General features: G+C 46.1%; 1 protein-coding gene and 1 pseudogene across 1 annotated transcript; one reads left to right on the top strand and one right to left on the bottom strand.

The window, feature by feature from the left end:
• Window positions 1-48,350: 48,350 nt before the first annotated feature.
• TLCD1 (TLC domain containing 1) lies at window positions 48,351-111,711 on the bottom strand. The gene is made up of 4 exons (XM_086955149.1): window positions 109,980-111,711; window positions 108,005-108,087; window positions 64,036-64,118; window positions 48,351-50,179 (listed from the first exon to the last, which is right to left on the bottom strand). Exons 1-4 carry the CDS (start codon window positions 110,168-110,170, stop codon window positions 49,757-49,759), a joined length of 780 nt encoding a protein of 259 aa, XP_086811275.1. The 5' UTR covers window positions 110,171-111,711; the 3' UTR covers window positions 48,351-49,756.
• Window positions 78,017-106,766, top strand: LOC147730341 (LHFPL tetraspan subfamily member 5 protein pseudogene; annotated as a pseudogene).
• Window positions 111,712-144,179: the final 32,468 nt, after the last annotated feature.

The following is a 144,179-nucleotide window of genomic DNA, read 5'->3' as shown; positions in this document are numbered from 1 at the left end:
AGAGGCAGGCTTGAAAGGTTAGGCAAGCAAATACCTACTTTCTAAAAGTGGTATTTGCAAACACAGAATATTAAAATAAACTTCACTAAAAGATGTATTTTATTATTCTGAGTCCAGGCATACTAAACTCGAATTTCTACCATGTTCTCTGAGTCTGTTAGGATTATAAAGTGTAATAATTCTAACAGTCCATTCTGGCCTATGGAGAACAGGTAGCCTTATAGTAGTGAAAAACGAAAATGGCGGTAATTCACTATTCGCACATGACACACACATCAGGGCTTGTCCTACCTTACCTTACAATGCACCCTGCCCTTGGGCCTACCATAGGGGTGTCTGATATGAAGACAAAGGAAGGTTCAGGGACTGGCAAGTGGGTGCACTTGCCCAGTCAGCATGAAAGTACCAGACTGCTCGCAGGCTCTGCAATGGCAGACCTTAGACACATTTTACCAGGTGGCTTCTGAGGGTGGCACAACCAGTGCTGCAAGCCCACCAGCAGCATTTGGATTTACACGCCCTGGGCACACTCAGTGCACTGTATTAGGGTCTGACAAGTAAACCAAATAGTCAATCATGGAATCACCAATTAATACATACATTAATTTACAAAAGGGAGAACATATGCACTTTTGCACTGATCAGCAGTGGTAAAGTGCCCAGAGTCATAAAATAGCCAACAACAGGTCAGAATAAATATAGGAGGAAGGCAAAAAGTTCAGGGATGACCCTGCAAAAAGGACCAAGTCCAACAAACGGTTTATGACTTCTGCTGTACAAAGGTAGGAGCATTGTATGTGAAATAATACACAGAAGATTCTATCGTAAAGAGTTCATGAGTTGTGGTGCACTGAGGTAGGGGCGTTTTGTCTGGAGCTGGCGATGATGCGTGGTCCAGGCAGACCGCACTGGTAAAAATGTGTTTTGACCATTGAATTTTGGCTCAACAAGGACACGTGGTGATTAGTTACGGTGTACTGAGTTAGTGGTACATCTGGTGTTTATCATGTGCTCACCCTGCAATGATGCGTGGTCTGAGCGGGCTGCACTGAAATCATTTACAGTTGCATACAGGACTATATGAACTTTGAGGGGGGTAAAAAAAAACTAGCATCAATGGTTATCAATTACTGTGCAAACTAGGTGTACTGAATGCTCCCCCTAACAAATTAAACGACTCCACTTCATTCTTACTTTCACAAATTGGGGACGTATGTCTGGTGGCGATGTTGAAGGTGATACCCCAGAGGTACTTGGTATTTCCGGTGGTGGAGGTACATTTTGGCGCAATCTTCTACATTCTTTGTTATCATAGTTCACAGGATGCAACAGCACTATTTTTTTCTCTGCTTTAAATATTCGAGGCTGACTATAATGCTGTCTGTGGTGTCTTTGGTGTAGATGAAAAGGTAAATTTAAGTTGTGAACCCTACTGTGCACAGTGTACATGGAAGCTAGAAGTCAGTACAGTTATAGAACAATGCTGTTTTCACTTATTTTAACAAAATATGAATACATACAGTATAATTGTGTCTGCATTAAATAAATCAAGGTTGAATTCACTACTGTCTATAGTGTAGATGCAAAGGTGAATTCAAGTTGTGAACCCTGCTGTCCACAGTGTATCTTAGGGTGGAGTGCATCATCTGCAATTATAGTTGAAGTGGAAGATAAAACATGTATGCAGCATGCATTTTATTATTCAACTAAATCTGTAAGTGATATAAAAAAAATTTGAAGGAAGCATACTAAAGGGATATTGTGTAGGGTGTGATAGGTGTTATACTTAGTTTGGTTTCCACTGAGTTAGTGGTACCTGAAACAACAAGGTTCTGTGAAGCCTGCCATGATGTGTGGTCTGGGCAGGCCGTACTGATAGTAATGTTTTTTGTCTTGTGAATTCTAGCTTAGTAAGGCCATGTGGTGATTTTGTGTAGGTTTGAGGGATGTTACTTTGTTTGCTACTGCACTTTATAAATAATGAATGAAGAATCAGTTAAATTCTGCCTGAATATGGCCATGTGTTGATAAATTATGGTGCACTAAGTTAGTAGTACCTTTGGGACTGAGCGTGTATGTAACCTGCGATGATGCGTGGTCCGGATAGGCCGCACTGGGGATAATGTTTTTGACTACAGAATTTTGCCTTAATAAAGCCTTGTGGTACATCTGGTGTTTAGCGTGTGCTCACCGTGCGATGATGTGTGGTGTGAACGGGCTGCATTCAAAGCATTAACTGTTGCATACTGGAATGTATGTACTTTGAGGGGAAAAAAAGTACCATCGATGGTTATGAATTCTTCAGCAACAAATTGATCAGAATCAGATTCCAGTGGTGTAGCCATTTTTGTCTCCAAAAAAGAAATTCAGGTTTCCGAAGAAAAAGTGAGGTTCCAATTGTGACCTATGCTATCCACAGTGTAGACTATCATTCAGTGTACCTCTGCACTTGCAATGTGAAATGTATTATTCAAGTAAACCTATAAGTGATATAAAAAAAGTTGTTAAAGGAAGCATAATAAAAGGATATTGTATAGGGTTTGATAAAGGTTATACTTAGTTTGGTATTGTACTCTGCAAATAATAAATCAACAGTGTAATTAACTGTGAGCTCTGGTGACCGCAGTGTAGGCAAGAGGCAGAGGTTAGCAAGAGCCCACAACCACGTGGTATTAATTAGAGCTTCACAGTATTGGTAATTTAGTGTGTGTGCAGCCAGCGATGATAAGTGGTGCACAGAGTTGTGGCAACTGAAGCAATGTAAATGTGGGATACTTGTAAAGCGCACTGTTACTCTACCCGAGTGTCCTGGCGCTGTAGACCGCTGGGGAACCCGTCCTGGTTTTCCCTGTGAGATGGTCCCTTTCTGGGTATCTCCAGGGTGAAACCAGGCAACCCCGGCATCTGTGGGGGGCCGTTGTAGAGATGAGGCAAGCTTAATGCCCAGAGTTACCGAGTCTGTTCCCTGGTTAGAGTAGGCACTGAGGCGAGAATTATCGAGTCCGTTGACCCCTGGTCCACGACCCTGCCGCGTTGGGAATTGAACCCTGGTCCCGGGCCGTTCTCTGCTTACAGGTCTGCCGCCTCTAACCAGTGAGCCACACCTCTCCACATGAAGCAATAAAGTTCTGTAGAGCCTGCAAAGATGTGTGTTCCGAACAGGACGCAATGGTAGCAAAGTCTTTAAAATCAAGTTTTCATATAAATATTGGTTGTCCTTTCATGGGAGTAAGTTGCAGTACATCTCCAAAAACTATGATATATTTTCTTCTAAATAAGACATCTGACTCATTACGGTCACGTGGTGATGATTTGTGGTGCACTGAGTTAATAGTACCTTTGGCGCTTAGCGTGTACGTCCCCTACGATGATGCATGGTTGGGGGGAGGCACAGTAATTGAAGTAATGTCTTTTGGCGATTTAATTCTGCATGAATTCCATTTAAAAGTGATACTATACCTCATTGCTGACATGAAACTGTTCACTCTTCCTTGCTATGATTTATGGTGCACTGAGTTCGTAGTATCTTTGGCGCTGAGCTTGTATGTACTCTGCCATATTCGGACCAATGTCTTTTCTCTATTGAATTCTGCCTGAATAGGGCCACGTGGTGATGAATTATGGTGCAGTGAATTACTGGTACCTTTGGCACTGAGCGTGTACGTAACCTACAATGGTGCGAGGTCCGGGCAGGCCGCACTGGGAGTAGTGTTTTTTGCCTAGTGAATTCTGCTTTAACAAGGTTACGTGGAGATGACTTGAGGTGCAGTAAGTTAGTGGTACATGAAGAACTCAGCGTGTGCGCACCCTGCGATGATTCGTGGTTTGGGCGGGTCGCACTGGTACAATGTCTCTTGGCTATTAGGATGCGTCATGTGCAATCGCCATCCCACCTGAATCGTGAGCCCTCACAATGTTGATCGAAGGCAGTTGTCAGCACAGATATCGATGAATGATTTTTGTGACATATGTATAAAGAATCTGAACACATGTATTAGTATTGTCTCTGCATTACATAAATCAAGGCAGAATTCCCTACTGTCCGTAGTGTAGATGGAAAGCTGAATTCAAGTTGTGAACCCTTTTGTCCGCAGAGTACATTTATGGCAGTAGTCCACAGAAATATCGACGGATGCTTTTTTGGCACATATGTTAAGAAAATCTGACGACACAGTAGAATTGTCTCTGCCTTAAATAAATTGAGAATACATTCAATTTTGTCTGTAGTGCTGATGCGCTTGTGGTATCAAGTGGTAAACTCTATTAATCGCAGTGTACATTTGAAGGCAGTACTTAGTACAGACATTGAGGAATGTTTTTTGTGGCATCCATTAACAAAATTGTCTCTGCCTTACATAAATCAAGGCTAAGTTGAATGATGTTGGTAATTGTCTCTGCATTAAATACATGTAGGCTGAATTTCCTACTGTTCAAACTTTAACAAAATCTGAGGACAATTGTCTCTGCTTTAAAAAATCGAGACTGAAGTCAATGTTTTCTGTAGTGCTGATGCACAACTGGTATCAAGTTGTCAAGTCTTCTGACCAGATTGAAGGCAGTTCTCAGCACAGATACCAATGACAAATTTATATCCAAAGTTGAATTCAAGTTGTAAACCCTGCTGTCCGCAGTGTAGATCGAAGACTATAGTCGATACAGATATAAGTCTGCGGTGCTGTGGCGCTGAGTTTGCAATGGGGCTATATTGAGGAGGCACGCGGTCATGGTGGCAGCCACATGGCAGGGTGCGGACCTTCGTTGCGGCACAGTCTCTTCTCTTTGCAGAAGTAAACCACGCCCAAGGCGTAGCCTAATTATTTATAGTCTTACATTGACGTTGCGTTGGACTAGCCCACTCCACTTCTGTTTCAAAGGGCGGGGGAGTTAACACAGCTACCTGACCGGAATATTCCCCAGTGTCTGAGATATTATGGTTGCGTTCACTATTCTGTACACTACACGTATCAATGGTATATATATATATATAGTTGCAGGCTGGAAAAGAAACGCAAATAAATCTGCATCTTGCCTGACTCGCTGTGGTGGTCTGTGTTCCTTCCTCGCCGCACGTCGGAAGTGGTGGAAATTGTTTGGTGCATATATATATATATATACACACTGAAAAGTTTTTGGTTTGTATAGTGAATTGTGTACAGAATTTCACCGGTAGTCTTAGCGTTGTGTACATCATTGTTGATGTTCGAGTTCTTTCCCTTATACATACTTGGTTGCCACATCCTGTAGATTGAGCTAGTGTACTGTTGAGGGGATATATTATTTTGGAAAGGTCCGTTGTCCTGTATTGCGCTGCCTCTGAGTTAGTAGGGGGAGGGGTCCTTGGGGGTGGTTGTGGTGGTTGTGGCGCTGGGTATTGTGATTTTGTTGGGTGTCGGAAGTGTATAATCAGAACCTCTATCACATATTGCTCTTTAAATATGGGTGTGAGTTGAATGTATTTCACACAGTACATATTCGACGTTCTTACAGTAGTTAAATGTTGATGTTAATTTGTTAGTGAAAAGTGGAATAATTGCCTGATTTTTTAGGTAGCATTGCAGATTTGGTTTCTTGTTGAAAATATGGGGAAGTGGTCAACATTATAAGTAGGAATTGTCATTTAAAAAACCTTTGAAATTCACTGAAAAAACCATAGGTTTCCGGCAGGTTATAGTTACGAATTATCATTTAAAAAACTTTTGAAATTCACTGAAAAAAACATAGGTTTCAAGCAGGTTATAGTTAGGAATCAGAATTTAAAAAAACATAGAAATTCACCGAACAAACCATAGGTTTGAGGGGTGTTATAGTTAGCTGGACATTTCACTCATACAAAACCATTGAAATTTCTCCGTTATAGTTAGTTGTACTAACTGTAACTCTTGTGCCCGCAATCCACTGGTGATTATGAATGATTACATCATTCATGACATGGTCAGTGACATCACTGATGACATCTCAAATGACATCACTGATGACATCACCAATGACATCAGCCACGTGACAATCAGATACACCTCGTCATACACTTATCTTAATCATACACTACATAATCTTTCATCGCTCACTGTAAAATACAGAGTACCATATTTGAATCCATTGACACACCAATTCAAGTATCTAAAAACCCACTCAGTGATTCCTAGATCTACACACCTCTAATCAATTACCTATAGAATCACTCATACATGCTGTTAATGATCAATAGAACACTATCAAATATACTTATACACCTATATTGTCATTAAACACCAGCACACATCCTATTTACCCATGCAGTCATCCTACTCACTTATGCAAACAATGGATCATACCTACATATACTCAGCTACACACTAATACAAACACCACTTCATTTATTCATATAGATAGTAACTCATACTTAGTGTGTTATAAAATCAGTATTACAAGTATACAGTTATCCACACAGTTATCCACACAGTCACTCATGCAATCACTGAGTCTTATATATACGTATTTATATGCAACAAATGTCACATACACTGCCTTTTATTATTCTAGTTCATTGGACAAGTACCATTGAGAGATATATTTGTTCATCAGCACACCCATATACTTATTCACTCACCCAAACAACTATTATAACATGTAGTCTTAACGTCATATACCTACTGAATCAACTACTGACACATCTTTGGGCAGTCACACCCCCCCCATCGAACCACACATACATTCCCTCTCCCATACAAATAATCAGTTAACTAATCAATACCTAATATAGACTTTCACGTACCTAGTAACCAAATGGTGCAGCAGTTTACACAACAACTGAGAAAGTAATACAGATATTCACACAGTTTAGTCACTAGCCAATATATTTAGAGTGACACTATAAATTAATCAAGTAAACAGTCAATCACACTGCTACTAAATCCTCGATCCAGATACTTATACATCCACTCATTCTTCAATGCAGATTGCTACATATATAATACATATTTAAATATCGAATCAAACCACATTCTCTGGATGATGTCACCTGTGATGTCATCAGTTATGTCATTTGAGATGTCAACAGTGATGTCATCAGTGATGTCACTGACCATGTCATGAATGATGTAATATGTGACATCATCACCAGTGGATTGCGGGCGCGAGAGTTACAGTTAGTACAACTAACTATAACAGAGGAATTTCAGTGGTTTTGTATGAGTGAAATGTTCAGCTAACTATAACACCCCTAAAACCTATGTTTTTTTCAGTGAATATATATATATATATATATATATATATATATATATATATATATATATATATATATATATATATATATATATATAAAAAAATATTCACTGAAAAAAACAAAGGTTACAGGGACGACATAGTTAGGAAACAGAATTTAAAAAAAACGGTTGAAATTCACTAAAAAAGCCCCCAGTTACAGGGACGTTATAGTTAAGCTTAGATTTCAATTTGCATAAAACCAGTGAAATTCAAGAGTTATAGTTAGCTGAGCTAACTATAATTAATGGCCCGCAATGCACTGCTTATGACCTTACTGATGATGTCACCACACTATGACACTCAACTCTACACTACGGTATGGCACTTGACGGCACTCTATTACACTGCACTCTATGCTACTCAGCAACGCGCCACTCCACACTACGACAACGCTACTCTATGACACTCTAGGCCACTCCACTTTATGAAGACCCACCACATTCTACCACACTCAAATCTACGACCCGCCACTCCACGCCACTATATTCCATTCTACTCCAATCAATAGTGACACTTCACTCTATGGTACACCACTCCCCTGGGCGACACCTTATGGCCACTCTTCGTCCCTCCACCTTTATGTCATTTCACTCTACGCCACTCCAGCATACTGCACACCACAACACTCTACACCACTCCACTCTACATCACTCTACTCCACTCTATTGCCACTGTAATCTACGCATCTCCATTCCATTCTGGCATTAATCTACGCCTCTCCATTCCATTCTCGCATGACCCTCTTCAATTCTCTACGCCACTCCAACCTATGCCACTGTACAACACTCCACTCTATGTCCCTCCACTGCACTCTATGCCACTCCACACCACTCTACTATGCCACTCCACTGTACGATACTTCTCTTTATGAACCTCTACTTCACTCTATGCCACTTAATTTCACAGCACTCCATTCTACACCCCTCCACTCTATTACACAACACTTCAAGACAGGCACCCTACCAATCAACTTCACTGTACATCACTCCACTCTATGACACTACACTCTACGCCACTCCCACATGCTACTATGCCATTCTATACAACTTCTCTTGAGGCCACTCTACTCGACTCTATGACAGGACACTCTACTCCACTCTATGACAGTCTACTCTCCAACAGTCTACTCTGTGATACTCCATGCGACTCCACTCTATGCCACGTTACTCCATGCTACTCCACTTCACTATATGGCACTTTATTCCACTCTGTGCTATGGCACTCCACTCTACGTTATGGCACTCCACTCTAACTTTACTCCACTCTATGACCCTTTAATCCACTCTCTGCTATGCCACTCCACTTTATGTTGTTCTACTCTATGATACCCTACTTCCCTCTCCGCTACTCCACTCCACTTCACTCTATGCCACTCCACTCTACGCCACTCTACTCCACGTCACACCTTAACACTCCTCGCCACTCCACTATACAACATTCTATGCCCCTCTACTCGACACACCTTCACTCTATCCCCTCTAGTCAATGACACTCCACTCTATGACACTATACTCCGCTATAAGCCACTCCACTCTACGCCACTCCTATGCCACTGGACTCCACGACCCTCCACAACACTCTTCTCCATTCATTGTCAGTGCACTCCAAGACAGTCCACACAACTCGACTCTACAACTATCTACTCCACACCATGTGCTAAGATATTCACTACAAATGCAAGACTGAAATCTGCTGACGATGATCGATAGGAGCATTCACCAACGGTCCATGCAAATTTGAGCATCTCCCTCAACCAGTCCAACGGGAGGGACGCACATCTATTTAGCCATGTTAGTTTTGAGATTAAAAAAGCTCTAATCAGGCTAAGATGCACACTATACCTCTAAATGTCTACAAATACGGACAATTTAAAAGGGGCATCAGCCATGAATTGTAGACTGTGCAATTACAAATTTGAATCACTGCATCATGTAATTTGTATCTCTAACAAACAGAAGGACTTAGCCTATTTTGGCTAACTCCACTATTTCACCATTTAGGAACTAGGCAATGTCATAGAAACATGTTTAAGTGGGTTCCACGTTCAGTTAACCTCTTATAAACTTATGAACAAGAATGCGCTCTTTGTATGAAATTTCAAATGTGTAGAAGGTTGTGATTTAACCAATTTTGTCCTTACTGCATTTAAGTTCAACACCCAACTGTTGTGGTACCCCCATATGGGACATTGTACTTTTCACAGTATGTATTGTACTTTAAATTGTCTTTGGCAAGTTAAAAGGAGTACAGGATGGTCAAAATAATGGTAAATGTTTAAGCTGATAGCCACAGCCAGTACTATGCACTTTACGCTTCCATAATATGAGCAATTATTGAACCATTTTTCACACAAAATTAGTTTTAGGTGAAATGTTTTAGTTTGTCTAATTTTAAGAATGAAGCCTGTGATACTCTGATATTTTTTACCTTGTTATACTAAAAATTGTAATGGCTTTAATCCACTAAAATCAATAAAATGTATTACTTATTTACTTACTTACTGTACGCCATTCCACTGTACAACACTCTACAGCACTCTTCTCCACACCACTACCCTCCCTGCTACACCCCTGCACTATACACCACTCCACTGTATACAATGCCACTCTACGCCGCTCTATGCTACTCTACTCCACTCCGCACTCTACCATTCAACTCTATGATACTCCCTTCTACTTAACTCTATGACCCTCTACACCATTCCACTTTGTGACCCTCTACTCTACACCACTCTTCAGCACTCCGCTCTAAGCCCCTTCACTCTATGATTTGGAACACTACTAATCCACCGATTCTATACCACTCCACTCTATGATACTGCACTCTATAGCACTCTACTCCACTCTACACCACTCTTTTGTACTCTACACCATTCTATACCACTTCACTCTAGGCCACTCTACTTACCTTTAGGCCAACCTACGCCACATCATGACACTCCACGCTAAGACACTGTACTCCACTCTACGCCACTTCACTCTCGGCTACTCTGCAACACAACACTCTACTCCATTCTATAACAGTCTACTCTACAACAGTCTATTCTATGTCACTCTATGGCACTCCACTCTATGACACAGTATGCCGCCATACTCCGCTCCACTATATTACACTTTTTATCCACGCTATGCTATACCACTCCACTACAATCTAAGGCACTCCACTCCACTTTACTGCACTCCAATCTACAACACTTTACTCCACTCTGCGACACTTTACTCTGCTCTATGTTATGCCACTCTTTGCCCTTTCACTCTGCACCACTAAACTCCACTCTGTGCCACTCCACTCTATGCCCCTGCACTCTAGTACCTCTCCACTCTATGACACTCTAAGCCACTTCTCTCTACAGCACTCCACTGTACGCCATTCCATGCCACAACAGTCCACACCACTCCACACTATGACACTCTACCCCACTCTTCTCTATTCCACTCCACTCTATGCTGTTCCACTCTATGCCACTCCGCTGTATGCCACTGCACTCTACGCCACTCCATGACGCTCTCTTCCACTTCACTCTACTCCACTCTAAGCTCCTGCATGTCACTCTGTGCCACCGCATGCACTATGACAGTCCATCAGGCATGGCCCGTGGAGGGAGTTCTGGTGGGGCAGAAAGGCGGGGCCGTGGAGGGGCAGGGTGGTGGGTGCTAAAAACCAGAATATGGACAATTGGAGGTAAGTAACAATTTAATAAATAAAACTAATTTTGTAGCACCCCCTGCATCACAAAATACGATGCAGGGCGCGCTACGAAATCCGTTTTATTAATTACATTGTTTACTTACCTCCAATTATCCACATTTCGGTTTTTAGCATCGTCCACCTCCACCTCCACCCCCGCCTTTCTGCCCCACCGGAACTCCCTCCACGGGCTGGGGCTGCAGTCCATTCCACTCTACGCAACTCAACTCTACTCTATTCTGTAGCAGGGATTCTGCTCCTACACAGAACTGTGCATAGAGACTTAGAAACTCAGTGAATTAGGGTGTGCCAAAATCCCCTAGCAGACTAGCAATCAGTGTCTCATTGGTACTTAGAAAACCCCAATGATTTAGACAACCCAGAACATGGACTTAGAATACCTCAGGTAACGTGGAACACACAAACACTCTTTCGTTATACTAACATATGAATCCAGAACGAGGAGTCAATGAGGACACTTGCGAGTTTGAAATGTTTATTTCTAATGCAGTGTTCTCAAATGCAGTATCTTAGCTAATGCAGCAAACATATTATAAAGATCAAGGTTAACAGCATAGTTATTATCCCATAAAATACAAAGGGTGAAAGCATGTTAAAATGCTAAAGGAAACAGGTTTAAATAGAACCTCGGTTTACCCTCCCCAGCCAGTATATTATATTATATCTACAGAAGGTCTCTTTGGGTTTAGAAGGGCGGGCCCATACCTTTGGGTTCAGTGGAAATGGATCACATCATCTCCTGCACCAACACTCTGCATACGGATATTCATCAAGTGTGTCTCCTGCCTTGTGCAGTGCATTATTATTCGTGCCTAAAAACAAAGATGGCCACAGCTGCACCCATATCATGTCTACTCTGTGCGCTGATCAATCCAAACAATAAGCGCTGTGTTGAAATCACCTTAAAGGCCTCGGCACTCACTGTAGAGACATAGCTTACCAAACAAGACTGATATTATAAGCAAACATGTTATTCTCCTGTAAAGCAAAATATCAAACTAGGCGAAAAGCATTAATAACAAAATGTGTCGTGTGCAGAGGCAGCAGGAAAGCAAAAATGGCGTTTAACTTCTAACCAGCACATGCTAACTTAACACAGTGCAAAGGTGAAACCAATACACAAGGCACCCTCCATTTGATCCGAGCACTGACAGGACAAGAATGAAGGGACAAATTCTCTAATTTGGCACTTAAAAAATCTAAGAGAAAAAAAATTTAATAACGTGAAAAAAACATAGCATTGGACTTTGATAAAGTCAATAGGCAAGCCTTTCAAAAACAGTCTGAAAGTCCCAAAAAATTTAATCCAACGAGATGTTATAGGTTAAGAAACCGAGACTGCAAACACAATTCATCCTAATAATGAATATGCTAAATATGCAGCAACAGCATCCAACAGGAAGTCACTATTATCATCCGAAAATAGATCAGCCATCCAATTTAACAAAGGGAAAGAACATACATGCTCTTCAATGACCGGAGCCTCTTGCACCATCAGAGGACAACTCTGTGGGATCTCGAGGAAACTGCGAGCCAAGAAATCTTGCGCCGCAGCGAACACATTCCAACGACCCAATATACCATGCATCGCTGCAAAGCATAATCCCTTCATCAGAACAAAGCAATTCATGAGTAACTAAGGGACTCATAAATTGATTATAATCCGCATTGGGAGATACCATATTGCAGAGACACAAATCCAGGGCCCATTCGAAGTCGCAACTCAGGCAATGGAAAACAGGCTGAACGTATGTAAAAAAGGAAAATCGAAACGATAATCCATAAGCCGCACTCAGTGTAGCAAGAGGCAACGCACCATAGTACTCAAGCATCCGGGCGCGAAGGAGCCCTAGCCGAGACAGCCCGTCTTGCAACACAGGAGGTACATCCATTTTGAAACAGACAGAACAGCAATAGCACACCAGCAGCAAGAGTCAGTAGCAAGGGAAATCCACCAAACAGGCTGGAGAAAATAGAATAGAAGAAAGCTGGAATGACTCCGAAAATCTTTTGGAAGGAAGTTACTAAGCCACTGCTTACAACTTTAAAAAAAAGTGAGCCATCCCCGAAGTGGAGGACGCATTGAAGATAGTATGAATTAATTCACCGAAGTGCAAGGGAAAATCTGTATTTAACAAGGCATGCAATTCTGTGCGGGTGTTTGCGACGTGAAGGACAAATGTTTCACGAACAGATGTGAGGGCAACTTCTTTCTGGGACAATAGAGCTCTTATGCGACTCATCTTATTGAACTCTGCTTTCAAGGTTGGAATCTTAGGCCAGATGGAAACATCAAGTTTACCATGCGGGGGTGGATACATTACATTCTTGTAACAAACTACACGTTCACTGACTGTAACGACATAAGCAATCCCTTTTATTAACCCACAACAATCCTCCTTTTTCAAAAGTAAACAGCTCCCGTTAGCCAGCAACGTGAATGTGGGAAACATTGCAGGCACGGGTGTACCTTTCAAAACACAGGCTAAATTAGGCTCATTTTGGCTGCAAGAGCCATGTAATTGGATATGTCGACACATTAAGGAATGATCCGGTGTTTCAGTGCATTCTTCACCATTCAAATAAACTTCTCTTACCTCCCTAAGACATCTCTATGTAAAAGGAAGCGACCAGGCTTCATGGAGATAAGAACTTCCAAGAGGCTCGTATCTGCCAATGCCAAAGTACTTCACACAATTTGTAAATGCAAATAAAGGAAATGCCAGAGTTATTAAACCATGAATAAGCCAAGTAGCAGCATTGGCTTCCGCCACAGAAAACGGTAAATAGTCTAACTTTTCAATGTGTAACATGGAAAAAGAAGCATCCTTCATTGATAGTAAGCTTTGCTTGTCAGTCAAATTAAAAGGGGCAAATAAGGATGATGTATTCATGTAATGCCACAGCACTTTTCCCGCCTTAAGGGTCTGCAATGTCCATGCAAATTGCATAATGGAACGCAACTGATTCTGACCGTGGTACAAAGCGGACACTTCATCCTGCACAATATTTACAACAGATGACACAATATTATCTAAAGTGTCAATGCGAGAAGAGAGCGTCTTAATGCTGTTATCTACAACTGCTAGCACTTTTTCTAAATTGGCTTGATCTATAGCCCTAAGGCAAGTAGCCGCCTCAACCGGGGAAGCTTTCCAGATTTCGTTATAAACCGCATATATCCATCTTTTGGATCTGCCTTTAGCCGGGCCTTTAATAAAATCATTCAAATCAAGATCATCAGTCAGTTTAGACAAATGCAGTGTAACTGACGCCAAGGTAGAATGTCTGAGCCAGTTCTGACACAATTTGCCCACAGAATAGGTAGTCACAGAATGGCCACTTTCAAAACGGGGATCTACCCTGACCTGTGTAAAGCCTTGAGCTAAACCCAGAAAATGATGCTGGCATGAATCAGCACTTCTCTGCCAGAGCAACCAGCCTTCGGGATCCAAACTTGATATGTTAAAGGAGGAATTCAACAATAGAGTTTGTAACTCTCTCATGGAAAATTTTGTAAAATTACCCACACCGGAATATTCCTCGAAATCATGAAAAGAAGGAGCATTTAATCTTTTAGGAGTAGCCAATCCAAAGCATGTCGTTTGTTTATGTTTATGTTTAAGTTTACGGATTTATAGAGCGCATGGCTGCCCGTGAGCATCCCAGCGCTGGTGATAGAACAGATGGGATCGAGGGGGGGAATTAATTAGGGGAATAGCCAAGTCTTCAAGAGTTTACGAAACAATAGAAGATTAGGCTGAGCCCGGATGTCGATTGGCAGTGCATTCCACAGTTTGGAGGCATTGTAAGAAAAAAGACGGCCTCCAGACCGGGCCCTCTTGATCCTGGGTATTGAAGTCAAATGAAGGTGAGTGGATCGAAGAGTTCTGTTGGTTTTGTAGGGAACGACAAGGTCCTTTAAGATGGGGGGGCCTTGCCATGCAGAATTTTGTGGGTAGTGCATAGGGCCTTAAAATGCACCCTTTCAATTATGGGTAGCTAGTGGAGTGACCTGAGGGCTGGTTTGGCTGAGCAACAGTTGTTTGTGCCCGTAAGAAGCCGGTTAGCGGTGTTTTGCACAACCTGAAGCTTCACCGTTACTTTATTAGGGGCACCGAGGTAAAGGGCATTGCCGTAGTCCAGTCGGGACAGAACGAGGCCCTCAATCAGAAGCTTTTTAGATTGGGTAGGGAGTAGAGGTAACATTTTTCGAGAGATGCGTAAGAGACCATAGCAGGCTCCGTCAGTTTTTCTGGCTTGGGTGTTAAGTGTAAGGCCTTCATCTAACCAAATCCCCAGACTTTTGATGTCAGACTTTGGGATTGGAGGTGGGCCCATACAAGGGGGCCACAAGGTCTCGGGCGAAAGTGGATTGATTGGCCAAGACCAGGATCTCCGTCTTATCGCTGTTAAGCTTAAGATGGGCCCTGTCCATCCATCTAGTTATATCCCCAAGTCAGAAGTAAAGATTGGTAGAAGGGTGATCCTGATGACTTAGTGATACAACAAGCTGGGTGTCATCAGCATAGGTCAGGAGCTTAATACGATATGGGGTGACAATCTTTTCAAGGGGGGACATGTACACATTAAAAATCGTAGGGCTCAAAGAAGAGCCCTGAGGGATGCCACAGTGTACAGGAGTTATCTTAGAGATTAAATTACCATCTGCCACTTGAAATGAGTGGTTATGTAAAAAGGATTTGAGCCAGGACAGGGTCAGCCCTGAGATACCCAGGTTCTCGAGCCTGTGGACCAGCGTAAGATGATTCACGGTGTCGAAGGCCACACTCAGATCCAGGAGGATCACTGCCAATGATCCCCCTGATTCTATGATCTTTCTGGCCTGTTCCACAACCGCAATCATTGCGGTCTCCGTGCTCTGGCCAGGGCGGAAGCCCATCTGTGAGGGTTTAAGTAGATCGTTTGTTTCAAGGTAGTCAGATAACTGACGGTTAATGTTTTTTTCTGCTACCTTGCTGACGCCTGGTAAAAGGGAAATTGGCCGAAAGTTGTTCAGTTCCAGAGGGTCCAGATTGGGTTTTTTGATCAGTGCTTTCACAACGGCCCTTTTCCAACTTGGGAGTACAGTGCCCTGTGAGAGCGAGAGGTTAATCAAATTTGCCATGGGTGCGAGAATAACGGGGGTCACTAAATTTAAGATGTTCAGAGGGGCAGGGTCTAACGGCGAGCCGCTTTTAATTGATTGATAGATGGAGGAAAGGGAGTCTTTTGTTATAGGAATACGTATCCAGATTGGGCTCGGGTTGCTGTGACGCTAAACTAGGCGAATCTCGTAAGTCAGGGATGCCAGTAGTGTTGTGCGGGGGGAGATGGTTCAAGATTTTTGGGATCTTTGAGTCAAAGAACTCGGCTAGCTCATTACAGCGACTATCTGAGGGATCTACGGGGCAAGGGGGGTCAGGGGTTTTTAAAAGCTTTTTTGCTATTTGGAATGTTTCCCCCGACGAGTTGGCAGAAGATCTGATTTTTTCTTCAAAGAATGAGGCTTGTGCCGATTTCAAAGCCTTTTTATAGTTGAGAATCATTAGTTTATAGTCCTGCTTCTTGTAGGGATCGAAGTCTTTCCTCCATGTCCTTTCAGACATTTTACAAAGTTTTTTTAGGAGTCGGACTTACTTAGTAAACCAGGGCGAGGTGGTTTTGCCACGGGTTTACGGGTGGATGTTCTCGGGAGGACTATATCCAATGAGTTTTCAATCCACGTTGAAAATGTAATGTCCGCTAATAAGGGATCCATCTCACCCGTTAGAGGTGAGAGCTCCAAGCTTCCATTCTTCCGGGTCCAGTTTAGACCATGGACGTGCAAGCCTACTGGGGGCTGGTCTGGGGCAATGGATGGCCGCGAATCGCCAACTAAACGGTATAAGAAAGTGGTCTGACCGCGGAACTGGAATAGGTGTGGGTACTTTGATGTCAGGGATGTTGGAAAAAATGGGGTCCAAGAGATGCCCCAGAATATGAGTGGGCTGGAGGCTCCCCAGATGAAGCTGGTAAGTCGCTAGGTCCATTGACAGTTCGGAGGCTAGCTTGTCTCCGCCATTGTCAAAGTAGATGTTTAAGTCCCCAAGAATCATAAAGTTGGGGAGGGTAGTGGCCAAGGCCAATGGGTTTTCCAGCAGTGAACTGCAAAATTGTCCCATAGCACCTTGTGGGCGGTCGATAAGAATACCCGAAAGGGATTTGCACGGAGATGCTTGAATGGTAAAGTGGACATTTTCACAGTCAGATAAAAGACTGCAGTGGAGGCGGCAGGAAAAATGTTTTTTTATAAATTATGGCAATTCCTCCTCTCTTTCCCTTTGATCGGTCCAGATGCTGGATGAGGAATCCCGGAGGTAGGGCCATGACGATGTCTGGGTCAGAGTCAGAGTCAGGCCCTAACCATGCCTCTGTTAAGAACAGGATCTCCAGCCGAAAATCCTCTAAGATTATGTGAATTTCCTTCGCATGTTTCGGCAGAGGTCTGCAGTTTAGCAGAGCCATTGTGAAATAGTAGAATTCAAAAACAACATATGGCTCGGGGTGAGGCATGCATGGTGCAAAGCCTCAGTGCTTTGCACTTGCCAGCTTTTAGCACCCCAAACTGATTTAAGGTCAATTGCATCCTTCCACAACTCGCAGACCCCAACGGCCAACCGGTCTAGAAAGGACTTCGAATACAATAATTTAGTATCAGTAAGTCTAACTTTGGAAATGGACTTTTCATTCACTTTAAAATAAAAGGCATTAGGATTAGACTGATTAAAATCTGTAAAGTATGTGAACCTTTTCAAAAAGGTAGCAGAACTTCCTTGTATAGGAGCTGGACAGTGTTCCCACTGGGTGTAATTTACAGTGAGTCTCCTGGTATTAGCTTTATGAAGGTAGTGATTGCCAAAATGTTGATAACAATACAAAGCACTATAGTTAGCAGACTCCAAGTATAAATCTTCAGCATCAAAAGCAGCATAATATTTCAAATCAGCAAACAAAGATTCAAAGGCCAGAACATCCCAATCATCATAACGTATATTTGTTTAACTACATCCCCCATAGACACTCTAAGCACATTAGGGACATTTATAACCTCAGTGAGCCCATGAATTTGAAATCGAACGGCATCCCATACAATCCCATCTAAGACAGGCCAAGCTGTGATGTTAACAAAAGTCAAGTCTCTCAGCACTCAGCCAAAGTTCCATTGATATGTCGAATGTAAGTTCTCTCCTCGACATAGTGTCCATTTATGAGACGGAAAAAATAAAACACAAAACTAATTGTCATAAAAAGGTACATCGAAAAAAGCACCATCCAAATAGAAGTCCAAGGGGGAATCAAAAAATGTTTTTCAAACAGTCTTGCCAAAACAGAAATCTTCTAGGGCTTTTTAGATGTGTGGGAAACAGTGTCAAATGAAAATCTGGATTCTGGACCATGTAGCAGGGATTCTGTAGCCAAGAAAGTTTGCAAATCAGGCATTGATAAGTCAGTTGGGTAGGTATAGTCAGTTTCATCATTTTGAGTACCAGGCAGTATACTCAATAAAGGACTGGAATTGCAACTCGAGAGCAACATCAGGCACAGGACTAGAAACCGGGGCCAAAACAGAATTTCTCAAAATCAAAGGACATGAAACTGCCGGTGTCATACTAAGAAGAATTGGCCACTCTGTGTATCTTGACATTGTCAATGGAGATATACCTGTTCTCCTTACGACCTGAAAGTGGTGGTAAAATGACTGTTCTTGTGCCCTTCACATCAAGCACTGGAACCGGAGTTCGATAAGAGGGACCAAATTCTTTCTTGTTCTCGATCTTCTCACAAACCAGTTCTCTAACTTGGGGTAGCCAGCCAACTACCGGGATCTGCAACGCATCATCCGATGTGGAGGGCAAATGTTCCTTTGCAAGACTGTCTCTTGTCTTTTGAAGATCCGGTAAAACATTGCATTGTTCATCTACGTCAAAGGAGGCGGCTTGAGCCACCGAGTCTAGACCGTCAATGTCCGGTACATACATCTTGATACCAAAAAGCATTTCGTATGGGGTCCGCCCACCCAAAGACCTTCTAGGGAGATTATTAAGAGCACGCTGCACGCCATTGAGATGGGCCAGCCAGTTCCTGCCAGTGCCTATAACTCGAGCCGTCAAAGACTGCTTTAAATCTCGGTTCATCCGTTCCACAACACTATTACCCTCAGGTCTGTATGAAGACGAAAACTTGACTTGGACCCCCAATGAAGTCATGGCATCCTTATAGGCCTTAGAGGCGAAAGCCGGAGCCTGATCCGAATGGAAGGTACCACAGGTAAAAATCCCTACAAAGAAACGCAAGTCTCTTATGACAGTCCGTGAATCAGCGCAGACGCATCAACTTCACGGGCTGCGGTACTCAGTGTAGGCCTGAGGGCGCGTTGGGAAGCAACCTCTCTCCAACATCAGGAATTTGCACATTAGGAACTTTATCAGGACTTAATTGGTATGAATACTTCAAAGGGAATCCTTTAGGATATTTACTTCCCTTAGTAGTTGCAGCAACAGCTGCCAAGATATCATCATCAATCTTACTTTTGGAACGTGTAACTGCTGCAACCAAATATGTCGATACCGTTGATTTTGCTGCCTCATCGGCAAGCGAATTGCCAACAGCGTGGACTCCCACGCGCTGATGACCGAGAGTATGAATCATAAACATGAGGGGCAATTGCTCTTTAGGCTCAGCCACTCGGACCCATATCATTTTATGTTTTACTGTGCTACCCTTGGAATCACGAAAATCATTCTGAATCCAATAGAACAGGTTTTCATTGTAAGACTGGACACAGTAGTAAGAATCACTCACAATAAGAGTTGTCACACCAGGATCAGCGTACTCTAATGCAAGCTTCAGAGCACGAAGCTCCGCCAATTGTGCGGTGGAGTCCCCAAGAGTCTGCGTGTGCACGACTCTGGACTTGAACTCATCATTCCCCATGGCACCTACCAAAATAGCGCAAGCGGAAACGTATGCGTGCTTAGACCCATGCGCAACTTGCGCTGAACCGTCAGTGTAAATGATGCAATGGAAGTCCTCCAACGGCCGCATAGGCAAAGGGGCAGGATGAACAAAATCATACTGCAAAAACTCCTGCGACTGTAAGGAGGCATCAAAAATAAACGTGACATCCGGAGACGTCAATGATGCTGCCCATTGTATCCACTGAGGGTGCAAAGCTTTAGAATTTGATACACTGGCTTTCGTCACTGCCTCTAATGCAGGAAACGGGGTTACAACCAACATGTGTTTTCCCTGCAACAGTGCACGTTCCTTGAGAATCGCCATTTGCACTGCTTTCAAAACCTTTTCCACAGAGGAAAACCGCATTTCAGCCGAAGTGTACAAGTGTGACTTGTAAGCAATAGGTACTGTGTCTCCTTCGTTAATAGTAAGGTACGAGAAACCCACCGCCCCAGGGATGATTCTTATCACCAGGTTGGTGTGGTTATCACGGGTCAGTAAGAATTTAGATTCTAGAAGATCAGCCTGCAAAGATTACAAAACAGCTGAATGTTGAGGCAGCCAGCAAGATTTGGTAAAAGTTGGTTGTATCAAAGCATACAAAGGCTTGATACGCTGGGCATATTCGGGAATGTAAGTACGCCCGAAATTTAAAAATCCCAGCAAGGACTGTAATTTCTTCAGAGTTGTAGGAGAGCGCAGTTGTGCGCATATCTCCAAGAAGTGGGGAGCCAAACCTCTACCTTCATTGTTAAGCTCGTAGCCCAAGAACAACACTGTATACTCTGCGATGTGTGACTTCGCAGTATTGAATTTGTAACCGAAGTCTGCAAAGTTACAAATTATGTGGTCAATGCGACAGAGATGCGTCCAAAGCTCGTCGTCCATGAGATAGATGTCATCCACATACGAACACGCATCAGTGTTTATCCTCTCTAAAAGAGAGACTATACGGGCATCAAACAAGCCAGGACTATTCTTATAGCCCATAGGTAAACGAGTATAGTGGCGTTGTTTGCTGCCACAGGTAAAACTGGTCCACTGGGAACTCAGTCGGTCCAAATTGTGGGCAAAAAAAACATTGGATATGTCAAGCGTAATTTTAAAACGTTTACGCACCAGACTATCCACAAGAGCAGAGCCGTGAGTATTCTGTACTGCACAGGTACGGCAATGCGAGTTCAAATGCCGGTAATCCAATACCAAATGGTACGAACCGTCAGGCTTGGTCATGGTAAAAAGAGGGTTATTCATCGGTCACACACAAGTTTCAATCACACCTTGATATTCCAATTGTTCACGGATTTCCACAACGGAAGCCTTAGCTTCTCGTCGGATGGGATATTGAGGCTGTGGCATAGACCGTAAAGGAATCTCGTGGTGCAGAGAAAATTTATCCCAACCACACTGTGTACGGTACACTTTTACTCCACTCTATGCTACGCCACTATATGCCGGCCCCTCCACTCTACAGTCATCAACTTTATGACACGACATGCTACGCAATTCCACTGCATTCTACTTCACTCCACAACACTCTACTCCATTCTACTCCACTCCATTCTACGACACAATAAGCCACTTCTCTCTACAGCACTCCATAACAGTCCATGTCACTCCACTCTTCTGCACTCTACTTTTCTCTACTCTATGTCACTTCACGCTACGATACTCCACTCTATGCCACTGCATGCCACTCTATGCCGCCTCCCTCTGGGGCGCTCTAATCTACACCACTGCACTATACGACAGTCCATGCCACTCTGCGCCACTCCACTCCACACCATTTGACAATTCATGCCACTCTACGCCACTCCACTATACACCACTCTAATCCGCTCTTAGCCACTTCGCTCTACAGCACTCCACTATAAGTTGCTGCAATCCACAACAGTCCATAACACTCCACTCAACTCTTCTCTATTATACTCCACTCTACGTTAGTCCACTTCATACTACTCCATTCAATGCCACTCCATGACACTCTACTCCATCCCGCTGTACAACATTATATGCCACTTCACTCTACTACAATCTGCTACTCCACAACAGGCCACGCCACTTCACTTCACTCTAACACAACTCCATGCTACGCTATGGCACTCCACTCTACTCCACTCTGACACATTACTCCATTCTATGCTATGCCACTCTACGACGCCCCTTTGCTCTATGACACAAACATGACACTCTACTCCACTCTGCTACACTCTATACTACTCTACTCCACTTTTACTGTATGCCATGCTATGCCACTCCACTTTATGATACTCCGGTCCATCCCACTGCACCACACTATATGCCCACTCTACTCTACTTTATGGCACTCCACTCTAGGACAGTCTGGGACACTAGATTCCACTGTACGCCACACCACACGATGCCACTTCCTTCTAACACGTTTCTCCATGCTGTGCTATGCCACTTCATTCCTCTTCACTCTATGACACTTTACTCCACTGTATGAAATGCCACTCTACCCCCACCTCTCAATTTTACACTCGTCCACTCTACAACACTCCACTGCACTCTATGCCACGCCACTGCAATATGCCACTCTACTCCACTGTTCTCTGCTACTCTACTCTAAAACACCCTCCTCTTTGACACTATACTCCTCTCCATTCTACCACACTGCAAGCCACTTCTCTCTTTAGCACTCCACACTATGTCCACCCCACCAATTTGACATGAGACTCTACATCACTCCACTGCAACCTATGCTACTCTACTTCACTCAATGCCACTTTACTCTATACCACTGTATGCCACTCCACTCTATGACACTCTACACACTGTAGTGTAAGTGCCAAGATGTTCCTTCAGGGGTGGTTGATTGTGCTATACAAGAGAAGATAACATAACATGATCCACTGAATGCCACTCCATGCTATGCTGTGCAACTCCACTCTATGGCACTTCACTCCACTTTTTTCCACTCCAAGACACTTTACTCCACTCTATGCCATGCCACTCTACACCCCTTGCTGTCCACCCTTCGACACTCTACTCCGTTCTATGCCACTCAACTCTATGCCACTCCACTGCTCTCGATGCTACTCTACTGCACTCTACACCACTATACTCCACTCTGCTCAACCAGCTTTCGCGTGTGCCGGCGCTGGCATCCACTCCTCCCAGGACAGTACACAAATGTGAGGACAGGCCGGGAGGCTCCCGGCAGCTCACAGCGGAGGCTCAGCAGCTCAGCTCACTTGGAGACCGTGCACCGCGCCTTTGCTGCATCCACTCTTCGTCCCTGTTTCCACATTCGCCTATTCCGCCTGTCAGCAAGGTGACCCGGCGAGAAGGGGCCGAAGGGGACCGCAACAAGTACCAAGGGAGAACTTACCCCCAAAATCTGCCTGCCTGCTTAAAGAAGCCTGCATCTCGGGCACCCTAGTGCCTGAAAGGACACCAGTCTCGACCCTTACCCACGGAGAGAGGAGGTGAGCGAGTTGGGGGAGACAGTCGACTGGCAGGAGGTGTTTACAGCTCAGAGGGTGATCGGCGGGAGAGGCAGCTAACAAGTGAGCCAACAAGTGGGCTACTAAGTCGTAAAAGCTGCGGAAGCAGTGAAGGGGGCCCCCCGAGCATTGTGGAAGGCCCAAAGCCCCCGCCCTCCCAAAAGCCTTATCAAAATAAAAAGAGGATCACCACAGGGTGCTACGAAGACCCCCAGCCTTAATCAGGAAATACATCTTTTAGAGGGGCCACTGGAATTCCGTGGAACTAAGAAACAACCAGGAATCATCTAGCAATAACTAAGAGACAACTAAGAGACAATCCTTAATAAACGGACCATGGGATCAGGGAAGCCTCGAGGCGGTGAAGACAAACCTCTGGGGGAGACAAAAAAAAGGAAGAGGGGGCCCACCTAGTACAAACAAAGAGGCAGATGTCGGAACGGCCACAGGCAGGGGCATGAGCTTCCAATGGCCGATATCTCTGAAAGTGACAGACAACGGGCCAGACCCACACATAGATACTTCAGCGGCCTTTGACTCTATAAAACAAGGGTCGTGGAGCCCAGCCCCTGTATCCAGTGTCGCAAAGGATTCCTACACGGACAACACAGAAAACAGACCAGCAAAAGCTAACAAGGGAGAAACAGATGACGGGGCAATAGCTTCCCCGTCCCAGAAAATAATGACAGCACCAAAGCTAATGTTGAAAATCACAAAGTTGTTACGGCTCTCACGTACAGCAGCGACAAATCAACATCCTCATAGCACAAATTAAGGAGTAAAAGCAAGTCCAGTAATGCCCTCAAAACAAAAACAACAGGGAACCCAGTGGGTTTGGTCACTGGCCTTCCTGGGGTAGATGATCAAAGCAGGTTACAACCAGCCAGAGGATCAGACTACCTCCCCAGGCTCAACAAGCAATTCACCATCAAACGGCTTGTGCCCTCGTCCACTGGTATCCCGACACAAGCAGCAACCTTGTTCTCTCGCAGCAAAGCCACTGGACATGCAGAAAATGACAACTAAAGAAACAGAAGGACGCACTCTACACAACCAAAATCTTACCCAAGACTCAAGCTCATTTTCAATGGTTCATCCAGTCTAATGAGAGACCAATTTTCATCGGAACAAGATAATATGGCGGAAAACCATGGTAATCTCTTCTTAGGGTTAAAAATCAAAAACATCAAAATCTTCAATCCACAAGAAGCAAATGAAATAGTAGACCTCAAACAAAGTAGGCGCTCGTCCCTAGAAACGAATGAGCTAAGTTCAGGAAAGGAAGAGGAGGACTCTCAAAACACGACTCCTCAGAGGAGTGAACAACCCCAAACCTCAAATACTCACCCCTACTAACCCAAATACAGGGGGAAACATGGAAGAGCACTCTAACTATTAAACACCATGGAAACCATAGGCAGAGCAATGTCATACCATGCCGACAAATTAGACACGCAAGTCGATCTGCTTAACATCTTGGCTATCCACGTCCAGGGGAAAGTAGCAAATTTACAGGACCTTATCACCATGATAAAGAAGGTGCAACTCGACAAGGACACTACAAACTTTCATACTTGCTACTGCCCCCAAATAATTGACAAACTGGCAACCGTACCAACTTTAATGTCACAGATATTGGGGATTGTTAAGGAATCACCTAAAGAGATCAGCAAAACCAGCAGTCAGGAAAGAGTTGAACAAGACGGTCAGGAGGGAAGTGGCAGGGCAAGTGGTGTCCGGAGCAAAGAAGAGAGCCTCGAAGTACTAGAGCAGTCAAGCTCTTCCACTCCAGATAACATCACGACCCCAGCAATCTTAGATGAACGAGTTCATTCTGAGGTGGGAGAGGATGCACCACAAAACCAGGATCCACAAACAAAAGACCAAACAAGCCATAAACAATCGAAGCTGGCAACCTCTCTCACAAAGAGAGAAAGGAAGCGCTTGAGAAAAGCAAGAAAAACCAAATCAAACATCCGAGGGCCGCCGGTGACACATCCTCAAAAAACCAATTTCGATTCTAATGATACCAACGACAAGGAGCTGACAGAGGAAGATCCCTCTCAAAATAAAACAAGGCTAGTGCTTGGGTCAACTCCAACTGACAACTCCTAAATAAACGGCCCAATCCAACGAACTAGCCCAATTCAGCAAGCAAGGAAAGTGTTCAGTATATTCAACATCCCGGTAGGGAAAGAAGAACTCAAACCATTGAGCCCAAGAATATTAAAAACACAGATACTGTGCATGGTAATAAAGCAAACATTAACTTTTCCACCTTACAAGCGACCCCCAATAGCAGCCAAGTGGATTCAGAGAGATGTACGAAGCCCAATGGAAGAAAGAAACGGGCACAGCCGTCGGGAGCAACACACGTTCCACCAGTTGTGAACTCCACCAGTATTGAGAGAAACTGTTTCCAACATCAAAGGCTAGCCGGGCAGGCACGGCCACTTCAAGTAACGGGGGAAAAAAGCTACATAGAACCAATACGACTCATCCCAAGCAAAAAAGTAGAACTAATTCCGCGATACAGTTCGAGAGGGCCACATGACATCTTGAATAGAGGGTCTATTTTAAAACTCTTACAAGAATTACCAGCCCTGCGCCATATAAAATCAGACGTTTTGGAATCAATTGAATTCAAAACAAAACCCTCATCAATCAGGCCCAGACTCCACAATTATAACATGGATTGAGCATAGCTTTACAGAACAAATTCTGCAGCATAGGGAGGAATTCTCCCTATGAGGCATAGAGTTAATAAAGGTGGAGCCAGCACAATACTCCAGTCCGCTCCAGAAACAAAGTCCGAAACTGAGCCTCTTAAAAGGTGCGAAAGGCCCAGACCAAAGAAGCACCATGGCAGAAGAAGGTCACCTACCTAGGCAAATTACAATCACAATTGCTCACCAAGAAGAAGTCACACTCAAGAGGCACCCACAAGCTCCCTTGATTTTAAATCAGAGGAGTATAGAATTAATTAACCCAAGACAAACATCAGGAAAAGAGCAGGGTTGCAAGATCTGTTCTTGAAATGTCAACGGGTTAAGCACAAAGTTGGAGGAAGACCATCTCATAGAGTTCATCACACAACACAACATACTTCTGCTTCAGGAAACCTGGCAGACAAAAAACTTGCCACTTGTGGGATACAAAGAACATTTTATCCAGTCACAAAAGGAGGCACGGCACGGTAGGGCAAAAGCAGGCCTATCGATCCTCCTTTGGAGAGATGTCTGTATTGATTTAGATTCGACATGGATGCAATGCATTAAAGTCAAAATCTCTCCTACCGTGGGTCTATTAACTCTGAATTTATACATGCACCCAGCAGGAAAACACAAAGGGAAAAGAATTAAGCAACTAATAGCTGCAATTACAACACTGAAAGCCACCTACCCAAGTGATAATATGATAATAACAGGTGATTTCAACATGAACTTAATCCAAGGACAGGAGGGAAATTTAGCGACCTTTATACAGCCACGCCAGGGAAATCGAAGTAGACAAGATGCAATGGGGAAGAAATGAGCAGCAAAAAAGTGCAGAGGACACAAATTAACAAGAAACGGAGGAGGGAAGTGTTACACGCCAAAAATGTGCTCAATAAAAGCGCGACTGAATACATACCTGAGGTCATTTCGAAAAAAGGACCCCCAATTATCACAAAAAACTCTCACATCAATAGAAAATTTAAAAAAGAAGCTAAAACGTGAAACCAAGGCGGCCAAGCAAAAGTATAAGGAAAACCTCGAGACCAGCATACTTCATGCCAGCAAGCTGCGAAATTCCAAACAGTTCTGGGCAAAAATAAATCTTATGCTTAACGGTAAACAGCAGCAGTTCAACTCGGACATGACAGATCAAATCTGGAGCGTTCACATCGATGCAAGATACAATACCACACTGGACAAGCGCATAGACAACACAACTGATATCCCAACAGAGCTCAATCTGACTCCCAGTTCGAGAACAACCTCAGAAGCTGGGAATCCCAGCAAGCAAAAAGATTCCCCTTATACCCTCAGTCTGGTACTGGAGGAAGCTTCAACCCCAGACCCAATAAAGTCATTCCAAATCAAAGGAAGCAGTAAGCCAGCCATTCTGGAGCACAAAGGAGAAACAGAGCAGATAACTCCAAAGCAGGTTCTGAGCACTATAAATCACATGAGAGCGGACGGGGCTCCCGGACCAAATGGCCTACTCAACGCTCTATTAGGCAAGACCCTACATTTTGGTCTAGCCTCTTATCCCCCTTGTTCTGTAACAGCTTAAGGACCGGGAATATTCCTGACTCCTGGTGGGGCAGCATCCTTAGACCTATTCATACTTTGGGAACATGCTCAGTCCCTAACAACTACAGGTTAATAGCCCTAATAGACGTTGAGGCCAAGATCTACACATCTTATGGGCAGATCTGGAGACTTGGGTCAGAAGCAAACATTTGATCCCAACAACACAAACAGGATTCCGGGCCGGCATGGATATGTGCTGGCCCCTAGTCTATTTAACATCTATACCGCCGACCTAGAGAGCGACCTAAGCACAATCCATGGTGATCCACCGAAATTGGGACAAACACCCATAGCGAGTCTGCAATACGCGTATTATATAGTGCTTCTCTCTCAAACTCCACTTGGTTTACAACGGCTGATCTCACAATTGTGCTGTACATCTCAAATGCACAATTAACAATGAACCTCAAAAAATCTAATGTCCTATGCTTCTCCAGCACTCGTAAAAAACAACCAAAATTTGTTTGGAGGATAATTTCTTGTACTCTAACAAAGGTGAATGAATCCAAATATTTTAGCATCCTACTAGATTGCCAATTAAACTACAAACACCATTTAGACCTTGGGAATAAAAAATCAAAACAACTTCAATTCGCTTTCCAAACCATACAAAAAAAAAAATACGCGGAAGTTCAACCGGTCACTTGCTAAAGGTTGTAGAAGCAACATTTCTGCCTTCACTCACATCTGGCTCGGAAGTGATGGCCACCTAGGATTCTAAAACGCTAAACCTTGCCCAATCAAGATTGTTTAAAAAACTCTTCTCAATTCTGCGACATATTTCCCTAGCGCAAATACGCCTGGAATACGGATTAACAAACCAGATACCGGCCAGACAAGGGGTCCTGGCCAAATATTACTGGCGCATGAGGGACGCTGAAGATAACACGCTTGCCCACCTCTGTTGAGAAGAGGTTGAAAAACAGGCTTGGCAGACCAATTCCACATGCAAGTCTCGTAGGCAAGCACTTCTATCACTAAATCTGGAAGAAGCTTGCCATTCACCAATGTCATATCTTGCTTTTAAACAAACCACCTTCAAAGCCGTCAAACAAGCATTGATGCAAATAGACTAAGCATCAGTGACTGGCAAAAGTCATGCCTGGATCGTGATGCCAACATATAAACAACTGAAACAACAATCCTATGTACTAGAATGTTTCAGGGATCACTCTAAGAGGAAACTAAGCTTACTGAGGTTGGGGTGGTTTCTGAGCAAAAACCTTACCCCAAAATGGTTACGGACCTGGCCAACTCTAGATTGTCGCCTCTGTGACAAGGGTGTAGAGTCATTATTGCATCTATAATGTATCTGGCCGGCCTTACAAAATCTAAGGAAGATCCTCCTGAGGCCATTCCTAAGAGAAACACAAGTCAGGACCTGCATGGCAGCTGTGATAAAATGCCTCAGTGGTCCTTCGATACAACTTTCCTGCAAAACGATAACATTCCTGACATTTGCCGCTCAAGAGCTCGAAAAAGCGGCAGCCACTCCACGATAATCTACTATATGACACTCTACTCAACTACATACTACAACACTCTACTCCACTCTTTGCCATTCCACTCTTTGCCACTTCACTCCACGACCCTCCACTTCACTCTATCCCACTCCACTCTATGACATTCTACTCCACTCTACAGAACACTCTATTACACAACACTCTACTCCACTCTACTCTACGAATACTTTATGACACTCCACTCTACACCATTTTACTCCACTCCATGCCACACCACTATATGCCACTTTAGTCAACTCTATGCCATGCCATAACACGACTCTTCACTTCACTCTTTGCTATGGCACTCTATGCACTTCCACTCTACATCACTCACTTCTATGACACTCTACTCCATTCTATGCCACTTCACTCTACCACACTCTATACCTCTTCACTCTAGGCCACTCCACTCTACGCCACTCCTCAAGCCTCCACTTCACTCTATGACTCTATGACATTCTACACCACTTCACTCTAGACCACTGTGACAGGAGACCTGGAAAGGGATCTAGAGTCTCTGCAAGCGTGGCTGACGGACAGGCTGGACGATCTTGCCCCTGCGATGGCCCCCCGAAAAACAGCCAAACGGGTTTCTGCCCCTTGGTTTACTGAAGCACTGGCGGCTTCGCGACGGCGGTGCAAGGTGGCAGAGATGGCCTGGCGCTCACAGTATGATTCTGCGGCCAGGCTTGCTTACAGGACGTCTGTTAAAGCTTACCATTGTGACATCCTCTTTGAAAAAAAAGGTTATTTTGCAAAGAGGATTGAGACTGCCTCCAACTCGTGCAAAGAGATTTTTACTATCGTGAGGGAATTTACGGCCCCACGCACTAATTCGACCCAGGCAGCTCCTTCGGAGACGTGGGTAAGGGCCCTTGCCAACTTTTTCACCACCAAGATAAAATCGATCCAGGATTCTTTCCCCCTGAGGACGTCTGGATTATCTCCCAGCACTGAGGGTGGATCAGATTTAACAGCTTGTTCGGATCCGGATTTTGGCAGACTTTCCGCCACTCTCAGTTTCCTCGTCTTTGGAACTTATGGCCAAACTTAAATCTGGATTGCCTCTTGAACCGTGCCCTGCCAAATTTTTGGCGAAAGTGGCGGAAGTCATCAATCCTTTGGTGAATCCCATCTTGAATCTTTCCTTGAGTGGTGGGGTGGTCCCGCAGGCCTGGAAGCAGGCGATGATCATTCCTCTACTCAAGAAGCCTGGTTTAGATCCTGAGGCTCTTACCAACTACAGGCCCATCTCTCTCCTGCCTGCTTTTGCTAAGATCTTGGAGAAGCATGCGCATATTGTGCTCTCCAATTTTTTAGAATCCCACAATCTGCTGCATTCCCCCCAATTCGGCTTCCGTACCATCTTAAGCACCGAAACGGCGCTTTTGGAAGTGTCGGAGGCAATCAAGGAGGTACTGAATTCAGGAGGCAAAGCTATGCTTGTGATGCTTGACCTGTCAGCGGCTTTTGACACCGGGGGACTCAGCTGGTTAGATATTTTTTGGCTGGCCGCCGACAAATGGTCTGGGCCTCTCCTTGCTCTGCCGTGATGCCGCCATTGGGAGTTGGAGTCCCGCAGGGCTCAGTGTTGAGCCCGACTCTTTTCAACATCTTCATGACCCCTCTGGCGGCACTGACGGAGTCGTTTGGGGCCCAGATCGTATCCTATGCCGATGATACCCAGCTCCTCTTTACGTGTGGGAAAGGAGCAGATTTTGACGGAGAGAGTATCCGCGGGTGCCTTGGGGCTGTTTTTAACTGGTTCCAGCTTAACAGCCTCAAGTGCAACTCAGATAAATCTGAGGTACTCTTCTTCGGCTGCCGGTCGGATCCAGATTGGCAGGAATAGTGGCCTGTCAACATGTTTCCTCCAGCAGGCTCTCACCAGCTAGCCAAGAATTTGGGGATTAAGATCGATAATGGCCTGACGTTGAGATCACAGATCCTGGGCCTAACGGGTACATGCTTTGGCCTCCTCAGGATGCTCCACAAGTTTCTTCCTCTGCTCCCGGAAGATCATAGGAAGATCACGGTTCAGGCCTTAATTGGCTCAAGATTGGACTACTCCAATGTCCTTTATCTTGGTTTGCTGGAGTATCTCTTGCAACGGCTGCAGGTGGTCCAGAACTCGGCAGCACGGGCCATTTTTGGCCTCTACGGGCGAGCCAAAACTTCCAGCCTCCTGCAGTCACTTCATTGGCTGCCTATCTGGAAGCGGATAGTTTTTAAGGCCTTGACCTTGGCTCACAAGGCTCTTCACGCTTCTGGAGCGAAATATCTCCAAAAGAGGCTAGCCTTCTACCGTCCTCCCCGATCCCTGAGATCCGAATCTCTGTTCCTTGCCGTGGTCCCTCGAGTAAAAAGGGCACGCATTGGGGGCCGGTCTTTCAGGCTGTTGGCGCCACAGCTCTGGAACACTCTTCCTGTGGCACTGCGTAGTACCTCCAATCTGTTGGCTTTTAGGAAGGGCCTCAAAACTTGGCTTTTTGCTCTTTAGATACGCTCTTTTCTTTTGATTTCTGGTCCTTTTTATCTGCCGTGTTGTGTTGTCTGCTACAGGTTTACAATAAAGACCCGGGACACTCCTTGGAGTAGCCGTGCGCTATAAAAGATTCATATATAACATAACATAACTCTGTGACACAACACTCTACTCAATGCCACTCTACGACACTTTACTGCACTCTATGTCACTCGACTCCACTCTATGTCCCTCCACTCTATGCTCCTCCATTCCACACCCCTCCACCCTACATCACTTCACTCTGCACAAATCCACTCTATCCCACTCTAATCCACTCCACTCTACAACACTTTATGACACTCCACGCTGCACCACTCCAATCCACTCTACGTCAATCTAGTCCATGCCACTATCCTCTGCATCACAAACTTTTAACCCTGCTAAAAACCAGTCACACTGGTGTAAAACATGGCAAAAACACATTGGCAAAGCCAATAGCTCTTGCATAGGTAACACCTATTGACTTTCACAATACTTGTTAATACATATAAGCCACTGCTAAAGTAAGGCCTTAACAGCTCATAGGGCAGGGTGAATTGTATTTAAAAAGTAGGACAGGTACTTTTATTTTAACATGTCCTGGTAGAGAACAAATCCTAAATGTGTTATTCTCTACTATAAGGCCATAGGATAACATTAGGATAGATTATTACATTTAACAAGTGCTGACTTTAGATTGGGAACAAAACAGGTGATGGACCGAATGTGGATCAATGTCACACATTCACCCCAGTCAAAAGATCTGGGCCCAAATCCATCGTTTTTTTGCACTCCACACCACCCTGGGTTAGACAATGGCGATATGCAAATCAGCTCTGACCCTGTTGCCCCATGGGAACAGTCCAGTCCGAACTACAAAAGCCATGTCCTTCCCAGAACGGAATCAAGCATCCGAGGACCGGACCGGTTTCGAGGTAACACCTCTCATCAGCCCGGCTAGCTTGACTCCAAGTGGTGTTGAGTGCCTGGGACCCACGTCTGGGCATCCCCAGCGCACTTAGGGCGGCAATTGCAAACAAAACAGGTGATGGACCGAATGTGGATCAATGTCACACATTCACCCCAGTCAAAAGATCTGGGCCCAAATCTATTGTTTTTTTGCACTCCACACCACCCTGGGTTAGACAATGGCGATATTCAAATCAGCTCTGACCCTGTTGCCCCATGGGAACAGTCCAGTCCGAACTACAAAAGCCATGTCCTTCCCAGAACGGAATCAAGCATCCGAGGACCGGACCGGTTTCAAGGTAACACCTCTCATCAGCCCGGCTAGCTTGACTCCAAGTGGTGTGGAGTGCCTGGGACCCACGTCTGGGCATCCCCAGCGCACTTAGGGCGGCAATTGCAAACAAAACAGGTGATGGACCGAATGTGGATCAATGTCACACATTCACCCCAGTCAAAAGATCTGGGCCCAAATCCATCGTTTTTTTGCACTCCACACCACCCTGGGTTAGACAATGGCGATATGCAAATCAGCTCTGACCCTGTTGCCCCATGGGAACAGTCCAGTCCGAACTACAAAAGCCATGTCCTTCCCAGAACGGAATCAAGCATCCGAGGACCGGACCGGTTTCGAGGTAACACCTCTCATCAGCCCGGCTAGCTTGACTCCAAGTGGTGTGGAGTGCCTGGGACCCACGTCTGGGCATCCCCAGCGCACTTAGGGCGGCAATTGCAAACAAAACAGGTGATGGACCGAATGTGGATCAATGTCACACATTCACCCCAGTCAAAAGATCTGGGCCCAAATCCATCGTTTTTTTGCACTCCACACCACCCTGGGTTAGACAATGGCGATATGCAAATCAGCTCTGACCCTGTTGCCCCATGGGAACAGTCCAGTCCGAACTACAAAAGCCATGTCCTTCCCAGAACGGAATCAAGCATCCGAGGACCGGACCGGTTTCGAGGTAACACCTCTCATCAGCCCGGCTAGCTTGACTCCAAGTGGTGTGGAGTGCCTGGGACCCACGTCTGGGCATCCCCAGCGCACTTAGGGCGGCAATTGCAAACAAAACAGGTGATGGACCGAATGTGGATCAATGTCACACATTCACTCCAGTCAAAAGATCTGGGCCCAAATCCATCGTTTTTTTTTTGTGTTTTTTTTTGCACTCCACACCACCCTGGGTTAGACAGACAATGGCGATATGCAAATCAGCTCTGACCCTGTTGCCCCATGGGAACAGTCCAGTCCGAACTACAAAAGCCATGTCCTTCCCAGAACGGAATCAAGCATCCGAGGACCGGACCGGTTTCGAGGTAACACCTCTCATCAGCCCGGCTAGCTTGACTCCAAGTGGTGTGGAGTGCCTGGGACCCACGTCTGGGCATCCCCAGCGCACTTAGGGCGGCAATTGCAAACAAAACAGGTGATGGACCGAATGTGGATCAATGTCACACATTCACCCCAGTCAAAAGATCTGGGCCCAAATCCATCGTTTTTTTGCACTCCACACCACCCTGGGTTAGACAATGGCGATATGCAAATCAGCTCTGACCCTGTTGCCCCATGGGAACAGTCCAGTCCGAACTACAAAAGCCATGTCCTTCCCAGAACGGAATCAAGCATCCGAGGACCGGACCGGTTTCGAGGTAACACCTCTCATCACTATAAACAAATTTGAGGAGGGTCAAAGGGAAATAATTTAAAGACCTGTCTACTCACGCCCCTTCTATCTAAACACAAAAACGAGAAAGAAGACCAGGTCTATTGTGGTGTGCTGTGATGTGCGGCAAACAAAATTACATGGATGCATGTGTGACAATGATTGAGTCGTACTGGGCTATTAAATTTCCCTTCAGACCACCCTCGTGGCGGAGTTGCATCATATGGGAATAAGCATTCGCTCCAAATGCCGCCCAACTGTCTGCTGACGGTGCGGAAGAGGAAAGCGACGCATTTAGCCACAGTATTGCTCAATGGGTAATGCTGAATGAGTGCAGTGCTCTAATAATAGTGCTAATTTAAGATTAACTACCCAAACTCAAAATAATAATTAATGAGGACAAGTGTGGGTGCCAAGATTAAAAACACGCCTAGTAGTTGAGGAGTAAAACTACATGATGGCGCTGTGCAGAGTGGTCAACTAGTTTCAGCATGTTGGAAAAATACTCCAGCTTTCGTCAGGACCTAATAACTATTAAGCTACTGCAACAATTTATACTAAATATATGAGATTACAAAAGAAATAATTTGCATCAAAGTAAGTAACGTGAAGTGTACTTGAAAAGATCAGTATCTGCCACGAACTTGGAGCCCCAATGTCCACTGGAGGCAGGAAGGTAATCTTCTTCCTGTTAACACAATACAGAAAGTACACACCGTACGTTAAATTGTACACATAAGACCACATAACCTCACAATCACCGCACACACAAAACACACCTGTGGGAGCACTTTGCGTTCTACATAACACCGAACATACTAGTTCAATCACACGGAGGCATTTCCTCCTAGTGATACTCACCCAGCTTTGTGTGGGTGACGACCTCACCTCACCCGGCAACCGCTCGGGAAGTAGAGGCCCCGCTCTGATGTGTAGGAAAAAAGGGCACAGTAAATGCACAGAGCTTCTGTACCCCACCAAATTATGCTACACATCTACCCCAACAAACGTGTGGTAGACAACAAACTGCCCCTCTATAAATATACCTCAAAGAACACGGACCATACCAGTAGTTCAAAGTTGACAATTTGTTATGGTCATATAGTAAATATGGCCACTTTAGGGTATCTATATCACACTCTGCAGCAAAATGCAAGGCACAGCGTATTTGTAAACATGTGCTGAAACATCATATCTATGTGAAAAAATAGGACCTTAGTCTCGCATTTGTATTGAAATAGCTGAAAAAATCAGCACCTAGATATCCTAAACTTACATTTAGATATCTATGTCAATATCTATGTCAGACTCAAGACGGCGCCTAATTCCTGTGGTGGACTAAGATGAACAAAGCGTCTGCTGGCTTACCTATCCGTCGGTGCCCCATGCTGAATTCGAGCGGAAGGGAAGGTGCCGACGGGATCACCCACCTGACTTAAATATCCGGAATGTTAAGAGCTGCCGCCTATCACGGTGTTGGGGACTAGGGTAAAATCACATATCCCTCCGTCGCTTCCCTCGCGCCCTAAGATGCTTTCATGTTGAAAATTACCGTCGCGGCTGAACACAGCGCTGATCCTTCGCGCATGCCTGCATGCGACCTACTACGAACGGCAGTGTCTGAGCACCTAGCGCATGCACTATAACGGCAGTGGCCACTTATGGAAAGCCAGGACAACAAAGCAGAGTCTGCAAATAACCCCAAAAGCGGAGTGGTATTAATGACAAACATCCGAAGTGGACGTCTATAATAAGGGCCGATTTTAAGAAGTCACGTGTCATTGTAAAGACACATAACAACAGTGGTCAGAGAAGCCCCAAACGGCCTGCGGTCGAGGAGGACGAAGAGATATTATCTAATGCACGTATAATGAGTGCCATCACTACCCAAACTGCATGTGTAAAAATTAAGCACACATATGATGTTTTTTCATGTAACTGTGCGGGGTAGTTGAATGAATGACTGCAGCAGCGCTGATCCATAGTAACGTCCACCATGTGAGGTGGAGCTCACAAAACTACCTCACCACATTATGATGGGCAATCAATCACCGAGATGGATATAGTAACATAGTCCCAGTAACAATATATCTATGTCTGTTAAGTCTACAATGCTCCCAATGTAGGAGCTAGATCCTTATTGGAAAAATGCTAAGTAGGAACAGGACTAAGTAGTAGGATGTCACAATAAGCTACATCCTATTACGTGGCATGCATATAATGTCCGTGAGGCTGAGGTAGAACAGAGTTGGCAGAAAGAGTCAAAAACAATTCGATTGGCGAGAGCAATTTGTGTAAACAAATAGGCTGAGTTTACAACCAGGAAAGGTAGACCCGCAGCCAGAAGCTGCTCTAAATACTATAAACAAATTTGAGGAGGGTCAAAGGGAAATAATTTAAAGACCTGTCTACTCACGCCCCTTCTATCTAAACACAAAAACAAGAAAGAAGACCAGGTCTATTGTGGTGTGCTGTGATGTGCGGCAAACAAAATTACATGGATGCATGTGTGACAATGATTGAGTCGTACTGGGCTATTAAATTTCCCTTCAGACCACCCTCGTGGCGGAGTTGCATCATATGGGAATAAGCATTCGCTCCAAATGCCGCCCAACTGTCTGCTGACGGTGCGGAAGAGGAAAGCGACGCATTTAGCCACAGCATTGCTCAATGGGTAATGCTGAATGAGTGCAGTGCTCTAATAATAGTGCTAATTTAAGATTAACTACCCAAACTCAAAATAATAATTAATGAGGACAAGTGTGGGTGCCAAGATTAAAAACACGCCTAGTAGTTGAGGAGTAAAACTACATGATGGTGCTGTGCAGAGTGGTCAACTAGTTTCAGCTTGTTGGAAAAATACTCCAGCTTTCGTCAGGACCTAATAACTATTAAGCTACTGCAACAATTTATACTAAATATATGAGATTACAAAAGAAATAATTTGCATCAAAGTAAGTAACGTGAAGTGTACTTGAAAAGATCAGTATCTGCCAGGAACTTGGAGCCCCAATGTCCACTGGAGGCAGGAAGGTAATCTTCTTCCTGTTAACACAATACAGAAAGTACACACCGTACGTTAAATTGTACACATAAGACCACATAACCTCACAATCACCGCACACACAAAACACACCTGTGGGAGCACTTTGCGTTCTACATAACACCGAACATACTAGTTCAATCACACGGAGGCATTTCCTCCTAGTGATACTCACCCAGCTTTGTGTGGGTGATGACCTCACCTCACCCGGCAACCGCTCGGGAAGTAGAGGCCCCGCTCTGATGTGTAGGAAAAAAGGGCACAGTAAATGCACAGAGCTTCTGTACCCCACCAAATTATGCTACACATCTACCCCAACAAACGTGTGGTAGACAACAAACTGCCCCTCTATAAATATACCCCAAAGAACACGGAACATACCAGTAGTTCAAAGTTGACAATTTGTTATGGTCATATAGTAAATATGGCCACTTTAGGGTATCTATATCACACTCTGCAGCAAAATGCAAGGCACAGCGTATTTGTAAACATGTGCTGAAACATCATATCTATGTGAAAAAATAGGACCTTAGTCTCGCATTTGTATTGAAATAGCTGAAAAAATCAGCACCTAGATATCCTAAACTTACATTTAGATATCTATGTCAATATCTATGTCAGACTCAAGACGGCGCCTAATTCCTGTGGTGGACTAAGATGAACAAAGCGTCTGCTGGCTTACCTATCCGTCGGTGCCCCATGCTGAATTCGAGCGGAAGGGAAGGTGCCGACGGGATCACCCACCTGACTTAAATATCCGGAATGTTAAGAGCTGCCGCCTATCACGGTGTTGGGGACTAGGGTAAAATCACATATCCCTCCGTCGCTTCCCTCGCGCCCTAAGATGCTTTCATGTTGAAAATTACCGTCGCGGCTGAACACAGCGCTGATCCTTCGCGCATGCGTGCATGCGACCTACTACGAACGGCAGTGTCTGAGCACCTAGCGCATGCTCTATAACGGCAGTGGCCACTTATGGAAAGCCAGGACAACAAAGCAGAGTCTGCAAATAACCCCAAAAGCGGAGTGGTATTAATGACAAACATCCGAAGTGGACGTCTATAATAAGGGCCGATTTTAAGAAGTCACGTGTCATTGTAAAGACACATAACAACAGTGGTCAGAGAAGCCCCAAACGGCCTGCGGTCGAGGAGGACGAAGAGATATTATCTAATGCACGTATAATGAGTGCCATCACTACCCAAACTGCATGTGTAAAAATTACGCACACATATGACGTTTTTTCATGTAACTGTGCGGGGTAGTTGAATGAATGACCGCAGCAGCGCTGATCCATAGTAACGTCCACCATGTGAGGTGGAGCTCACAAAACTACCTCACCACATTATGATGGGCAATCAATCACCGAGATGGATATAGTAACATAGCGATATGCAAATCAGCTCTGACCCTGTTGCCCCATGGGAACAGTCCAGTCCGAACTACAAAAGCCATGTCCTTCCCAGAACGGAATCAAGCATCCGAGGACCGGACCGGTTTCGAGGTCCTCGGATGCTTGATTCTGTTCTGGGAAGGACATGGCTTTTGTAGTTCGGACTGGACTGTTCCCATGGGGCACAGGGTCAGAGCTGATTTGCATATCGCCATTGTCTAACCTGGGGTGGTGTGGAGTGCAAAAAAACGATGGATTTGGGCCCAGATCTTTGGACTGGGTTGAGTGTGTGACATTGACCCACATTCGGTCCATCACCTGTTGTTTTTGCAAATTCCGCCATAAGTGCGCTGGGGATGCCCAGACGTGGGTCCCAGGCACTCCACACCACTGGAGTCAAGCTAGCCGGGCTGATGAGAGGTGTTACCTCGAAACCGGTCCGGTCCTCGGATGCTTGATTCTGTTCTGGGAAGGACATGGCTTTTGTAGTTCGGACTGGACTGTTCCCATGGGGCACAGGGTCAGAGCTGATTTGCATATCGCCGTTGTCTAACCTGGGGTGGTGTGGAGTGCAAAAAAACAATGGATTTGGGCCCAGATCTTTGGACTGGGTTGAGTGTGTGACATTGACCCACATTCGGTCCATCACCTGTTGTTTTTGCAAATTCCGCCATAAGTGCGCTGTGGATGCCCAGACGTGGGTCCCAGGCACTCCACACCACTGGAGTCAAGCTAGCCGGGCTGATGAGAGGTGTTACCTCGAAACCGGTCCGGTCCTCGGATGCTTGATTCTGTTCTGGGAAGGACATGGCTTTTGTAGTTCGGACTGGACTGTTCCCATGGGGCACAGGGTCAGAGCTGATTTGCATATCGCCATTGTCTAACCTGGGGTGGTGTGGAGTGCAAAAAAACGATGGATTTGGGCCCAGATCTTTGGACTGGGTTGAGTGTGTGACATTGACCCACATTCGGTCCATCACCTGTTGTTTTTGCAGACTTTAGATTGGGAGCAGGTACAAATGTTATGTTGAGGCTCAAATTAATTGTAATTTAAAATCCCCTTGAATGGTAAAGTCTGATTTTAGATTACAATTTCGAAAATTACACTTTTAGAAATTCAGCATTTTCCTGCCCTAAACTTTCTGAGGCCTTCGTGGAGTTTTCAGTTGCCCGAGCCTGTTAATTGCTCCCCCATTTAGGAATTGGGTCCAGACAGTGAACAACAAGACCTGGCTGTAGCTGGGAGAGAGATCTATCCTGCCAGGATGGGAGGGGCAGAGCTGTTCCTGACCATTTTTATTTCAACTGGCTGCCTCCAGCACACTCACAAAGGTAGTTGCCCCCAGCCTTTTGTCACCTTAGACCTCTTGAGGCCGGGGAAGGATCTTTTCAGACCCAGATGTAAAAGTGAATTAGACATTTCCCTCATTTTAGAGGGTGGCACCAGACATGCATATTGACACTCCTCAGCCACTCACCAGTACACTCCTAAATCTGCAGACATTACAGAGGAAGGTTTTCCTTGTTTCCCAGAGGACTGCACAGCTGCTTTAGGCCTGATTTGTGCTCCAGAAGACTGCTCTGCTGATTGAGACCTGTCTTGTTCTTCATAGGACTGAATTGCCTGCCCTGCGCTCTGAGAAGGAAGACTGGACCTGCTCCCTCTATCCCAGGCTAACCTGAGTGTCTCCAAAGATGAGTTGGCTGACTTCTTGTTCTGAGCTACTGGGACATAACAAGCTCCAAAGGCCTCCCTACACATGCCCAGCTGACCTGCTGAAAATGCCCTAGCCTGGACCTGCAAATGGACCTGCCTAAGCCCTGCTGGCCTCTGCTTGAGTGAGTTCCTGATCTCTAAGATCCTGAAGGTATGTATTCTGTCCGCCACTTTGAGATTGGGTCTTTTTTCAGCAGGACTAACCTGGTCCCTGTATCCGGCACACACTGCATCGCAGTCGGCCTGAACTTGTGACTTTGTCCTGATCTGGTGCAACCAGATACCCACTGTTAGTGCTTTCTGCTTCATGATGCTATATTTACTTAAACCTTTAAAATTACATATCTCCGGTTCTACTGATTGGATTGTTGTTGTTTTGGTCTCATTTTAGTTATTAAAATGTACTCTATTTTTCTAAATTGGTGTGGGATAGCACTCTTGTGTTGTGTTTTCACTGTATGACTGTTGGTGTGCTGCATAAATACTTAACACAGTGCCTCTAAGATAAACCTAACTGCTATTTTTTAAGGGCAGGCAGTGGTCCGACTGCCTGCCCTTAGAAAATGACACAAAAACGTTTCATTTCTTTTTTTTTTTAAATGCGTTGAAAACGGTATGCATTTTAAAAAAAAACCTGCTTTCTTTAAAAGCAGTCCCAGACATGGTGGTCTGTTGAGCCCAGCAGGCCACCAATCCTGGGAGGACTGGCATTCCCAATGGGCTCGCAAATTGCAAGTGGCTCATTAATATTAATGAGCCTCACAATACCAAACTGTGTTAAACACACTGTTGTACATTTCATTTAGCGACTTGGAATTTGCCACTCGCAATGTGTCGCCAATTGCGAGGCGCTAAATGAAATGGTTGTACATCTGGCCCTAAAATCGTTAGTACTTTGAGTATTTGTTTTGTGAGCACACGTGTTTTTTTTCGAATTACTGTTTTAATATTTGAAATTTTAATCATACAACTTCCTTGTGGGTCCCCGGCTTCCAGCGGTGACTCAATGGGGGTCCTCAGGAGTCAAAAGTTTGGGAACCACTTCCTTAGGGCATGTATGTGTGCCACAAGCTGCTAATTATACAAGAAATGTTGCTGTGCTTTTAAATCTTCTGCCTACGGACCCCCTGGGAATTTGTCACGGACCCCTGGGGGTCCGCGGACCCCAGTTTGGGAAACACTGCCCTAAGGGCATGTATGTCTGCCACATGACACAGTTGAAAATGCACAGATTTGCATTTTCAAAGGTATTCGTTATTTAGCACCAACTTATAGTTGGTGGGAAATAACGAATCCTAAAATGGGAAAAACGCTCATTTAAGTGCCGATTCCTTAAAATACAGAATCGGTAAATTACCGAATTTGCAATTTAGGCCACCTACATCTCAGTAGCCTAATACCGGTCGGTAACGGCCGAAATTCGGTAATTTCGGCCGTTACCGATGGCCGCGGGACAGGCCTTTATTCTTTCACTTTCTTGTTCCGCACTTCTGCCGCCGCGTATGCGCGTGCCGCGTGCGTGGGGGGCGTGGGCAGCAGGGCTGGCTGCTGCTGAGTGGTGGTGAGCAATGCCAGGCAGTCCCATAGCACGCACAACATCATGCGGGCGACCTACATCTGGCTCTTAGTCTTTTAAGTCCCAACACACAACTGGAGTACATTTCTAAGAACTTCAGGACCTGAGGGAAGGCACTTACAGATTCTCCTGGTGCCAGGCAGAGGCCAACATCAGAGTCTAATCCAGGCTCAGTTGCCATGAATCAGCTAGGTGCTTCCAGGAAAAAGCCTCTTGCTGCCTGTTGCTTCTCTTGTAGGCACACAGGAGGTCAGTGAACTGACCATTTGAGTCAACTTCTTTCTCCTGGGTACAAGAGGGAGCGGGTCCACTCTTTCAGGGCTCCTCTCAGGTCACAAACAGCAAGTCCAGTCCTCTTCTTATCTTCTGCAGTTCCATAAAGTGTTCTGATGAGGTAGCCTGGAGATGCTACAGTTATCCCTAGCACTAGCTAGTGGGTGGGGGTGACGTGATTCTTGGCCTCTCGCTAACCTATGAGGTAAAAATTCCCAGGTACACCCATACCTACTTTTCCTGTATTTCTTTCTGTATGCAAGCCCCAAATTCTAGAAGTCAGGGCATTTTCAAGATGGCAAACGTCTTCCGCCACACCAAATTTGGCCCTGAGGCTGGGGGTGTGAGTGGAGATTGTACTATGGTTATCTGAATGTCCTATCACATCTAACTCTAGACTCCAGTTTGTAGTAGGCACTGTACTCACAACAATCCTGGAGATAGACGCCAGGTAGGTCAAAAGCAGGGTCTTTCAGCAAACAGACAGGGGATCCATAAGAATTATCTTGCCATCCTGTTTTATCCTTTTCAAGTAGGCACCAAGTGTTACATATGGGTAAGCAGACCTGTCAATCAGGATTTGACACTGTGCAGTGAAAAGGAGGCACACAGCTCCTTCCCTGCACTTTATGTTGGGCATCTCTTCCCATTCAAGTCAGCCTATTGTTTGCTACTGGGAGGCACTTCAAACCTCATTCATATCTATTCAAAGCAGAGCAAAGGCTAGGAGAAGCTGGTGGCCTTAGGTCAAATACTTTTCTATGAGCTCTGGCAGGTAATAGGTGACTTTTTAAAAGTTATTTTCCGTAAAATTTATAAAAAAATTCCAACATCACCATTGACTTAGATGTTCAATAACTATAAGAAATTATTATTTTTCTACATGGCCCCATTCAGAAGATACAATATTACTATTTGTATCTGTACTCAGGTTTTCAACATAGACAGCTAGGCCTTTTAGAGCTATGTCACTGTAGGGACATTGTAACATTAATGTTCTATATGTTATACTTTTAAATGCCATGCACCCTGCATCGTGGGCTACAAGGCCCACATAGGAGTGACTAATTAATATTTCGTAGAGAGGTCTTACCTCAAAGAAGGGTTATTTTGACAGGCCACACTGCAGGTTAAAAGTGTAGAAGTCAGGGAACCATGGTGGGTCTGAAGCCATGTATTCCATGTTACAATTGTGGTTAGCACAATCACCAGGTAAAGCGTATTTCTTCATGCCATCAGGGGCGGCTCTAGGCTCATGGTGGCCCTGGGCAGGAAGCGTAGGTAGGGGGCCCCGGAAGAGGGGGTCTGGGCGGGGCAGAGTGCGGAGGCCAGTGAAGAGGGGGGGATCAGTGTGTTTGCAAGTAGAACAGAGCCGGAGGCCGTCAAATCTCTGCCAGGGACCGCCACGCAAATATGTATCCATCCTCAGAGGATTATTATACTAAGGATATATATTGGCGTGGTGGCCCCTGGGGTTTGGTGGCCCTGTGCAGGTGCACAGCTTGCACATGCCTAAGGCCCCCCCTGATGCCATGGGTGTATTTTCACACCATATGCTATGGCCATATAGAATATTAAAACGCGTCGATCAGGAGAGCAAAGACAAAAAACTAGCAATAAAACAGGGTTCAGCAAAAGGCAAAAAGTCTATGGTGACCATGCATAAAATGGGATTTCCCCAACAGTAAGGTTAATAAACTTTAATTTTATATTTAATTTAATTTTACTTTTAACCTCACTGGAATATTCCCTTGTGCACCCTGCCCTAATTTACGAGCAGTTTTTAACTCACCTGGACACTCGCTCCCCCCGCTTGCCGAGTGGGGTCCAGCCGATCTAATTGCTGAGTCCCCCGGTTGCGGGCTTCCTGTGGCGGCCATTTTGGCTTGGGAGGCTAGAGGGACACTATTTAAGGAACCTTCCTTGGCGCAGGCACGAGAAACGCTGTTTGTTTGGAATCCCTCCTGAGGGGGAAAGCCGGGAGGTTGCTGCTGTACTTGCTAAACTGATAGCTGATAGCCTGATGTACTTGCTAAACTGATAGCTGATAGCCAGATTTAAGTGTGCTATTTGTGTGTGACTTGTGGGGCTTCCTCGCGGATTTTATCGCGGAGACTCCCCTTCACTAATTTTAATTTTATTTTACTTTTCACCTCACTGGAATATTCCCTTGTGCACCCTGCCCTAATTTACGAGCAGTTTTTAACTCACCTGGGCACTCGCTCCCCCCGCTTGCCGAGTGGGGTCCAGCCGATCTAATTGCTGAGTCCCCCGGTTGCGGGCTTCCTGTGGCGGCCATTTTGGCTTGGGAGGCTAGAGGGACACTATTTAAGGAACCTTCCTTGTCGCAGGCACGAGAAACGCTGTTTGTTTGGAATCCCTCCTGAGGCGGAAAGCCGGGAGGTTGCTGCTGTACTTGCTAAACTGATAGCTGATAGCCAGATGTACTTGCTTAACTGATAGCTGATAGCCAGATTTAAGTGTGCTATTTGTGTGTGACTTGTGGGGCTTCCTCGCGGATTTTATCGCGGAGACTCCCCTTCACTAATTTTAATTTTATTTTACTTTTAACCTCACTGGAATATTCCCTTGTGCACCCTGCCCTAATTTACGAGCAGTTTTTAACTCACCTGGGCACTCGCTCCCCCCGCTTGCCGAGTGGGGTCCAGCTGATCTAATTGCTGAGTCCCCCGGTTGCGGGCTTCCTGTGGCGGCCATTTTGGCTTGGGAGGCTAGAGGGACACTATATAAAGAGACGGTCATGACTCCGCGCAGCGGACGCGATCAGCGGGCGCGCCGGATCTGCGCCGGAGTCGTGCCAGAGTCCTGCCCGTCTGCGCCCGTCCACGCCTGTACGTCGCCTCTTGCAGAGGCCTCTAGCGAAAATCAGAAAGGTAGACTCTCGTACTCAAGACAAGACTTACTCACTCTCAATTGTCTTAAAGGGGATTGCACTAAACTCTATTCTCCACTAGGCAAAACCTGCTTTACCTGCCCGTGTCGCTTCTCCCTGCCTAAACCCTCTTTGCCACCGTCCTTTATTAAGGCCAGTCGGAAACAAATCAAGATTGGGCAACTGAATGTAAGGTCCATGAAGAAACACCATCTGGAAATTCATGAACTTATTACCGACCATACTCTTGATATTCTATTTCTAACTGAAACGTGGCTACAAGATGATATGGGCTCAGTCATCAATTTAGCAACCCCCAATGGATATACCACGTACACCCTTAATAGACACACTAGGGGAGGTGGGATCGCAATGATGGTGAAATCTAACTTTTCGTGCGGGTTTAGTAGACTAGACATTGAAGATTGTGAATGTGCTCGATATAACATCCACATTAACCCTCAACTCACTCTCGTAGGTCTTTTGATTTACAGACCCCCACGAACAGACAAGAACTTTATAGCATCTCTTCTTGATAACATGTGCTCCTTGATCACTGGCACTGCCAATTTTACCATCATAGGAGATCTGAACATCCATTTTGACATCACCACTGACAATACGGTTAACACTCTGATAGCTGATTTAGACGCCCTACAGCTTTGCCAGCTTGTCAATGGCCCCACCCATAGCGGCGGACATCTCCTAGACCCGATCTTTTCCAATTTGACCAACGTGAACGTAGAACCGCCTATCCCCATGACCTGGACAGACCACTGCCTAGTGACCATGACACTGCCCTATGGGGACAATCCTAATATAAAACCCGCCCAGCAGGTGCGGAAAAGGCCATGGAGAAAGCCCCGTTTGGAGGAATTCCATGCTCTCCTCATAGCTGACCCTCCAACACTTAGTGATGACCCTAACTTAGGATATGTTAGACTCTGTGATTGGATTAACAGGGCCTTAGATACTTTGATTCCTGCTAAGTGGATCAAAGCACGCTCTCACGTATCCAGCCCATGGTTCAACGATGAGCTCACCTTACTCAGAAAGGAGCTAAAAAAAATGGAACGTAGATGGAGAAGAGACTACGACCCTGCTCTCAAAACCCTTTATGTCCAGTCACAAAAAAGCTACCACCGTAAAATCTGTAGGGCTCGCGCAGCTTTCTACGCCAAAGAGATCAACAATAGCCACAACGACTCCAAAACTATTTTCAGAATACTGAAAGAGCTCAGTGCCAAAAAATTAGTAGGCAATTCCAACACCTCATCCACATTATGCGATAATTTGGCTACTTTCTTCACGGATAAAATCCAGAAAATCTATAATTCCTTTTCGGCCAATCCACAGCTCATTCCCAAAGCCGACCCTAATAGGCCCAAATTGTACTTCATTCCAGCACTTAACCAAGAAAACATCATGGCTCTCTGCAATAAAATTAAGTCAGGTTCGCCAGCAGACCCCCTTAAACCCGAACAATTCAGAGAAGCAGATGAGACAGTACTTGGCCACCTCAGAGACATTATTAACCTGTCCCTCCACACAGCTAATATACCCGCCAGCTGGAAGCAAGCATGGGTCTCCCCCATTATAAAGAAACCCACGCTAGACCCTAACCTACCAGAAAACTTCAGACCTATATCTCTGCTCCCCTGGCCAGCCAAAGTGGTGGAAGCCCATGTCAACTCCATCTTGACCAACTTTCTGACGTCTAATTCTATACTAGACAGGTCCCAACATGGCTTCCGGGCCGGGCACAGCACCGAAACAGCCCTCCTGAGTGTGACAGAACACCTTCGAACCATCCTAGACTCAGGAGGAACGGCAGCACTGATCCTTTTAGATCTCAGTGCTGCCTTCGACACGGTCTCCCATGAGGTGCTGATATTCAGGCTGGAGGAAGCAGGGGTATCTGGTCAGGCCCTCAATTGGTTTAAGTCTTTCCTGTCAGGTAGATCCTTCAGGGTCTCCACCCCGCCGTTTCTCTCGAAGGAATGCCCCATTGAACAGGGAGTGCCCCAAGGGTCTGCTCTCAGCCCCACCATGTTCAATGTTTACGTGCAATCTTTGGCAGAAGTAGCTAGGAAACACGGGTTGTCGTTAGTGTCCTACGCTGACGACACCCAGCTGGTGGTGGCATTGAAGGATGAGAACGGCTTGGGAGCGCAAAACTTTAAACAGACTCTCGCTGACATTACCAGCTGGATGACATTAAACTATCTCCAGCTCAACGCCGGCAAGACGGAGGTCTTGCTGTTAGGCAAAGATACTACTGCCTGGGGGAACAACTGGTGGCCTGAGGCAATGGGGCAACCACCGGATCCCAAATGTGTAGTAAAAAACCTAGGAGTATGGGTGGACTCAGCCCTGAATTTTACTCATCACACAAAAAAAGTGGCGGCAAACTGTTTCGGGATTCTGCGTAACCTAAGACCTATCCTAAAATACTTTGACCAGCAAACCCGCCAACTGGTGGTACAGTCAGCTATTCTCTCACGGCTAGACTACGCCAGCTCCCTGCTGCTAGGGACGAATGTTGCAGAGAAAGCTAGATTACAAAGAGTCCAGAACGCCGCCGCGAGAGCACTTACTGGACTTCCCTGCCACAAGCCTATAACTAACACCCTTCTGAAACTTCACTGGCTTCCAGTAGAGAAGAGGATCTACTTCAAAACGCTGTGCCTCGCTTTTAAAATCCTGAAATCTGCCTCCCCCCCTATGCTGTGCCCACTCCTTTCATTTTATACTCCCCGACGCGCGCTACGGTCGGAAGGACAGAACCTTGCCATTGTCCCCCGCATTAAACTAGCCCGGATGGGCGGTCGCTCTTTCAGATACCTAGCAGCTAGGCTCTGGAATAAACTTCCAGCCCAGATACGCGGACTTAACAACTTGCTGTCCTTCAGAAAGGCCATAAAAACCTACCTCTTCTGTTAATCATGTTATGTCTTCTGCAATATTCCATCAGCAGCAACCACCGTCTGAGGCACGAACAGTCTGCGCCGGGACGCCCCTTTGCTGGGGCAGCCGTGCGTCATATAAATACATATAACATAACATAACATAACATAACATAACATAAACACAATAAGCATTTTCACACACGTTTATTGTATTGAAATCGGAGCACATCTCTTCCTGTTTTAGCCAGTTAAGGCACTGATAAGGATTCAGATAGAAAACTGTGGCTTCCAACATTATCCAGCCAGCTACCTGCAGCAGCATAAAATAACAGCAAGTGTAATAATGTCTTTGCACCTACACTATCTGTTTAAGGGGGTGTTTTACTACTATTATGACAATGTCCTGTAGGCGGGTCAACAAGAATTAGGAGACAATGCCGGACCATGTTACATGTAAGGGTTTACTCAATTATGCAGCGAGAAAAGCTGAATAGTGTAGCACATTTTATGGCAATATTTTTCATCATTGTACAAAATGATACTGTCTGGGCATATGCTTTAACTCACAAGTACCAGTCTGTTACCCGAATAAAACAATCAGCAATTGAAAGGTGACCATTTAACCTTTGCAACAGGTCTGCCAGGGAGCGGCACCCTGCCTGGTGCTTGTTTCAATACATGTTGATCCGTCTGAGATAGAAACGCATCTTTTTTGGTGAAAGCTACAAAAATATAGAACAGGTGGATTATACGGCATGCAGAATAAATCAATAATTATGTGGAAAACGCTGTGGAAGAAGGTCCTCCTATTTCTAGTGTGCCCAGTACATAGGCTGTTGTCTCTGATAGGCAAGAGTCAGAAACATGTATCAGAGACTGAAGTGCGGCTAGAAATACCGTATTTGCCTTCAGGCACCGCAAGAGATACTTGTTGCCTTTTTCCAGATTATGATGGGCAGCATAAAAAGTCTTCAGGGCTCTTAATTATACTAAACAGCTACAATTGTAAGGTCCCCACTAGTAACGAGATGCCAGATTATGCACAGCCCAACAAGACAGTCAAGGCAGCCCTTATGGTTTTGTAGGACAAGCATTTCATGGGCACTTTGGTAGAAAGTGACAGGCTGGGTGGAACCATTAAGAGTTTGGTTTCTAAAGTCTGGAGTTCATTACCCTATGCCTGCTACTTAATGTACTGCGATAACATCTGCTTTGTTTATAAACCTCATACCAATGTAAAGTTTGCATCCTGGGTGGTGTGAGATGCTGGACAAAAATTGTAATTCAACTATGGGTACCTGAGAAAGGACAGGCACATGCCGTCCATAGAACATTTTTAATTTCATAGTCTAAATGTGGAAACCTGAGCAGAAGGTGGAATGCCATCAAATGATAGCCCATCACGCAGACCTGTTACCAATGTGCATCTTGAAGTATCTAGACCCTGTTTTGTAGAAGCACAAGCACTCCCTCTTCATCATAGGTCTGCTCAGGGCATTTGGTGTTTGGCTTCTTGAGAACACATATCCCTGCTTGTCCATTTTCAAAGCCTGCAATATGTCTTCAAGCCACTCTGTTTTTAGGTCTTTCAGATTAGTCGGTTAGAAACTTGTTATTCTTTCCTTGGCCTGCTCTGCGGGTCCTGGGCCGGGAGAGGAAGTCTGCCCGCACAAGCCGATACAGGTAGATCACAATCATGCAGTCCACGGTGCAGAGAGAGAACAGGATCAGGGTGTCGGACACCGAGCTGCGCACCAGTAAGTAGGCACCATGCTGTTCCATCATCTTGCCAAGAAGGTACGAGGTGAGGTAGATCTGAGCGCCCAAGCGGAAGGTTACAAAGGTGAGAAGATTCAAGTACTTGTTGACTTGGTATATGGCTGAGTCCTGGGCGTTACTCAGTTTCAGCAGCAGGCGGGTGTGCAGGAAGATACTGTTCACCTCCACAAAGAGCGAGATGACACCACCAGCCACGTAGTGCCTCGTGAAAGCCGCAAAGACAAATGGTGGAGTCACCTGAAACAACATAAACACAGATAGTTAGAATGGTGATGTCATTGTGTGACTCCTCAAACCACAGGTTCTGGAATAAGAGCTCTGCTCCAGATAAGGATGGGTTACAGGTTCAAAAAGCTATGGCTACCAGAGATATTGATGACTGATGGTCTTTGAACAGTTTCAACTGGATGAATGATTGGGTCTGGGATAATCCGGAAGTATGGCTTGGTTTTGGCATGTGAGCAAATTCTACTTGAATTATGGAAGCGAGGGGCGACAGAGAAGTATCAGCTGGTGTACAGAGGGGTAATGATTTTAGAGCAGAATGTTTGGGTTATGGTCTCTGGCCAGAGATTGCCGGGTATGGATGTGTTTCATGGCAGTGAATGATTAAGAGATATGGACAGCTTGATAGGTGGGGGTGACTGAGAGTGTTCAGCTGGACTTAAGGATGAGTTAGCACCTCTGAAATGTGTAAGTGCTGGTCTCAGAGCCACTGTTCCATTTATTTAACAAGAAAGCAAATAGGTTTGGCTTTTGTATGGTAATAAGACAATGGTTTGCACTAAAAATGTCATAGTTTACACCGTAAGACATTATACAGCCAGAGCTACTAATGTTTTAAAAAATATATGTTTATTGTATTTTTCATGTGTAGAAAATTCACATATCACTTACAGTACCAACATCTGGGTCAGAGAAGGAAAGTCCGAGATGCATTGCTTGTGCTTGATCATAACAATAGCCAACACAACATGATTAGGCCCTCGCTCCCCCACATAGATACATTCCACCATGGAGGAGTAAGAAGGCCAAACAGGCATAACATAACGCTTATATGCTAGGCATGCAAGAAGAATCAGGAGAAGAAGCAACAGCAACAAACATATTTACATGTCATCATGAACAATGTCCAAAAGATAGAAACAAAAGGTGCAACAAATAAAACCATGGGTGGGTATATCCAGCCATACCCGGCCACCCGTGCCGCCCTGTGCCTTGCTCGTTTCTGGATTCCCCATCAAGACTCCCTCTTTCTGAGCATCACTGCTTATTGGCAGACATTCAGCTCCTACACCACCCTATCACCAGGGCAACACTGTAGATCAAATGGTCGGGTGATGTAATTGTCCCCCATTCTAAACCATTCTCCAGTTGGGATGCAGGGGCCTTGACAGGGGGCGGTCATCTACGTTTCTCTCCACCTTCTCCTAGTAATTATCCCATCGGCCCAGGCAGTTCTCACCTCTCCCCCTTGTTCATAACATTTTATTTACCGCCAGCTCAACTACAGCCCATTTACTCATTTCATCTTGCCACTGGTTCAAAGGGGGAGGTGTGGCTGATTTCCGCGCAATGGCGATGCATTGCTTGGCAAGGATCAAGGCCTGGTTCTGAAACTGCAGCAGTGCCTTCTTCTTAGAAATACATCCCATGTTCACTAGACACCGGACCTGGTCCAGTGGGATCAGGAAGCCCGTCACCTCTGCCACCATCTGAGTCACAAGGGTGTGGAATTCATATAGCCCGACGCTCAGGACATATTGTTTGAGGTCAAGGATAGCACGTTTTCATGGGTATTTTGTCCTTAGGACAAGTAGGCCCAACCCCCTGCAGCACAAGCACTTTGGCTGCCAGTTTACAGTACCACAGGATGGATCACGGAGGGCATTGCCTTCAGCTAAGGTAATTATGTGTTCGTATGTTAATGATGTTTGAACTTGTATTTTTGGTTCATTTATGCAAAGCTTTTATTATTAGGGTGAGTGCTCTAAGGAAATGTTGCAAGCTCGGACTGCACTTCCAGTATAAACACGTGTACACAGGTTTTCAAAGTTTAACAGTATCATGCATGTATGATGCTCCCAGAAAGCTGTCTGATTGTTTTTGTTTTTAATTTATTTATTGAGTAACTTGCAGCAATAATACACAGGGTCCCAAAGCAGGAGCCAGCAGTACCATCATAAGTTAACATATAATGATGCAAGCATTTTTTTCCTATGTAAACCGTAGCATATCCACAATAACAATAGAAGGCCCAGGACAAAGACGACAGAAGAAAAAAAAAAGAAACCCCCCACCCCAACCCGCACAGTAGATGACATCTTCCTTATCCAGTGGTTGAACCACAGGCAGCATAGACCAACATAAGTGGCTCACCATAAGTGAAGACCCAATTCCAGAAGCACTGTCAAGGTGCAGAGCAAGACATAAATAGACACTTTACAAATCAGGATGGCTCACTAAATAGGCAGTGAGTGGGGCCCAGAAATCTCTGGGCCCTGAGGCCTCAGGAAGCTCCTCCACATAGGTACCTAGTTGGTCAATACAATAGATTAAGTCGTTGACCCATTTTTTAACATTGGGAGTAGATTTTACCCCCTTTTGGCCAGCAGGGTCGATACAACAACAATTCGCCAATTGCAAGGCTTAAGACTCTTCACGTTGCCCAACAGGCAAACTTCCAGAGCACATCGCACAGGTTCCATCACAACATCGGTCAGAACACTCGCAACCTTGGACCAGAAAGCAAATATCGCTGTGCATAGCCACGCCAGATGCAGAAAATCAGCCCCAGCCTGACCACACCTTGTACAACAAGCAGATTCACGCAAACCAAACCTCTGCAGCTGTAGCGGGGTATAATATAATTGGTGCAGATACTTAAAATTGATTAAGCGAAGATTACAATTCGCCGTGAGGCGACCCGTTAACTCACAGCAGAATTTCCAGTGTTCAAGCGAAAGTGTGAACCCCAGCGCATCATTCCATTTAAGATATGAGGGGTGTTCCCCAGGTTCCCTCTCCGGCAGTGATGCATTATAGAGCCTGGTGATCAGACCCCTGCGCTCCTTCCCCGCTAGCACCGCCTGCAGTGCCAGCAGTGTTTTAGGTTCAGACGGGAAGTCAGGGTAGATGGCTCTAACAGCTTGCACCCTTACATAGATGAATCCCAACATCAAGCCAGCGGTCTGACCGTCCTGTATGTCCTGCGGTGAGCAAAACTGGGCCTGCATATATAGATCCCCCATCTGTGTGATCCCAACAGCTGCCAATGCCCTCAGTGCCAGCTGCTCACGTGCTGCCGAAATGGTTGATTGCACAGCCAGCGACAGGGCATAGAGGTAAGGAAGCTGCACTCTTTTAGCCAGCGCCCCCAGGCATACGCAGTGCATTGCACAGGGTTGATTTCAGTTCTAGGGCCTCCCCCTCCCATCGAGAGTGTCGCCGCTGCAAGCGGCAGTGGGAGAACAGCATCTGTCTCTATAGCTGTGTGGGGCTGGAACCACTGTGGAAAGTGCCAATCGTGCGCAAACTGCGCCTGCACACACAGGTAATAAAGGCGCATATCAGGGGTCTCAAAACCACCCCGATCAATTGGTTGCACAAGGACCTACCAGCTACATCTGGGTTTCTTACTTCCCCATACAAATGTTAGCAGAGCCGACTGGAGCGTTTTGAACAGTGAGGTGTTCAACCTGATGGGGGTATTCATAAACAGATAAAGAAGCTTGGGCCAGATAGACATTTTGATCACCGCAATTCTATCCGCAAGTGACAGAGGCAACCGAGCCGACCGCTCCGCCTGGTCAGTGATCCGAGAAATAACCCTGCCATAGTTCATCGAGATGACCTGCTCAGGACCTCTTTGTAACCATATGCCCAAGTACCTCACCGGATCCTGTGTCCACGTCAGCAGTACATCCAGCTCCTCTCCCGCGTGCCGGCCATCAGCGGGAACACCTTTGATTTTGCCCAATTGATCCCTAGACCAGAATATCTTTCAAATTCAACATATTCACGAAGCAATTCCATCAGGAAACGAGCAGGCTCACGAAAATACAGTAGCATATCATCGGCGTACAGCAAGACCACTAGAGGTCACTGCCGAAAGCATAACGCCCCCCCCCTCCCGCATGCAGCTGGGGCAGCTTACAGGCAAGAGGCTCCAGTGCCAACGCAAAGAGTATAGGCTACAAGTGGCACCCCTGCCGCATATTTCTCTCAATGGGGAAAGCTGCGGACACCCAGCTATTAACACGGACCCGAGCGACAGGCTCTGTTTACAGCACCCTGATCCACTGAAGGAAGAACAGGGATAGGCCCATCCTAGTCAAAACAGTGAACATATAGTCCCACTGAAGAGAATCGAATGTTTTTGCTGCGTCGAGCAGCACTGCCACTGCTCGAAAGTCTGGGTCAAAGTAAAGAAGAGTGGCGAACACCATACATAGGTTGTGCGTGGTTGATCTGTCAGGTACAAACCCCGATTGGTCTGGCAGGACCAGGAGACGAACCAGTGGCTTGAGCCTATTAGCAATCATCTTTGCCAAGATTTTGGCTTCAATGTTAATAATTAAGAGAGGCCTATAGGAGTCGCAACGGATTGCAGCCTTATCAGGCTTTAGGAGAGTCACCAACAGGGCTTCTCTAAGAGTGGGCGGGAGGCGCCCTGTATCAAACACCCCCACGTAAACCTCTAGCAGCCTGGGGGCTAAATCGTCCACATAGGCTTTGTAAAACTCACTAGGGAGTCCATCAGTGCCCGCAGCCTTGCATGTGGGGAGAGACATTATGGCAAGTTTCTTCTACATCAAATGGCTGCATAATATATTCCCTTTTCCCCTGGGACAGCCACCCAAGTTCAATGTCGTCAAGATAAGAATGTATGTCCACTGTCTGCACTGTAGGCTGTTGTGCATAGAGTTTGGAATAAAAGCTAAGGACTAGCTCACTAATCTCCGGTGTAGTATAGTGCGCAACCCCCTCATCCACCTGCAACTCCGTGATGTATTCCTGACTAAGTGGAGCCGCTCATTTTTGTGCCAGAGAGCGGCTTGGTCTGCCCCCCTCCCCATAATATCACGCTGGGTTTTATCTGGAACTATGCACCAGATCTTGATCCACAGTATCATTATGTTCAGTCACAAGGCTCCGAATGGCTGACAACAGCTTAGGAGAGGGGTCCTTCTTATAAGCACGCTCCAGCGCAGAGATTTCAGCAGCAAATTTATGAATTCTCCATCTTAGATCCCTCTATACACCGGCCTGCGCACCCATGCAGACCCCCCTAATGGTCACTTTGAAGTCCTTCCATAATACGCCATTACATGTAATGGGGTGACCCTGTAACCCTCAGAACCTGGGGGATAATAAACTAAATAATGATGGTTCTGTCGGACCGGAATACCCAATGATTTAGTATTTCAATTATATTTCTTGTAAACTTCGTCCCTAATCAGGATACAAAGATAGTGATACTTATATCAGCACAATCAAACACACTGACCACAAAGTAAAAACAGAAAGTACATTTTTACTCATAAACTCTTATATTTTGAAACACAAATTACTTCAGTTGGTGTCCCTAAAACATACTTAAAACATACATGACACATACATTTTGTGCAAAAGATAATAATCTATTAAAACAACAAGTAAAATGGTTAATTCATATACTTATTGGCAGCGACAACTATATAAACAATAATCTGGTAGGTACATCAATTTAATCTTGGTTCCTACAAGATTTTGAATAGTTGGTTCGTGTAAGAAGGGATTGCGTCGACGTTTCAACCCAGGGAAGCGATGCAGTGATTTAGCGCATCAGGGGCGGGTCTTCATCAGGACTGTATATGTAGGACAGCCTGTTAAATATATAATGGACACGTATCAGGGATTGGTCAGTGGTATAATATACTAATAAGTTGAGGGCATGGTCGTTTGCTCACCTCTTGTAGACCTTGCTCCACTCGGAGTCCTGGTCTTTTTCAGAACTGCACTGCCGGTCCGCCGACTCAGACAGTATAGATGTTCCTTACACCTATAAATTAGGATGTGATAATTATTCAAATCCCTGTTTTAATCATTTCTTTAGTGATAAGTTAATGTGCCAGATTCCTTTCTGTGATACATACCTCTGTAATGATTAATTATACAGGAGGTAGAGTGAAGCGTTGTTTCTTTTATCTGAAAGTAAAGGGAGTGATGTATTCCATTAATATCGGATTTAGTGTAAAAATTGGCTACACTTTATTACCCGTGACCCTTGTGCATTGTACCTATTAATGGTCTTGATTTTAAACTGGCCGGACTATAGACTGTGGGTACTTTGATGTCTAGCCTATATCATGAGTCAAAGTTTAACATCACCGTGATTGGCGTGATATCCTACTTATTTTACAAACTGCATGGTGACCGCGTGTCTTTACCGCCGATCTCGTCTAATTCCAACTTCCATTAACCCCTCCCATGCTGATGACGGAACCGCTCCGTCATCAGCTACAGTTGAGCTGTGCTGATGACGGAGCGGTTCCGTCATGGCCCAGCCGCCGCGCCTGCGCGGCGCTGATTTCGCGCCTGCGCGGGCGTTCTAATGAGCGGGGCAGGTCATGACGGAACCGCTCCGTCACCAGCATAGCTCAACCGCGGCTGGTGACGGAGCGGCTCCGTCACCAGCATGCGGCCGCCGCGCGGCCGCCCCGCACCTTTAGCGCTGCAGCGGAATAGCCGCCGCAGCGAAGGGGTTAAAAACACTTTCCTGTCCTGACTAATGCAGTCGTGCCTCACGTGACCACTCTCCCCACACCGGTACCTCATTAAACTCAACCACAGTGTTTACGTAGGCGCCAGCGGTAAACATGCATTACCCTGTTTCTTTATGCTGTTCAAGGACTACCCGTTATTGTAGTGCGTGTGAACCCAAACACACCCAAACGTGCCAATATTTAGGCTTTGTTTTCACTTACTTCTCGTTCACGTAATCCGTGGTTCTTAACCTTCCGATTCTCACAGGGGATTTCTTCCGTCTACACTTTCGCCTACGTATATAACGTGCCTCACGTAAATGCGTATCTAAGGTTCTGCACTCTACCAGTACCAATTGTAAGCTGTTAGTAAGCAGTGCGCCACAGTCGGCGTACTGTGCTGCTTACCAAAATCCTACACTACTGAAAAAATAGACTTCTGCGAGCCGTGATGAAGAAAAGGAAGGCACGGCTCACCAAAGTCTATTTTACCAAAATTGTAAGCTTTTGTAAACAGTGCGCCACAGGTGACATGCTGTGCTGCTCACCTGGGGCCAGATGTAGGTGAAATAGATTTACCGATTTTTAATTACCGAATTTTACCGATTCGGTAATTAAAAATCGGTAAATCTATGGGGTGGACATGTAGGTATTCCAGATGTGCTGGAATACCGAATCGGATGATTTCGGTATTTACCGATTCGGTAAATACCGAATCGGTAATGCCCATTCATTCCTATGGGCTTTGAAGCCCTTAGGAATGAATGGGCATTACTGATTCGGTATTTACCAAATCGGTAAATACCGATTTTTTGACAAGGGTGCAGGGGGTGTCACTTTGACACCCTCTGGCACCCCCAAAACAGGCTCGGGTGCCATGTGGCAGGCATACATGCCCTAAGGGCAGGTCTGCCTGTCACATGGCATAGGTGTGCATGCACACATGTGCATGCACACCGGAATCGGTATTTTACCATCAAATTGGATTTGATGGTAAAATACCGATTCGGTAAGGCCTCTGGGACTCTGAAGAGTCCCACCTACATCTGGGTGGCTCACATTCGGTAAATTTACCGATTTTTTATTTTACCGAATCGGTAAAATAATGCCCCCTACATACCTATCATATATTTACCGATCGGTAACGGCCGAAAATACCGATTTTCGTCCGTTACCGACCGACCTACAACTGGCCCCAAAATCTTACAATATTTAAAAAATAGACTTTGACGAGCCGTGCTGCTCTATTAATCGGTGCGGCTCATTGCAGCTGACTCCTCCTCCTCCCCGTGTGTTCCCTCTGCAACAGGAAGCAATGCAATAGGTCTTGCATGTGAGAGAGTTTGACCTATTGGCATTGTAAATGACAATATTTTTTATTTATCTGTTTTAAAAACAAACACATAAATACAGCGCATTGTCATTTACAATGCCAATACCATAAAATCTCGTAAATGCGAGACATATTGCATTGCAAATGTTTGTTGAAAGAGAGTTAGCAGGTGAATGTCCTGCATTTGGGAAGGAAGAGGAGAATTCCAAACCCTGGGAGCACTATCTTTTATTTTCTTCACTGACTGGATTTTAAGAAGAAAGCAGTCAGAGCTTTTTAGCAGTTGAAATCCTCCAATGACCGAACATCTCCACAAACTGAACACAACTCATGTCATGTGTGTACCGGAAGCACGTCCCCGGACTTCGGAAAAGAACTGCAATGCTAAACTCATAGCAGATTACGCCCTACACAAACACCAAATAAAAATAGAGTATCTCTTCCTACAAAAAAAAGGATAAATAAATACGTTTGTGGCGCCTCGAAATGCTGACAACAATATGCAACAGACGCTTGTATATGCAGTGCAATGCACTGCTGTTTAAACCGATCCACAAACAGGAGTCGGAAAGCGAGGCTGCGATATTTGTGGATGTTAAGGGTGAGCACATATTTTCCTTTCGAGGCTGGCTGAATCCTGAGCCCACCCCACACGAAGGGCGGTGTCTCGCACCTCATGCCAGGTTCTGGTGATGTGGTTTACCCCGGCCCTTACTCAACAGGAAGCGACTTCCTGCCAAGCCCTACACGCAAAGTGCTTTGTGTACTGAAAGATCGGTCGCCATGGGGATATCATTGTGTAATATTTTTTGCTCTACAAGGGTCCTTGTATAGTTGTTGATAATGTGGGATTCCTGTAGTGGTGATACGAAGCACCCCAAGTATACAAGTGTTGCCAAATCTCAGGCAGATAATCCAGGGCTGGCAATGCAACAGATAGCAAAGACGACCAACGTGTAACATGTGGTTTGGCATCTCCAGGCCCTAATTTGTTAATAACGCCCGAGGCCCACATGACTTTACAGAGAAGTCCTCTTCATACCCAGAAATATCCTCTCATTGATTCGTCCATTAAGTGACTTTTCCTTTATCCACAGTCACAGAGAAGGATTCATTTGTTGGAGAGCAAAAGAGCAGACATGGGTTTCCCTTTATCCTCCAGAATTCCCTCTGATCCCAACCCCCAGAGACGAGTCTCCTCTGATAGCCTTAGCAAGAAGACATCCACCTCACCCACTCTAAAATTACTTCCCCTTCACCTCAAAGATGCCGCCACTAACCCTAAATAATGCGTTCTCCTCCCAAGAAACTGAAATCCTTTCATCCCAAGAGTGCCCCTGTCAGACGCTCCATTTTAGATATGGCTTTCCCGGCACCCCCAGAGACTTTTTTTTACCTTTATTTTCAGTACAACAAAATCAGGAAGACATTCCATGTACAGGTAATTCAGGATCATACATTAGGAGAATGAGTACCACAAGTACAAATGGTCAGTGACCTGCAAGTAAGTTCTCCCCCCCACATACCCCTCCCGGTCCATCGTGGTCTGTTTACCAAACTTTAGAATTAACATTTCAACCCCCCAAAAATGACCCTGCTCCCCTCCCCCTTGAGCTTCCATGAAAGGTAACCTTCCAGAGTCTTTCATCACCGATCATGTCCCTCATAGAGTCATTATATTCCTTATAACTCCCACAGGTCCATACTCAAACAACTGTGTGGGGGGGGGATCACTTTCTGTTACCCTGGGTCTTGTGTATTCATGCCGGATCCCTCAGGTGAGGCTCCCCTCTGGGAATGTGTATAGGAGATCAGGCTCTGAGTCTACCTCGTCCATGCTGTTAGGGTTTCTTGTGCTTTAGGGTCTCTTTGTGTCTGCCTCATATGTGTCTCCTCCACCCCTGCCCATTCTATGAGATCCTTCTCCCAAGCGTCCATAGCTTGTGCTCGGGGGCTTATCCAATGAATTGCAAGTCGCCTTTCTGCAATAAGGAGGCCTAAAAGTGCGTATCATCTACTGAGCTTTTTCTTGAGATTGTCAGGGAGAAGACACACCATCACCATCTGTAGAATCTTCCATCCTGTGGTTTACCCAGCTGATCCAAAATCTCCACTCAGGAATGATGCACCACGGAGCAGTGCCAGGTCATAAGCAAAAAGTCAGCCTATTCCAAGTGACATCTCGGGCACTCTGGGTCTTTGGTGGGGTATATGTCATGTAGTTGTTTGGGGGATAGATAGGTCATATGTATACAATTATATTGGAGCAATTTAAAGCGGGTACTCACTGACACTCTTTTCACCCCGGTATGTATTTTGAGCCAATCCAATTGAGGAATTGGTACATTAACATGGCGTTGGAAGGCATCCTCCATTGGGAGGGGTTGCGGCTGCTTACCAGCTCGCAATGCCAGGTATAAATGAGTTATTAGACACCCCAGAGACTGAGTTCCATCCCAACCCTAGACATGTCCTTCCGTTACCTCTGATATGGTCTCCTGAAAGATTAACCTACTAAGAGAAACAGCCCAAACGTGACCCCTTCACCCACACAAATGCACCTATTTCCTGCATGTGGTTCTACCTCTTCCTTAAGTAATTACATTCTTAAAAATATCAGTGGTGCCCCCCATTTGAGGCGGCTCACATCATACATTGTATCTCCTATGAGCCCGGCCTTCAGAGACAGTTTCCCATTGCAGATGCCCCTTCTGTATCCTAGCCTGGGATGGTCATTCTCTTTGGTCATACAGATGGTCTATGCTTTATTCCCACAGATGGCGTTCACTCCATTAGTCACCCAGTCTTCTCCTCACATCACCCCTGCAAAAGACCTCCTATTAATCCCACCTGAAAATGGGGATCCCTTCCCTCCTCAATTATGACCTCTCCTTCACTACCAGAAAGAGAACCACGTTAGCCTTGCATTTACCCACTGTGATGGTTCACCCTCCTACCCAAGAAATATCATTATTTTCACCTACCCATGAGGGCCCCACCACATCCACCAAACTAACATTACTTTCACACTCATAGTAGACTTCCCCTCGTCCACACCAGCCCTAGAGAATTCTCCCATCTTCAAACTCCAGAGAAAGCTGAGTAGTAACTCACAACTTCCCAGAAATTAATTTCCCTTTCCTTCACTCAAAGCCAAAGTCCTCATCACCATCGACCCTGATATAGACTCCACCTTATCTAAAAAGGTGCTTCTCCTCCCCCACTCTTCCAAAGAAGGTATCTCCTTTACCTTTAGAGACTCTGCCTCTCTACCCCAGAAGTTGACTCAATAACTTGTCCTGAAAACATAAGTTGCTTCCCCTCCTCTAGAAGGATATCCTTAAATTCTCTCTTGAAATTACCTATTCTGCACCACTAAATGAAAGCTACATCTCCAACCACCAGAAATGACTTTCCCTTCAGTTGATACCTTTCAGATGACCCTCTAAAGCCGGAATAACGTTTCCAAAAAGGCGCCCCCTTTGCCTTCCTGCAGAGAATCAACCCACTGATGCTCTTAAGAGATATTATTCTCTCACCTGCAGCCAACCACTCAAAGGATGCTTCAAAACTCCCAAAGGTCTCATCATGCTCTGCAGCTGTCCAAGAATCTGTGAAAAAGCTTCCTTTTGATGGTGTGGTTTCAGTTACGAGTTGGTCTCCTAGTTCAGTCTTTATGATGTCTACATCAGACTGCCTCTTAAGAAACTTGGACACACCGAAAAACAGTGCCATGAACTAGTACATCATAAGATCCCAATATGAAGGACATCTTGTTGAAGATGTGACATTGCCCACAAGACATCAGTTCTATATGTTTCTTACCCTGTATGGTATCAAGAACTATGTGCAGTTCTTACATCCAGATCACACTGCCCTTGGGACATCAGAACAGAACAGATGGAGTTGGCGGTGTATGGGCCCACCCCCTCATCCAGTCCCACTGCCATTAATTCTCAGAAGGCTAGAGTCCACCAGCTTTTACCATTCACTCCAAAAATAAAGGAGGAATCACAGGTGAGTGAGAGCACAGTAGTCTTCTGCAGGGGTGCTCACAAAGTGCGATGGTCGAATGTGTCAGAAACGTTGGCTCTACCAGGCCTGATGCGCAAGGACAGATTGCCTCAGGCAACTGAAAATCATTTAACTTTGAACAATTTTTCCCATTCCCTCTGGAGTTTGCCTTCACCTACTAAACATTGATAAGGTCTGCCCCAAGTTAATACGTAGGTGATATGCTACTCAATCATCTGTGCTATCATCTGGGAGACACTAGTTTCCGGCTATTCGTGGTTTTGAAGCTCTTGAAGCTCCAGAACATCCAGAAACCTAAAAGATTCCACAAGAAGAAAACCTACACCTGTGCCTTCTTTGGGATTGCCCCAAGAATCTGGAAGTCACTACCTCCTGAAATCAGAACGAATACTTCAATCATATAATTCAAGAAAGAAGGCAGGGAACTCCTTATGACCAAACTTCTTCCCTAGATCCCATGATTCAAGTCTCTTCAGGCTCTCACAAGATTACTTATCTCAAGCTACCTTTTTGCGCTTTTCCATGCACTAAAGTCTTTGCCCCCACCCTCCTACCCCCGGCTTCTCCACACTGCCTGGTACTTGCAGTGATCTGAACAAAGTCTATTTGTTGTTATTAATGACAGAACTATGATACTCGGTTGTTAGTGAATTTTGAATTTTTACAGAATGTGATATTACTGTTTTTTACTACTCTGGTCACTGTAACTCTGTAAAGGGCTCTGATACCTGCAAGGATCATGTTTGTGCTATATAAAACTATTAAAATAAAAATAGGAGTCAGGGAGAGAGCTGGTAGGCAGCTGTGTTCTATTTCTATGTATTGTGAAAATAAGATGCGGAAAAATCCGTGCCTATCACTCAGCGCACTCTTATGAAGTCCCTAAGGCTTCTACCCAATTGTGTGACAGTATAGAATAATAGAAGAGTTTTTCAATTGAGCAGAAACAAACTCATTAAATTAATCAATACATTTAGTGTATTACACATCAATTTTTCAATATCTTTATGCAATATCTACATGCAAAAATCAAACTAAATACAGTCCATATATGAATCAAATCCAATTCACATACTCAATATCAATTGTACAGGATTGTAACATGATTTAGCGAAAGCCCAATGCATTTGGGGTGCGACCCTTCGTCAGGGGATTAACTTTACAGCAATTGTGTTTTTATTCTTTTAACCACCGGCTCTTGCTATCGTACTGGGATAACACGTAGAGACCGCGTTCCCCTCAAGATGTTTGTGAACGTGTGCCCCTGTTGTTATTGTGGTTCGAATTGCAGACGATTAGATAACAAGCGTGACCAAAGATGAACGACTCAGGCGTGACGTGTATCTCAAGAGTACTTGACTGTCGAGCTTAATCAATGTTAAATAGCACTCCAATCTTAGACCGTGAACTCCCGTGTATCCGTACTCCTCAACCGCAAAGACGCTGATGTTTAGGGGCGCGTTTCCATGTATACCACACTTGCGGAACACACAGAGCTTGATTAGGGAAGATTAACACAGATGCCTTCTGGGAATAAGGAAATGGAATTTTCACAGACCTCTGTCTCAGAAAGGGTGGGGAGAGAGGAGGGGACGGTCTGCTGAATGTCAGAAATGTTCTGACACTCTGCTCACTAACTCTGCCCTGACAGCTTTTCATTTGGCACCAAGCTGCTATGAATCCTCCAGGCCCCATACTGCCTCTGTATTAAACCCTTGGCTGCTTGAGATATTCCCCTGCTGTGCTGGACCATAATAGAAATGGGTGGGATCATGACGAGCTCAGCTCGTCATCAGCACATGAGCACTGTGCCTCATGACGAGCTGAGCTCATCATGAGCACAGAAGGGGTTAAGAGGCCCAGTATTATGCACTGCGTGTTTAATCTGATCAGTTCTACCCCATCTTGATAACTGTTATCTGCTAAATAGATAGAGGTTCACACGCCGCCACTGGGCTTAAAATATTGATCATGCTTACCAGTACGTGGTGAAGTAGGAACTCCCATGATGCTCTTGACTGCCCATTCAGAACGATGTCTGCTGTGTCCACAATGAAATATCCTGCAAGAAGAACGGAGTCGTGTTATGGGTACTTGAACCTGCACGTGCTCTTCTAAGCCTTAACGACTAAATAGGCCTGAACTTCTGTCATGCTAGTGTGTGTGCATTTGAGGGGAAGTCAGGGTGTGACAGACTCCTTATGCAGTTATCTCTAGCCAGACACCCAAACATTATTCGATCGTTTCCGGTGAGGGCCACTACACAGCAGAGAGCAGCTGGTCTTGCAAGACGTGTTCCACATACCCTGCTTGCTTTTCTCACAAGGATTGGGGATTGTTCTTTGGGTTGCACATAACTTAAAAATACACAGAGGATGCAGGATTTAACAAACATTGGTAAAGCCAACAGATCTCACCTATGCAGGAGCTTTTGGCTTTGGCAAAGTGTTTTAGCCAAGTTTTTCACCATTGTGGCAGTTGTTCAGGGTGGTTAAAAGTTAATGACCAGGTGTGGCTTGTGATAGATTTGAATGTAGTGGAATGGGGGTAGAATGGAATGGATGGAGTGGGGTAGATTGGAGTGAGGTAGATTTGAGTGGGGTACATTGAAGTGGAGTGGAGTATATTGGGTGGAGTGTGTTAGACTGGAGTGGAGTACATTGGGGTTGATTAGAGTGAAGTGAATTGGGGAGATTAGAGTGGGGGTAGAGTTGATCGGAGAAGAGTGGAGTGGGATATATTGGGGGTAGAGTTGAAAGGGATAAACTGGGTTTGACTAAGGATGAGTGGAGTGGAGTGTGCTGGAGTGGAGTGGGGTAGGTTGGGTGGAATATAGTAGGGTAGAATGAAATGGAGGAGGTAGATTGGGGTAGTTAGGAGTGGGGTAGATTGGAATAGGGTCTTTTGGGGTGGATTGGGGTGGGCTGGGTTTGATTGGACTGAAGTGGAGTAGACTTAGGTGGAGTGGGATAGATTGGGTAGAGTGAAATAGAGTGGCGGATTAGGGCAGAATGGACTGGGTAGATTGGGTGGAATGGAGTGGGGTAGATTGGAGTGGAGTGGGATAGATTGGGGTGGAGTCGAGATTGGAGTAGCGTGAGACAGATTGGGGAAGAGTGGAGTGGGGTAGATTGGAGTGTAGTGTAGTGGGTAGATTGGGGGTGTGGTATAGATTGGAATGGAGTGGAGTTGACTGGAGTGGAACAGAAGAGGAACGATTGGTGTGGGGTAGAGTGGAATGGGGTGGAGTAGATTGCATTGGGGTGGGGCAGAGAGGGGTAAATTAGAGTTGACTGAGTGGAGTAGATGGGGTAGATTGGAATGGGGTAGATTGGAGTTACGGTAGATTGGAGTGAGGTGAGTAGATTGGAGTGGGGTGGATTGCGTTAGATTGGAGTGGAGTGGGGTAGATTTGAGGTGTGTGGTAGATTGGAGTGGGATAGATTGGAGGGTAGTTGATTGGGTGGAATGGAGTGTGGTAGAGTGGAGTGGGGTAGATTGGAGTGGGGTAGATTGTGGTGGAGTGGATACATTGAAGTAAATGGTATAGATTAGAGTGGAGAGGAGGTGGATAGATTGCAGTGCAGTCTGGAGTGGAGTGGGGTAAAGTGGACTGTGGTTGGCTGAAGTGGAGAAGAGTGGAATGGGATAGACTCAAGTGGGTTGGATTGGATTGGGGTAGATTTGAGTGAAACTGGGTAGACTGTAGATTGGAGAAGATTGGGGTGGATTTGAGTGGAGTGCAGTAGATTGAGGTAGAGGGGGTAGACTGGAGTAGGGTTGATTAAGCTAGATTGTGTGGAGTAGGGTAGATTGTAGTGTAGTGTGGTACATTGGATCGTAATGGATTGGACGGAGGTAGACTGAAATGGAATAGGGTAGATATTTAAAGCCTAAATAATTAAATATTAACACTAGGAACATTACACTAATTGATTTAGTGTAGTGATGTAGAAAGTACAATACATGTTGGTAAGAAGCCATTCATTTAAATAGCAGTTGTGAGTAGGAACATTTTTAGGAAATTGGTAAGAAAGGTCGTTGAGGCACATTATATTACAAGAAATCTGTTACTGATATTTTTCTTTTTCCTTATTAAAAGGTTGGGAAGCAGGTACAAAGTTGGTGCCACGTTGACTATAAGTCACAAGGCTGTACTGTACGAGAGTAATGGTCTGTTTAATAACAAGAAATATAAAAGTGCAGAGGTCTAAACCGTTTCTTAAGAGCCTGCTACTGAATGCAGGGGTCTACCACCCTATACTTTCTTTATCTAAACTCTGCAGGTTCTTATTAATATCAGCTTTCTTCCTTTGTCACCATTTCCAGTTCTTCTCTTTCTCTACCACCTGCCTCCCTTGTATGCCTTTCTCATTCTTGCTCTGGGTCAAAGTCTGATGATGAAAACAATGTCCTCTCCTCAAAAATAAGTATCGGCACCCATCACTTGCCAGGTTGAGAACAAACTAAGCACTGCATGAGAGGTTATGGTGTGGAAGTGCATCATTGGTGAGCATAAAGCTTGTAAGTGTGTGGATTGTGCTACCAAATTTTCTTGTCAACATTTAGTGAATAGGGTTTACAGAGTTGCGTAACTTTGGAATATGGACAGAAGTGGAACAGACAGAGGCCGGGACAAATCTTAACAAAAGAAAAGGAGTGGGAAAGGACAAGATTAAACTGGAAAAAGGGGAGGGGATAGTATATAATCAGCCAGGATGTACTGAGGTTTTGTTGTCAAGTGATGCAGAGTTGACAAGTTACAGTGACGCATACTGCAGCACATGCCACATGGTGTAGATGACACTGATAAGTTGGTATGCCGTACTATCTGTTGGTCTACTTGGAGGTGACATGGGCAGGTCACACTATCTGTCGATCGACATGAAGTTGATACTGGTAGGTCTTAACATCTGTTGTTCTAGGTGGAGGTGACACTGATAGGTCTATTGGAGCAGAAAGGTTGCAAATGGCCAGGTGCTCCCCTGTCCACTGGTCTAATAAAATAGAGCCATAAATGGATTTTAGTTGTTCTCTAATGCACCAGGTCCCTGGTGCCACTGCACATGCTACACTATCAATAGCTGCGCTGCTGGGTTGCTTATACAGTCTGTATGTCTGCGTTGAACTGAGGAAGCTGTGGGTGATATGTATCATCCATTTTACAGGTCTCAAACGTCCTGTTTACGACTGGTAAATTGCCTTCCAATTTGCGATTCAGTAACATGTTACCGAATCCCAATTTGGAATTGTGATTACATACCGATTCGGTATTAGAAAGGGGCATGTTTAGGCCGCACCTTCCTAATACTGGGTTGCAGTGGAATGTAGGAATGTTTGGCGTTCGAAATACGACCACAAATATTTGCATTAAACCACCTACTTTAAGTAGGTTGGTATGTTGTACTATATGTTGGTCTACTAGGAGGTGACGCCGGTAGGTCATACCATCTGTCAATCTACATGAAGTTGACATTGGTAGGTCTTAACATCTGTAGTTCTAGGTGGAGATAACACTGGTAGAACTTGAGGGTGGAGCTTCGCGCGCGACCAAGATGGCCGCGTGAGCACAGGGCTCCCGAGACCCTCGTAGCCTCCCACATCTATCCTGTCGTTTATCCTGTCCTTCATTGACATATTTGTGAAGATGAACCACGGGTGAGGCGAGATCTGCTTTCAGATTCCGAATCGGACCCCGGAGACTGGAGTTGTGGTGCTCTGAAGATTGCGGCCTACGCCTCCGTGATGCCCGGCTGTTGAGGTAGTATTAGAACAGAGCCACCCAATAATCCCACCGGGACTGGGTCATGTAAATCATATAAACTAAGTGTCCAGGTAGGAATCATTCACAGTGTAAATTATACATTCAACAGTGTCATAACTATGATCACTAAATTGGAGAGGGTAACCGAGGGGTTTCAGCAGCAACAAAAAATGAATAGTATCAAAAATATATATTTATTTTTTGATTTTCAATCATAAACTTTTTGTGTTTTTCAGTTTTATCCAAGAATCAGAAGTCCGGCAACATTAAACCACCAACAACCATATATCACAAATCATATGGTGGCATATAAACACCTTTACCACATAGTGTGGACACAATAAAGGGACCACATGCACGTTATTATATATGCAGCCTAATTCACAAAATATAGTTACAAGTGAATTATACAATATGGTTATATAAAAGGTGTTAGGCGTCGACGTTTCGGTCCATGTAGGTCAAAAAGATCCGGAGGACCATCTTCAGGACAGAAAGAGTTGCACAGAGGTATCTAATACAAACATAACAACATTAAAAAATCAGTGAAACCCTAGGGTACACGGAGATTTTTGCAGCTCAATATAAAGAACAAAGTGACAAAACACTAGTGACAAACCACTTTACTGGGACATAACTCGGTGTGGCATGCACCTTTAGACAACCACCAAGTGTACGTAAAATAACACACTTCCACAAATGTGCCAGAGAAGGAAAATGCCAGAACCAAGCCAGAAACAAACCAGAAACAAAACCAGTTGACAAGTGCCTTTAGGACCTTATTATTACAATGCAAGGAAGGTTCGGAGCGATAACCCATATCTTAGGCATGCACTACCAAATTTAACCTGTGTCCTGTGTAGTACTTACAGAAAGCCAAAAGCCAAAACGCCTTACAAGTCGTTCTGTAAATCAGTAAATGGATGGGTAAATAGCGCTGCGTGAGCTAAAGAATATCGTTCAATAACTGAGCATGCACATAAGGTGACTTACATTTGGCGGCCGCCCGAACTTCTGAAAAAACAGGGAAGTACATAATCAGGAGCCTGTCTACGCCAATACTACCTTAAATCTAGTACTATCATGCTTTGCACTTACTTCGCTAGCCAAGAGACGCCGGCTCTAAGGAGTCTGTGTGTCTTCTCCGTGAACAATCGCGGAAACCATCCTCTTCCGCATGTGACGTTAATAACGTTAGGCGTCATGGCGTCACTTAGACAGGGAACTTGGCGGCCATCTTAGAGTGGACTAAAAGGCTTACTAGTCTAGTTACAACAAAACAATCATACAATGAAGAGAATAATAACAGACTAATAAAATTACAAATACAAATACAAATACCCAAACGTCCTGTACTCCAGTGAGTTTCATAATCTAGATGAATGATTAATTATCACATACAGCCGTATGTGACAGTCCAGACTCGAAGGACCTTTACATTAGGGTAGCCAATGAATGCCATTCAATAAGCGTGCAAAATTTTTGCTTCCCTAAAATAATCTTCCCTCTTTGTACAATTCCTCCGGATTCGGAGGAACTGACCAAAGGGGAGATTATCCCGTAAATTACATGACCAAAAATGTGGTTTACTGTATCCAGTGTCCTTGTGGCCTAAACTACCTAGGAAAAACAACACAGGAAATAAGGAAACGGATAACACAACATCAGTCCCGCATTAGATGCAAAATTCACACGGCGCCTCTAGTTGAGCATTTCAATAACATGTCACATGCTCCCACTGATATGAAATGGTTTGTTATTGAATGTGTAAAGGGTACAAGGAGAAGACCTAATGTGGAAAAACTGCTTGCTCAAAGAGAGAACAAACTGATTTGGCTATATGATACAGTAGAAAATGGGCTGAACACGCTTATTGAATGGCATTCATTGGCTACCCTAATGTAAAGGTCCTTCGAGTCTGGACTGTCACATACGGCTGTATGTGATAATTAATCATTCATCTAGATTATGAAACTCACTGGAGTACAGGACGTTTGGGTATTTGTATTTGTATTTGTAATTTTATTAGTCTGTTATTATTCTCTTCATTGTATGATTGTTTTGTTGTAACTAGACTAGTAAGCCTTTTAGTCCACTCTAAGATGGCCGCCAAGTTCCCTGTCTAAGTGACGCCATGACGCCTAACGTTATTAACGTCACATGCGGAAGAGGATGGTTTCCGCGATTGTTCACGGAGAAGACACACGGACTCCTTAGAGCCGGCGTCTCTTGGCTAGCGAAGTAAGTGCAAAGCATGATAGTACTAGATTTAAGGTAGTATTGGCGTAGACAGGCTCCTGATTATGTACTTGCCTGTTTTTTCAGAAGTTCGGGCGGCCGCCAAATGTAAGTCACCTTATGTGCATGCTCAGTTATTGAACGATATTCTTTAGCTCACGCAGCGCTATTTACCCATCCATTTACTGATTTACAGAACGACTTGTAAGGCGTTTTGGCTTTTGGCTTTCTGTAAGTACTACACAGGACACAGGTTAAATTTGGTAGTGCATGCCTAAGATATGGGTTATCGCTCCGAACCTTCCTTGCATTGTAATAATAAGGTCCTAAGGGCACTTGTCAACTGGTTTTGTTTCTGGTTTGTTTCTGGCTTGGTTCTGGCATTTTCCTTCTCTGGCACATTTGTGGAAGTGTGTTATTTTACGTACACTTGGTGGTTGTCTAAAGGTGCATGCCACACCGAGTTATGTCCCAGTAAAGTGGTTTGTCACTAGTGTTTTGTCACTTTGTTCTTTATATTGAGCTGCAAAAATCTCCGTGTACCCTAGGGTTTCACTGATTTTTTAATGTTGTTATGTTTGTATTAGATACCTATGTGCAACTCTTTCTGTCCTGAAGATGGTCCTCCGGATCTTTTTGACCTACATGGACCGAAACGTCGACGCCTAACACCTTTTATATAACCATATTGTATAATTCACTTGTAACTATATTTTGTGAATTAGGCTGCATATATAATAACGTGCATGTGGTCCCTTTATTGTGTCCACACTATGTGGTAAAGGTGTTTATATGCCACCATATGATTTGTGATATATGGTTGTTGGTGGTTTAATGTTGCCGGACTTCTGATTCTTGGATAAAACTGAAAAACACAAAAAGTTTATGATTGAAAATCAAAAAATAAATATATATTTTTGATACTATTCATTTTTTGTTGCTGCTGAAACCCCTCGGTTACCCTCTCCAATTTAGTGATCATAGTTATGACACTGTTGAATGTATAATTTACACTGTGAATGATTCCTACCTGGACACTTAGTTTATATGGTTCGGCTGTTGAGGTGGCACAGTGCCCGAGCTGCAGTTGAGCAACATCGGCCTGAGGTGGTGGGGTCGACCGGTCTGGTTGACTTTCACTTTCGATTTGGCCTTTCCCTGAGGGAGATTCGAAAGCAAGCGGCCCCTTAGAGCAGAGGTCGGCTGTTCTCTGCTACATCCGAGTGTACCTCCTCACTGCTTTGAGACTCTTGCTTTGATACCTGGTGTGTGCCCTCCTGAGTGACGCTGGGCCACGGCCCGAGGTCCTGGAACCGCCACCTTCCTACCTAGTCTATCTGCCTCACGTCGGTCTGTGCTCCGCAATGGCCGGGAAACCAGAGGGTGAAAAGCAGAAGCTCAAGACAACCAGGCGGGGTGGCTATACCCAGACTAACAATATGGACCATTATGCCCAAACTAAGGGATCTCCTAGCGAACCGGGCAGAACGCTGGAGGACACTAGAGATGTTACGACTTCGGCAACGGAACCGACCCTACAGAACGTAATGGCCGCCATAGATGGGATCAAATCCTCCCTTGGGCAACAAATGGAGACCCTCGCCCATAAACTCGATACTGTGGTGATCAATGTTAATCTGATCCGTACAGACCTGACAAAAAGTAACGAGAAAGTCAAGTCGTTGGACATTAAGACCTCCAGTTTGATGAGCGGTGTTGCTTATCTGCAAACGGGGGTCCGCAATCTGAGGGCCTCCAATGATTTCTTTGTTCGTCGTCTGGAGGATTCTGAAGGGAGGGCTTGGCGGAACAACGTTCGCATTATCGGTGTCCCGGAGCAGGCGGAAGACTCTGCAGCTGACCTCTTCGTCGAAAACTTGATTGTTAACCATCTTGCACCCAAGGGACTAAGTACATTTTTCATGGTCGAGCGGGCCCATAGAGTGCCGGGTGGTAAGCCAAAGGTGGGTGCCCGGATTGCAAGGATTTTCAACTTTTGCGACAGAGATGCTATCCTGCAGGCTTCGCGGGTGAGTGGACCTACTAAGTTCGAGAATACTACTATCAACTTCTACCCGGACTTTACCCAAACTGTTCAACGGCAGAGACTTGGTTTCTTGGGGGTAAAGAGGAGACTGCGTGATATGGGCTTAAAGTACGCTATGCTCTTTCCGGCCAAGTTGAGAATCGAACATGCAGGGCGCACTTATTTTTGCGATCGGCCGGATGCAGTGGCCGACTGGCTTGACACTCTACCTAACTATCCTGCACCAGAGGAACAATCCGGAGGGGCAGAAGGCGGACCGAGGGAACAGGAATAGACACCTTTGCCTGATTTCTGGAGTCCCCCAGCTGGCCTCGAAATGTGGTTCGCTACTACTGTAATATGAATGGTTGTGACATCCTGGGGGGTTGCGGGCTATTGGTGGGTCTCTTTCCTCCTCTGACTTTCTTTTTTGTTACTTAGTTGATGTGGGGGCGACAGGCATACTGCAAGTTGGGGTGGCTTTTTAGTCTTATGCAGGGTTGCAGGGTGGGGGGGTTTGTAACGGGATGTTGGTGGGGGAGTGGGGTGTTCTTGTTGGGGTGTGTGTTTGTATTTTTGCAAGGCAATGTATTGTCAGACTTTCTGATCGAAGTGCTTGATTGTCGTTGGGGTTTGAACTTTTACTTTCGGATGGGGGTAGGGAGCTGAAATTGATGAGTTGGAATGTGAATGGGTTGGGGGATAGGATCAAACGTGGGGTAGTGCTGCAATTGTTTAAACTTCTTTCCCCAGATGTAGTTCTTCTTCAGGAGCCTCCAAAAAAAAAAAGTTGCCAATGGCCCGTGCAAGCAAGTCAAATGGGCTCCCCTATTTAGGTAATAAAATAGAGCCATTATTGGATTTTAGTGGCTCTCTAATGCACCTGGTCCCTAGTGCCACTGCAACTGCTATAGTATTGATTGCTGCGCTCCTGGGTCGCTTTTAAGTCTGTAGGTCTGCTTTGAACAGAGGATACTATGGGCCATATGTATGATGCATTTTACAGGTTCAAACAGACCGATTCGCAGAAACGGGCTGTTTGCGACTGGTAAAATGACTTTTGGGATTTATAAATTCCAATTTGCGATTCAGTAACATATTACCAAATCGCAACTTGGAATTGTGAATACATATCGATTCAGTATTAGGAAGGGGCATGGTTAGGCCGCTGCTTCCTAATACCGAATTGCTGTGGTATGTAGGAATATTTTGCGACCGAAATATGGTCGCAAAACATTTGCATTTTACCACCTACTTCAAGTAGGTTGTAAACCATTCACAAATGTGACGGGGTCCCCAAGGGACCCTTTCCAGTTTGTGAATGTTTGTAAAAAAAAAAATAAAGAGCAGATGGCAGTGGTTTATGTGACCACTGCCTGCTCTTAAAAAAAAATCTTAAACACAACCCATTTTCCTTTAAGGAAAATGGGCTGCATTTAAAAAAATGATTGCTTTATTTAAAAGCAATCACAGACATGGTGGTCTGCTGACCCTAGCGAGCCACAATTCTTACAATTTTAGCGAGTCCTAATGGGTCGCAAATTGCGACCTGCCTCGTTAATATTATTGAGGTAGGTCGATTTGTTACGCACTCTGAATCGCTAAATGAAACTCATGGAGTTTCAAACATTAGGAATAGCGATAACCTAATTGCGATTCGCAGAAAGTCGCAATTAGGTAATAGCTAGTTCTACTATTGATGCAAGTGGCCCTATATGTGGTGGTGATATCATTAAGTGGTTTAATCCTAATCTTCTGTTTTGAGTATGAGTACAGGATTATGGGTTCGATATATTTTGCCCTAATCTGTGTCATGAGGGAGGGGGGTTCAAGGGAAATGTGTTGATACATAAGGGCTTATGTTCTGTATTAGTTAGGTATAGTACTGGAAATGCTCAATAGGAGGGCCTTTTAAGGATGTGTTTGTGCTTTGTGTATGTGTGTTTCAATGGGAGGGGGAATCAATGTGTGTGGTTGCTGTATAAGGAAGGGAGAATGTGTGTGTCATTTAGTATTTTTAAAGGGATAAGTATGTTGGGAGATAGTGACAAAAAGTATATATGGTTGGCATGGCTTTTAAGTGGGGTGGTTTCCTCCTGGTCTCAGATCGGACAGAAATTAAAAGGGGACGTTGAAACAAATCATTATTAGGCCCCCCTTAACTTTGAAGGCAAACACATTGATCGATTTTTGTTATATTATTTGTATTTTCATCACCCGGGAAAGTATCATGGTGCCTGGGAAGGTGCAGACTGGGCCAGCTTTTCAGTTTCTTTCTGAATTTGAGGACTGGGCTGGCTGCTCTGATGGGGAATGGGAGCTCTTTCTAAACCTTCGGAAAATGTAGGTGTTAGACCTGACATCCTTGGTGTTGGTTTCCTCGAGCTTTTTGCCCTCAGACCTCCTGGCTTTGCTGACTTTGTTTTTGCTGGCCTTAGTGCTGTGCACACTTTACCACTGCTAACCAGTGCTAAAGTGTTTCTACTCTTTCCCTAAAACATGGTAACATTAACTGATACCCAATTGGCATATATAGTTTACTTGAAAGTCCCTAGTAAATGTGCCCAGGGCCTGTAAATGAAATGCTACTAGTGGGCCTGCAGCACTGGTTGTGCCTCCCACTTCAGTAATACGTAAAAAAAAATGTGTCAGGTGTGCTATTGCAGAGCCTGTGTGTGCAGTTTTAAGCTGCCATTTCAATCTGGCAAAGTAAACCTTTTGCTAGGTCAAAACATTCCTTTTTGATACATATAAATCACCCATAGGGTAGGCCCTTTACAACCATTGGGCAACGTGCGATCTACTTAAAAAGTAGGACATGTGCTTTCAAATTTTACTTATCCTGATAGTGAAAAATGTTTACATTTGTTTTTCACTACTGCAAGGCCTACCCCCCCATAAAATATCAGTGGAATTACCTTATTACATTTTATAAGTGCAATTTCCAAATAGAAATAGGTAACCAGTTTGTTTGTTGCCTCTGGAATCACAATTTAAAATCCTAACTTATGGTAAAGTCGGATTCTAAATTGCTATTCTGAGAATGTCACTTTCAGAAAGTTCCCATTTTCTTGCCCAAGCCATTTGGTACCTGCAGCCTGTCTCTGGATCACATGACTGAGTATAGCCAACACTTGGGCTTTGTGTATTCCTCCTAGACAAACACACACAATGGGGAGCTGAGGTATGACTGGATGGGCCATCACTGGCAGGATGGGTAAGAGGAGCTGGGCCCAGCCGCACTTACACTTGAACAGTCTGTGTCCTATCTCCACACAAAGGACTGCTTACCCCCTGAAGTTAGTCTGACCCCAGGGCCATTGCACCTGCATACTTTAAAGGCATGCCTCTAGAAGCTACTCCCCACTTCAAAGGCACAACTGTGCATAAATGCCGGAACTCAGGCACCAACTCTTTCGTACACTTCTGGGTCTGCGGAAACCCTGCCAGGAAGAAGGACTGCTTTGCTACTGAAAAGACTGACACTCTGCTGGACTTCTGCTCTTAATGAACTGCTGACTGCTGCTCTTTTGCCTAGGGGAATAGGACTGGGCCTGCATCTCTTGAACCCGGAACACAAAGTGACTCCAAGGGCTAGTTGGCTGTCCTACTGATCTGAAGCCTCAGGGACACAACAGGCTTCCAACAACCTTGCATTTGCGCCTGGAGGCTGCCATCTGTGAGTCAATTCAATTCAATTCAATTCTTGCTTTATTTCGATTTTGGTTGCAAATCATAAAAGCATACAATAAAATGATCATACATAAATACATACAATAAAAAATACCGTACCTAAGTACAATAAAAAAACATGGTATTTACAAGTTAAAAAATATATGCCCCACCTCGTCTTTTTTCAAGGAAACAGAAATGGGCATATACATAACAAGTAATTGATCTTTGGTTAAGACGATTCACAACCAACAGAATAGATCCAATAAGATTAAACAAAAAAAATTACATTACTTGTTTGTGTTAATAAATTTCAGAACTAATCTCCGTGCAATATTAATCTAAGTTCCTGCGATGGCGAACAATACATTTAAGAAAGCTAACTATTATAAATACCAACTGCTCTCCCTCCAACATCTGTAACAAAAGTAAAGCTGGGCGACATTGTCTATAACCAATACGCCTAAGAAACGGAATAAGCCATTTTTCCTGGATTCAGTATAAAATTTACAGAAAAGAATGGTGTGCAAAGTCGATTGTAGTGAAGTGTCATCACAAGGACAACACAAGAGTTCTTTAGCACAGTTGTTTTGAGCTGGAGAAGCAACCATTCGATGGAAAAAGTTCAACCTGAATCTTACCAAAAGGTAATGCTCGTAACTCGTGGTGTTATAAGTGAGGTACGGCTGTATAGTGGGTACCAATTGTATCGTTAAACTGTGGGTAACAGAAGGTTTGGCGGCTTCACTCATCAGTCTCAGCTCTTCGAGATGGGCGAGACATTTCTTTTTTAAGACCTTCCTCGAAACCTCACATATTGAGGAGGGATTGTGGTAATATTTATCCCAACCCAAGTCGTGAAAAAACCTCGCAATGTAGCACAGCCACCTAGACCTGCGAGCATTGTCCATTTTTAGACAGTCGGATAGAATAGATTGGGTGAGAGTTCCTTTATCCGAAGTCCAAATCCTGCGCCATAGTAAAAGTGGTTCAGCTTTAGCTATGTCCGTCACATATACAAGACCCAGCTCTGTATGACAGGCAAAGGTTCCCGCACTCCCAGGAACTGCAAGAAGAAATCTCAGAAAAGAGTTTTCGACTCTCTGAATGCTATCCGTAGCCACAAAGCCCCAGAGACCCGCCCCGTACAAAGCCACAGATAGGCATTTAGCTTTATAGATCGTAATAATTTCAGCGGGAGCTCTCTTTCCCAACTTCCTGGTAAAATTGACAAGGGCTGTAGTTGTTCCTAAACAAAGAAGTTTTCTCGTTTCTACAGCCGGTTTCAAGGATAGTTTATGATCTATTGTTATGCCTAGATAGGAGTATTTTTGTGTAGTTGCTATTTTTTCTTGATTCAGATAGATGTCCCTCATTTTACTTTTGCTTTTTTGGCCAGAACTTGCCCTCATGACAAAGGTTTTACTGATATTTATCTTCAGGTCAAGGCCTGCCATAAATGTAGAGTATCTGTCCAAATTCTTTTGAAGTTCGCCGGGGGTACGAGCTAATATGACGGTATCGTCCGCATAGAGGAGTGCAGGTATTGGACGATTGTTCACCATTGGGAGATCCTGGCACCCCTTCATCATCTCTCTTTCCAGCCCATTAGTATATAGTGTAAAGAGGAAAGGGGCCAGGACACACCCTTGCCTAACCCCTTTTTAGGTCGAGCAGACCTAAAAAGCAGGCGAAGCCTGCTTTGTCTGCGAAGACATCTTTTGCTGGCGTGCCTGGGGGAATGTGAGACGGTGTCCATGCACGAGACTCTGCCATCTCCGATTTGCCCTCGAGGGCGCGCACGGCGCTGTGCACATCCCCTGCCTGCCATTCACATGCTCTCGCAATCACACACAGGCAAAGTCACGCATGCACACACACATTCCCATGCGCACACACTCACCCCCCTCCCCCCCAGGCATACACACAGGCAGGCAGGCACACACACGCATGCACACACCCCCCTCCCCCACCACTCACGGGGCGCGCACACACAGATCCCCCTTCACTCACCGTGCTTTTTTCCGGCGCATCTCCACACGCGGGGCACTCCATGATGGGAGCCCCGCAACAACGAGCATCACCGGCCTCTTCCGGCCGCGTCACAGGCCCCGCCCATGTCACGGGCAAGGATGCCTGACTTCCTGGTCTCGCCCTCCTAAAACAGCGTCTCTTTCTGGGTGACAGTGAATGAGGTACAGCAATTTAAAGTGAATCAGCCCCAGCGTCGCCCTGAAGCAAGCCACTGACCGCGGGCGCCATGACCAAGAGGCTGCCGGCCCAGGAGGCCGCCAAGATCTACCACACCAACTACGTGCGCAACGCGCGCGCCATCGGCGTGCTCTGGGCCGTCGTCACCATCTGCTTCACCATCATCATGGTGGTGATCTTTATCCAGCCCTACTGGATCGGGGACAGCATCAACACCCCGCAGGCCGGCTACTTCGGCCTCTTCAGCTACTGCATCGGCAACGCGCTCACCTCCGAGCTCATCTGCAAGGGCAGCGCCCTGGACTTCGCCAGCATCCCCTCCGGGGCCTTCAGGACCGCCATGTTCTTCGTGGGCATCTCCATGTTCCTGATCGTTGGCTCCATGCTCTGCTTCGGCCTCTTCTTCTTCTGTAACTCGGCCACGGTCTACAAGGTGTGCGCCTGGATGCAGCTGGCGGCCGATGAGCTGGGCAGTGGGGGAGGTGCACGGGTGCAAGGTGAGGGGGCAGAGGGGGTTGTACCCCAGGACACGGCCCTCGTAGTAGGTACAATGCCTCAGGATGTCAGTAATTCGAGTGTCTTTACTACAAGTACAGTAAGGTAAAATAGGTGCATACCAGGGGATTTCTTTTTATGACTCCGTGCAGTGACAATGAAATGCTTGGGGGCTTTTTGCTCAATCCATTGTTTGTACCATGCTTTCTTAACCAAACCGCTGTCATGTGTTATGAATTCCTTCCAAGATCTCGGCCTGCCAATGCGCTTGCGCATTGCTGGCGGAGATTATAGTAAGTGCAAAAGAACAGTCTGGCAATGGCGGATCAAGCACAGTTCATGTGATCTATGCACGTGCACAAACCAGCCACGTTACAAACCACCATTTGTCTGTCAGTGCCTCACATCACACTTCAAAGGCCCCGCTCCCAGCCCCCGCGTGCGCACACCAGCACTCTCCTACTTCCCCAACAATCCTCCCACGGCCGGCCGCTCTTCCCATTCACGCGCTCTGCAGGTCACCATTTGCCAGCATGTGGCCGCTAATTCCTTTTGTTCCCGCCCACCTCATACCCCTTTCATCTGCCATCCTACAATGTCATCCTCTTCATCTGACTCTTGTAGGTTCTTTCTCATCCGTCTAATCCTTTTGTCACAGTGCTCCTCTTTCTTCTGCACTTTTCTGCGTTTCTCTCTCTTATTCTGGAGTAAACTCTTTCAATGAAAAATAGTTCCTGGTCCCCAAATATAAATACCGGCGAGCCCCACCTGCAACCAAGGGCTCAAATTAAGCACTGATTAAATACACATAAGATTACAGGTTCCCCTGATCCGCCACATTCTTCTAGCTAGAAGCATGGCCTCCTGTCTTGGAGATTACGGGACCTCTCATGACGTGGCTCGCCTCCCCGCTATCGACCGCTACTCAAGGCTGCTCAAAATTCCTCCGCACGGCTGGTTTCTCACATTCCTTGCTCCTCGCATTCCTCCCACCTGCTTCCCCAGCTACGGTGGCCCGCCGAGTCGACTCTCCTGAACATTCCTCCGCATTGTTTGTCAGCACTTCCATCGCTGCCCCAGCCCTCCTCAGATATCCGCGAACTTCTACTAATTCAATCTCGAATCAATGAATTACTAAAGCAGCCACGAAGATCAAGCCAGATTATAGCGCCTTAATATGAAACCCAAAGCGGATAGCGTCTCTCAGCGCTGCCCCGGATACTCGCCTGAGAAGGTTCGACCCGTCCATGTAGCATGGTTCAGGCCGTTAGACACATTGCTAAGTATTTTGGTCTCAGTGATGATAATAATGATGATTGAACCTATATGTCAGATTCCACCATGTAGTGCCTCTTGGCGCTAGTACCTCATTGTGGTTCTGTCACACTGCCAGATTCCACTGTCCTGACCTCTCTTCTAACACGTTTACGTTTTCTTGTTGGAATATGGATGACATACGACAACTGGGTTCTAAACAACATGTTCGGCATGTAAACGTGTTTTGCTTTTTAATTCACAATCAAATATACAAGTCCAGTCTGGTCACTAGATAAAGCTCTCTACCAGGCTTTATTGATGTAGCCCTTTCCATGGATGTTTCACGAGAGCCATTTCTATTGAATGTTAGATTTTTCCATATTTTCAGCTGCAAGAACTTCCCTGAAACATGAGCCTAAACGTCTGGCTGTTGCATGTAGGCACTGACCAGGATAATAAGAGTGATGGCGGCAATAAAGAAGGCCTGTGTGCATTCCTCAGCCTTCACTGCTTGTTTATACGGGCGCTAGATGCTGTCTGCATTAAAGTCCTACTGACAGCAGCGTTCCTCTTAGTTGACTCCAATGATTCAGACTAATTTGCTTTTATTTGTTTTTGCTTGCCTCATGCTCCGTTTTAAACTCAATTAATCCCCTTCTTTCCCTTACATTTAATTTACACCCCCTGCCGCCACATAATTACACTGCACTGCATTCAATGCAAAATACACTCCAAATACCACTCAGTGCCACATAGTTACACGCCACATAATTACACTGCACTCAATGCAACATACACTCCAAATACCACTCAGTGCCACATAATTACACGCCACATAATTAGACTGCACTCCATGCAACATGCACTCCAAAAACCACTCAGTGCCACATAATTACACGCCACATAATTACACTCTTCTGAATGCAACACATACTCCACACAATACCACTCAGTGTGACATAATTATATGCTACATAATTACAATGCACTCAATACAACATACACTCCAAACAATAACACTCAATGCCACACAATTACACACCACACAATTACACTCTACTGAATTCAACATACACTCCACAAAATACCACTCAGTGCCTCAGAATTACACGCCACATAATTACACTGCACTCTATGCAACATACACTCCAAATACCACTCAGTGCTACATAGTTACACGCCACATAATTACACTCTATCTATCGCATCACCACAGCATCACTCAACACCACCACAGCATCACTCAGTGTGACATAATTATATGCTACATAATTACAATGCACTCAATGCAACATACACTCCAAACAATACCACTCAGTGCCACATAATTACACGCCACACAATTACACTCTACTGAATACAACATACACTCCACACAATACCACTCAGTGCCTCAGAATTACACGCCACATAATTACACTGCACTCAATGCAACATACACTCCAAAAACCACTCAGTGCCACATAATTACACGCCACATAATTACACTCTACTGAATGCAACACATACTCCACACAATACCACTCAGTGTGACATAATTATGTGCTACATAATTACAATGCACTCAAGCAACATACTCTACAAACAATACCACTCAGTCCTACATAATTACACCCCACACAATTACACTCTACTGAATACAACATACACTCCACACAATACCACTCAGTGCCTCAGAATTACACGCCACATAATTACACTGCACTCAATGCAACATACACTCCAAATACCACTCAGTGCTACATAGTTACACACGACATAATTACACTCTCTCTATCGCATCACCACAGCATCACTCAACACCACCACAGCATCACTCGTCGCCACCATATCACTCAGTTCCACCATAGCAGCAGTCTGTGCAACCATTCAACAACAACTGGTTCGAATATGTTCTCTCAATGTTTCAAGATTTATTACAAATGTCATAAAAAGATGTTAATATTTCCCTTCTGTTCTTGGATTTTCGTCACAATAAAATACAAAAGTTTAAGCTATTGCAATCATAAATTACAATAATTTTTATTTAAGTATTAATTATTAAAAAAATTAAAAGAAATTGTTATTTGTAAGATCAATACATCTAAGTCACGTAAATACAACACATAGTGCATTATAAATGCAATAGGTGTCATATTTGCGAAAGTTAAAAGTATTGATTGGCATTGTAAATGACAAAGCTATTAATTTTGCTATTTTCAAAACCAACACATGAATACAAAATTTGTCATTTACAATACCAATAGCTCAAACTTTCCTAATGCGAGACCTATTGCATTGCAAATGCTTGTTCTACTGGGAACTCTTTCGTCAACTCCCCCCCCACACCGTAACGCACTCTTGCAGTGGCATTTGAGTAAAGTTCCCTCAGGAACTTGACCAGATTCAGTGGAGCCCCCATGTCAACCAGTAATGTCCAAAGTTTGGAGTGGGAAACGCAATCAAATGCGAACGATAGGTCCACATAGACCATGTACAGGTCTCCTCCTTTGATGTAAACATATTTATCTATCAGAAGAGAAAGATTTAAAGCCTGTTTGATGGTCCCCAAGCTCTGGCGAAACCCGTACTGTAGATCTGAGATAATCCTGCCATCGTCTGCCCAATCTTGCAATTGCTCTAAAATGACTCGACCTGCCACCTCCCAAAGGGAGTCTAAAAGAGAGATTGGACGATAGCAGGTTACTGACTCCCGGTCACCTTTTTTAAAGATGGGAACTAGTACGGATTTTGACCATGAAACCAGTATGCCTATATTGCAAGGTGCATTCAGGACTCTAGTTAGAAGGGGGGTCCAAGGTCCATTTGAGCTTTGAATAAATCAATAGGGACGCCATCTGGGCCCGGTGCCTTCCCGTTTTTACTTGCTCTCAGTGCCTGGGCGGTTTGTTTCAATGAGAACTGCAGGTCAATTTGGTAGGCACTATCTAGGATGTCCTGGGAATTAGAGTTCTGAGGTTTTAGGACCTGAGGTTTAGCAGACTCAGGACCGCCTGAAAAAATCTTGGAATAATGGAGAACCCATTCCTTTTCCTCTATTGCTAAATCTAGCTTTGCATGGTTAGTATTATCAGTTAAAAAGGGAGACTTGACCACTTGCCAAAAAGCAGCAGAGTTTTTATGAATACAGGTTTGATGCAATTGGTCCCAGAGTTGGTTTTTTAATTCTTTTTTTCCTGTTTTTTAATGCAGAGTTATAGGCTTTCCTTAATGATGTTATCTCGTGTGGGATCCTCACCAGTTTTCTCAATGCAGTTTTTAAGTTGGAATAAGCAACCGTACACTCGTGACTAAATCAACCCTTCCTCTTTTTTGGCTTTAACGATCAATTCAAAGTTGTCAATGATTTCTGTGTGTGTAGTATCTGGGGTAAGGCATTTCATAATGGAGGGGTAGGCCCTCGCTATCACTAACTTTGTTATTTCCATTGGGTCTACTTTCCCCCATTTCAGCGCATATCAATTTAATCTGTTTAATACCAGGCTATTTTGTGATAAAATGGAACCCAGGCCACTCTTCGGTTTATGGGACAATGACAGAGAAATGCTGAGAGGATAATGATCGCTTAATGCAATTGTGTGTCTAATGAAACCTGCATCTATAGTCCTCTCACCATTTGAGACCAGGATATAATCTATAGTTGTTTGGTATCCTCTCCCGTGAAATGTAGGGGCCGGTATTAGATTCTCCTTGTTCAGGATATTTGCCTGGACCAGGTATAGCTCAAATAAGATTTCATTTAAACAATTACCTAGGGTAGAATGTCTGAAATGTGAAATGGGGTTTTCAGATTCATCTAGGATGCCACAGATAATATTATTATCAGTAAGGCATGGTCCCAGATTGAAATCCCCCCCCCCCAAATAATTACCTCTTCATTAGTTGTCTTCCTTGTTTTGGTTATTAATATAGATCGGATCAAGGATACCAGGTTCACTGCCTCAACATCAGGAAGATTATTATAAAAATTCACTAAAAGGAAGTTATCCCTGTTGTTTAATCTCAGCCTAAAAATCTGAAAATTAGGATCCAGATTTATAGGCACTACTTCCGTTGTATTGAGGAGATTTGAAACATAGATTATTAGACCTCCTTTCGCTCTGCCTGAGATGGAAGGTTGGGCAGGTGTGAAATAAGTTTTAAATCCCTCCATATGTATCACGTCAATAGTCCAGGTCTCTTGAAGCGCTATAATATCAAATTTACAGCAAAAGTCCCTCCATTCATCATTTATGACCTTCAATTGTTGGCCTGCTATGTTCCAAAATAGAACTGCAATACAGGGTTTTTTCTCCTCCCCTACACATCCCTGCGGTTGGAATTTAGATCCTGTGCAGAAACAGGGATAGAATGGACCTGATTCAGACCTTTGGACTTGCCCACCAGGTCAATAGATGGAGTATTTAGTTCTATGCTTGTAGAAGACACCTTTTGTGGGCTATCAGCAGCATATTCTACTATGCCCCGAAAATCAAGTCAGTCCACTCCCCCCAAGCCTGATAATACCGCGTAGCGGTTATACACAGGTAAGAAGTGATCGTCCTGATGTTGAAATATGGGCCTAAAACGGTCATCCTGATATTGAAATAGGGACCTAAAACGACCATCCTGATGTTGAGATGGGGGCCTAAAGTGACTATTCTGATATTGAAGTGAGGGGGTAAAACGATCGGCCTGAGGCTGAGATAAAGGCCCATAACCGCAATCCTGATTTTGAGGTAAGGGCCTAAAAACATTATTCTGATATTGATATAGGGGTCTATGGTGATCCTTCTGATGTAAGGGTAAAGGCCTAAAGCAGTCGTCCATATGTTTAGGTGGGTGCCTAAAACATCAGCTTGATGTTTAAGTGGGGGCCTAAAGTAATCATCCTGATCTTGAAGTAAAGGTCTACTGCAATCGTCCTGGTTTTGAAATAGGGGCCTCAAATTTGTTACAGCGGTCATCAATGCTCTAGGGTAAAAATAGGGCAAAGTACATGCTATAATTGCTTTGCTGCCATTTGAGGGGGACCAGCTTAAAACATGTCTAACTGCCCTTTTATCTCTGAAATTTATTATAATAATATCCCCCGTAATGACCTTTATTCTGTATCCTAGCCAGGGAAGGCACCTAACGTTTAACATTTCACCATTTATGTTTGGGGGAAGTGGTCGGTTCTGCCTGAGCCAAAATATGATTTATTTTTTAGCTGGTATTGGTCTTCTCTCTTCCCATCCTCTAAGACAGGGACTGCTGTGAGGACCACCACAAGCGGAGCTGCTTCCGGAGGCAGTTCCACATTTTGCCTCTTAGGTACGGATGTCCTCGCGGAATCTTCATGGCCATTAGATTTTTGGGCACTTCCTGAGAGATTAGGTTTCCCACCTATCTGAGCCTCTTTTTCTGTGATTTTTACATTTTGCTGAATTGTTTTGGGGGACATTGGTTTCAGGGTTTTTGATTTAACTTGATTCGTGGATTTTGCTCCCTTTTGGACAATAGTGTTTGGGGCTGATACAGTAGTTAAGGGCACTAGTGGGGGCTTTAGTAAATCCTTAGTTCCCTCTTTGATTTCCCCGTTTGCCTGTTCTAAGTTCCCCAACTGTTGGGCTATTCTTTTTAGTCTCTCTACTAAAGGCAATATGAGAAATCTAATCAGTTTTTCAATACTGCCCATTAGGTCAGTGCCAGTTGTTTCTATTATTGGGATGTGTGGTGGAATAGCTGGTGCAGGTAATGTGGGTGTATTAGATGGGGAGCTCTTAGAGTTACCAAAGTTAGTTGGATTAATCTTATTTCTCTGTGGTCCACTCCCCCTCTTTCTCCTTTTTTTCAGGGGAGGGCGTTGTTCTCGGGAAATTTTGGGAATTGTGTTAGATTTTTAGACAGTCGCTACAATTGGTGACGATGTGTCAGGCAGGCCTTCTACCTCTGGTATCGTATTACCAAACGAAGCAGAAAGGTTTATGATCAAGTCATTATTTGACTCGAATGGGGGAGTTCTATCTCAGAGTAACGGTATGCTGTCACAGGAAGATGCATCAAAACCCTCGTTTTCGCGAAGCGTGCTGGAGTGCGGTGACATGGCTTGCTGTGACGGGCCCAGAGATGAACGTTTATTCTTAATAAACTCAACAGAACGACGTCTCTCGGCCCGGCACTCAGCAAGTGCAATATCCCTGTCAATTCCTGCGGTAGCCCTAATGACATAATTGTCTAACTTTCCTCGATTGCCTCCTCCTCCCACTGAGCATTTTTCTTTGGGGACAGGCAAGGTCTTAATGCGTACCAAACACTATGGAGAGCTGGTGAATTCACACTTAGCCTTTAGTGCTGTTTCAGACAGAACTATAATTGTACATTTATCAATTATCAAAAAGGCCAAATGAGGATCTTTAAGTGGATCAGCTTACCAGAGTCTTGTACAAACAGTCCGTCCTCGCCGTGGGTTGAACGTCGAAGGGGAGGAGGCCCAGCCCGGCCTCCACTGGCCTCTGAGGGCCTAAGAGGGCGCTCCTGCGTCGCGGGGAAGATGGTGAAGTTAAATAGGGTGGGAGATGTGGGCCCGGCTTCCTCCCGGGCCAGGTGGTGCCAGCTGAAGGATCCTGGGACTTGGAGTCCGCCTTAGTGTTCCGGCGCGATTATCACAAGCCCAGGGTCACGGTGCTCTCCTCGCTTGCCTCCAGAGTCCTGTGGGCAGTTCCAAAGTAGAATAAAGGGTCTGCAGTCGCCCTCGCAATAGATTAAAGACCAAAAATCCACACGCTGCAGCTCCCGCGAAGCGGGAGTGGCGAGGTCATTTAAAGCAGCTGGGAGGTGTGGGCGCGGCTTGCTCCCGGGCCAGGTGGTGCCAGCTGAAGGATCCTGGGACTTGGAGTCTGCCTTGGTGTTCCGGCACGACTACCACAAGCCCAGGGTCACAGTGCTCTCCTCGCTTGCCTCCAGAGTCCTGTGGGCAGTTCCAAAGTAGAATCAAGGGTCTGCAGTCGCCCTCACAATAGATCAAAGACCAAAAATCCACATGCTGCGGCTCCCGTGAAGCGGGAGCGGCGAGGTCATTTAAAGCAGCTGGGAGGTGTGGTCGCGGCTTGCTCCCGGGCCAGGTGGTGCCAGCTGAAGGATCCTGGGACTTGGAGTCCGCCTTGGTGTTACGGCGCGACTATCACAAGCCCAGGGTCACGGGGCTCTCCTCGCTGGACTCCAGAGTCCTGTGGGAAGTTCCAAAGTAGAATAAAGGGTCTGCAGTCGCCCTCGCAATAGATCAAAGACCAAAAATCCACACGCTGCGGCTCCCTGTGAGTCTACCCTGCCACGTGGTACCTCTCCAGTCCTGGAGCCTTGGGAGTGGGCCTAAGGTGTTCTGCCAGCCTCTGTGGATCCAGCAGAACCGACACATCTTCTCTGCTTTACAGCGCTATCCTGAGCTGAACTGACTCATTTATGCTGTTGTGTGGATTGGATCCATCTCCAAACCCCCCATTGCTGCTACAACCCGAAACACCTTCATAACCACAACTGCGTGACGCATCCTTGGCATAGGCCCTTGCATCCCTTGTCGACGGCAACCTTAACAACGATGCTGGACTCTGCATTGCAGCTTCGCAGCTCTGAGGTACTGCCTCATCGCCCGCCTGCACACCGCATCCTCTATGCTGGGATTGCATTACAAGTTCCACTTATGGGATCCTTGACGGCGAAGCAAGCTCTCGCATCTCAGCCATGCCACATCTCGGAACCAACGCACCACTTCAGTTGCTCAACATGTCTTCAGCGCAGATCTTGGCAATGCACTGCAAACCAGGATTTAAGGTATTTTATTCAGTGGACCTAACTGGGCCCCTGACTTTTTCCCGGTCCGGCGCGACCAGATAACCACAGTTGGCGCTTTGTGATTAAACATCTCCAGTTCTAATGATTGGATTTTTGTCGTTTTGGCCTTATTTTATTAATACACTTTTCTAATTTGGTGTAGGATCCTTTTTGTGTGGTGTTTTTCATTTTATTACTGTTTGAACTGTTGCATAAATACTTAACACACTGACACTAGGATAAGCCTATTAGTTCTGAAAGTGTCTTTGGAAGAGAAGAGATTTTAGATCAACTTTGAAGATCCGGGTAGAGGAGGTGGCACGGAGTAATAGGGGAAGTGAATTCCAGATTCTCACCGCATTGCCTGAGAAGGATTGTGTCATCGATCTTTCCCTTTTGAAGATGGGGGCTCAAGAAGAAACTTTTCCGCATTGCGAGAGAGTCGAGAGCCTCTGGACAATTTCAATGTATTTGCCAGGTAAAAAGGGGAGGACGTGTGCAAGGCTTTGTGTGTGATGCAGGCAGGTTTGTAAATAGAAATTGCCTCGATCGGGAGCCATCGAAGAAAGGACAGAATAGGAGTGATTTGGTCACTTTGTTTAGACCCTGAAATGAAGCGAGCTGCTGAGTGGCGGATGGATTTGAGAGGGGAGAGGTGGGATTTGGGTAGGCCCGTCAGAAGAGAATTTCAATAATAATCCAGTCTTGAGAGAACCAGCGATTGTACCAAGGTTTTTAAGTCTTTCTCCGGGAAGAACCGACGGATCCCCCACAGAAGGCGCAACTGGTTACCGTGCGTTCTTGGCAATAGAGTTGATGTGGGAGATTAAGTTGAGTCTTTTGCCAAGAATGACACCTAGAGATTTAGCGCTGTTGACAATGATGGGTTTGTTGTTGAGTAAGTTCAGCTGATCCCTCCATGATTGAATGGGAGGAGGTGAGAGAGAGGTAGAAAAGAGGAGGAATTCAGTTTTGGCAGGATTTAGAATGAGTTGGTGCGGTAACAGCCAGTTGTGAATGGAGTTGAGAGTAGAGTTGAGTAATGAGAGATCGTGTGCCGAAGACAGCTTGAGGTACATTTGAGTGTCATCCGCATAAAGATGGTATTGGATCCCAGATTTGCTTAGGAGGTTCCCTAATGGTTCGAGGCAGAGATTACACAGAGTGGGTGCTAGGATAGAACCTTGAGGGACACCTTGACCTACAGCCAATGGAGATGAAAGACTGTTCGCTATCTTAATCATTTGGGATCTGTCCGAGAGGAAAGAGGCGAACCATTTAAGCACTGTGCCATCCAATCCCATTCTCTGTTGAAGAGTGTTGAGGAGGGTGCTATCATTAACAGTGTCAAAGGCTAGTACGGAGTGCTTTCGCTATGCACAGGTCAAGCATGCGTTGACGGCGGTTCTGCCAGCGGAGGCAGACCTACCCGAGGCATCTCCTCTTGAAGACAGAATTTTGGATGGCCATCTGCCCGAAAAAACTATTTCCCTGATTTATAAAAAATGTATTAATCATAGGGTGGATCTCCTGGTTGAATGAAGGGATAAATGGTCGCACGATGGTATTGAACTAGATGATGAGGACTAGCAAGCTGCTGCCTCTTCACCAACGGTAGTTGCAATCCCAGCGCGCCTGCGCCTTGTTCAGCTGAAAATATTGCACAGGGTTTATGTCACAGGGCCCCGTGTAGTTCGGATGGGACTGTCGGAAACGGATCTGTGTAGACGGGGTTGTGGCTCTGTGGGTACTTTCCTTCATATCATCTGGGAGTGTCGTTTTGTGACCAAGTATTGGAGTGGGATACATGATGTCATGCAGGAGGTTCTGGGAGTCGCTGTGTTGCCAGAAGCGCGGAGATGCCTCCTGAATATTTGGAAACCTACGGATCTAAATGTGGCGCAGACCAAATGGGTAACTCTTGGTAATATGATAGCGAAACGGAATATAGCCAGCAATGGGGGTCTGAGAGGGTACCATCCGTTGAAGAATGGACGGAAAACATGGATTGGTGTATGTTGCGCGAGAAAACTGTTCATATGGCAAGGTGCCGCCCCCGTAAGTGGATACCTGTGTGGGGGCTGTGGAACTGTTATAGGGGGGACATTTGTGTGCCACCTGTAGATGTGCCCATTGATATTCCTACTTCTCCGTGATTGTGTATGATTCTGTATCAGGTTTCCCGCTTTCCCATCCCCCTCTCCTTTTGTTAGATGGTGAGCAATATGGGAGACTGTCTCCTCCATGTCATGTAGTGAATTTTGTTTTGATGCCTTGTGTTAATAAAAAGAAGGCTGCAGAGAGGTCTAGAAAAATCAGAAGACATGATTCCCCAGAGTCGAGTATATGCAACACATCATCAATCACTTGCAGCAGGGATGTTTCAGTGGTGCAATTTTGATGAAGCCAGATTGGAAAACGTCGAGGAGATTATTGTCCATAATATGTAGGGAAAGTTGTTTTGCAACACGTTTTTGGTGATTTTCGAAAGAAAATGAAGGTTGGTGATAAGGTGGAAATTGTTGAGGTTGGTCGCATCAGCGGAGGGTTTTTTAGAAGAGGGGTAACCTGCTCTGATTTAAGGGCAACAGGGAGGGAGCTTTGACTGAAGAAGAGATTAACTAGCCTGGTCCAGTAAGAGAGAGTATGGGTGTAGAAATTGATGGAGAAGACGCTATGGATGGGGTCAGAAGAGTGGTTGGATGGTTTGGTTTCGAGGATGCATTTGAGGAGGTCAACTTCCGAGATGATGTCAAAGTATTGCCAGGCGACTGAGGATTTCTGCTCCTCAAAGGGAGTGGGGTGGGCAACTTGATCCACCAGTGCTTTGACCTTTGACCTTTTCATCAAACAAAATAGCGAAATTGGCTGCTTTCTTTGTGGAGTCCTCGGGCTTAGTAGTTAGGGGAGAACAGTTTGGGTTTTTGATGAGGTCAAAAAGTTTTTGGGGCCTGTTTTTTGACTGAGTCAAGGAGGGATCTGAAATGTGATGCTTTTTCATGGAAGATGTGGTTGTGGTATTTGGATCTTGCTGAACGTTACAGAGAGTGATTGGAGGTAGAAGGAGATTTTCTCCAATGTTTCTCCAGGATTCTAAGGTTTTTCCTTTCATTGTAGAGAGCTTTATTGAACCAAGGTGCTGAGGGGGTGGGTCTTTTCCTTTTGCTTTAGAGAGGAGCGACATTGACGATTTCAACTGCTAGGACTGAGAGGCACTGAGCGGTGAAAACATTGGCATAAACGTTAGGGTCAAGTCAAGGAAGTGAACGCATTGCAGAGTCACAAAAAGTGTCAAGATTAATATTTTTAGTGTTGGCGAACCAGGTAGTAGCTCTTTTAGGTTGGCCGAGAGTTATAACGTGCGAAAGAGGAAAACAGAAGGGAACGAGGAAGTGGTCAGACCAGTCTACATGGATGTGGGGAGCAGTAGTCAGCAGGTCTGCTTTGGATATAACAAGATCCAGAATTAAGCCCTTGGAATGAGTGGTTTCCGAGCAATGTTGGAAGAGATTGTTGGCTGAGAGAAAGGTGGCAAGCATGTTGGCAGCCAAGTCTTCCAAAGAGCCCCATTGGAGATTGAAGTCACCCAGGAAGATCTGCTTGTCACTTTGAGAAAATTGGTCACTGATGAAGTCAGTGAGTTCCTCCACAAAGGAAGAGCAGTTACCTGGCGGGTAGTAGATGGCATGGAATCCAGGGTGAGCCATGATGTATTTGAAGTTCTAGGGATAGGCATTCGAATGTATGGAAAAGGGTGGTAGGGAAGGCTTTCATTTGAAGGGAATTCCTGAAGATGATAGCGACACCAACCCCAATTTTGTCTGATCTGTCATTTCTGAGGATAGAGTAGTCAGTGGGTACCAGAAGAGCAAACAAAGTATGAGAGGAGTCATTAAACCAGGTCTCAGTGAGGAAGAACATGTCAATATTCTGGAGGATGGTAATGTCAGAAATTTCCAATTTGTGTTTGATTGCAGTTCTGCAGATGTGGAGCAAGCAGTGCAGTTCTGACGCAACTGTTTAGGTGATGGGGGTGTTAAGGCTGTTAAGGGAGATAGGGATAAGATTCTTGAATGAGGGTGCCCGGTAAGAGGGAGGCTGGTAGGTTCTGACAGAGGAGATGGTCTGAATAGTGACATGCGTAATTAGGAGAGGAAGGTGGAGGGGGAGTGACGCTGGTGGTCTTGTAGCTGGCTAGTAGGTTGGAGATGTCTGTAGGAGAGACTGTAGTTGGCTTTATTTGGGTGCGGGAGCACGGAACTCCTCGGGAGGATAATAGGGAAGGGTGACAACTTGGTGCTTAAAAGTGAGATGGATGTTACAAGCTGGGAAATAGAATAGATGAGAGAATCTAGTTTATTTTCCAGGGAGAGGAGAGCTGAGCACGGAGTGTTGGATGGATAAGGACGGGAGTGCGGAGAGAGAGAGGGGATGGGGAGGGGTAGGGGAATTGGATAAGGGATAAGGGAGGCGGTGCAGAGGGATATTGAGGACGGGGAGAGAGGGATGAGCTGGAAACGGGAGGGAGTGCAGGGAGTGAGGGAGGACAGGCAAGGTGGGGGAACGGGATAAGGGACGAAGTGTAGATGGAGGGGGAGGGGAGGGGTGGGGAGTTGGGGAGCAAGGGTAGAAGGTGGGGAAAGATGGTGGGCGATAGGAGTGGATGGTAAAACAGTGGTGGGAAGAGAAATATTTTTACTGGTGTTGAACAGAGGGGAATATTAGAGATCATAAACAGGAGGAAAGGTTGAGGAGTTGGAGGGGGTCTAATGAGGTCCAAAGGAAAGGGGAGAAGAGAGGAGAAGAGGCTGAACAGGGAGGTGAGGACAGGGGGATAGATGAATGCCAAAGGTACGTGGAGAAGAGAGGAGAGGGTGATGTACAGGGGGGGGGAGGGTTGGTCCAAGGAAGGCCAGAAGTATGGGGAGAATAGAGGAAGGTGCTGGACAAGTACTGTAGGTTAAGAACAGTGATTGAAGGGGGACAGGTAACAGGTGGAGTGGGGGGAGGCGAGGAAGGATTTGTTGAGGAAGGAAACATGGTTAGGAAGTAAAGGAAGAGGGAGGGGAGGTTATAGAGAGAAGGGAGGTGGAAGAGAAGAATTTAGGTGGAATAATAAGGGGGGAGGTTGGTTGGATTAGGGGGGAGGTGAAAGAGTTAGAGAATCGGGCAGGTGGAGGGTGGGGAGGGGGAGTAGATGCCTGAGGCAAGGATAGACTAGATAGGGGGAGGAACCAATTGGGAAGGAGAAAGAGTGGAAGAGGAAGGAGCAAAAGTAGGGGGAACAAAGGGTAGGCCTGTGACTCCCGGGAACGCAGCCTGATGGAGTATCGGGGAGTCAGGGTGGGGAAAGGGAGAAAGGAGAGGAGCTCAAATGAAAATCCAGGGAGATCATAGTTGTATGGGTTGGACGAAGGGAGTGGAAGAGATGGTCAAAAAGAGAAAGACAGGAGTCTGTAGCTTGTATCATGACAGTGCCATTATTGTAAAGTGTAATGGTGAGAGAGCCATTAAAGCTAGTGGAGGGGGAATTTTTTAGCCGCTGTCCATGCGGGATAGATGAGGAGGAGGAGACGTTGAAGGAATTGAAGAAGCTGGTGGACCGGGAAGGGATATTGTGAGTGAAAAAAAATTAAGTCATTAAGTCATGCCTGTTGTTGCCAACTCCCCAGTGGGACTTGGAGTCCCAGGGAGCACCGCATTCCATATGACCCAGTTGAGGCCGGGGGGAGGAACCCTTCAGCAGTCCTCCCGCGGCATGAGACGCACACAGGCCATGCCCGGGCAAAGGACAGGGACATCTGCGACTGTCCATGCCTGGACAAGGCTGGGCTGGGCCTATCCTATTGGCCTCAAGTTATTTTGGTAATGCTGTTTTCTTCTGCAACATACAGCTAGATTCCTCACTTTTACTCTCATAGAAGTAAATGGAATTAAATTGCCAGTGACTTAATACATTACTTGTGACTTTCTTTCGACTTTCTCTTAACTAATGGAGTCAAGCGATCTGGCGTGGGCTTCTAATTCGGAGGACCAAAGTGACTGTGTTTTATTTTTGTGTGGACTCTCTCGATAACATGGGGAAACGTAAAGTTGGCGAGACCAAGGATGATGTTGATACTAAACACACAACTATTGATAGTTTTCTGGCATGAGCTCTGGGGGCTATCTCTAAAGAGATTAATTTGGCCGAGCGTCGCATATCTTTGGGTATGGCCATACCAAGTGGGCTAAGTGGCCATATGAGGAGTAATGCAGGAGCATGGCTTGGGAGTGGGAGAATTAACTAGTGGGTTGCGTGATAATCAGGACGTTCAGGACAGTCATACCTCCCTTAAGCTTCCCAGGGAATCAGAGGCAATACCAGAGACAGCTCCCCCCCATTCAGGCCCCTGCTTCCCAGGTACGGTCACCAAAGGCCAAATTAAAGAGGATGTCGAAGAGGGCAGTGGCCGCTAACCAAAGCCCCGCTGTACCACTTTGGACTAGGGCTGACAATCATTCTGCTCCTATTGATGAGCCCCATTGGGAATTTGCCCTATGTACATTTGTTGAGGTTGTTAAAAATATGGTCTTACCACTAAAGGAGAAGCTGGAGTGTTTGGAAGACAAAATTGATAAAGTAACTTCCCTTTGTTTTTTTATGACTACTAGGTGCACGGCAAGCGCCAGTGATACTATAGAGGAGTGGTTCCCTATTAATGTAGGTGAGAATAGCTCTGTCTTTAATTCTAATCCTGTTAGGACTCAATTTACTGGTAAGGTGCCCTCCTGGGTCAGTTAGTGAGGGGTCCCGGGGGAAAGAACTGGGGACCGCCTCAACACCTGGCCTCTCGTGCACACAGTTAGTAGCCATGGATAACCAAAATTGGAACTTCCTCCTCTGTTCGGACAACCAGCCGCAGAATTTTCTGAACCCGCAGATCCCTGGTCTAAGTACTGTTGAATTTAATGGTAGATTGTCTATTTGTGACCCTATCATTTTTAATCTGCCACCTGCATGTTGTCCATATGTGACTCTTTTGGTCAATGTGCCCCCCTTGAATCCAGGACAACAAGAATCCACTGTAACCTTGAAGAACAATGTTGTACATTGGCTGAACATGAATACCCTATTTTCTTCTGAGCGTGTACCCACATTTTGTCAGGAGAGTGGGGTGGGTTGGGCCACTTGGGAAAACTCTTAGGGGGATTGTATTATTATAAAGATTTGCCATCCAAGCCATGCTAGGGAAGTTCTGATCAAATTACCCTTGTCTTCACTATTAGTTGTACCATGGCTCTTTGTCTATTGAACTTTTTATCATCATTTACACCGTCCTAACAATACTAATAAATTAAATCATAATCTACAGAGAGCGTATGGCCTCCCCCTTGGCTGTGTCTATTAGATTTCAAGTGCTGAGTTCTCTCCAAAATAATGTCTGACTTACGGATCTTATACCTAAAGTAAGAATTGGCAGGGAAGATCCTGTGGGAGTAAGTGTGGCTAAAACTAGGACGGATTAATTTAATCCTAAATTACCTGGTAATGGTCTCTGTAATAACAATGGCATTTTTGGGTCATTTGATAGTGTTGAATCTGCCATTAATGTTATACATAGTACTAACCTTAGCCTCAGGTGTGTATACCTTATTGATCTAGTCTCTAGGTTCACTAAGGAGCTCATGAACGATTGTTATAACTTTGCATGCTGGATTGTGGATGAGATGTCAAATAAGATCGGAAGTCTAGAAGGGGAATGTACCATAGCTGACCTCGATGTTCTTAGTTTATAGGAGACATGGAGTGTGAATCTGATACATGTTGAGAAGTTTTCTTCACACTGATTAGGTGCTATACCCTCTTGTGCGGTGTGGGCTAAGAGAGGGTTACAGATTGTTATTTCTAATAGGCTTCCTGTAATTATTATATATATATATATATATATAATATAGCTTAATGGTAGGACCGCCTTCCTAGTTGATGTGGCCTACTATCAAGGGAGAGCATGACCTGGTTTTAATTAATTTCTACAACAATGTGTTTGATCGTATGTGTAGCAAGGTGGCCCATGCCCTTGGACTTGATTTGAAAGCTTTCCTCCGCCATATTCGTTCCAATTTTGGGATCATTTGGGCGGCAGATTTTAACTACCAGGTCTGTTCCCTTGTGGCATCTTCCGCGTGTGGACTCTTTGATCAAGACTGGGAGGGTGTCACTCACTTTTGTCATAATGAGTATGGGGACGCCCTCAATTTAATTATTAATAAGTACGCTCTGCATCAATTGACTTACAAACCGGGAGGGAATGGAGTTTTAATCCCTACCTTTAGAGGAAGAAATGCTGCCACGATTATTGATCATATTGCGGTGTCAGCTTAAGCAAGTCATAAGTGCAGTACCCCATAAGTGTTCCAGACCTCAAACAGTGACCATAACCCCGTCATGATGCCTTTCCTATTCCGGGGAAAGAAAAATATGAATTCCATCTGTAGTTAGTAGTATCATTCCCACATGGCCTAATGGGTTGAGAATCAAATTGACAGGATTTGACCCACATAGTTTAACTTGTGACATTTTAATTAGTAAATATTACGGAATGTAATTGTTATTTAAATGATGAGGTAGCTCCCCAAGTGTTATTGGACAATTTTAATCATATAGTAAATTCTATTAATGAATCTTTGACCTGTGAAGAGCATCCCTCTCAGGTAAACATAAAAGGATGGTTTGACCACTCATGTACTCTGGCATCTCGGCGCCTTAAGGTAGCCTTACATAGTTCACCTAGGGATACTGTGCTATTAAATCCCTCTGCAATGATTATAAAAAGGCAATTGCCACAAGGAGTAAACCCCTTCAGGGAGAGGTATGGTCTAAGCAGGCTGTAGCTGTAAAACTCACTTTTTGGGAGACGGTTAATGCCCTGTTTCTAAAAAAATTATGACACTCCAGAATTCAATTAATTTGTTCCTTGTGAAGTGAAACTTGGGTGGAACATTATTCTACCATTTTTCAATGTAAACTTAAGGAGGGTGAAGTAGAATTCCATGCAATGATCTTAGGCCAGAGCCCTCTCTTATTGAATATTTCTGTTGCAGAGGTATCTCTAACTTTTAGAGAAAGTTCTGGGGGAAGGGCGCCAGGACCCGACGGGGTCCCTGTGGACGTTTTCAAAACAGTTGTAGATTTATGGGAACTCATCTTGACTAGGGTATTCAATGCTGCTGCTACATGCATAATTCAACCATCATGGGGTATATCTACTGTGGTGCCAATCTATAAGATATGTGATAGGTCTGACCCAAATAATTATCACCCTATCTCACTTCTGGACTCCTCAGTAAAAGTTATGAGCATAGTGTTACAGAGGAGGCTAGAGAATTGGGTTGGGGAGAATGCTGTTTTATCTCCAGTTCAGTTTGGCTTTCGAAAAGGTCATGGTACAATAGAGCAAGTTAACTTGTATATGTTGATAGGAAAATATACTGGGGCGAAACCGGGGACTCCCTATCTATGTTTTGCGGAATTAAGTAGGGCATTCCACTTAGTGGACCACTCAATTTTATGGTCAACATTGCTGTTCCTCAGGGCTTCAGTTGCAATTGTTAATTTTTTGGCATGCCAGTATTCAAACTTATCAAGCAAAGTACGGTATGGACCACAGGGTGAATGCTCGCCCTCCTTTAAAGTAGAGCGAGGAATACAACAGGGTTGTGTGTTGGCCCTATTACTATTTTCTCTTTTCATCAATGGGGGGATACTTTTTTACAGGCTATTCAAGCTGATGCTCCTTGTGTTGCCGGGCATCCTATTCCAGGATTATTATATGGTGATGACGCTGTGTTGCTATCTAGGACCCCGGTTGGCCTACAGAAATCATTGGATGCCTTTGGGGAGTTTATGGCCTCAAGGAGTATGTTGATTAATAAATCCGAAACTGTTAAAATGATCTGCGGGCACAAACCCCAAAAATATAGTTCCTTTTACATCAATAATACACCTATTGATGGTGTAAACTCTTTCTGTTATCTGGGAGCCCTATTTTCGAGCAATGGCTGCAGAGCCCAACAAGTACTTAATGCTATGGCTAAAATGGGCAGAAGTAAAAATGGATTTTTTATTATTCCTCTAAGTTGGGCAGCAGGCCAATTAGAGAAATGGTAGCAATATACAAGGCTAGATAAGTGGCTACTGCTACTTATGGTGCCGGCCTTTGGGGGTATACGTCTAGTAAGCAACTGCAACTTGAGGGGAATAGTTTTACTAATTGTTTACTCTGTCTACCCACTTCTGCTTCTAACTTTATTAGTATTATTTTTTTTGTGTAAATCTTTTTATTGTAGAAAAACATTTTACATGTGCATATTCATGGCACCAAGTGTTTAGCATATACTAATTTAAGCTTTGTTACATTAGATGTTATCCCAACCCCATGACAGTTAGTCAGGTCAATCTTCACCATGATTATTCTGTACAGGTTCATCCAGTAATGGATGGGGGTAACTGGAGGGGGGTACAAATGTCACCACTATAGGCATTCCATTTGGCCCATACTTGAGACCACTTTTTCGGGCATCCCCAGGAGACATATAAGTTTCTTTCTCGAAACATGCACCAGTCCATATCTTTTTTCCATGAGTTTAGGCCTGGGGCTTCACTTGCCCCCCACAGTCTGGCAATATTACGCTTGACTACCATATGTCCCATGGGTCTCTCTTTGCTACTCAGGTCTTTCGGTTCCCATACATTCAAGACACCTTTTGGCCTCTAAGGTCTGGTCCAGTCCCAGAACTTCCCCCATACAATTGAGAAGGTCTGTCCAGTATTAACTTATTTTGGGACATTCCCACAGGATATGCAGGAACGTACCTTCACTACCACAATGTCTCCTACAGCTGGAAACTTCTCTATAACCCATGTGAACCAAAGCTGGACCCGAATAATATACTCCATGGAGAACTTTGAATTGCACCAGTTTAAGTCGTGATGAAATTGCGACTTCGTTAGGGGAGGCGAGCGCCTCCGTCCAATCTTCATCATTCAGTTCTGATAGGTTGACTACCCATTTTTTCCGGAGCCATCCCAGGGGATCAGAGCATAATTGATCAACTTTCGGTAAAAGTGAGGGAAATAGATTTCTTAGGTATATACCCATCTAGTAGCCTGTCCTCCAGTGTAGTAGCCTCAGGGAGTGACTCCCCTAACTGTATAGTTGTATTTAGGGAATGTCGCATCTGGTAGTATCTAAAGATTTCTGAACCTGCGAGTTCATATTCTCATTGCAATACTGAGAACTCTTTCACCTTACCCTCTTTCCATATATCTCCCACCCGAGACAGTCCGATTAGATCCCACTTGTCAAATCCCTTGGTCTTCCGGAGGGTTCCTAGCAGGTACGAGTCCCACAAGGAAGTGGTCTGCGTAATTCTCTTGTCCCATTCTAGACTTTTATGTGCGGTATTCCAGTCTGGACCGAGTGTAACATGGGTCCGGTCAGTCCTAGATTGGTGAATCTACAGTAAGAGACCTGGTGGAGGACCCACCCGGCAGAAGCCATCTGTCCAATATATATCCAGGGTCATTGTGTGGACGGTACATACCCTGGTTGATAGCTGCAGTTGTGCTGCCCAGTAATATTTTTTTATATCTGGAAGGCCTATCCCCCGCCAACATACCAGCCCCGTACCAACTTCGGGAATGATATTCGTGGCGTTTTCACCCACAATAACTTTATTTGTTCACTCTCTATGGCCGCGAAGTATGCCGCAGGAACAGGAACAGGCAAGTTGTGTAGAACGTATAGAAATCGGGGCAAGGACATCATTTTAAAAAGTGCGGCCCTGCCCAGCAAAGAGAGCAGTAGAGATTTCCAGTGCTCCACAGCACTTCCAAGGCTTCACAGTGGTGGTAGGAGATTGTGATCATAGTATGATTTAGGGCACAGCTTTCCAAACTGTGTGGCGCGACACATTACTGTGTCGCGCCCCAGCCGTTGGTGTGTCGCGGGAGGAGATGCCTTCTGCCGGCAATCGGCAGAGTCGAGCTGCAGGGGCTCTTAGAAGGGGCGAAACAACAACAAAGCCCCATTAACATGCACAATGTCTTTAACGACCTGTGAAGTGCTCGGGTGCGGCTATGAGCGGGCCCGGGATGCCACACACGAGGGGGGAGGGAGGGGATTGAGTGGGGGCTGAAGCCCTGTGATGCCAATGGGGGGGGAGGGGATTGCATCATCTGCATTATTTGTCGATCCTGCATATCTTCGTATAACAAGCATTTACAATGCAAGGCGAAACCGTTGCATTGTAAATGCTTGTTCTCAAATGTTGGTGTCAGTGGAGTCATAGTACACAACTGTTATTGCCAAACCTAAAAAACGAGGTAATGTGTGTTTTTACAGTCATTGAATGGAACTGGTATCTGTCCAAAATAAAGCGCGCTCTTTACTTCGTTAAACAAACATTCACATGTATTTTTAAGGATATTTAGACACTCCTAGTAGCAAAAGTGCACATTGCCTCGCCACCAAACTTGGACAAATGGCCAAAAAATTTCTTTTTCGAAATAACAGACAACGAAATACGTGGAAGGCACATGCAGTCATTGTCATGCCCTCGTCGTGACAGTTGTGGCTTTTAAGCAGGACATATGCTTCTAAACTAGAAAACAGCACAAGGAAGCCAACACAATGCATAAATCACGCACTAAAGGAAACTTGTCTGTAATTTATTTGTACACACGGGAACGCATACTCCAAAACGTATTGGGCAGTTCTGTTTCTTCTCAGGGTGGCATGTCGGGGCTCTTGCACAAGGGGTGCCAGTGCTTCTGGGGTCTGATCCCTGCCATGGCAGTAGGCCCCTGGGTAGCATGCCTGCGAGGCTGCTCTTAATTCTCAACTACTTATGAAAACGTGCTGTTTGTGTGTGCCCATTCCCATTCTTCAGGTCGGCCAGACACTGGCACATTCCACACAGTCAATAAACACCTTCCGTGCCTTCAAACATCTTAACGTAGGTACCCAGGACACCTTCGCAAATAGGCCCAATTTAAAGAAATCAGGTGGGTACCAGAAATATAGCGAATACATGTGTAACTTGCACCAGAGGAATCTAGAAATGCACAATGTTCTTTGTGAGCCAGGGGTATTGGCACAGGTAACAGTGAGAAGCTAACCCGGCAATCAACATCATTGGCACAGCAATAATCAGCTTTTACAACAACCAAACTGCCACAACCTGGGCAATAGGTGTGGGTGGGGTGTGGGTGTGTGTGGGTGTGTGTGGGGTGTGTGTGTGGTGGGGGTGTGTTTGTGGGGGGTGGGGTGTGTGTGTGTGGGGGGTTGTGTGTTGGGTTGTGTGTGGGGTGTTTGTGGGGGGGTTGTGTGTGGGGTGTGTGTGGGGCAGTTGTGTGGAGTGGTTGTGGGTGTGTGTGGGGTGGGTGTGGGGGTGTGTGGGGTGTGTGTGTGGGTGGATGTGTGGGTGTGTGTGTGTGGGGTTGTGTGTGGGGAGTGTGGGAGGTGTGTGTGTGTGTGTGGGGTGTGTGTGTGTGGGGTGTGTGTGTGTGTGGGGTGTGTGTGTGGGGTGGTAGGTCTGTGGGCTGGTGTGTCTGTGGGGTTGTGTGTGTTGGGTTGTGTGTGGGGTGTGTGTGGGGGGATGTGTGAGTGGGGTGTGGGGTGTGTGTGGTGTTGTGTGTGTTGGGTTGTGGGGTGTGTGTGTGGGGTTGTGTGTGTTGGGTTGTGTGGGGGGGTTGTGTGGGGTGGGGTGTGGGTGGGGTGTGGGTGTGTGTGTGGGTGTGTGTGGGGTTGTGTGTGTGGGGGTTGTGTGTGTGGGGTGTGTGTCTGTGGGGGTGTGTGTGTGTCTGTGGGGGGGTGTCTGTGGGGTGGTATGTCTGTGGGGTGGTGTGTGTTGGGTTGTGTGTGGGGTTGTGTGTGTGTGGGGGGGTTGTGTGGGGTGTGTGTGTGGGTGGTGTGTCTTTGGGGGTTGTGTGTGGGGTGTGTGAGGTGGGGTGTGGGGCCCGAACCCACCATAGGTTGTTCGGGCTCGCTCTCTGTGCTTCCTCACGTTACTGTGTCCCTGAAATTTTTTTCACAAAAAGGTGTGTCACCAACATGAAAAGTTTGGAAAGCTATGATTTAGGGTCACTGGCAATGTGTATACCTAGGTATTTGAAACTGTCCGCCGCCTCTGTCACGCTACATCCCGTAGGCAGGGGCGGGAACTTCCCCTGTAATACATAGATCAGCGACTTAGTCCAATTGATGGTGTATCCGGAGTACCTGCCAATGGTGGTAAATATGTTGGGGACTCTACTGATCGATAGTTACTCGTGGTGTTGCTAGGTATAGCAGAATGTCGTCCGCATATAGGGAGGTGCAATTCTTCCAGTCCTCTGACCATCTCAGCCCCCTCACGATGGGATCCTTCCGGATACAGCTCACCAAAGGCTCTAGCTAAAGTGCAAAAAATAACGGGGACAGAGGGCATCCCTGCCGCGTCCCCCTACCGAGGATGAAAATCTCAGATTTTTTATTTGCTTCTAACTTTATTGTCCATCAAGAGTTGGGACTACAATATTTACAGGATTTGCTTTTGGTTAAGCATTTGCTTCTTTGGTTTTCCATTTGGTCAAGATCAGAGACCAGTTTCCCCTAATTGATTATTTTAGATTGTTGAACTTTGGTCAGTGTCTCACATATTTCGTGGTTGTCATATATTAATTCTACCTTTAGAACTCTTTTTAAACTGTGAGTGTGGGACGATCATCTGAAGACTGAGGAAATATAAATTTTATGGTCAAGAAATGTTCCCTAACGTGTACCCCACCGTCTCCATGTACGAACTTAAAGTGCATGTAACTTCCCTCCTGTGCCAGCTATAAAGACGCAAACACATTTGCGTCCAACGTTAACATGTCCTCTTTCAGACCCACCCTGAACGGGTTGAATAGTCCGTTTCTAAGTATGCCTTGCCAACGTCTTTTTGTGGTGTACTTTACACGTTTTCCCAGCCCAGGCGAAGTAGGCCCTGCATTCTGCCATCGAGCCTTTTCCTGCCTTCAGATTCTGAAATGCCTCAGCCTGAGCCGGCCCCTGTACCCGTGAGCTCTGCCTTACTCCTGCGCGGCTCACGGCGCTTAGCTCAGCCTGTTGCCTGCCAAGACTGTATTCAACCTTCGAATTATCTGTTCTGCTCCTCGAAAATACATTCCTGCCTACTAGTTTAAGTAAACATCCTTCCAGCTGCAGAGCAAAGGGCCCGGCCTCACTGTCTCCGTCCAAGTAATTCATAGTCTCTGTTACCATGGTAGGCCCATGCCCCCTCGCATCTCATGCAGACACCTAGACGCTTATACACGCACTCACAGTCAGTATAGAATAGCCTCTGTTCGAGAGACCTTTTCCTTCTAGATAATAGGGTTCCCAAACATCAGATACCAGATATGATATAGGAACGAGTTGATCTGACATGCCAGACTTCTGTCTCTTTCCTCTAGTGTAAATGTCAAGTCCCCTGCACCCTCCAACTTTACGTCAGTCACACGTCATGCAGCTGCGCGCGCATCCTAGCTACCGATTCCTGCTGACTCTGCACTATTCTGTCATAGAGCCACCCACTTCTGACACTTACATGTGACGTTTCTAGAACACACCTCTGTGCACGCCTTAGTTCACGCCTTCTGATTACGTATTGCTAACACGTGTGCATCTTTATCTTGTCTCTTTCAGCTGTTACGCCTTCTGCATTGACTTCTATTGTGTATATTAAGTATAAAAGTAATGTAATGTCAATAAACTATGCTCTATCCCTTCCTACACCCCAGTGGTGGCAGGAACCCGATATCCAGTACCTGACCCATTCCCTTTTAAGGAATAAAACCCCTAAGAACTCTAACACCACGGACTCTGCCTCTTTCTTTCCGATTGAGTTATTTTTGTTTAAGTACTTACCTGCATAGAAATTAAGACGGTAAATCAAATATTTACCACAAGACCTTGACACTTACTAAGAATTTGATTAAAGCTACTTTTACTAGGCATAGGACGGATCTTAAAATGAGTTTGGAATGGATGAAAACAACACCCCCCGGGTATAGGTCTCTTTCTATGGAGGAAGGTTATCAATGTTATCTGCCCCACGTCATTATAAATCAACGCCAATATGTACCTACAGGGCGTCGGCTTGGTATTGTGCACCATCTGGTAGCATTTCCCACAATGAAGTTGTGCCCACCTGAATCGACCACTTGCCCAAGAGATGATATAAGTAAGCAGAGCATGATGCATTTTATACTATTCTGCAGGTTTTATTCTGGTTATAGGTGCCACTATCTTAAACCGCTTTTCATTGCACTGAATATTAGGAACTGCAAATTATTGCATTATCTGTTATTCTTAAATGACGACTAAGTGTGTTTTAACGTTGCTGTTTTTATTCTAAAGGCTATCAATTCAAGGAATAGTATTATGTATTAGATTGTATTGGCCAGGGGGAATAGTAGATTATTGATTTGTATTATATCTTATTATGAATCATGTTTTATATCCTGCTGTATTGTGATGTTTTAACTATATTTTATGTACTGTTATGGCTGTTTTTTAATTAGCTGAGTAAAGTTTGAAACTGCATTGACTGTAAAAAATATAATGTTAATCAATGTCAATGAGGTAGGTCCCGTTTACATTTCACATTTGACCATAATTTACCTTCCTAAGATTATTTGCTTTTCCCAGGATGTTGTTTTCTGTGACTTTAATTATGTAGCACATTAATTACTTTGAGCTGGATCGCCTTTTGTTCTCTGTGTTAGTTCAAATTGTGGGTAGATGTTTATAATAAAGCATGTCTGACTTTCCCTCTGGAGATGAGGCTAAAGAAAATGCGAGATTTCCACAGTGTCTGTCAGTTGGACATAAAGGTGTTCAGAATATATACTCATCCAGTCCTTGGCCTCTCTGTCTGCAGAATGCACACAGCAATGGTCATGAATGGCAACTGCAATTGTGATTCTGACACGTGAGAACGAGGTAAACAACTATCAACATATTTACAGTGCTAAAGAAAATGAAAATGCAGTGCTTACAAGTGATTAGGTGCAGTGTGTGTGTGTGTGTGTGTGTGTGTGTTTAGTAGGTAGGCAAATGAAATAAATGCAAAGCAGTACTTACAGGAGAGAGTAAAAAGAGGGTGCAGATGAGGAAAGAGATGAGGTGTGGAATATGCAAATGGAGATCGCCAGAAAGAAGTAGGTTTGAAAAAGGGGGTAAGTGTCTCACAGAGCAGCTAGAGGAAAGTACTGTGAAGGAAAGAACAAGAGTGTTTATGATACTCGGAAGACCACTGATCTCAGTAACAGAATACACGTAAAGAGGCACCAACATATTGGTTGGGTGGCATGCAATAGAATGCACCCGATTTTAGTTTACATTCTTTAAGCTACACCCTTAATTACAAAGGCCATAAGTATTGAAAAGGATTCCTAAATAGACCTCTTAAGCCACACACTTTTCAGAGGCCCCCATGGTACAAGTTGAGGGTACAGGTGGGTAGAAGGCGTCTACACACACTCTTTTCAGTGGCCCCCAAGGTACAAGTCGAGGGTACAGGTGGGTAGAAGGCGTCTACACACACTCTTTTCAGTGGCCCCCAAGGTACAAGTTGAGGGTACAGGTGGGTAGAAGGTGTCGACACCCTTTTTTCACAGGGTGGACACAGTCTACCCTGCTAAGAAGTTGGTCCCCACAGAAATATTATCAACTCATCCCGGTGTAAATTTCAGACTCCCGGACAAATTCAGCAGCGCCTGCACATTGTCGGCTTTCATTCCGAGCAACAATGAGCATGCAGGGGGCTTTGTAATTTTAAATTCCGGCGGGGTATAAAACAGAGCCGAATTTAAGGGGCCATCAGGCCTCCTTTTGTTGAAATAGCCAGGTTGGGAGCTATCTGGAGCCTCACACCTAGATGCAAATGAAATGGAATGAAAACAATAGCACACATCTTGTTATTACTTCACAAGTACACAAGAGAGTCATACTTTCAACATTTGTACAGTCCCTCTAAAGGAGAGATATGCGTGCATTGTAAGAATGTCAGATGTGTTGGTCTGCCCCAGTATATACATAAATAACAATTTAAATACCATGATTTGTTTTATTTCTTTTATAGTGCTACTTCATTTGCATCACTCGTACACATTATACATTGACAATAAATCATATGTGTGTAAATCAATGTACACAGTGTATTACTTAGGACAATGAGGGTTGCAAAGTAGGAGTCACATGCCCTTTATAACTCACTGTGCTATATTAGAAGGATTACAATTTATGAATTGAAAGTAACAAAGGGATCTCTGAGTTAAAATCAGTAACCCACTTACTCATTCCCATAAAATAAAAATCTGTCATCTGCTTGTTACATGGTGTGCTTTGCAGGAGACATAATAATACTTTAAGCTACTATGATTGAAAACTGGGACTAGACAAAACACAGATCTTTCCAGTAAATATTTTAACCTTCAGCGTTATCTTCCCATTATTATTATTCCGTGAGATTTACTGGCCACACAAAGATCTCTGCAGTGGATGCCTTAACCCCATAAGATACTTTAAAATGCAGACTTTGTAACTTATTAAGCAGGACAAATGTGCTGCCATATTTCTCCTTATTACCAATTTCTTTGACTCAGGGTTTAAAAATAGAATTGTATAAGCTGAAGCCCAGATTTTGCGTCAGGGTTGCGCCACTTTTTTGGCAAAACCCTGACAGAAAATCTAATTTGTTAAATATTGTAATGCGCTTAGATGTACTTGTGATAGACTTGCTAAACTACCCTCGGAAGAACTCATGCTAGATCTGCTCAACATATATGAGGTCTGAAGATCTGATGTCCCGTCTTGTGATGCCACATGTGATGTCATGTGTGATGTCACGCATTGTTGTCATGTGTGATGATGTTACTTGCATACTGCCTACGTTGGTTGCTCACCCCACTTCTTTTTTTGTTTTTACATTATGTCCTGGTGACCCCCACCTTCATTTTTTTTCATCCCACTGAAAGCTCTAATGGTTGATATTTTCATATAGAAAAGGAATTTGAGGTGATTGGTGCTGTGACCCTACAACATCCCATGGGGGAATGTGAAACCTCTCCCACCGTTTACGTTCCACCTGTGGTGGTCAGAGGACTGGTGGGACTAGGTTTCCAGCCATTCGATGTTGAAGCTACACATAAACTCAGGATCTTTACCAGTGTGTTTTACTTTTGACATAACTCCTTAGCTTTTAGGTTTGTTATAGGCTGTAAACAAGGCTTCTCCAAGGAGTAGCTTGTGCGCAAGTGGTAGCTCTCTAGCTGCCTAGAAGTAGCTTGCCTGTGTCCAGTCTTGCCTACTGAATTAGAAGCTTTTGCTTGACTGGATTAATATTTGTATACCAAATTTGAAAAACGTTGTATGTAAACAAGAATGTGATTATTTTCAGGACTCATAACCTAATTGTTGAATTTCAAACTATATTTACAGCTGATGTTTGAGTTATAAATCATGTGGCATTCCGGAAGGCTATTACTAATATTATTATTTTAGTGCCACGGGCAGTTAAAGATATGGTTGTTATGTATTACCCTTGTAAAGTCATCCAAAATTGACAGACTTTTTTTTACATTACTGATGGCTAATCTGCCTGATGCAGAGGTGATCACTGCGGGTAATTTAATAGAGGGAGGCCACAAGCAGAATTTTGTCTGATGTGCTTACTATTGCAGTACTAATTAGTAGCTTGGGATGTTTTTTTGGATCATAAGTATCTCTCATAAGAGAAAAGGTGGAAGAGACCCCTGCTGTAAGCTTTCTTCAGATTCTGCAAAGGGAACGTGAAAAAATCAAGAAAAGGATGGGCACAGCTTGTCTCCACTGGGGGATGCAGCATGTTCTTTGCAGATCTCATCACTAAAGAGACCAACATGTATCTTCTACTTTCTCTGGATGAAAGTAAGCAATCTCAAAGGCGGTCCTGTGGCCTGGGTCTTCAACCTCGTGACTTGCTCCCTTGCAAAACAGATGGCAGAGAAGTGGGTCAATGGATCTCGGACAATTCTGCCATAGCTGCTCCAGTGTCCTTTCTCTGACCCTTTGTATGTTGAGGATTAGGGGGGAAGGGTATTTTAAATGGACCGGCCCATTGGGCTGTATGGAAATGCACCTTACAATGTAGCTAGTCGACGGTTGCCTGCCCTGTCCTTCCTGGGGTCAACAGGCAAGACACAAACACTAGGGAAACAAACTAATCATAGAGCCACCATAGAACGGCGTTTGGGGTGAAAGGACGCTAGATGAGACGGTCTGCATTGTGGATAGCCCAGATTACAAACATAATACACTTGGCTTGTGTAGTGATATGAAGTCCCTGGCCTCTATTTTTTATTAGATAGCTCCTTTATTATCAACGTTTAAAAAGCACTACATGTGGAATTCTGCACGCCTACGATACGAGAAGCCACTCTTACCTGATGAGATGCAGGTCAGCAGGTGGGCAGGTGTGGAATAGCCATCTGAAATGTTGGTCAGTAAGTCGGGCACCTGAAGCACACTGATGGGGATACAGGAGGATATGTGTATTAGGGAAGAACGTTCTTAATACTGGTGCATAACATCGCTTTTTGAAGCTGCAGTTCGGGTACATTGCGTGCTTTAATGCCCCTCCCTTCCCTTTGGCTAATACTTTGATTGAAAATATTCTGTATAGTCATATCCTTGTGCACACACATCCATTCAGGGCACAAGCTGAGTGAGGGTAGACGGAGTTTACCCACTTTTTTCTCAAGGTGGCACCATCTACCCAGCCAAGAGGTTGGGCTCCACAGAAATACACTAAACTTTTCCCTGTGTAATTTTTAGACACCGGGACACACTCAGCAGCGCCTGCACATTGTCTTCTTTCGGTAGGAGCAGCAATGGTTAGGAGGGGAGGAGACTTATCAGATTGCAGCTGAGCCCATAACAAAGGCCGAAGTTAAGGGGCCATCAAGCCTCCTTCTGCTGTAGTATCCTGGCTGTGAGCTATTGGGAGACTCGTACCTCAAGGCATTGGAGTGGAAACAAAGACACACAGCTTATCACTTCACAGGTACTGGTAGTTACAAGAGACGCGCTTTTGACTTTGTTCAGTCCCTGTATATAAGACGTGTGCATGCACTGCAAGAATGTTAGATGTGTTGCTCTGTCTCAATAGCTACGCAAATAATTTAAATACCACTATTTTGTTTTAATTCTTTTATAGTGCTACTCATCCAAATGCAGGGTGTCAGAGTACCTTACATCACACGTACACATTGTACATTGACAAATCATATGTGTAAATCAATGTACAGGATGTGTTGCATAAGACAGTGAGGGTTACAAAGTGTAGTAGCCACATGTCTTTCATAGCTTACTGTGCTATATTAGAAGGATTATGCTTTATGATCTGCAAGTCACAAAAGAATATGGGTTAAAACCAGCAACCCACTTATCCATTTACATAAAATAAAACACTGTTGTTTGCGTGTTACAAAATGTGCTTTGCAAGAGCCATTAACAGCCTATGCTACTTTGATTTAAAACTAGAGACAAAACACAAATCTCACCAGCAAGTAAGTTAACCTGAATGGTGAGCTTACCATTATTATTATTCCCTGAGAGTTACCAGGCCCACAAAGATCTCTCCAGCATGTGTCTTTACCCTATAACATATTTTAAAGGGCAGACTTTGCAACCAATTAAGCAGAACAGATTTGCTGCCAGGGGTCTTAGTTTTGCATATTTCTTTGTGGCAGGGCTTTAAAAAAGAAATGCAAATAAGTTGAGGCCCAGGTTTTGCATCAGCGTTGGGTTACTTTTGTGGAACTTCCCCAAAGCAAAATCTACTTGTTAAATATTGTAAGGCACTGAAATATATTCATGATAGACCTACTAAACATGTGTGAGGTCTTAAGGTCTGATATCACTTCTTGTGAGGTCGTGGGTTGCGACGCCACTTCCCATGGTGCCATCTGCTGTCATTCGCCTTGATGTCACGTTCTGTGATGTCACTTGCATACTGCCTAACTTGGCTAATCCTAACACTTCTGTTTTTTTATGACTTAAGGACTGTACCCATTAGGAGCGTCCCCACCGTACCCTGGCTGCAGTCTCTCCTCTACCTCCATGCGCACCCAGTACAATATAGTGCAAAATCTACAAGTATTCGACTACACAGCACAGCAAGCTCCCACTCGTCCTCTTTATTTTTTCTCACCATAGGGAAACCGTATCTGGACTTCTTGTACTCGATAAAAAGGCCCTCCCAGAGCTTTTGCTGTTCCCTCTTCCAACGCAGAACCTCTGAGCTCCTATCTGTTGCGCTCTGATCCCGTTATTATTAGTGCTGCCTGTTTACAGCCGCTTCAGCGCCTCGCCGGGTGTAGAAAGCGCTATATAAATGCCAATAAAACACAGACTCACCACAGCACCGATCCGAGGCCGGTCACCAGCGAGTGCACCATGGACACGCTGAGGTTCCTCCACCGCCAAGTCCGCGTCCAGTCTTTCTCCACCAACCTGGGCACCGGAAGAGCCCAGAGGAGCCGGCTGAGGACTTTGAAAGTCAGGGCAAAGCCCGCCACGAGCAGCGTAGGGGAGTGAGACAGAACCATGCTGCACAGCGCGCAGCTCCCGGAGAGACCGGCGTCTGCGCTGTCTCCGAGGTCTGTCTCTCGTGTCTCCGAGGGTCGTGCTTCTGCGCTGTCTCCGAGGTCTGTCTCTCGTGTCTCCGAGGGTCGTTGCTTCTGAGCTGTCTCCGAGGTCTGTCTCTCGTCTCACCGAGGGTCTGGCCGTTGCTTCTGCGCTGTCTCCGAGGTCTGTCTCTCGTGTCTCCGAGGGTCGTGCTTCTGCACTGTCTCTGAGGTCTGTCTCTCGTCTCACCGAGGGTCGTGCTTCTGCGCTGTCTCCGAGGTCCGTCTCTCGTGTCTCCGAGGGTCGTGCTTCTGCGCTGTCTCCGAGGTCTGTCTCTCGTCTCACCGAGGGCCGTTGCTTCTGCGCTGTCTCTTAGGTCCCCCGCCTCACCGAGGGTCTCGTGCTTCTAGTCGCTGAATCAAGTTGGGAGGATTCGGAACTAGAACATTATTAATCCTACCAAATGTATCCACTGCCCTTTTGTTACACTCTGCTCCGGAGTTCTGTAGTCATTTCCCACTCTCTGACGACTCCCTCACCCGACCCTCCCCTTGCCGGGCCCTCGGGCTGCCTTTTGAGTCAGGTGAGTTCGCGGCTCAGATTAATGTAGAGCTTCGACGACTCTTTCTAATTAGTCCCTACGTCCTCGGGTTTCCTCACTTCGTCTCGCTCTCAGTTAGGCATCTCTCCTCCTTTCACTCGACAGTCTCCTCACCGTCATGACCTGGTCCTCAGGCGCACTCTGACCGGACCCTCAGACCGGCACGGTCAGTTCCCCAGGCCAGCCTCACACGCTCACTGTGTGCCTCTCACTGTGTGCCCTGGGGCAGCCTCACTCACACACTGTGTACCCTGGGGCAGCCTCACTCACTCACTGTGTACCCTGGGGCAGCCTCACAACCTCACTGTGTACCCTGAGGCAGCCTCACACCGTCACTGTGTGCCCTGGGGCAGCCTCACTGTGTGCCCTGACCCCTGAGGCAGCCTTACACCCTCACTGTGTGCCCTGAGGCTGCCTCACCCTCACTGTGTGCCATGAGGCTGCCTCACCCTCACTGTGTGCCCTGGGGCAGCCTCACACCCTCACTGTGTGCCCTGAGGCTGCCTCACCCTCACTGTGTGCCCTGAGGCTGCCTCACCCTCACTGTGTGCCCTGGGGCAGCCTCACCCTCACTGTGTGCCCTGAGGCTGCCTCACCCTCACTGTGTGCCCTGGGGCAGCCTCACACCCTCACTGTGTGCCCTGAGGCAGCCTCACCCTCACTGTGTGCCCTGAGGCAGCCTCACCCTCACTGTGTGCCCTGGGGCGGTGGCCACCCTCGCGCTGCAGGCCCAGTGAAAGCCACGAGCCTGGCGCTGACTCGTCGGTCTGCGTGCAGCTCTCTCACTCTCCAGCCCGGCTCATTTTTGGCAACGACTGCGTCTCCTGTTCCTATTTCCGTGCTCATCACGGCCCGGCCCCTTCTGGTATTCATCTTCGGAGAGACGTCAAGAAAGCGCTTCCTTCCTTCAGCCGAAAGGGGAGGGGAGCGAGCCAGAAGTAGGATCGGTTCTAGGGGGAAAGGGGGGGTGGGGAGGGCAACCCCCGCCAAGGGAGCTGCGTGATCCACCCAAGGTCCATTCACCAGCAGAATAGTATCTTCTGTTCTTTTTCTCGATGAGTAGCACCGGCCTGCAGCCTGGCATTCTTTGTCTACATTGTTTAACTTGTTTGATTAACACCATGCCTTGGAGAATGGGTGCATAGGTAGTGGGGGGAGGTGTTTTTTTTTAATGCTCATGAATATCAACGGTACACGTGACGCTGGCAAGAACTCAAAAGAGCCTGCGCAGCATACATGCCAGCAGCATTTGGAAGGAAGAAGTAGAGAGGTTTTGAAAAAGAATCCGGGAGAATTTAATTTCTCCATTGACTTGTTTCGAACGGGCACTTATATGTGGCCGGCTGCTCAAACAAAGCCATTTTTGGCAGTGCGGGAGACTCCCGCCTGAATCGGGTGTGTTGGCATGTATGCACAAGCGTCCATTACACATGACCTCATCATCGCTTCCTCTCCCAGTCCTTCCCTAGTGAGATTTTGCTCATGTAAACCAATCAGTCACCCTTTCCTAAGTTTTCTGCTATTTCTATTTCCCCTGGGCCTCTATCCAAAACTATTAAATCCGGCTTTGACATTTTTGTCCAGTTTTAATCACAATTTATAGCCGCTCGCGGGCAGTGAGTGAGTCATGATACTTCACTCGTGTCAGTCAGGCAACCAATCATTTTAAATCGTAACCAAGTCATAAATCAAGTCATAACTTACAATACTCATGCTTTAACTCATAAATCAAACCATAAATCAATTAAATTACTCCAAGTCATAAATTACTAGAGTTGATACTTAGTTCTGTCAAAGATAATTAACGTGAGTTCTGATTAATGGTTAGGAGGGCATCCTAAACTCAATGCACTCTTCGATGCTGGGGTTTGTATGGTGGGGTATCAATGTAACCTGAGGTGGGCTTAACTGGCTACCTTGCTTGTTCTCGTTCTGACCAACAATCTGGCAGGCATGGGCTGCAAGGGCCTTGTTCTGGGTCCCTTTTCTAGCTGACCTGACCTGTCAAGAGGCCTCCCCCAGCATGCTGCATACCTCTTCCCACTCCTGGTCGTGGATATTACCGCCTCCTAACTGAAATGTTGCACCAGCTCTTCGTTTCGGGCGTGGGTGGGTGAGCTCTGTTTGATGTGCCTGTTGCCTCGCCTGCAGGAACCAGCAATTTTGTCTCTGGGGCCTTAAATCCCTCCTGCCCCTTTAACCTCACTGGGTCCTCCTCAACTCCGCCGCTCCCGGGGCGTGGAGAGGTGCCCCTCACTTTTAGCCATTTACGTCTCTCTCGACCCCTTCCTTATGCTGGGGCGCCATTTCACCATTTTCTTTCCATGCCGTTGCTGGCTGCGTCCTGCGGCCCTTTGGGAGGGTTACATTCTCTGGCTTTCTTATGCCTGCTCTGCAGAGGCGTAGCTAGAGCCTCGGATTGCCGCCCCGGGAGGGGGGGGGGGTGCTGGGGAAAAAGGACAGCGAGCACTTGAAAGAGGTCCGAGAGCCACGTAGTATTGCTGCTAATAGTTACCTCGATCATGCAAGTTACATGCACATACATGACCCGGTCCAAGGCTACACAGTTGAATACACCAGTGACTGGCAGTACAAGAGAGAACACACAGACAATTGCTTTCTTCCAGACTTGAGGTTCCACACCCCTCTTCAAAGATTGATTGCACACCTGCAGTGTAGAAAGAGTGAGATCATCGACCAGCTCTTTCCATATCCTCGGAGGTTAGGGGATCCAAGGGATATCCCGAGGTAGTGGCCCAGGTGATCCTCCGAGATAGCATCACAGGTTAAGCCTGCCATCATGGTTGTCAGCAGAGTCCTTTAGGGTCATAGTGGCACTTAACACCGATAGTTCGGTAAAGCTCTGGCCACCAGTAGCTCTTAACAGTGTCTCAGATCAGGGGATGCTGTCTTAACAGATGTAAAAATGTCTTCCAAAATCTTGCTGATATTTTTATCAAAGAAATCAGCCAGATCATCACAGAGTTCCTAGGAAGATGTAACTTCTTGCTTTGAGCAATCCAAGTCTGTTAGTCCCCGAAGAATTTCAAAAACCTTTTTTGCCCCATTGTTGGCTCCAAGAGTATTATTAGCATGAAATGGCTTCACCGACCTCTCTTTTATAATCACCTACCGCACTCTTAAGACACTTTTTATATGCATCGGAATAACCCCTAGGCCATTCGCCAATATGCATCAGCCTAACACTTCCATGTGTTACAACTCCGTGTCTTGTGGGGTGTATGGCTCAGCCTGCTGATGGAAGCCTGAACATTTAAACTTTCCAGTGTTGGGTGTTACAGGAGAAAGAATGGGCCCCCTGAGGCTGGCTTATGCCTTCTGGCTATTTGTTTATTAACTAGGGTGCAAGTTCCTTGCCTTGCCCAGGTGCCCGTATTGTGTCCATCAGTGCTTTACTAAAGGGCAAGAAAGGCTCTTGGAAGGTCTGCCACTGAAATCAAGGGAGTGAGCTCGGGATCCGTGCCATGGAAAGAAAGGAACTAATGTCAGTGCATGGAGGTGGCGTCTATGTAGGGTCCAGGCATCACTTTCAGGATGGGACGGAACGGATACAGAGCAGAGCCGCACGATGGAACCAATCAATGTGCAAGGGAATAGCTGAGAAAAAATCTCTGGATCCAGTCTGGTGCTGGGGAGTAGTCACAGGGTGAAGAATCTGCAGTTAGAACCATGAATATGGTGAAGCTCAGAGATGAAAAAGATTCAGGTTTTCACCAGTGCCTGACAACACATTATCACCATCACCAATGCTTTCAAGATGACAGGGCCTTGTGAAGCTTATCATAACAAAAACTCTGAAGAACGTTTGAACATATCACTCAACGGGAGACACTGGAGGACTGCTTAAAAATGATTTGGGAAAGGCTAGACTGCCAAACACTCTATGGGCTAACAAAGATCTACAAGGAAATCCTCAAACTCTCAAGATAACTTTAGACTCTCCATTTACAAACCAAAGTGGATAAGGGTAAATATACATGGATTAGGAAAATATATTCCATGCTTCAATGACAGGCACTTCTCATTTCCCACGAACAACCGCTCAGGCTATTTCCATACAAAAGTAAATTTAAAACATCAACCACTGAAACATCAAAAAGCTACACTCAATGATGCACCTCTTCATCCCACCCTTTCCTTTTCCGCTGCCAATATCTTTTACAGACCCCAAATGATACTTGTTGTATCACATATCTGAATGCAATGACAGAAACAGCAAAATACAAGACAGTTGGCACACTATGATAAACACAGCTTTTTAGTGTAAGTGTTTTTAAACCACGCCCTTCATTAAATCGGCCAACCCCCTTTGAGAGACCACACCCCCCCACCCCACCAGTTTTTTCATCCCACTGAAAGCCCTGTTGGCAGCTATGCTGCCACTCACTAAATGTCCCCTCGGCCCCTGAAAGCTCTCCTCTTACCTCACTCGTGACTCGCTCCAGGGTTTCTATACCAGGCAGCCAGGGGTGGTTGATTCAACTTAATCAGCAGCCAGAGATCCAGCAAATTGCCCAGAGAGCAGCACAGCACAGCGTGTGATGCGTCACTGCTATGTCGTTCTCATCGCGACCGAGGACAGGGCTGGCGAAAATAATTAATCATTTAATGTCGCCCCCAGGGCCGTCATTGGTAGCGCTTGCGTGCTACAAGATTGATTGACGGCCCTGGAGGCTGAGACGGACCTGCGGGCCCAACAGTCAAGAGCTGAGCTCATCAGCAAATTGAAACGCGGGACCGGGACGTCGTGGCCGCAATTTTTGAAGCACTGTGACTGCCGCAGTTATAACAGCAGCAGGTCAGGTGCACGCAGCGCGCACTTTCAAACTGGGCCGCGCGCGGCCTTTATAATTTATTTGGGGACACAGTGTCCCCAAATAAATTATAAAGACCGCAACAGGCCACCAGTGTCACACGGTCGCCCCCAAAATTGTGCCGCCTGGGGAGGACCACCCCCACCCCACCTAGCTACGCCACTGCTGCTCTGCTGCCTGGCACCCTATAAACCTGGTACTCTGTCCACTCACCCAAAGCGATTAAATAGAGGCGACACATACGGGACTGAAGACAAAAGCTGCAGTTTTTTAGTTAAATAATTTTTATTAGAGGAAAAGAACATATAAATACAAATATAATATTACATTCAGAAGAGGAAATATATAACAAAAAATGATAAAGTACTATAATCTATAAAAAATAATAAGAGAAGAAATATGTAATCAAAAGATTGCTTATATATGTCATAATACACCTAGTTGTAGAATTGTTCTTGGGTGTATTATGACATATGTATAAAGGCCTCTGTTTTAATCACAGTTTATAGCTTGTGGCAGACAACTGGCCATACAGTGTTATAAACCCTGCATCCCCTAATGCGGTTGGCTCCCTGAAAGGTAAGGTAGGCCATTCTTCACACTCCATCTGCCATGCTATTTACATCTATTTTGATGCCATTGGTACAGTGTCTTTGTGCTCTTTGTCTTAACACTGCTGTGGTTTTCATTTTACTGTTCAAAAATTGTACGTTAAATACTGCATCTGGCCCCCAAGCTAAAATGAAGTGAAATGAAATGAAGAATTTCTAAAGCGCAACATGACCCAGATGTATCTAGGCGCTAAAGCCATTAAAAGGCAGTTATGCCCAGAGAAATGTTACTTGGGAACAAAAGGGGTTAGGTCCTTTATGTGGTGAGGGCTAGACCTAATATCAATAGAGAACAACACAAAGTACCCAAACCACAGTGACTCAATAAGTTTTTTTGATACAGGGTAAGAAACCAATTGATTGTCGCTTCCCTAGACACCATTATTTTGTGTCAATCATTTTGTATTTTTTATATTTTCAAAGAATTGCTGACAGAACAAGACATTGATTGCAAATATTTACAAGGCTAAACAAACTTTAACAAACATTAAAGGCAAAGACTATTTACACATTTAGAAACCATTATGTCACACATTAGAAAGTATTCTCACATCAGACATTAAACAAAACAATTATTGAAAAAATAATACAAACATTTTTATCACAAACAACAAAAAAATTGCAAACACTGAATGAGAGAAACTAGGGGTTGGGAGGATAGAATATAATTAATTAAATGACATATATATTTTAATGCTGGACCAGCCGGTCCTAGCTTTTGTACAACAATGATACTTTGTATCTCCCAAACAACACTGCCGACGCGTTTCTAGACCAGACTGGAGTCACTAGTCTGTCTTCAGGGCTGTATGTGTCTTGTATCTGTAGGATACAAAAGCAATGTTTTGCTTAGTCTAGTGTGTGGGATCCTTATTACCATGAAGTAGCTATAATGACGGTGTGCGCTACATACCAAGGCTGCTCAATGTAGAATTTCAGAGGAGGTCTTTTGGAGGTCCGTTTAAATGAATAGGGTGGCCGTACAGAGAAGCCTAGAAAGATTTTAAGGATGTTTTTTAATTACATGATTGATTCATTCATTATGCTAGTGGCTGAGTCAGTTTGGAGAAGTGAAAGCATACCTTTTACTTTGGGTAGTGCCGAGTGCTGGCAGGATCCATTAGGAGCAGCGTAACCATCAATTTGGATTCTGAGATATGGGAGAGATTGACATTCAGAGGCTTGGCGGCGTGCAAATGGTGTTTCACACTCGCTTGGAGAATTCGAAGAAAGGTTGCCTACCTTGATTTGATCTCTCGTTTGCGCATGAAAGGGGTTGTTAATTTCAGCGTTCTAAAGGGAAAAACAAAGCGCGACCGTAGTGGGATGTTCTTGCTAGTTCAGCGCTAGGCGAGCGCGTGTTAGTGCAGATGGGGCAAATACCTGTAGCTGGAGCTGCTGCTCTGTGCTGCTGGATTCGAATTTCTCTCAATAAAGATGGCCGCCGCTGTTTCCTGTTTGTTATATATGCAGAAACTGTGCTGATGCATTATGGGGCATGTAGTCCCATAAATCGCAATTACTTAAAAACAAATTGTTATTGTCAGGAAAATCATGTGTGGGTGCTGGGCATATTATCGACAACACCTTATCGTAGTTTGAAAGTAATGGGTACATCACTCCCAAATATTTGATGTATTGTTTGTTTTAAGGCAAAGAATGACTCTGCTAGGATGTGCTAGCGTTTTGGGTGGCTTCTCGGGGCCAGGGACCTATTCTCATGAGATAGAGGACCAAGACCAGCGGGCAAACCAGGGATGTCTAACCAGTGCAAATCAGGACAGATGTAATTAGATATGCGCTATCTCAGACAGGTTATTCAAACCAGTCTGTGCACTGTTAAATTTTAAAATCAGATACGCTTCTTTTTGTAACAGAATGCGCTCAACGTCGTGGCATTTTGACCTGGAATTCATAGTGTCCAGAACAGACCATTTCAATTCTTGTTCATTGTGGGACTTCTCACAGAAATGCTCCACCATTGGAGCAGACATCACCTTTTTCTTAATTCGCGATCGATGCTGCTTATTTTTTGGTTGACTTGCTGACTGGTTTTTCCAATGTAAATTAATTGGCACGGACATAGAATCATGTACACAACGTTTTTTGTTCTGCAATTAGAAAATTCTTTGTGCTTCCACTTGATCGCATGATGTACAAACTTGTCGCCTTCTATTGTGCTGGAGCAGGCGACGCAGTTACCACACTTGTGGTGGCCCTCGATAGGCTTGAGATTCCATTGCGCCAATAAGTCACTTTTGGGCTTAGGAATAACCACATCAGCTCGGATGAGTTCCTGGCCAAAGCTGCGATTTTTTCTGTAGGCAAAAATGGGTTTGGGGAACGGACAGCTCAACCCCTCCAACAAATGCCAATTCCTTAATACAGCCTGTCTTCGTTTGTGTGTGTCCGGGCAGAAGATGGTGACGCACACGAGTTTCTCCAAAGGTGCGCACTGTTTGGTTTCTAATAAACATTCTCTAGGCGTATATTTGGCATGCTTAAGAGAATGTTTGAGGAGCTTCCGTGGATAACCACGCTCTTGCATATCACAGCAAAATGCTTGGGCATGCAGCTCATAGTCTTGTATTTCTGAGCAATTCCGTCTTATTCTTAATAATTGCCCATAGGGTAAGTTAGCTTTTAGACTGCGGGGATGTACACTCCTATGGTGTAAAATCGTGTTTCTGTCGGTGTCTTTCCTGAACAATGATGAAACCAACCGACCGTCCACACACCTCATTTCAATATCCCAAAAAGTCATCCGGCTAGGGCTATTTTCTATCGAGAATTTTATATCTCTGTGCCTAGTGTTAAGCCATCCGTGAAAGGCCATTAAATCGGTGTGGCTCCCCTGCCACAAGAGCCAGACGTCGTCTATGTACCTGTACCACTGTAGTATTTGATGTTTAAAGGGATTATTCATGTCCACAAACCTTTCTTCATACTGCGCCATGAAGAGCACCGCCATTTCTGGGGCATAAGGACATCCCATGGCGGTGCCCTCCACTTGCATGTAGAACTGACCGTTAAAGGTGAAGTAATTTCTCTTCAGTGCTATTGCTGCCAATTCTTTTTCTGTCAGCAATTCTTTGAAAATATAAAAAATACAAAATGATTGACACAAAATAATGGTGTCTAGGGAAGCGACAATAAATTGGTTTCTGACCCTGTATCAAAAAAACGTATTGAGTCACTGTGGTTTGGTTACTTTGTGTTGTTCACTGCAAAAAAATGTTACTGGCAGAGACAGGTTTTTAAGCGCTTCCTGAACTGTAGCAGTTTGTGTTCGGTTTTTAGGTCTTGCCTGAGCCAGCGCATGCACCACTCTGCAAGACATTTAGTATGTGGGGTTTTCAAAGTGCTACCCCACGCTTTTGCTGGCCTAGCGCTTGCGGATTACGCGCGCGTGCAGGCGTGCAGCTGCCAGTTTTCAGCGTCGGAGGCGCCATCTGGACTGTCATCAGTTTCAGTTCTGTTGCTGATCACTTTCGCGCGCGCTCACACAACTCCCGGTCACGGCCACAAGCCTTGTGTAAACAAACATTACCGGCTTGTTTTTAACAAATAAATTGAGCGCGTGCATTTTGTAATTATTAATAGTTAGGCAATAAAACTAAACATCCTTCCATTAACTTTTAATATAAAAAAACAACATGCTCTCTCACTAAAATGCAGCCTCGCGTGACAATTATACAATTATTTCGTACTTAAAAATACTTCGCGCGCGCGCACACAACTCCAGGTCGCGGCCACACGTCTTGTTATTCTAGCTTTTTGGACTGGCTGAGACCTACTTTCGCATCCTGGCCAAAATATTATCTGGCCACAGGAGATCTTTGTCTTAAAGTATAGAATTACTTCTCTTAAGACTTCCGGGCTAGACTGCCATGCCAATCACTCTATCTGGGCTCTTGCCCCCCATTTCCTTTCCGCCTACCCCTCCCTTGCCTTCTCTTACACTTCCTCCTTGCCACTCTCCAATCATACCTTCCTCCCCCAAATCCGTACCAGCAACACTCTGTGTCCCTGCCTTTCTTTCCCGTTCCAGTGCTCACTCTGTCTGCTTCCTAGGTGCCCCTGCCTTTCTCTCATGGCTGCCCCTTCCTCCCCCATCTCTACTCTTACCACTCTCCATGGTACTTGCTTCTCCTCTTACCCACTTCGTTATTCTTGATACCCTGCCTTTCTCTCATGCTCCTTCTTTGCTGTCCTAGTTGCGACAATGCCCCGCCTCTCTCATCATGCACCCTCTCTGGTACCTTCGTGCCCAAAGCCTTATTGCCTTATTCTCTCAATACTGCTTCCGACTGCACTGCATCGAACTGTACTATACTGTGATTTTTATGTCTCTGCCTTCAGTGCTCGTTCAGTCTGCATTTTTTTTTTAACTAAAAGTGTGTACCATTTTCAGTAATCAGTTTAGGTGTCCCCTCAAGAAGGAGTCAACAACAAATTATACATCTATTTTGAATAGTAATCAATCATCACAATAAAATGCATATTGTCAGAGGATAACACATGGGACGGCCCTGAAAAATCCAAATGAACCTTGATGCACAGTCCATCAGTTAAATGAACTGGGTGTAAAGGCTTCTCATGACTTCCAATGCTGATCTGAAACAATACATTGTGGACAAGTATTGATAAAAACCCTAGCTTGGGCATCCATTGATGTCCACAACGAAGTGTCAAAAATAGCCATGTGTCCCTCATCCGCAAATCTCAAAAACGTGTTCATTCAAATCTAGTGGGAAAACAAAACCACTCAGCCATCCAGACATTCTCTGAGCTGACAAACATCGATAGTATCCACAGCCCACTCATAGTCATCATACTCCAAATCAGAAGCCGCAGATCAAGGCAAGGCAAACAAGAAAAACAATGAATTCAAAAATGTTTACCCCTTGTATATGTTTCACTTGCATGCCGTATTTTTTCTGCAGGGGTCTTCTGTGGGGAGTTTACAGAGGGCATATTGTCACGCATTCAGGGGCCCACTTTAGGGTGGTTAATCGCTGCGTGGAATCTGGTGTTCAGCAGATTTCCTCTGATCCGTCTCTGCGCCTCCTATTTAGGCCTCGCTATTATATCCCGCAGGGATTAATAGGCGAGTATATAGTAGGCAAAACAAACTCTTGACCAAGCGCGGATTACGTGCAGTTCATGAGATCCAGTCGTGTGAGACGCGCGTGCACGTCAAACCCATCAGCCTCGCACCAGACTTCAATGGAATGCCTCCCAAGCTGCTCCCCTGCCCCCCCATCAGCCTTCAAAGCAATGCCCTCCCGCCCGCCCCCCCACAGCAATGCCAAAAGCTTGTTTACAATAGCGTTCTCGTGTTACTTGCAGCTTTGCACTGCCACCATCACCATCTCCTGCTCGTGTTTTTACGCACTTTCATGGCCAATGCTTGTCTCTATGCTTTTTCTCCTCACCCTTCATCTCCCTTTCCTTTGGTCTCCGTTTCTCCACTTCTTAATCACCGTCTTTCTTTGTTTCCTGCTCTCTCTTTTGCCCTTTTCCTCGTTCTCTTCCTACTGTTTCTTCCTTCTGCTTCTTTTCACTCGGAGCAAACTTTTGCCCTGCTCTCCCCCTCTCTTTTCGCCCCTATTTGTTTTCCGTACCCAGTCCCGCTTCCGCCCTCCCTGCACGTTCCTTGGTCCTTCCTCTTCCAATCTCTCCATTTCTTCGACCTAGCTCGCACTCTTCCTCCTAGCGCCGCCTTTGGTTTCCCATTTCGCTCTCAATCTTTCCCCGTCCTCCTTTCCATTTTCTCTCACTCTCCTATCCTAATGCCAAGAGCTTGTTTACAATAACGTTCTCGTGTTACTTGCAGCTTTGCACTGCCACCATCACCATCTCCTGCTCGTGTTTTCACGCACTTTCACGGCCAATGCTTGTCTCTATGCTTTTTCTCCTCACCCTTCATCTCCCTTTCCTTTGGTCTCCGTTTCTCCACCTCTTAATCACAGTATTTCTTTGTTTCCTGCTCTCTCTTTCGCCCTTTTCACCGTTCTCTTCCTACTGTTTCTTCCTTCTGCTTCTTTTCACTCTGAGCAAACTTTTGCCCTGCTCTCCCCCTCTCTTTTCGCCCCTATGTGTTTTCTGTGCACAATCCGGCTTCCCCCCTCCCTGCACGTTCTTCAGTCCTTCCTCTGCCAATCTCTCCATTTCTTCTCCCTAGCTCGCCCTCTTCCTCCTAGCGCCGCCTTTGGTTTCCCATTTCGCTCTCAAGCATTCCCCGTCCTCTTTTCCATTTTCTCTCACTCTCCTATCCTATCCCTCCCTCCTCTAATTATTCTTCCATTTATCACCCCCCAGTCATGGCCTGGCGCCAGCCCCTCCCCGCCTCGCTCCCTCTCATTGGCTCTGGCAGGCATCCCTGTTGTTTTCAGCCCAGACCCTTTGGCATGCTTTGTCTCCAATTGATAAAAACATCTGGAAGAATCCATTGAAGGCGGAGCTCGGTTCCTCGTGCTCGGATTTCACTCCTCCCTCGCACACCACGTCGCACCCTCTCGTTCACTCCTCTCCGGGCCGTGCACACCCACTCTTTCAAGCCATTCCTTCCACGAGCATCCCTTCTTTCTCCATCCAGCTTTCACTCCCCTCATCATTATCCTCCAACATTTCTCCCCCTCCTCGCTCACTTTCTTCTCCTCTCTATCCTTCACGTCCCCCTTTTCTCCTCCCCTTATCTACCCTTGCTCATTCTGCGGATCTCTCTGTCCCCTTCTCTTTCACCAGGTTCTCTTCCACTCTTCCTTCTAGCATTCCCCATCTGCCCACGCATTCTTGGATTCTCCAGTTTAAAGTACTCTGCGCCCCTTTAACTTTGTGACCCCTTCCCCCTCTCAGGTTTTATCTTTTCTTCTCTGTTCTTGCATGTCATCTCTCTCACACACACAATCTCTCTCTCACACACACACACTCTCTCTCTCACACACACACACTCTCTCACACACACACTCTCTCTCTCTCACACACAGTACAGCCTTCTACCGCCACCACTCTACCGCCCTCTCCAGCGCACACACTCTAGCGCACACACTCTAGCGCCACCACTCTACCCTCCAACTCCACCCTCAAAATCCACCATCCAAATCCACCATCTAAGTACTACTACACCCTCCAAATCCACCCTCCGATTACACCCTCTAACTCTACCACCCAACTACAGCCTCCAACTCAAAACTCCAAATCCACCCTCCAACTACAAATCCACCCTCCAACACCACCCTCCAAAAACACCATCCAACTCCACCCTCCAACTCCACCGTCCAACTCCACCCTCCAACTCCAACATCCAAATACACCCTACAAATCCACCCTCCAACTACAACTCCAGCCTCCAAATCCACCCTCCAAATCCAAATCCAACCTCAAACTACAACTACAGACTCCAACTCCACCCTCAAAATCCAACTCCACCCTACAACTTCACCATCCATCTCCAACCTCCAAATCCACCATCCAAATCCACCCTCCAACTCCACCCTCCAACACAACCCTCCAAATACACACTCCAACTCCACCCTCCAACTCCACCCTCCAAATCCACCCTCCAAATCCACCCTCCAAATCCACCCTCCAAATACACCATCCAAATACACCAACCAACTACAACTCCAGTCTCAAACTCCACCCTCCAACTCCAACTCCACCCTCCAAATGTAACTCCACCTAACTTTTATTTAAGTATTAATTATTTAAAAATAATAAACCATTGTTATTTGTAAAATCAATACTTCTAAGTCCCGTAAATACAAAACATGTTGCATTAAAAATGCTATAGGTGTCACATTGTCAAAAAATAAAAGTATTAGCATTGTAAATGACAAAGCTATTAATTTCACAATTTTCAAAAATAACACATAAATAACAAATTTGTCATGTACAAGACAAACAACTCAAACTTTCCTAACGCGAGACCTATTGCATTGCAAATGCTTGTTTCTTTTGTAAAAGCACCCCATACAGATGTCTGTGTTTTCCATCGCTCTCTCTCGTGTGCTTTTTCCACCTACCATATCCCCACACCGTGCTCTGTATAGCTGTTTCCATCGTGTGTTTTCCTGTCTGCAAGCCACCTGCTACCTCTGTTGCTCGCTCCATTGTGTGCCTATCCCTCCAAAAACAACCCAATCCACGATGTGTTGCACTCTCCTTTGTGTACTTCCCAACTACTCTCAGGCCCTCTGCTGTCTGCGTTGCTCTCCCTTGTGCACTTTTGAAGGGCCCGGCTTAAATTGGATGATCCATTGCCCATGCGTATGCTGGGGGGGAGAGGGGGCAGAGGGGGTGTACTGTGAATGGTCTTTCTACAGACCAGTTAATGAAGAAGGATGACTGAAAGTTGCTATTTGTATACATGCATGAATTTATTTTTATTATGAGTGTTTTGGAAACAAGCATTGGCATAGCCAATGGGTCTCACTTTGGGACCTTATAAGTGTTTAACCATGCAACAGTTAATGTTGTTGCACCAAGGACATTGTGCTGCATAACTAAATACTTATAAGGCCCCAAAAGCGAGACCTATTGGCTATGTCAATGCTTGTTCAGGGAAGTAGGCAAGGAGTTCCAAAGTTTAGTGGTAGTATAGGAGAAAATTTTGCCTCCCCATTTTGCTCTTGAGATCTTGTGGATGGCGGGTTGCCACTATTGGCAGATCACGTTGAATCTGTTCTTTATTTTGCTCTCATTAGTTCAGTGCTATCTGCAGCATTTAGTATTAGCGAGCAAACAAAGCATGACACAGAGTGTTCTCTAACTGTGGTGTGTAAACTGCTACACCAAGCATTCCCCATCCATAATGTATGTAAAGAGTGTGCTGTAGATTCTCTTTTTTGCATGAAGGATCGCGCAGATACACTGTTGTCATCCCTAGGTGCTTGTGAAGTTACATTTGCATAGTTACTTAGCAGAGCCTTATCTCGTTAGGAGGGGATCAGTAACATTTGAAAATGACTATCTGGCGAGCTTTCACCTTTTTTTGTGAGAGACAGCAACATGGATCAAGTGCTTCAGTTCCATGACCTTCAACGCTGTTGGTGTAACTTGAATCCCTTTGTAGGGCCCAAGGAAATATCCGTCCGATCATTGTTGCACAGTTGTTTACAATGACTTGACATCCCGGGTAGATGTTCTTCTGTTGTACCACTAATGGGGCTGAGGAAATATGAAATATCCGAATACCGCGTCCATCTTGTATTTTGCCTCCATTTTTGTATTGCCATTACCCAGGCCTGACTTCGAGGTACGCGCTCGGCGCTCCCTGTTCCTGAACGAATACAACGCTCGCTAAAAACCAAACTACTCCCTGTTAGCTTTGCGCAAGAGAGTCAACCTGGTACACAAAGACGATTGTGTGAGATCCCAGCCCCGCAGTGTGGCTCATGTTTATAGTTAGGCTCATCTGTCCTTGTGGCGGGTGGTATAAGTCATGAAATGTATTGATGATTAACTATGTTATAAAAGATGTTGCAGGAGTGAAAAACAAGAGCATGCGATGATCACGCCATAGTCTGACAAACAAGAGAAGTCACTGCTGATTGGTTGAAGTTTTGGTGTGTCTACCACTATAAAAGTATGTACGCTGCGGATTGAAGCAGCGGTCTCCCTAGAACTTACTTTGTTGTACTTCTGGGACTACTGTTCATGGCTGCAGCCAAATAAATGTTCACTCTTTCTCACGAAGAGAGTGTTCCATGTCTCCGTGTACCTTGACAGGTGAACGCGAAAATTTCAGGCGTCCCCTGCGCCGCCGGAGCGTAATTAAGGTCCGGTTCTTCAATTGGCGCCCTAGTGGGGCGTCTTCAGCGGTTGCGGTCAAGCCGGAGGGTCGTGAGGAGTCTTGTGAACAAACTCTGAAGGAAGCGCACCACCTGATTGACCCCTGCTTGTATTTTGTGGACCCAAGGTTTTTGCAGCGCGACTTCCCCTTCCCGAAGGCTGTCTGGCCGCCGCCCTGACTGACGCCCTGTCTTGGTCCCACTAGTTGAGAGAGCGAGACATTAGACGGACCTCTATTGGTGAGAAGAGAATTTGGTCAGGTAAGAGAGGGTAGCTCCCACTTGTCTGGTTATTTGTGGTTTGTTTGTTCGACTTTTGCAAAAGCCGAAACCAAGGGGTAAGTACTTGAATTGAGAAAGTACGTGATTATAGTTTTACCTCTTGATGTTTGTTTTAAGAACCAGAGCTTCTAAAGATGCCTGGTTTCAGCAAATTTCGTCAATGGTGTTGTTATGGTTGTTCAAGGGACTCCCGACTTGAGGATACCTGTCCGGTGCCTCCAGTGGGGACTCCGCAATATGAAGTTTACTCCAAACATGGGACTGGCCCCATCATTTTCACCGGCCTTTGGGAAAAGTACACGAAGAATGACGGTACTTTACAATGGCCACGAGATGGTAGTTTCGAGCCCAGTGTTTTGGACAATTTGGAAAAAAAATTGTTCAAGAAGAAAGCCCGGCCGGCAATGTTTGATTCATTTCGCATTTGGCGAAAGGAATCAAAGCAGAAAGAAATTAAACAACAGAAATCTCAGAATAATCAAAGTCGTATGTCTATTATACTAAAAGCTCAGAAACATGGAGAGGATCGAGTTAAAAAGGACATAGAGAAAGTAGATAGGAAGCAGAGAATGGAGATAGATAAATGCTATCCTGCGTTGCCTACTTCGTTCAGTAAAGATGATGATTCTGAAAGCGACCCCGTAATATCACACATGTTAATAGCACCTCCGCCGTATGCTCCGGTTGTACCTCCTCAACAACCTGCACTTATGCATCCACTTCCACATCCTCCTCCTCAACAAGTTATAGCACAACAACCTGTCTTCTGTGCTCCTACAGCTCCGCCCATATTGCCAACGTCTGTTTGTCAGGTTGACGCCAACGTACCTCCGGACTCCCTTCCGACATCCTCCCCACAAGCAACCTTCCAGACCCCGACTACTGTTCGTAGAAAAATTAGGGAGGGCCTCTCTGACTTATTTTCCCCCTTGACACCCCTTTTGGGGATCATTCAAAATTCTCCTCTCTCTCGTCACAGACAATTGCGTAGTCAGACTCAAATGAGATCTGTCCTAGAACAGCAAGCTAGGGGATGGATGGAGAATAGGAATAAATATGGGTTTGAAGACATTCTGACGGTATTCGAACAGTGGACGCGGTCGCCAGCCACTCAGCGATTTGTTTTTGACCATATGTGCGATATTTTAATACAACTGTGGAGTGACATGGCTGAGGAAGGTCCCCCTGGGGACTTCATCACCATCAGGAGAGAAGTGGCAGGGGTGAGGTTCTGTAAATTACGAATTTGTTCGTGCTCAGCCTCCATTTTGTAGTCGCTGCCATTTTGTGTTGCCCTCACTCAGGCAGCGTGGCGAACGCGATGTTTTTGTTGTTTCTGCATTTACGTGTCAGGTGGCTTCTTTGCCTATGTTTACTAACGAGTGTCAGGGTCTGGCGGAGTACACTAATTCCTGTCTGAGCTGATTAATCCCCGTCCGGACTATTTGTTGGTTCACACCATTCTTTCCTCTACGTTATCTTATCTGCTGTCCTTCGCTACATGTCTCATGCATTCTCCTGTTTCACGATTGTCCTTCTAAAACATGCAGCTGTGTTTTCTCTACTTGTAAATCGAATTGTGTGGATTCATTTGTAATTTACTTAAGGGGTCGAGTGATAAACATAACCGGGAACTTGAGTTGCTTTGGACTTAAAGCATTGTTTATAACGTTTGCCTATGGCTCATGCTCTTGTGTGATTACATTTTGCATTGTATTGTATCTTATATAAACCTGTGCGCCACGGAGTTAAGTGGCAGTCTCTTTTGAACCTTGTTATACTAACGACTTCTAAGACCACTGTGCTAGCTGCAGCTAATAAATACCATCTTCTACGCCAGACGAAGAGTCCGTGTCTCTGTTTCTGACAAGGCAGGTGAATCCCGGGGATTTTAGGCATACTCTGCGCCGCCGGGCCTTAAGGCTGCAGTTCTCCAACTGGTGCCCAACGTGGGGCGACTTCAGCGGTAGCGGTTGAGCCCGAGGGTCGTGAGGAGCACCGCAAGAAAATTCCGGAGGAGGCGCACCACGTGATCGACTCCTGTATGTCGGAAGTGGACCAAAGGTCTTTTACTGCGCGGCTACTCCTCTCCAACGGCTACTGACTGCTGCTGCCCTGACTGTCACTCTGCCTTGGACCCTTCTGATGATGTTTGGTAAAGCGAGACGATAGACGGACCTTCGCTGGTGTAGGACGAACCTTAGTTAAGTATTTGGTGGGTCGCTCCCACAAAACTTTGTTTTGTTTTGTTTTTGGGTTTTTATTCAGGTATTGCAATATCTGAAGCCAAGGGGTAAGTACGTTTGTACTGTTTCATTGATTGACACCCCGTGTTGTTTGTGAGCAGTCTAGAGAAGTAACGATGCCTGGACTGAGTACTTTCAAAAGAATTTGTTGCTTAGGTTGTACAAGGGATTCCCAGTTGGAGGAATCATATCCGATCCCTCCAGTTGGAACTCCCACTTATGAGCTCTATTCGAAACATGGTATTGGTCCCATTACATTTAACGAGATATGGGTCAGATACACAAAGAATAGTGGAGTTTTGAGATGGCCCCAGAATGGTAGTTTTGACCCCGCCATACTAGATAATTTGGAAACGATTATGTTTAGAAGAAAAGCCCGGCCGGCAATGTTTGACTCTTTTCGCCTTTGGCATAAGGAAGCCAAACAGAAAGAAATTAAACAAGAAAAAATGGATAAGAAAGCACAAAACATGTCAATTATACAGGCTGCTCAGCAGTTTAAAAATAATGAAGTAGATGGTGCGAATGAGATACTGGAGAGACAACATTGCATGGCGATAGATAAATGCTATCCAATGCTGCCTACTTCCTCTCGAGATAAAAGTAAGGAATTGGAAGAAGATTCCCTAATGTCTTGTTTATTGAATTCACCTCCGCCCTATGCCCAAAATCCTGATGCACCTCCGTTACCCCCTCCTATTGCTCAACCAGTGGTTGCTCAATTACAGATTGTTCAGCAACCGGCTCAGCCTACTAATGCTCCTTTGCTTGCCTCTGCTCCGTCTTTACATCCTGTAATTCAGCCCCCACCTCCTCTACAATCCCCCACTCTTGTTCCTCAGTCGACTACGTTTCAGTCTCTGTTGCCTTCTATATCTGTAATGCCTCCTATTCTTTTAAGGGATTCTCTTACCTCACACAGGAGAATAGCAGATGCTGTTTCGAATTTGTTTTCTCCTCTTCTTGGGTCTCTAAATCTGTCTCCAGCTTTCTCTAGACGACAATCTCGTTGTCAACTTCCTCTTACGGACGAGAAAGTAGTTCTGGGTTCCCTCGCTCGTAAATGGATTGAGAATGGACTAGAATATAGTACAGAGGACATTATGAGTTCCTTCCATCAATGGGTAGAGCCCACGCAGAGATATGTTTTTTTTGTGTAAAATCTTTATTTATGAATTAGGAGCACAAAGAAAAAAAACTGCAGTGACCCCGCACACCTCCCCACGCAGGGGGCACAATCAGAAAGCAAATAGTAGCGGCATTCTACGGTAGCAAAGTTGCAAATCCAGTCAATGCCATAGGGCAGTAGCGCAATAGCGGCCGGAGCAAACTGCTATAGGGCAATGTGTGCCAAGTAAAGTTAAAGATGGATAGCCTTCCGTGCCCAGGAAATCCTCGTATCCAGATTGAAAAGTCTTGGATTTCCCTGTGGGTGCCGCAACAAACCAATAACCAAGAAACTAAACAGTCCCCCCCTCTCTCCCCCGTTGGTGGTGACTTCAGACATGCCATTTAAACATATGGATCCCACACTAAACCTGAAAGAGGTGCAGTGACCGCAATGAGGCTGGACAGACCGCAGAAGGCAGACCTTTAGAAAGATAGCTAACCAAGGGGCCCCACCGGAACTGGAAATTCTTGAAATTACCCAGGAAGATGTCCGCCACTCTCTCCATGCTAAGCAGCCTCCAGAGCCGTGCGTGCCATAAGGAAATTGCCGGCGCCTCCGTCTTTTTCCAGGCGGCGGCTAGAGTAAGCTTGGCCGCTCCAAGGCAGAGCCATAGAATCTGTTTGTCAGCGCGCGTCTGATACTCAAGGTTAGGCTTACGAAGGCCCAACAGAACAGAGGCCATAGAATCCGCCACAGGATAGCCAAGTATATCCTTGATATGTGAGAGAATCTCCTCCCAGTACGGTCGAATAACCAGGCAATCCCACCAAATGTGGCGGAAATCCCCAAGTAGGCCGCAGCCCCTCCAGCACCTGTCAGAAGTGACCGGGAATATGCGATGGTGTCTGGCTGGGCACAGGTACCAGTCCATGAGCGTCTTGATGTGGGCTTCCCTCAGATGTAACGAATGATTAAACGCAGCTAAATCCCTCCACAATGCCGACCACTCTTTATCGGAGATATCTCTCCCCAAGATCTCTTCCCAATGCCCCATGGAGCGAGGACGAGGCGTCACTGCGGAGGTGAGCAAGAGCTGGTAAATAAAGGAGACATCCCCTTTCATGGCAGAAGTCCGGAGTATGAAGGCCTCAAAGGGCGACGGGGGTCTCGTAGCTGCCTCAAGTACTTCAGGCGACGTGGCCCAGTGGAGTAATTGGATATGGCGATATCGCTCCGATGGTGGAAGACCGTAGTCCCTCATGCAATTGGTAAAGGAGAGGGTCTCAGGGCCGTGGAATAGATGGGTCAATGCCCTGCAACCACCTTCCCTCCATACATCGAAAGGCCCTTCCCGCAGCGCCGGCGGGAAGGCCGGGTTAAAGTGTAAAGGCGTGAACGGGGAAGGAAATGTGGTCCAGCGCTCATCCGCGGCCAGCGTATCCCAAACCTTCAGAGTGGTACTAGTTGGAGTACTAATGTAGGCGTTTGGAGGCCGGTCCTTCCTGGGTTTCCAGGCCAAGTCCCAGACCGATCTACCAGCAACACTCCGGTCCATGTGCAGCCAGTGTTTCTCCGATGTTTGTTGGGACCACTCCACCAGGACTCTTAGCTGTGCCGCTTTGTAATACAGCTGCAAATCAGGAAGGCCCACGCCCCCCTCCGTCCGCGAGCGTCGCAAGACCGCAAAGGAGAATCGCGCCCGACCCCCCTGCCAGACAAACTGTAACATCTGGGTCCTAAGGCGTCGAAAGAAATCGCTGTCGAATGGAATAGGCAGTGCCTGAAAGAGGTAGAGGTATTTAGGTAGAAGGACCATCTTAATGGCATGGATTCTGCCCAGCCACGATAAGTATTTAGGTTTCCACCGTTCTAAGTCCACTCGCGTCTTCGCTAATAAAGGTGGGAAGTTAGCCGAGAACAACTTCCCAATCCTCAGTGTCAGATGGACTCCCAGATAAACAATTGAGCCGGTGGCCCAGGCCAATGGCGTCAAGGGGCGCACTCGTTCCACCTCCGACTGTGAAAGCGTAAGGTTCAGGACATATGACTTATCGTAATTGACTTTGAAGCCGGCCACCTCCTCAAAATGCAACAAGGCCTCCCTAATACACGGCAGCGAGTGTACCGGGTCCGCGACAGAGAACAAGATATCATCCGCAAAAAGCGTAATTTTATGTTGCTCCCCGGTAAACGGAAGGCCCCGAATCCCCTCGTGTTCCCGCACCGCCATCGCTAACGGCTCAATGCTTAACGCGAAGAGCAGGGGGTAAAGATGACAGCCCTGCCTAGTGCCGCGAGAATGCGGGAATAACGCTGAAAGATGGCCATTCACCGCTACCCGAGAACGGGGACTGCAGTAATTCGCCTTCACCATAGTGATGAACTTGTCCGAGAAACCGAAAGCGGTCAGGGTATTGAACAGGAAGCCCCAATTCACACGGTCAAAGGCTTTTTCAGCGTCAAGTCCCACGAGTACTGCCGGGATTCGGAATCTGTCGGCATTTTCTATCAAGTGAACCACCCTCCGAGTGGTGTTGTGGGTCTGGCGCCCCTTGATAAACCCTGATTGGTCTGGATGTATAATTGCCGGCATTAAGTCCTGTAGCCTGTGTGCTATGATCGCGGAGTATAGTTTGGCATCGATATTAAGAAGGGCTATGGGGCGGAATGAGGAGCAAAGGGCGAGATCCTTCCCTGGCTTAGGCAAAACCGATATAACAGCCTCGGCAAGGGAGCCGGTTGAAGAGCCGGTACTTGCCATGTCATTAAAAATGGAAACAAGAAAATCGCACACTTCAGTGGCATACGATTTGTAAAAAAAGGCGGTGTAGCCATCTGGACCAGGCGACTTATGAAGTTTCAGGCCCTTGATGGCATCGAGTACCTCCTCCCTAGTAATCGGAGCCTCCAGTAGGTCGTTCCATTCCTTAGATACCTGTGGAATGGGAAGGCACCGCAAATACTCCCGTTGGTCATCCGCGTTGAGCGCGTCCCCCGCATAAAGATCCGCATAGAAGCGGCCAAAAATGGCAGCTTTAGATTTGTCACGGTACTGCAAATCACCCGACATATCTCGAATCCCTCCGATATACTCTCGCTCCCTCTTATCCCGCAATTGACGAGCTAGGTGTCTCCCCACCTTATTCCCATGGGAATATGATATTCGTCTCAGCCTCAACAGTGTAAATTCTGCCCTGTTATTGTAGTGGGCCCTCAATTTCCCCCGGACCGCCGTCAATGGCCAGAGGGTCAACCTCGAAGGGTTAAGTTTATGGGCCTGTTCGAGGACCGCCAATTCTGCCTCCAACTCCTCCCGCTCCCGGCGCGGCATCCGATTAAGGTGTGCAGTGAGGGCCAAGCAAATGCCCCTGATCGACGCTTTAAAGGCGTCCCAGGTAGTGGAGACCGAAGTATCAGACACCGGGTTGAGAACAAAAGAATCCCTGATGGCTCTCCGTAATTCCTTGTTTGAGGCATCGTCCCTGACCACCGAAGCTGGGAAATAGCATTTCCGCTGCCCGTCGCCAGCCGGCGACCGGCATAGGTTGAGCACGAGCAGACTATGATCGGAGACTGATAATGGAAAAATGCTAGAGTCGAGGACATCTCCCCGAAGGGCTTGACTTAGGAATATATGATCCAGCCGTGAATAGGAGTGGTGAACATGCGAAAGAATGTGTAGTCCCGGGACATGGGTTGTGTGGAGCTCCAACCATCAAATAAACCCAGTTCCCCTACTAGCCGCTGCGTTGCAGCAGAGAACACACCCGTGTCGGCCCTGTGGGGGCCAGAGCTGTCTATCTCTCTGTTCCACACCAAATTAAAGTCCCCCAATAAGAACAAGTGTCCCTCAGCAAAGTCACCCACCTTCTGCAGTAAGCCTTGTAGGAACCCATTCTGTCCAGCATTGGGAACATACACCACCGCAAAAGTACCCAGCCTCCCATGAATAAGCCCCTTCACCATCAGCCATTGACCATCCTTATCACTGCGTACGTCCATAGGTTGAAAGTGCAGCGCTGCTCGGAAGAGAAGAGCCACCCTCCTATGTTTTGTAGCTGCAGATGACCTATATATAAGGGGAAAGGTTTTATGCCGGAGGCGCAGCTCATCTTTGCGCGCCAAATGAGTCTCCTGGAGACCCACAACATCCAACTGATGGTCAATCACATACTTCCAAACCTTCTGACGCTTTTGCGGGGAATTCGAGCCTTTAACATTCCATGTCCCAATACTAAGAGGCATCCTTAAACAACAAACCCATCCTCGCTACAAACACCTCATGACTCTCCCCTCCCAAGCCTCCAACTCCACCAACCATAGAAAAAACAGGATGACGTCCCAGAGAGCCCCCCCAGCCTCCACTAGCCAGAGAGAGGTTCACCCGAGTCCCCGAGCCGAATCCCATCCATCCCATGCACACTACACCCATCCGCACGCGTTCCAGGCGTACACTCCACCACTCATCCACGTCACCACCACCACCCCCACCTCCCCCTTCAACTCCCCACCACCCCCCCACAGAACCACCACCCCCCCCCAAAACACCCCCCAAACAGGTCCAAAACCAATAGAACAAGCAAAAAGCGTAAAGAGGACATGAAGTACTAGAGCACCAAACCACCCCGAAAGGTGGCAGTCCAAGAGGTCCAGGAAGTCCTCCAAGGGGCGAGGACGGGACACCTTATGGTGCGTCCCATAGACCACATACCGGGGTGTCTTCCCACAAAGTACAAATATACCCACGGTACCTGCAGGATCATGTCCCTCCGACGCCAGGCAATGCACATTCCGCGGCTCACGCCGCCCCGGAGCCAAGCTGTGAGTTCACCAGAGTGGCCGATGCGACGGAAGCCACCGCCTCACCCCTCTCTTGGAGACTGGTCGCTCGATCCGGCATTCTCCGCTCCACCTCTCCACCCACTCTCTGCCAAGAGGAGGACCGCCGCCGTCTCCGCGACGGAGAGCCACTACTCCCAGGAGGAGGATCCGTGTCTTCAATGCCCAAGAGGTCGTTCGCCATCTGCAATAACCTGATCTGCGCAAGCTGATTTTGTCATCGGAAAATGATGCGGAACGGTTGGCCCCAGGAGTAAGCAATGTTGCATTCCCTCAGAAAGATGGTCACAGGGCGAAACTCACGCCTCTTCTGAAGAGTTGACGCCGAAAAATCCTGATACAATTGAGGATGATGACCCTGGAACTGCAATGATGGAATCTCCCGGGCCTTCCGCAGGATGCGCTCCTTCAACTGAAAATCGTGGGCACACACCAAGATGTCCGGCGGAGGGCCCCCGCGTCTAGGTAGCCCGACCCTATGCGCCCTGTCCATCTTGATCTCGCGGAGCTCCTCATCATCCAAGATCTGTAGGAATAGCGCCAGGACATAGCCCCTTAGATCGCCAGATTCCCCGTCCCAGGGCACCGATCGTATGCAGATGTTGTTCCTGCGGGAACGATTCTCCAAATCCTCTGCATGCGCTTGAAGGTCCAGGTTCTGCTCTGTGAGTCGAATCACATCTTGTTGCAACTGATGCACATCGTTCGCCATATTCAAGTCATGATCTTCCAAGGTGGCCACCCTCTCACCGATACCGTCCACATCCTTCCTCACCTCGCGGAGGTCCGACGCCAGCTGGGAACGTAATTCGGAGATATCTTCCTTAATGGAGGCGAAAAGCTCCATCATGAATGCCTTGGTAGCCGGAGCCTCATCGTCCCTTGACGCAGGCGAGGCGCTCGTCCCAGGAGATGGCGGCTGCTGGGATCCTTTGGACGGGCCATCCTTGCCAGGCTTCCCTCTCCGCTGGGTAGCTGCCATCCCAGCCACCCCGGTCGCTGACAACAGCTCCTGGATATCGTGCGTGTCCACCCCAACGAACAACTCTGGCTGATGTTCCTGCTCGGTAGACCTCCGGGAGGGGACCTTTCGTCCAGGCCACAAACAATATTCCGCTCAGGTCAGGCGCCCATGTGCTCCGCTGCGGCCCACAGGAAGGCGGATCACCACAACAGGACCACCCCACCGTGACCAGGCCCGAGTCACCCGAGGACAGCTAAGCAACGGGCCCCAGCGCGTCCGGACCACCAGGGCCCGAGGCCAGCATCAATCAGCGCCCCGCTCCTCAATAACTCCCAGCTCCTGTCCCTCTGCGGACTAGATGGGTGTGGGGGCCGGGCCTCTCCAAAGTTTGTTCCAGGCCTGGGGGACCCCGGTCGGGCCCCAGCCGTAGTCCAGAAGCGGCGGTGCTCCACAGGCAGACACCCACGCCCAGGCCTCCGACCCTCGATGGCGGTCCCACTCCGCAGCACCCCCGCCAGCCACGCGAGGGGAAGGGCGTCCCCCCGAGTCCGGGGGCCCTATCAAGCCGTGTGGCACCTTGCTCCGGTCACCCCCGGGCGTGGGTTGAAGGCCGGTCGGGACACTGCGCAGCAAGCCGCCCCCCTCCGCCGGCCAACACAGATCCTCCTCTCCTTCCCCCTACCTCGTGGAGAACCGCGGTAGCAGACCGCTCAGGAGGGGGGAAGGGTGCTGTATGAGCCCGGCGGGTCACTGCAGTGTTCCACCCTCCGCTGACGCTCGTCCGCCGCAGGTCCGCTCCCAAGCCCCGGCGCCGTTCCGATCTCGAGGCCGGGGACCTCCAAGCTGCTCACCGCCGCGGCCTCCACAGCGCCGCAGCTCCGTCGTGCTAGTCTCCACCCATAGCGGACCCAAGACCAGCAGAGCTCCACTCCGCAAGCTACGGGGGGGGTCGCCCCGCCGCAGCGTAGATGGTTCTCGTCGGGCCAAAGTTGCTCTGTCTCCCCTTCCCCCTTCCCGGCGGCGATCAGCAGCAGCCAGCAGTTCAGGAATTGGGGGGGAAGGGGGTGCTGTATGTGCGAGGCGGGTCTCCACTGTGCCCGATCCTTCCGCCGCCGCTCGCCTGCCGCAGGCCCGCTCCCCAGCACCGGCGTCCGCCTCTACTCGAGTGCGGGGATTCCTAGGCCGTTCTCCGCCTCAGCCGTTGCGGCGCCCCTGCTCCGTCTTGCCGCCTCCGGAGACCGGTCCACTCCGCCCAATTGCTCCCTTGGTCGGCAAAGGGCGATCCTGGGGTGAGAGCTCCCAAAAACCACACTGCTCCGGGGTGCTAAACAAAGCTTAGCGGGAATCGGCGCCGGAGGGACAGCAAAACGCGTCTCACTCTGTCGCCATCTTGGCCACGCCCCCAGAGATATGTTTTTAATGTCATGTGTCAAACTCTTATTAAAGGTTGGGAAGATATGGAGTTAGATACAGTTCCTTCGGAGCTACTGAAGTTACAAGCTGATCTTGATAAAGGTTTTATTGTAGGACCACGAGTTGAAGAGGCAGTGAATAGACTCGTTGCGTTTCAAACCATGTTTTGTCCCTGTCTTTTTACGAGGCTGATCCTGCTAGTAAACAAGGCATTATGAATTATCCGATGCGTGAAGTTCCTCCCGTATGCAGAGAAGCAGTGATTGGTCCACCTCTTGTCCCTGCTCATTTCCAGGGCATATGGGTCCACGAACCCTGGAAAAGGTCCGAAGTATTGGCGCTTAAACAAACTCTTCCGGACCCCCGTAAAAATCCTGCTGGATATTATAAGGAATTGTCTCAAACAGTTGAGGCCTGTATTATGAATTTGGCCGATATTGATATGTTATTTGGAAATGTTGTTCCGTAAGCATTATGGGCACAGATTCGTAGGGAAAATCATGTTGGTGAATTAGGTGGTGATTGGGCTGCTATTAGGGCCGCGGATACAAATCAAGTGGGTGGTGCAAAACCCGACGATCTGATTACGGCCCTACCAGGCAGAATAATTGAATTGATGAAGACAATGATGCCTGCGGTGCAAGTAAATTGGGATAAGCTGGCTGCATGCAAGCCAAAGAAAGATGAAAGCGTCTCGGATTTCTTCACTCGTTTTGAAGAAACGTTTATTGACCATAGTGGTCAGGATTTGAGTGTAGATGGTGGTCAGCGGTTGTTTGTGGATAAGTTTGTATACAACTTGCTTCCCGAATTGTCAAATAAATTAAAGAGTTCTGAAAGTGCATGGGCTGTCTCTTCCCCTGCTAAAATGTTGGCTACTGCACAGTATTATGAAAATAGAGATAAGGAGGAGAAGGTGAAACAAGAGAAGAAAAATAAAGATTTGAAAACGAAGGTTCTTTTACAGCAGGCTTATCCTCCGCGTCCTGCACAGCCTCAGTTCTCTCAACCTCCACAGTTTCAGAAAGTGTTCCAGAAGCCTGAGTTTTTTGTACCGCGACCTTTGTTAGGTCCTAATCAATGTGCGTATTGTAGGGAAGAGGGACATTTTAAGAATAGTTGTCCGGTTTAATTACAGCGTAATAATGGGATGTCTGCTCCACGAGGTCGTGGTAATTTCCCAAAAACACAGTTGATGGACAGAAGGCAGAACAATGTCTTACATTCACCCCAGTACAAAGATCTGGGCCTAAATCCATTGTTTTTTTGCACTCCACACCACCCTAGGTCAGACAATGGCTATATGCAAATCAGCCTTGACCCTGTGCCTCATGGGAACAGTCCAGCCTGAACTACCAAGCCATGTCTTTCCTAGACCGGAATCAAGCATCTAAGGACCGGTTTCTGGCTATCAGCCTTCTTCAGCCTGGATAGCTTGACTCCAGTGATGTGGAGAGCCTGGGACTCACGTCTGAGCATACCCAGCCCACTCGGGGTGAAAATTGCAAAAAACAGACAGGATCTAGAGGTAGAGGACGAGGTGTGTCCTCTCAGGAGCAGCGTTCTTTTCCTCCATCTGCTACGAATTACTTTGATCAGCAGGGAGTTCAGTCTACGCAGTATTATAATGACGATTATCGCGTTGAAGATGGGGCTGACGATTTTCAGATCGAATAGGACAGCCATGGACGAAGTAAGGGAGTTGTGTCGATTCCAGTAGATCAAAATGGGCCGTATGTCACTGTCAATACTATGGGTGTTTCAGAACCGTTTCTTTTGGATACTGGTGCGATGAGATGTTCTATCATTCATTCTAAACTCCCTGGGACACCTTTGTCTGGCTTAATGAATACTTCTGTAGGATTTTCTGGCGCCTCAGTCCGTAATCCGGTTTCTTGTCCCTTGCCCGTTTCGAATGGTCCTTATGATTTGGATGCTTCACTTATTCTGACAACTGGTTGTGGCTAGAACCTGCTGGGTCTGGATTTGTTGAAAAGACTATGTGCAACATTGTATTGTTTCCCTTGTGGCGTGCATCTTACGTTGGGGAAGAAATTGACGTCTTCCATGTATTTGTCCCGAGACCAGTTTCCACCTGAGTTGCTTTCTCTTCCTGAAAGTCTTTGGGCTACAGGCCCAAATGACGTGGGTCGTCTTGCAATACCACCGTATGTTGTCACAGTTAAAGAGAATGTTAGAATGCCACGCATTCCCCAATACCGTATCTCTAGTGATGGAGAGAGAGCACTTTTGGCTATTGTTGATGATTTTATTCAGAAGGGTGTGGTTGAAGAAACGAGAGGCAATGTTTGTAACAGTCCTGTTCTTCCGATTCTTAAGAGAACTGATCCTTCACAGCCTCCTGTTTATCGATTTGTTATTGACCTTAGAGAAGTCAATAAAATTGTTGTGCTACAGTTTCCTGTTGTTCCGGACATTACAGCCTTGTTGACGATGATTCCTGCTTCGGCAGCTTGGTTTTCAGTCATAGATCTCAAGAACGCTTTCTTTAGTATTCCTATTGCTAAAGAAAGTAGGGATATCTTTGGTTTCTCTCTAGGTGGCCGAAGTTTTGGATTTAAAAGAGAACCTCAAGGTTATTGTGAAAGTCCCTCCATCTATAGTAAGGCTCTTAAGTCACAACTTGATGCTTTCTCTTTGCCTCCAGGTGCTACGCTTATTCAGTATGTGGACGATTTGCTGGTGGCTGCTGATACGGAAGATGTGTGTAAGAGTGTGACTGTTGCGTTGTTGCATCATTTGTCTGCGCTACATCATAAGGTGTCACCCTCTAAGCTGCAATATGCCCGCCAAGAGGTTACCTATTTAGGTCATCTCTTGTCGAAGGAGGGAAGGCGATTGAACCCAGAACGTATTTACGCTATTTCACAGATGTCTGTACCTACCACACAGAGAGAAGTGCGTGCCCTTTTTTTTTTTTATCTTTAAAACCTTTATTTGAAAAGTGCACACAGCTATTCAGCCTAACATCCCGGAGGCAAGGCAGCACAGTGAATCAGGAGAGCAATAGTGCAAGAACACTCGTCACAGTACAATGAAGGTTGTTTTTATAATTTTATGTTATAAGAGGAACATAGAACAAGGAAAGGAAGAAAACGCCAAGCGGCGCTAAAGAGTGGCAATGGAACAGAAGAAGCCTTCGAGGTGTTGGCAGCGGGTCAGGGGGATAGCGAGCACATAAGCACTGATACAGGAGAGTAGAGCAGGATAGTAGGGGGAAGAGGAGGAGACAGGATTCAGCAGTTCAACGTATCACAGTTGGTGTCACAGGTTATGGTGGCATATGTTCATCCAGAGAAACAGGTTCCGGGGGCAAGCAAATATCTCCCCGGTAAGCATTCCAGGCCCCCACACTTTCGTCCACTTTTTGGGCTTACCCCTGGCAACATAGACCGTCTTTTCCCTAAACATACACCAATCCATGTTGGCTTTCCATTGTACCACCAGGGGAGCCATCGCAGCCCCCCATTTCTGCGCGATGTCGCGTTTGGCCACCATGTTGCCCAGGGTCACCCACTGCGTCTGAGCCACATTGTGATCGGATGGTTCCCAGAATTTGTGGAGACACCTCCGAGCCTCCGCATTCGCCACCACCCCAGTCACCTCCCCCATAATCCGGTGCACACGTCTCCAGTAGGAGGCTATAACGGGGCAGTCCCAGAGAATGTGCATAAAAGTAGCAGAGGCACCGCAGCCACGGCGACAGAGCCCATCGGCCGAGTAACACATATGCACAAGCGGGGGCCAGTCACGTACACCCTGTGCAGGATTTTGAACTGCACCAGCCGAAGACGAGAGGAAATGGCGACTTCCTTAGGGGAGGACACAGGGCTCTGCCAATCTTCGTCGTCAATCTCCAGGCCATCACGCACCCACTGATCCCGTACTCCAAGGAGAAGGTCAGTGCGAACATTAATTAGTTTTTTATACGACAGTGAGATGGCACTGTCAGGCATATGGCCATCTAACACTCTGTCCTCCAACGGGGAGCTTTCTGGAATTGCCCCCTCTGCCGGCTTAGCAGAGAGCAGCGCATGTCGCAGCTGGGCATAACGGAAGGACTCCGAGCCGCCCAGCTGATACTCAGCCTGCAGTTGGGAGAAGGTCTTAATCTCGCCCTTTGAGATCATGTCGTCCAATCTGGAAATACCTATGAGGTCCCATTTATCAAATCCCTTGGTGTGCCACAACTTGCCCAAAATATCGGAGTCATACAAAGGGGTGAATCTAGTCAGCCTGCCCTGCCAGCCCTGCGCCTTGGTAATCGTCCGCCAAATGTGGACCGCTGTTTTCGTTGGACCCGACATCCGCCTATCCAGAGACCTCGAGTATAGCGCCCTGTAATAATTACCACCACCCAAAAGCCACCTATCCATTACGTAGCCAGGGTTGTTTACCGGACCGTAGAGACCATGATTGATAGCCGCCAATTGGGAGGCCCAATAATATCTGCGCACGTCTGGTAGTGCGATACCCCCGTCGTACCACGTAAGCGTGAGCTTCGTGATAGCGACGCGGGGACGGCCGTCCCAAAGCAAGGCACGTTGGAGGCCCTCAATCTCTCGAAAGTAGCGGGCAGGAACCGGATCTTGGGTGTTCTGCAGGGCATACAGGAACCTGGGCAAAGACATCATCTTAAATAATGCCGCGCGTCCAAGTAGAGAAAGCGGAAGCTTGCGCCAACCCTCCACATCACGCCGGAGGCGCAGAAGAGGGGGAAGCATGTTGTGGTCATATCGCGCCTTCGCACTCCCAGAGATGTAAATCCCCAAGTATTTAAATCCCTGGCTGGCCACCTGGATGTTGCAGCCTCTAGGGAGGCGTGGTGTGTCCCCTTTCAGTACGTATAGGGAGGACTTGGCCCAGTTAATAACGAGGCCAGAGTATCGTCCAAAAAGTCTGAGTACATCGCACGCCACAATGAGTGACTTGCAAGGGGAGGTGAGGTAGAGCAGAATGTCATCGGCATAGAGAGAGATTCTGTCCTCGAAACCAGGGGCCCAGCTTATGCCGTGCAGATCAGGGTGCGTGCGCAACATGGCCGCGAGCGGCTCAAGAGCGAGCGCAAACAAAAGAGGCGACAAGGGGCAGCCCTGTCTGGTGCCTCTATGAAGGGCAAAAGATGCAGAGATGCGGCCATTGACGGTAACGTTAGCCAGTGGGCCGGCATATAGGAGCTTCACCCAACCCACGAACACCGGGCCAAAACCGAGCTTCGTCAATACCGCCCAGAGGTAACTCCACTCAAGAGAGTCAAAAGCCATCGTGGCGTCCAAGGAGGCAAGGACTGCCGGCTCCTCAAGGGTATGGGCCCTGGCCAGGGCGCCGTGGAGTCTACGCAAGTTAAGGGCAGTGTTACGGTGAGGAATAAAGCCCGACTGGTCCGGGTGCACTAAGTCGCCGATAACTCCAATCAGTCGATTAGCAAGTAGCTTGGCGAGAATCTTAGGCTCAGCATTAAGGAGAGAAATGGGACGATAAGAGCGACACAAGTCTCTCGGCTTCCCTTCCTTGTGGATGACCACAATGGTGGCCAACCTCTGGTCCAGGGGAAGAAGGCCGGCGTCTCGCGATTCCAGAAACATGTTACGCAGGTGCGGGGAAACCACATCCGGCCTGATCTTATATAACTCAACCGGGATGCTGTTGGGGCCAGGTGCCTTACCCGATCGCAATGAGCGGATCGCAAGGGCGATCTCATCGGCAGAGATGTCCCTGTCCAAGTCGTCACGCTCCTCATCAGAAAGACAGGGAAGGTCAACGGCCGAGAGAGAAATAGAGGTGTAGACCCCTCAAAAGTAGTCAGCGAAGGACTCGGCAATGGCACTGGGGTCAGAGACGACAACCCCGTCATCCCCCATAATCTCGGGTACGACACGGCTAGCCATCTCTCTCCTGTCCAGCCAGGCCAGCAACTTCCCAGCCTTGTCGCCAACATCATATATCCGACCCTGCTGTTCCTTAGCCAAAGCTAGGGCAGCATTCGTGGCAAGGTCAAGGTATTCCGACTGTTTGAGGGAAAGGTCATGCAGGAGAGCGGGCCGGGTTCTGTCTCCAACTGGGAGTCAAGGTCCATGTTCTCCTCCTCGATGCGCACCAAGTCGGCATCCCTGACTCTACGTGCCTCTGCTATAAGAGCGAAAGCCTCACCCCTCAAAACAGCCTTAAACGCCTCCCATAAAGTCGCGGCCGAACCAACCGAATCCTCATTTTCAGAAAAATAAAGGTCGATGGCCTTGGCTAAGAGAGTGCGAGTTTTGGGATTGCGGAAATACCATGGATTAACTGCCACCGGCCGATCCGACAAGACAATGTCAAAATCAAATGAGACCCACAACGGGGAATGGTCGGAAATGCCCCGCGCCAAAAACCGGGCCTCAGAAACGGCAGGCACATGTGCAGCCAATGTAAGAACGTAGTCTATCCGAGAAAGACTACCATGCGCGCCGGAATGGAAGGAAAAATGACAGAGCGTGGGATATAAAAGCCGCCAGCTATCCACTAGCCCCATGGTCGCAAGGAAGGACGGCAACCACAATTGGGAGCCCCGGAGGTCTCTAGGCGGATGGCGGAGCAAACCGAGTTGAAATCACCCCCCATTATCAACAAACCAGCAGGCAAATTTAAAATGGCGCCACCAAGGTCTTGGAAAGTGCTAGATTGTAAGCCCGGGGGAACGTAAACTGAAAGTAATGTCAGGGCACGCCCTTCCCATCGTCCCGCCACTGCGGCGTACCGCCCCCTCTCATCGATCAGGGTGACGTCGACCTCAAGCGGAAGGGACGTACGTACCAGGACTCCCGCCCCCCGAGATCCCGAAGAGAACCCCGAGTGGGCCACCATTTTGTATCCCTTACGATTGAGTGCTTTGCACGTGTTCCCAACCAGATGCGTCTCCTGAAGAAGAACAACATCAGGCATGTGGCGTTTAATCAGTTGAATCACAACCCCTCTCTTGATACCGTCACCCAACCCATTAACATTCCAACTGAGTACTCGTAGTTTCCTACCCCCCATCATTGTGCCGCCTGCCCCACCCAACCCCAACAGCAAATGAAACTGAGCAGTGTATACAACCCATTGCCTAAGAGATAGAAAGAGAGAAAAATGAGCAAACAAACAAACTTTCCCATCACCACCCCCCACCCTGCACCCCTGCAGCAGACTAAAAAGCCCCCCCAACCAGCAGTGTGCCTGTCGCCCCATAAACTAGTCTATAGAAAGCCCCCAGTGGAGTGAGGAATCTCCACGAACCCCTCCCGCCACCCTC

Source organism: Lissotriton vulgaris, chromosome 2_1 (assembly GCF_964263255.1).
Source record: "Lissotriton vulgaris chromosome 2_1, aLisVul1.2, whole genome shotgun sequence".
Taxonomy (NCBI): domain Eukaryota; kingdom Metazoa; phylum Chordata; class Amphibia; order Caudata; family Salamandridae; genus Lissotriton; species Lissotriton vulgaris.
The sequence above is the reverse complement of the archived record's forward strand: the minus strand, read 5'-3'. Positions and strand labels throughout refer to the sequence as shown.

What these genes read in the sequence shown, in the direction of transcription:
- TLCD1 (XM_086955149.1), bottom strand. Translation starts at nt 110,170, where the DNA reads ATGGTTCTGTCTCACTCCCCTACGCTGCTCGTGGCGGGCTTTGCCCTG. An exon ending in GCTGACCTGCATCTCATCAG is followed by an intron (nt 64,119 to 108,004) that starts GTAAGAGTGGCT and finishes TTCTTCTTGCAG; the next exon opens with GATATTTCATTGTGGACACA. An exon ending in TCCTACTTCACCACGTACTG is followed by an intron (nt 50,180 to 64,035) that starts GTAAGCATGATC and finishes ATGTTGTTTCAG; the next exon opens with GTGACTCCACCATTTGTCTT.